The sequence below is a fragment of the Telopea speciosissima genome, chromosome 2 (genome assembly GCF_018873765.1).
Source record: "Telopea speciosissima isolate NSW1024214 ecotype Mountain lineage chromosome 2, Tspe_v1, whole genome shotgun sequence".
Classification (NCBI taxonomy): Eukaryota; Viridiplantae; Streptophyta; class Magnoliopsida; order Proteales; family Proteaceae; genus Telopea; species Telopea speciosissima.
This window is the reverse complement of record NC_057917.1, coordinates 65,509,128-65,644,743: the sequence shown is the minus strand read 5'-3', so window position 1 is coordinate 65,644,743 and position 135,616 is coordinate 65,509,128. Positions and strand designations below refer to the sequence as shown.

Below are 135,616 nucleotides of genomic sequence, written 5' to 3'. Positions count from 1 at the left end.
AGTTGGTCAGATTGGAGGCTGATCTGGATTGGTCGATCCATATTAGATTGCATGGCTAGGGCATATTTTGGCCAATTCTGGCAGACTCCTGACTGATTCCAATCTGGATCCTAATTCCATTCTTTTAAACCCTGGGGGAGAGCAAACAAAATGTATTTATGTGATGATCCCACCAAGTGGCAGCTGAATTGGTAACCTAAAAATGGTTTAAGTGTTCCTTATGCATGGCTGAAGGTACAATAAAATAGGGAACATATTTTACTTCTCTTATGTTATTTTATAGATTTTGAGCATCAAAACCAAATAGATTTCCAGAGGGACCTACTGAACAGAAATCCTATCTATGTACGTTATTTTCTTCTGGTGAAACAAACTCCAACTCCATGATTAGAGGGGGGAGGTAAATGAGAGGAAAACATGGTTTTATAAAACTATAACGATTTAGAGGCTTTTCCCCATATCGCTAACGATTTACTTGATCATTTCCACACTTCAAAGGACTCTTTTGGGAGACTGAGGACTTTGATATGTGAGATGAAGTCAGAGTTAGAGCTCCACCGTTCTTCAACAACAACAACTCCGCCTAATCCCAACTAAATGGGGTCGGCTACATGGATCCTTGCCCTCCAATCAGCTCTATTCGAGGTCATACTTGATACAAGGCCTAAGCTATGCATGTCTTCCTTTCCACTTCTCCTTAGGTCATTTTTTGGTCTGCCCCTGGCTCTGTTAGTTCCTTCAATCTTAATCAAATCAGTCATCTGTACTGGAGCATCCAAAGGCCTCCATTGAACATGGCCATGCCACGTCAAACGACTTTCTCGTAGCTTATCATGTATCAGAGCTATTTCCAAACCAGCTCTAATATGATCATTCCTTATTTTATCCTTTTTAGTTTTTCCACTCATCCAGCTCAACAGCCTCATCGCTGCTACACTGAGCTCCACCGTTCTTCGCTAACTATAAGAACCAGTGAAGAGGGTGGTGATGGTTCTAGTAGCAGGGGAACCACTACTTCTCCCTCCTGAGTAACTTCAATCTTTGTACATCATTTTGTTTCTGTTTCTGGCTTACTGTTTTCCTTGATGTGTCTTTACAAATTCTTACTCTGTGTGCTCGTGAGTTTTGGTGTGTGATTGGTTAGTTTATAATTTCTGTAGTATGTTTGGCTATCTGTGATTTTTCCCATTTGCTTTTGGCTTATTCTCTTGCTATGCCTTACTTGTATATGTTGTCTTAATCAGTACTATGCCTATCCTTAGTTTGAATATTCGTGATCTGAAGTCCCCTTTGGCTAAAAGGGCTCTAAAAAGCTATGTCTTAACCCTTATGCCTGATTTGGTATTCTTATTGGAATCTTGATGCTGAGAAGGCTTCCAAGGTTTCTTGGAAAATTCTGTTTTTATCACAAGTTGGGAGGACAGTTCTGATTAAATCTGTTATCTGCGCTTCACTCTATCCCTATGTATTGTCATGAATTCTTTTTCTTCATAAAATTTGTAACCAATTGGATGTTGTTAGCTCTGCTTTTTGGGTTTAAAAGAAAGTGGAGGAAAGAAAATTTCTGCCTGTTTCATGGGTTTCATTATTGACTCCAAGAAGAATTGGGGGCTTGGGATTCTGTACTCTTAGGCTGTGTTTGGTGGTATGCATTCTTGGAATGCATTTTAGATTGATTTTGCATTCTTGGGTGATAAAAACAGTTATTCTTGGGCACTAAAAACAACTGTTTTTATTGCCCAAGAATGCGAAATCGACTTGGAATGCATTCCAACAATGCATACCAAACACTGCCTCAGTTTATAATTATTCTATATTAATTAAGCAAAGTATGATGTATGTTGCACTCATCTGATCCTTTATGGGTTTGTGTTCTTAAAACTTTGTATTTTAAGGATTGTTCAATTTTAGACCCGACCTGTAAGCCCAAAAATGGATCTTGGATTTGGAGAAGTGTGACTCACATCCTTCCCTTCCTATTCTTAGGAAATTAATATGGAAGGACCCTTGGCTTACTTCTGTGTAGGATCCAGTTTCTGATCTTATAATAAATGGCGATTGGAACTACCCTTTTTTTTTTCTAATGGCTGGATATTGTCCCATGATAGTGTTGTCTCAGAATTGGATCAGTTATATCAGTCGATTTGGATCGGAATCGATCCTAACCAACCAATCCTGATTCGGATTGGAATTGACTGATCAATATCGATTCTAAAATTTTGGGGACTGGATTGCTAAGTTCTCAAATTTGAGGAGCTGATTCTAAGGTTTTTGAGATTGATTGTGATCAATTCTGATCTGAACCAAATCAACCGTCAATTCCAAGTTTTAAATCCTTGTTGAGTGCCCGCAGTAGCTTTTACCATTCCAACACCGGGTGGTAAGTTGGTAATGCTCAGGTGGCAAGGGGCATGCCTCATAAGAGGTCATGAGTTCAACTCCGGCATCCGTTATTATAGAAAAGCGAAAAAGAACGGTAACCGATCTTGCTGCTCCTTTCAGACTCAGAAACATGTGAAGTTACTGTTCTACCCCTGTTAAAATCGAAAATCCCATCCATATTGATGCCTATGTGGATGGTCTCATTGGCCCCGTGCAAGTGCAGGGGCTACACGCCCAGATAGCGATCTCAAGCGAAAAAAAGGGAGCGTGCTCCAGCTCCAGCTACAGCGAATCTTACAATGTCCACACCCGATAGTCTTTGGACATTCGTTGCTGCAAGTCTCCAAAAGATCATACGAGGGCTGGCAGTGGCACAGCTAGGCATTTCCATGGCCTCCACGCTTAGGGCTTCAATTCTTTTGACTGTTATTCTTCTCTTCGTCGTTTCTTCGGCTTTCTATGCTTCTTCTTCCTCACTCAGAGTTGGCGACGGTCGAGAGATTTCAGCGGGTTCGCCTCGGAATCTGCTAGGGCTCAAGAAAAACAACAAGCCGGTGCCCGATTGCGTTCAAAAGTCTACGAAATCTCAATGCTTGCAGAGTTCCAAATGCCGGTGGTGCCAAAGCGATGCTATTGACGACATGTGTTTCACCTCCTCTGAGGCTTGGAGATTACCTCCACAGATCTTCTCCTGTGAGTGAAGTCCAGTTGTCTCTTTCTATACATGTTCCTTTTGTTAGGCCCAACATACAATGGCCCTTGGTTGAGTTTCTGTAACTCTAAGTTGGGTATAGGTGTTCTGTTGTGAATTAATTGAGGGATCTGATCCTTCCTGATCTTGTGTGCTTGAATGCAAACTCAATCCTTTCAGAAAATGGTCCCTTTTGTTTTTTTTTGTCTCTTTGTTCTTTTTGGGGTGGAGGAGAGGGGGTGGGGCGATGCTTTTGAGATCATGTGATGTTGCTTGAAAACAAACGAGATTTAATATTGCTGATTTTGGTGGATATAGTCATCAATTGTGTCTCTTCTTCCTTTTACTTAATTACATTGGCTGTTTTGCTATTCGACAGATTTCCATTCTTTCAACTGTGATTGTATCATGGGGTGATCAATAACTTCTGCTGAGATTGTGTTTATTATGTAGGGGGAAAAAAGAGAGATTTATTACAATCATAAATTACAGTGGCAATGCAGTAGTTCATCTCTCTGAGTTATTATATATTAGTAAAGGGATTGTAACAAGAGATGATGTAGCCATTTGAGAAATTATTAAAGAATAGCAGTTTGGACAACAAAGCTATAGCTCTAAGGTTTTTTTTTTTTTTCCCTGAAATGTTTGATGTCGATTGAGCTTAAGTTTTGGGATTTCTAATCAGTGTGTCTCATGTATTACTCCTGCCCAAATTGTTGCTTTCAAGATCTTCATTCAATCAAATTTACCTAACTGTCTATCCGTATCCAATTTTTCCAGAAAACTCCCCATACCATGACAACTTTAAAAGGCTTTGCTCTAAATACCACCTGCTAATCTGATGCACACAAGCTTCCTCCTTTGTCTAGGCCTGGGACTGGCTGAGCACCTCTAGATTTAGTTAGTATCCTCATTTCCTCTAAATGAGTATAGCATGGCATAGAGAAAATACAGTACTTGCCTTCTATCAACTTCACTTCAGTGGTATCATATCTATCCAATTAAACTTAAGAGATACCAGTTCATTGTGTGTAGCTGTAAGCCAGTAATTATTGTTATGGTCAGTGTTCTCAATGAAGTTTTTCTTCATGAACTCTTTTATGGTGGTTCACTGTTCTTGGCTTCAAGGGTTAAAGAATTTTTTCCAGTAAAAGTTTCTTCAGGTGAATCTTAGTGATCCGATTTCTTGACATCTGATATCACCTAAATGGTTTCTCATGGTTCAGTCTATTATTTGACTCGAACATAACTAGGATGTATTGTATCCCACTTAAAACGCATCATTAAATGTTGAAATCTCTACAAGTTTCATTTAACCTTCACATAAAAGATACAGTACAGAAACCGCTACAGATTATGAGAGTCTCTAATTGGCGTGCATCTGCAGACAATTTCAGAAACTGTGTTGTATTAGGCTGGATTCTTCTGTTTAGGATAGAAGAGATAGAAGTTATCAATTCAGTTGATTGACAAATGGGAAGTTATCTCAAAACTAAGTATATGAAAAACTTAGGAAGTTATGCTGATACATGATTTTGATGTTCGAGCAGCCATTGAAACCATGAGTTTGATGTCTTGTATCATATAGTTTCCTTATTTCTGATTGAAATGGAGCGGTCTACCAATTTAAAGTTTACGCTTTTCAAATAACCCTTTGAACACATTAAAGAGCCTTGTATTGCAAAGCAATTCAATGGATATGCTTCCATAATGACTTGGTACTGTATGCTTGAACCTGGCTAGTCTACTTAAACAGGGGAGGATGGTGGACAGAAGAATAATGGGTGAGATTTTGAAGGATTCCCTTGTGTAATCAAACTTGAATAAAATATGGAATTTTTGTATTGAATTACATGGATATGGGGTTTAGATCAGTAGAGATGGTAACACAAGAAGCTAACAAAACTTGGTATAATTATGTATATTTCATGGGTTACAGAATTCTGGATTGGTGACACGTTAAAGGGTTTTATCTTTACAAAGTGACTTAATATCACCCAGATGATGGATAAAACAGTCAGGAGGATTAGATGCTTTCTGGGTTGCTGTAGTCGGCTTTATCTTGTATTATCCTGATTCCTGACGTGGTTTTGCATATTAAATCCGATAATGTCTGGAAGCTCATTAGATCTGCCACATCGCTTAAATTGGATGATTTTAGTCGTCTGCAGTTCTGCATAGATCTTTATTGGTTTTTGGAGATTTGACTTTGCTGCGGTTAATCCTTGCACTCACCTTGAACTTAAGCGCCCAAGTGCAATATATCTCAAGGCAAAGTGCAGTTTCAGACGACTAAAACCAATGCCTTTTTCCTGCATCTTAATTCTAGTTTTGATATCTGCCCCCCAAAAAATTTTCTAGTCTGAATGGAAAACCAAGGATTTCACAGGATAAATTACAGACATTAGACATGTTTCTGTGATGCAAGTGGTTCACAAAAAATGAGAAGGAACTAAATAAGACACTAATCTCACTGAGATGGATCAGTGGGAATCGTCCCATCTGAGATTATTTTTAAAACCTTGAATAGAAGCCGCTAGGTGAGCCTCAAAGGTCATCAATATCATACCTTTACAATACCCTATTCCGCAAACTCCCTTTTTCCTTGTATTACCAAATCCATTGTGATTGGATGTTCCCATTCCCACGTTATTTGGAAATTACATGCCGTAAGTTGTTCAAATGTATTTGGAAAAGGAACTAAATAAGACACTAATCTCACTGAATCTTCTCATTTATAAGAGCTTGTCCTAGGAAGCGAAACCTGGTTCTTGTACATTGGATATGAACGATGGGAATAAATTTAACAACCGATACGGACCACTAGATGCAATCCAAACAGCATTCCATCTCATAGTATGGCTTTGTATGCCCATATAATTATATGGGCAGGCTGACACAGGTTGCCACCAGGCTTCAAGGATCTTTGGTCTCAGTAAGCAAAAACTCCAAAAACTTGATAGAAACATGCTTAGCTCAAGCATCTAGCATGGGTTTGAGCACCAGATTTGACCTAATCCAACCTCCAAAATCCAAACAAGGATCATAATGGCATTTTCACAGCATGAATTATAAAATCGAAATCTATTATGACGCTTGGTTCAACAGCATCCTCTGACAATCTCTATTGTTCATGCATGTAGATACAAAAATCCAATGAACTTATAACATGAAATAATGATTTCAAATCAAAAATATTTATAGAGCTTGTATCTTAACCCCATTTTATCGTACCACCATTATGCATTAAGAAGACTAAGTTAGCAAAAAAGACCTTTTAGAACATTTCCAACCCTGCCAAGGAAGAACTCAACTTTTAACATGAAATAATGATTTCAAATAAAAAACATTTATAGAGCTTTGTATCTTAACCCCATTTGATCGTGCCACCATTATGCATTAAGAAGACTAAATTAGCAAAAAACACCTTTTAGAACATTTCCAACCCTGCCAAGGAAGAACTTTAACTTTTAACAATGGTGTACCTAGTAGCTCAAGTAGGATTTAACATGTGCATCAACCTGCATTAGTTTGCATGCAAAAGCCTTAAAACAATCATCCACGACATGCTGAACCATGCAACTAGATGAGTGCAACATCAAATCCATCCATGACTATGTACAGGGGAGTAGGGGGAGCAAAACCAAGTCATCCAACTCAATACTCGAGACTAAGAGGTATTGAGACCATATGTAACATCAATTCTCCAGTATCCAAACTTTAGACATTCCATATTCAGAGATTTTCATAACTACATCCAACTGGATGCCAAGAGTACTTGTAAATTTCTGCACTTCTCTTTGAAGTCTTCACCCATACTTCAAACTTGGAAATAACCATGGAACAAAATTCAGAAGCAATCCACAAAACAAATTTTAATTGTCAAGGGTCAGGAACCACTCATTATTCTCTAGTAAGATCAAAATACAGTGCACAATCTAAATCCTTGAATGAGAGGAAGCATACAGTCATAAGGGAATAGACGAACAAAAGAGTCAAATTAATCCCGGTAAAATGCAAGTGCTAGTCTTCTCAAATGTTCTAGTTTGGTTGCAGACAAGACCATAGATGAATATGTAGGCATCTAAGGAAATCTGCCTAGTACCCACATATAGCAAGGGCTCAGGTTTTTACAATACCTGCTCACAGATGTCTGGATTAGTTTCTCTCCAACAAATGGCCAAATGCATAAAAATCACAATGGTTGGCATCCAAATGAATACCAAGTACACAACCTATTTGTCTGAGGCTTTCACCCAATTTATCTAGTCCTCAAAAAAAATTTCCTATCAATTGAACAAAATGACTTGACATAATCAAAAAGCTAGAAACAAAATCAAGCAAACAAATTTACCCATCAACAAAAGTACATTGAAGGAGGTTGACACGAAGGTAGAAACCTAGAACACTCCACTATGTATCAGAAAAAACACATTTAAGCAAACAATTTAGATGAGCCCCAAGTTTACTGGGAGGATGCATACAATCAGAATGGGATAGAAGAACATAAGAGTCGAATTAATCACGCCCAAATGGAAGTACTAATCTTCTCAAATGGTTGCAGACAAGACCACGGATGAATATATGGCATCTATGAAATCTGCCATGTACACAAATTATAGTAAGTGCCCAGGTTTTACAGTACTTGCTCACAAATGCCGCTCGCATAGGTTCACTCTCCAACAAATTTGACTGGAAGCCTAGCCAAATGCTTAAAAACCATTATGGTCTGTTCTGAGGTTATCCCCCAATTTATCTAGTCATTGCATAAAATTTCCTATCAACTTAACAAAATAAGTTGACATGATCAAAAAGGATACGAACAATCAAGCAAACCAATTTACCCAACCATAACTATCACACGAAGGAATAAACATAGAGACTCCACAATGTATCAGAAAAACCACATTTAAGCAAACAATTTAGATGAGCCCCCAGTACATTTGAATTACAATTCATGGACAATATCGTGTACGCAACTATTGGCTACATATCACCATCAACATTGTGTTGCAAGGAATGTTATTCTCCCCAGGGAATACATAAACATGTAAAACCTAAAACAGAGCAACTAGGCAGTTACGTCTAATCTACTCTAAAGTTACAATTCATCGCCAATCGAATTAGTTCATCTGATGCATCATTATGTTCCCCAAAAAATACAAACAATAGCTCGGAAAACCTTAGAAGCACAGATCATTTGAAACACCAGCTAGAACCACTAGGCACCAGGCAAATAAATAATATCGGCAGTACTACAAAGTAGACAGGCATGATAAGGAAACTAAAATTCCATTATGAGAGAATATTCAAATGTTCAATGTGTAACATTTAAGTACCCAAATTCAAACAAGAAGGTAGTTAATAAAACTCTGCGACAAAATTGAAATACTAATCGTTTGTTTAAGTACATTGACCACCTCGAGCTACAGAATTATAAATTCCAGATACTAAAGCAAAAAACTCATCATGGACGGACAGGATTTGGAGCCCCAGGTGCGCGTTGACCCTGACCCTGTCCAGGCTTACCCATATCATCCTGAAAAATAAAATCAAACGAAGCCAACATAAGCATAAACCATAAACATGCATAAAATCATTACTCAAATAACAAAATGTATAAACAAAGCAACAAGATTTAAACACATACCCTGCGTCTGAAACGCTGAGGAGGCTCACGTTTGCGGCGATCGGTGCGGGACCTCACACGAACCACGTGAGAGTGGATAGCACACGAGACACAGTATTGCATCTTAGCGTAGAGCTTCGGAAGCGTGTAGCCTTGTCATAAAAACAGAGAGCATATTAATATTGGCCATAAAGAAAACCCAAACAACAAAACTGGGAAAAAAATCATTCTAAAGACTCTGAACAGATAAATTACCATCGTAAACGCAAGCTTCCTGAACATCACGAACCGCAGCCTGTTCTACGATGTTCCGAACAAGGAATCGTTTGATTGCCTTATCCTATCAGATACGAAAAAACCCAAAAAAAAAAGAAAAAGAAATCAACATAAATTGAATACAAAACTACCAAAGTAATAAGAAAATGGAGGATTCAAGAGAACACCAAAAAAGGACCTTGGGGCAGCATTTGCCGCAGTTGGAACAGCGGATGAAGTTGACATGGCCCCTGCCATGCTTGTTTCGTCCCCCGTTTCTCCTCTTGAACGTCTGTGTTAGGTATTAGTAAGGATTAGAAGGAAAAAAAAAAAAACAATTGAGAATCAGAAAGAGAGAACGAACAAAGGAGGTGATGTGACTTGAAAGGAGGAAGATCGATTCATACCATTGCCTATGTAACTCAGAGAGATCAGAGATCTCCTGCCGGCGCAGAGAACTTGGTAGCGGGAGTTTCTCAGTCTGAGATGGACAGTCGATCGATATGTAATATGTATGAAGAGGTGGTTTTATGACTTAGGGTTTGCTTTTGCGGGTTCTGTGACGCCAATGACGAAGTTACCCTCTAATCCTCTATCTCTATTTTGGGCCTGGGATCGGGGGATCCTCTTGTCCAAGGCCCATGAGAATTTAGGGTTGTAACCTACTTTCAACTTTGGTGGCATAGGAACGAGATCGTCAGCCCAAGCCCAACACAATAAGAGAAATGCCAACCTAAGTTCCCCACCCTCCCCCAGCCTCTGGAAGGATTGTAATTTTTTAGGTAATAGAACGCTACCAGGTCATCTACAAGGCGTGGCGACCATCTAGACACAAAAAATGCCTGAGCGCCTAGAAATTACCACTTTTACATGGGGGTAAGGTGGTAATTTTCAGGTGTTTGGAGCGGTTTTTGTGTCTAGGCATGGTTGCCACGCCGTATGCACACAACTAGGTAACGTTATTTACTGCTTAACCCCAAGTGAAATTAAAAATCCCATTCCAGTAGATTCCCATACGTACACTCTCATTAGCCTCCGCCATGGTGCAGGTGCTCCACAAGCAAACAACGATCTCTTACCCTTTATTTATTTAGGATCTGATTTACCCACACAAATGTGAAGGATAAAATCCTTAATAGGCACTTAAACTTGCCATGTGGGAAGTCAGATGAGACTGATATGTTTTGGACAAGTAAATACCAAAATCCCTTGTTTAGAAGTCCAAAATTCAAACTAATTTAATTTTACCAAGTGAAAAAACAAGGAATTGAAAGATCTAGAACTACTAAGAGGGTGCAGTAGTGCACTAGACAAGAGTGGGAGCTACTTTGATATACATGACATGATATCGCATTAGATGGCAAGGTAAATAATTAAATTTGAAGCTGAAATTTGACATGTGGTCTTTTCATACCATCACCAGCATATACAATGATTGGACTCGCCATATGACTCTTTCACATGGAAAAATTGGATGTATGAATAAAGCAGATTCCATCCTAAATGGTTGGGGCAATTTTGTTCCTTTATTTTTCTATTTTCTTGAGAAAAAAACAAAGAGATAGTTGTAGGGTTCTTGTTGTGCAGCCCCACTTTTGCCATATAGGCTAATCATTTGGTTATAACAAGTTTCTAAATATTTGATGCATTAGATAAATGAGAATATTTGCCGATAGACCACATGTCAAATTTGGCAGACCATTTCAATGATAAGGTCTATGTTGCATGATGCTTTTGTTTCTCTTGTTTTTTCATTAATCTCTATTTTTTTAACAATTCAATTCAACTCAACCTTTTACCAAAAAAAAAAAACTCAACTCAACCCTTATCCCAAGTAAATGGGGTTGGTCACGTATGATCATTTAAATCAATTTTAAATATGTATTCAAACATATAATGTCAAAATTCGACAAGAAGATCATCCAATTATTGAATGATGGATGACACGAGGTCACATATTCACAAACTTTGGAGGCCAATTGACACTGCCACAAGACAGAAAAATGACCAAGAAGAGGGGATCCTTCCCATTGACATGTAGCTGATTCTAAATTGGAGGATAGTGGCATAGCCCAATTGTAAGGTCTTATCTCTTGGGTCCATCTCAGTCTAGCCCAACTCAACTCAACTCAACATACTCGTTCACACACTGATTGGGTCCAAGGAACAAATGGGTTAGCTTGGGTCCATCTCAGTTCAGTCCAGCCCAACTCAACTCAACTCAACACCAGAGAGAGAGAGAGAGCAGTTCATAGGCCTAGAGTTAAAAAGGAATTACAATTCACTCCAACTGTCTCATCTTTCTGCAAATCAATGAATTCTAAACCATTATTTCATCCTTTCAAATGAACGCTATATAATTCATTCAATTTCAACAAGATTGATCTCCAGAAAGCAAAGAATTTTAAAATGAAAGACAATTTTGAGGTAGACTGAACCCCAGTAAGAAAAAAGTTCTAAAGTAACATCAGAGATAGTCTAAGAGTTCTGATTAGCCGTAGCATAAGAGAGATAATTCTTGACGGCATCTCTCATGTCTTCAAAGCAATCAGAGAATTCAAAGAACCTGATCACCCGTTGAAGCTCTTGGTCTTGAAGATCATCGATGAAGGGACGCACAGGGAGTGCGTTCTCAGGTTGGAAAACGTAAGCATTTGGATTATCATCCACGATCACAACCCTACTCAAATCCCTCCCCATCTCCGACAAATCCTTCACAAACTTTCCTTCCATCTCCTTGCAAGAATCCCTGTAGAGTCGATGAGAAATCAAACCCTTGGGGTCAATCTTATCCAGCACCAAGGAGGCGTACTCCTTTATTCCCGCAGTGAACACCACAATCTCGAACTTCTCTCCTATGGCATCCAATAGCTCCTCCACGCCCGGACGCTTCAACACGTAGAAATCTATGAATTCCCCTTCGATCCTCGGCCGAACCACGAAATCGTACCTCTCTGGCGGTGGGTCTGGCTTGGAATGAATCAGAGTCTCATCAAGATCCAGAAAGACAGTCTTTTTCTCGGGACAACTCAAAGGCGGGAGCCCATTACTGTGAAACAGAGATCGGCAGATCTGATTCTTTGCAATCTCTGCTGCTGCTGCTTCTTCTTCGTCTTCGATTTTGCATTTCTTCAAGAGTTGGAACCCTTTCTTTCGGTGAATTGGGGTGCTGATCTTGGCTAATTTGGTGAAGATCTTGACGAGGCGACGTTGACATGAGAAGAAGGATTTGTTGATGGAAGCGACGACAATGGAGGAGGCGTTGGAGAAATTCTTCAGGGGCGACTTCTTTCTGCGGCGATTCCGGCGATCTTTGACGGATTTCGTGGGAGTTTTATTGATGGACTTGGACACCATTGCTTCTTGTTCTTCTACTTCTGCAGCTGCTGTTGTTGTTGGTAGGGGTTTTCTTCCTTCGTACACGAAGAAGATGAAATCCGGAGAGATAGGAAAGAGTGACATGAGGTCGTCTGGTTTTGGTCAGGGGGCAACGGTAGTTGTCTTGTGGGCGTGAGAATGGACGGTGAGGATCGGGAGTGAGTGGAATCTGGACGGTCACTAGTCGTTCGGGAGTTTGAATTTTTGGTTCGGCGCAACGGTCATGAAAATTGTTATTTTGTTAAGTGGGTTTTTCTCCAAATAGGATGGTAATGGTAAGGGCAACGGACCCTTGCCGTTTCTGTCCATTCCAGTTGACGGTAATACTCATTAATCAAGGGCCTGTAGACAGTACCAGTGGACCTCTTGCAATAACCGTTGGATTGAAATATACTTTTTCCTTGAATATCATATGTTAAGACTTAAGACTGGAGCCTTACAAATATAGATCCTTGCTAATAATGGATTAAGAACACTCTTAAGCCACATTACACATTGGTAGATTGACCGATGGATAGATTTTAGATCTTCATAGTCCACTAATCAAATTTGGTGACATCTTGTTCGATTGCAACCTAGTGATTGTGGGTTCAAGTAAGTACGCCCTTTATTGATGATAAGGTGGGTAAGATAATCTCCAAGAAGAAATTTTGCTATAGATTGATGATCAAGTGGGTAATATGTCTACATCAAGAAAATGCTATTTATCGCGATGATGAGAATTTTGGATTTTTATCAAAACTAAAAAAAAAAACTTTAAATTATTATGATTACCAAAAAATTGAAAAAATCATAAATACTCATCCATTAATTAATGCCTTAAAACTCTCACCCTCTCATGTACACGACTTATACGATGGTATATGAAACCTTTTCCCTTATTATTATTATTATTTATTTTCCTTTGATTTTGGGTTCGTAGATTCCTATAAATTGGAGTTGACTTTTTCGGTATATTATTATTATTATTATTCATTTTTTTTTGTTTTTGGGTTCCCGGATTCCTATAAATTGGAGTTGATCTTCTCGGTTTGAGTCTCTCTCTGGGTTTTGTGCTTTATAATTGGTTTGTCTCTGCTGCTACTGATATGGGTGAGATCTCTGAAACTAATTTAAACCTCTCAAAATCCATAGATGAAGAAGGTGGTGAGTTCAACAGAAAGGGATCAGGCTTCTCTATCTCTGTACCTTTCTTGCAGAAGGTAACCTTTTCAACTAGATTTAGCTAGTTTGCCCTTCTTAGGTGATTCATATCACAAGTAGAAGAAGCCTTTTAAGAGTTTAAAAACATTCATTTTAAGTATGAATGTGAGTTTAAAAATCTCAAAATTTTGTTGCTTTCGATTGGAACTACCATTTTTAAGCTGAGAAGTAAGTTTTGAATGTTGGGTTGCAGTTGATAGCAAAGGCATTGGGTACGTATTTCGTGGTATTTGCAGGGTGTGCATCGATAGTGGTGAATGTGATCAAAGAAGGTCAGGTAACTCCGGTTGGGATTTCGCTGGTTTGGGGGACTTGTGATACTGGTGATGGTGTACTCTGTGGGTCACTTCTCTGGGGCACATTTTAATCCTGCTGTCAGTCTTCGCTTCCTGCGGCAGATTTTCATGGAAACAGGTGACTTTAATCAAAACACTCATCATTAATCTTACCTTAATTATGTGCATTGTTTACTCATCATAACTTCCAGTTTGTGATTTGTCTCCCACTCCCCTCTTCTAATTACTGTTTAGTGTCACTCTTTTTCTGTTCACTCATTGAAAGATTAGCTTAATAATTGGTAGTTTCTTCCCCATTAATCATGAATCATGATTTTGGTGTGTTTGTTGGTTTTTTTTTTTTTGGTTTGGGGGGGGGGTGGTTTGGGTTTTGATTTGATATGTATTTCGATCTATTTAGGTTCAAGTTTGAATCGGGTGGCTTACAAGGGCAATTTTGTATTTTTTGAGGTTAGGGTTTTCTTATAAAATGTTATCATCTCTTTGAGAGTAAAAGTAAGAGAGGGTTGTACTTTGCTTAAGAGATTAGTGGATTCGTACTATTGCTAAGCTGGTCTTGTTCATGTGTGTGTATCTTATTCTCTTAACATTTTTCTTCTGTAAATCGCTATTTTAGGTGTTGTTTTCTTAACAAAGCTATGGGTGTTGGGTCAACAAAGGTTTTAAAACCCAAAATCAAATACGATATCGACCTCCATAGATTTTGATTCAAATTGGGATCAGAATAAATTGAAATCGGTCTTTTCCTGATCTTGCTTTCAAGGGTTTTAGTTGACTCTGACCCATTTTTTGAAGTTTTTATTCAAAAGTCTTGTAAATCTAGTTACAAGAGGTAAGTTTTAATGAATTTATGTTATTTTATTGATTAAAAGAAAGAAAAATAAATATTTTAAGTATATGTTTGGCGGGTTCCAAAATGGGTTTCATTTATAATCTTACTGGCAGGTACCGGCCAGCCTATGCGGCTGCACAACTCCTAGGATCAACACTCGCAAGCATAGCCCTTCGATTACTATTTGGTGCGGAGGAGACTCATTTCTTTGGGTCAGCACCAACAGGCTCAGACTTGCAATCATTAGTGTTGGAATTCATCATCTCTTTCTTACCTCATGTTTGTTGTATCCCGTGTTCCAACTGATAACCGAGCGGTCAGTTCTTCTTCTAAATCAGACTTGGACCACAATTATTTCTATATGTTCCGTAAAGTTATTTAAGCTGTGTTTGGTATGCATTCTTAAAATGCATTTTAGGTTGATTTTGTATATTTGGATGATAAAAATAATTGTTTATATCATTTATGAATGCAAAATGGATCTAGAATGCATACCAAATACAGCCGTACATAAACTACTCCAGAAATGTTTATAATAACAAATTAAACATCACGCATGGCCCCCTTAATATATATAGTTTCATAATATTTAAGGGGACTTTCTTGTGATGCAGATTGGAGAGCTAGGTGGTCTAGCAGTTGGGGCTACTATCATTCTAGATGCGATTATTGCTGGGTATTATCCAACTTACCATTTATTTGGTGAATTATAAATTATCTCTCTCACTAAAATCATTCAATCTCCATAGTAAGAAGGTCAAATTATTTCTGGTCAATTCAACCAAATAATTATGCTTAATTTGTCAGCCCAAAAATCTACCCTATGGTTACAATGGATGGGGGTTCAAAATTTTGTGGATTAAAGACTCTTAGGTCTCTGCTCATATGTCAAATTTTAGATCAAATTAACTATACCAAGTGGCAAAATAGAGTTTTGAGAATTCAGTACAATTGGAGATTGCACGGCGTGCTAGTCTTGTAGGCTTGCATGGACATGTATGGGATATACTAATACACAGACGATCGAGTATATATGTTTGAATTTGAGTTTAAAATTTGACTAGTAACCTATCTAGACCATCGTTCGCTTTCTATGCAACGATCGGAATTAATGAGAGAGTAATATATATATATATATATGTGACTTTGATTGTTAACATGTTAATTTCGGGATGATCGATGAAACCCAGCTAGGAGTTTAGGGCCGGCCATTGTTTGGAACCATTACAAGTCAATATGGGTGTACATTGTGGGACCCGTATGTGGGATGATTTGTAGTGCATGGACTTACAATCTTATCAGGTTCACAGACAAGCCCTTGCGTGAGATCACAATGAGTGGATCCTTCTTCAAGAGGAACATGATCTCATTCGTTCCAGAGAAAGATGTAGATGATGAATTCTCCTCTTTCTAGTCATGTAGTTGCTTGCTCTCTATTCAATTCAAATGAAATTAATAAAAAGAGAATTCAAAATTTCTTTTTCCTTCTTAGTGTACTGTAACCAGGAAAAATATATACATAAAAAAATAAAATAAAACAGACTGTGTGCACCATAGCTGTTCTGATTGCTGGAGGTATCGAATTATCTGAATAGCTGTTTTGAAGCTGACAAGAAAGCTGTGTTTGGTATGTATTCTAGGTCGATTTTGTATTCTTGAACAATAAAAACAACTATTTGTATCATCTGAGAATATGAAATCGACCTCGAATGCATTCCAAGAATGCATACCAAACGCAGCCGAAGTCTTAATCTACTATTGTATCAACATCCATTGCCAAATACTCCTAAGGAGGAGCGGTTTTCAGTGGGTTGAGGGCTCTGGGTCTATTCTTCCTTTTTCTTTTTTCTTGGCACCCTTAACACACTACAATAAAGCAAGAGAAGGGGGGTGAGGCACATATAAGGTAGAGGTGAGATTGAATCCCAGGATTCAAATCGACCGATTTGTATGGTATCAGTAGAGACCGATATCATTTCCTAGCCAAACCCATATTGATAGATCGGTACAGATCAAGGTTAAAAATGTAAAAATATTTTTTTTTTTTGAAAAAAACTAGGGTAATCTGTTTGATCCAGACTGATACAGACCGACCCCCTTCAAGTTATAAGCATATTCAAACCAGCCTCAAAAACTTTCTTTTTTCATTTTTGGAGGAAGAAGAGCGGAGAATTGAATTCCATCAACAGCGGTCTAATTGTTAACCAACAAAAAGGGTGTCTAACACCTACCATACCTAGATTTTAATTGAGGAAATAAGATCGTCAAAAAGAGAGAAGGGGGAGGAGGGGGGGAACCTAAATCCAAATGTAGGAAAAGTAGTTACTTCATAGTATGGATCCATTCCCACATGCCCAATATTGTTTTGCCCTCTATTTTAACCGTTGGACGGATAGAGAAGTCAAGATTAGCTACATGTCAAATTTGAGCATAATTCAATCAAATTCCTCTCTCATATATTGAAATGCATGTATATCCATCCATGGCTACAATACTCCGATGCTAATATTGTGCACTCTCCCATAACCTGGACTTAAGAGTCTACTTGTCCACAAAATTTAGGGCCCACCATGGCATTTATGGTATTTTTGACATTTAAGTGGGTGTTATATTTTAAATAATTGATTGACATGTATTCTTTGAAGTCCTTGGAAGAAGCAAGAAGGGGGAGGAGGGTACAGAGATTGAATGGTAAATCAATTGAAATTTCTTTTAGGGAAGATACAAAAAGTATGAAAATGGGCATAGAAAATTGCAGAAATTACTCATGCTGAATGCTCAAAAATGAACCGTGACAGCTATTAAAAAAACACAAATGGACGGTTACATAAACCTATGTCATGTTTATCCGTCCTATGCTTATGTAATCCTGATATTTATGAGATGATGTGCAACAGAACTTAAATTTTGAAACCCATCTACAACCATCCATCCAACGACGGGGAGGACTTGGAAACACATCCCTAGATGTTAGGATGCGTGCATACATCCTTCCAGCTGTTGAAAGAGTGGTTGGAGAGGAGTTGGACGCTCAAGTACTTGGAGAGAAAAAACCCAATTCCGGAGCTATGCAAAGGATGTAGCTCTAAAATAAAACTTGTTCAGCATTCATTTTGTTATCCTCCAACTTGCAAATGCATGTTGTGTCATGTGTATGATAAAAGTCAAAAGACATGGTTCAATACAATTCAGGTTTCTTTTCCCTGTATTCACATGATACAATCATTTGATTTATTAGTTTTCTGTAGCATCCAATAACTTAAAGCTGAGTGGAAACACAAGTTAGAATATCCATAGAGTACAACAGAGTATGTTAGACAAATAGAATACAAAATAAAATTCTTCTCCTACTCATATCATCACCACGTCCCTATGATCTTAGCTGCTTTAAGACTGAGTTCCTCTGTTTTGGCGAAAACTGTTGTTAGCTGTGGAACCATCCCTGGGTTTTGGTCTTGGGATAAGAATAGGTCTACAGCAGACTAGAGCCAACATTAATTCTACCATTAATAAGGACATACTAGTCCAAATAAATATTGTTTTCTTCCAATACCAAATAAACCTTTTAAATAGAGGAAGCTCAGATTCAATCATAAGAGATGCATTATAAATTTCAGGTATACCAGCACCAGGTCTGTATTCTGCTCGTTGTTCAATGACCACCCTCAAACAGGCAGTTGGCTCTTTTTCTTCAGTAAACCCTCTCATTTTCAAGTTGAGAGTTTGGGATTCTGATGAATAGCCAGTAACAAGAGGAGCAGTTCTGAGAAATGTCTCCAGATAGCGGATAGGCTCACTTTTAAAGCGCAACATGCATGGATCCCTCAAACTGGAAACAACTCTACCATTTGCAGATAAGAAATCTACCCTGACCTGTAGGCAAATAAATAATAGATTACATCATAAAAGTTTCTATTACAAGCAGATACAGGAAACAGGGCACTAGTAAAAATAAAAATTCAAGTTTTTTTTTAATGGATTGGGCAATTTTTTTTGGGAAAAAGTTCTCTGTCCGGGAGTGTGGGCTACACCAGCAATCCCATGAGTCTATCTCTCTCCTCCCTATGTGAAAAGACACCTCTGCCTCCTTGTTTTAAGGAGGAGAGAGATAGACACATGGGAGTGCTGGCGTAGGCCATACTCCCATGCAGAAAACTGCTTCCCATTTTTTATATCAACTTTTAAAATTTTTGCTTTTTCCTGGATGAAAGAAATAATTTTAACGCACGAAAATGAACAAAATTTACTGAATAGCTAGTGGGGCCCTTTATGTTGAATGTCTAATGCATCTGTTGTACCTCATGCAGGTGACTTTGTATAAAAACACTGACTTGGAATGATTACACAAATCCTCGCCCCCTCATTACCTCTTAAATAGGCCATTAAAACTGTTAATTTCTATTTTTAACATTATTTTTAAGCCCATGAAAGGGGAGGTTCATAGACTCCACTGCCCTACTTCATAGGGCTCACATTTCCCATAACATGATAATTAAGTATTTGCAATGTCATGCATTTCCCAGAACACAATTGAGCATTTGCAATCTTCCAACCTTATGCAACATCTTATAACAAATTTCCAAGTTTGATGGAAACTTTAAATTAGGGTCTCATGGGTTTTAGACAAAGAATTGGCCATGGACAACTACTTAGATTCCACTTAGACAAGTCTTGGGGATCTACATACCATTCAAATTGTTGACAATTTCTTTGGACAATGAAGAGGAAAATTTTCAGGTTGGATTGCTATTCTGATTTCTGAAAATGGAACAAGATACTGCAGGTAGCTACAGGAAGTTTCTTTTATGTTTTCTTAGAAAATCTCTTTTTCCTACGATGAAAATGATTTCAAAATGCCCTTCTAAAAGAATAATGGCATTCTTCCAGGGTTTTTTGCTTCTTTGAGGAGATGGATCAAGTGTTAGAATCCTAGAACAGTAGATACATGTCATAAGGTTGTAATGTTTTTTCAAAATTATTCCCTAGCACACAGGAAGACAAGTGGTCACGGGTTCGAGTCTGGGAACAGCCTCTCTGCGAAAGCAGGGCTAAGGCTGCATACATTATGACCCTCTCCAGACACCGCAGTGGGGGGAGCCTCGTGCACTGGGTACGCCCCCACAGGTAGACAATTCAAACATTTGTGGACCTTAACTCCAGGTGAGTACTTAAATGGCAGAGAGTGTACAAGAGCAGATCTTTGTCAGTTCTTCCTACTTGAAATGAAGATTGACATAGGACAGCCAAGATTAGGATAAAACTTGAAGAGACAGTACTTGTAATTTACCAAAGAGAGAGTCCAGGAGAAGCCAGAAGAAATCAGCAACCACAAGTTAACGAAGAAAAGCTGTTCTATCCAAATATTAGTGTAACATATTTTCACAGGGTCCTCCCTAACGGATCCTAACTTAGCTTAACAGCATGTTTAGAATCCTCCCAACAGGCAGAATCGCAGGGTGTTAGAAACAACCAGAATAGGAGAAATGAATAACTTCAAATCTAAAACTCAGAACAGTCCCAAATTCTGGTTTAGTTTCCACAAGAGGTGTCATCCCTTAAAAGTTGTTAGTGATGCAACGGTAGGATGATCAGTTATTTGTAAGTGATTCAAATAGAAACTAAAAATTTGGAATTAGTAACTACCATTAACTACCAATCCACAGATCTGATCAACCTAAAATTTGAACGATGGAAGAGTCTGGTCACTAGGTAAGAACCCCAGAATATCTCATAAAATCAAGGGTTAGATGCAGAGTTATAGCCCCTTGAAAGTTGCAGCAAAGGGAGGTCAAAACAGGGGCACAGGGTAGTAATAGCCAACAGTAAACTTCAGATTTGAATAAGAGATGATGTACAGCAGGATATATCTTCAACTAAGCTTCTAACTATGATGGATCAACTGAAACAAATCTCAAACACTTAACTTGATATCACAGGGATTGATTTAGAAGAAGAAGCGGTTAACTTGATATCACAGGGATTGATTTAGAAGAAGCAGCAGTTAACTTGATATCACAGGGATTGATTTAGAAGAAGAAGCGGTTAGGGATAAAGGAATAAGATGTGACTAGAGCTTCCCACTCAAGCCTTGCTAGTCTCACACCAGCCTCGCATAGCTTCTCACTAAGGTTTCTGCATCTCACAGAGATATCTTGCATCCCACAAGGAACAACAAAAGCCATAGGTTGATTGTCAAATTCGATGGCATTGTATGATCCTTCTCTTATTTATTAACTTTGAAATAAAACAGTAGAATAGAACCTTCCTTGTGAGGTGGGGAAGGTTCCTTACAGATTAGAAACTATCTTCTAGAACTTAAAAAATTAGAAACAAGTCATATAATTAGCAACTAACTACTAAGGACAATAAATAGGTGCATAGATCTGTTAGGGTTTATAAATAAAATCTACCCTCATATTCTTTTCCATATTTCTTTCATTTCTTTATTATTCTAAACTTTTGACTTGACCAATATTCAAAACCTATGCTCTGATATATCTCATCCTAGAACTTGATAAACATCCATTACTAACTCCAGCTCAGAGCTATATTCCCTATGTCCATCAACAACCCTACAGTTTCTTCTGCTCAAAACCTATTTCTTTAGTCAGCCTTTAAACTTAATGCATCTATCAAAATCTTGTCTGGAACCCCATTATCCTTCATCAAAGACGTTCTAGATTCTTATTAATATTCTGAAGGTCACCAGAGGAACAATATGGAAGGTACAGTCTATCGAACCAAGTGGTGTCTATCAAGAAAGAAAAGTCACTCCATTGGTGAAATAACAAATTTCAAGGACTGGTCAGATACATGCAATGTGATATGCCTCCTCTTCCTTCTGGCTTCTGTTTCTCAGACAACTTGACATATGCTTCACAGTCTCTTTGGAGATGGAAGGAAACTAGTTACCAACCCTTTTCAGCAGACGCAGAATAGGAACAAGTCTGAGAAACTCATAAATTTTCTTGAGAGAATGAGTGGTGCACATCCATACAAATGCAGCAGCAAACTTATAACAACTATATTATAAAATATGAAGTAACAAAACTCAACTAAGAAGTAGCATAATCAAGTCTTGGAATGAGCTAACGGGTAGATCATTTAATTTGTGGAAAAGTAAGTTAATTAATACTCTTTCTAGAGTCAATGCAAAGAAAGTATATCAATATATGACAGAAAGGGGGGCCAAATATCTTATCTCAGCATAGAGGAGGAAGGAAAAAGAGATACAAGGAATAGCAGAACTGTGCTCAGGTGGTTAAAGAGCATGGTCCAGAAGGGTTAGCCCGTGGTAATGGCTAATACATTGGTTTTTCATAGAAACATAATCATCATTATAATTTTTCAACTTCTTTGTTGTAGCTTACATATGAAGATCCAATTTGATTAAGAGGAATTACAGAACATAATCTATGGAATGAAGAAAGCTACAATTAGATTGAGATTGAGATTGAGATGGAATCTTTTTCCCATCATATTCGGCAACGTTGGATATTCTTCAAGACTGGGAATAACAAATCTTTTGGTTTACAAATAACTGCCTATAAACCTCTTTAAAGGCATAACCTTTATGACTGAGGAAGGCAAAAGGGGATGAGGCCCTCCAAAGGAAGAAATGATGATAGAGAACCAGAACAGAGTACCCCGAAACAGAAAAGAGGAGAAAACACACAAGCAACCACCCTAAGAGAGAAAAAGAGATCAACTGTAAGAATATTCACCCAGTTGGAGTGTAAGTTGCCAATGTAAGCATCTGCAAATTCTGGGAGAACAGAGTTCCAGAACTTTAAGAAGGAGGTGCATCTCATGGCTCCACACCATGATAGCATCGCTTTTTTTTTTTTTGGGGGGGGGGGGAGAAAATGTAAGTAATAGCGAAGCATTCAAATTTATTACATGTCACACACACACACCCAACTAGGACAGGAAATAGACTGTTATAGGCTTATAACCAAGATGGACATGTAGACACCCAAAAAGAACCCTTTTCTTATTACCAAGATTCAATGAGGCCATGGAATGAGCCTCCCGGTTGAACTTAATTGGAACAAACACCTTTAAAACAGTCCAGCTGATGCTGAGAAATGAAGTAGAACCTCGGAATTACTCCAAGGCCATAAGAACCAGGATTGTCAAGAGGATGAGTCTCCATAAGATCCAATCCATTATATAAATCACTGTGTTGAACTATATATGGTGTAATCTGACAATCAATATACATTAATTTTCACTTTAATTAAAGTTGAGCATAAGAATGTGATGGACACAAACCGTGGTCGTTGTCCCGGATGGACAACAGATTAGTGAAGTCTAACATGATAAGATCAAGTGACGTTTCCCAAGAAAACTAACAGGAAGCAAAGTGATAGAAACTCAAATCAAGAAATTACTATCATCAAACAGCAAGCTTTGACAAAATAAATCAAACTGAAGCCAAGGAATGATACAGGGACATACCTGGAAGACCCCAAGTTTCTTATTGTACTCAGATTCGGGCAATGTCAACGAAATGGTGAGCTCTAATTTGTGATTTGGGGGAACAAAACGTGATCCAACATTATTTTTAACTCCATCTTGTCCTTCACAATCTGAACCACACAAGCCACCAGAGCAATGCATGAGAGGAACATACGCAACTGGACTTCTCTTCGTATAATCAAAACTCAGTGTCTCTGTCAACTGAATAGGCTCCTCAACTATATACCGCATCATAAAACCACCCATCACGAATGCCAAAACCAGGAGGCCACATAACATGAAACAGACATAGACCGACCAGAATAATCCGTAACCGAACCTAGCAATCAACGTTCCAATCTTATGTCCCTTCAACCGTTCAAATATATATGGAGAAATACTCTCCCAAAAATTATCCCAAATCCCAAACAACCTCGAGGTCAAATATCTTTTAGCCCGTCTCATAGTTTGAAAGGGGTCGATCACGAACATGAAAGAATGATAGGACAACCAAATAGGGAAAGTAACAAACTTAACCAATATACTGAATTGAAATCCTATTGCCTTAATCACCAATCCCACAAGGAAAATCAGAAAACTGGACGAAGTATCTTCGGGGATTCCCGCATGGGAATCCCCCGTCGCGGAGTCATCAACACGCTCGTTATTTGCAGAAGTGACGATAGAATCCTCGTTATCCTCCTCTTGTACACTATTAATTGGACCCGAGTTTGAACCAAGCCGAGGAAAATCAGAACTTTCACGAACCTTTTCATGATCCTTCACTCTATTCCTTTCCTCCGCAGGAAATAATGACTCAGAAACGTGGGTAACTTCCGAAATCACCGGCGAATCAGAGCTCGCATCCTTGTCATCTTTGCAGGAACTCCCTTGACGACTGAGTCGCAATGAACGTCTACGCCGGAGGCCACTGGGGACAGTAGTTACGTAGGGATGCTTAGCTCTAATTATTTCACTCGATTTATCTTCAACGATCTCGTGCTTGAGTAACTCGGTGGATCCTCCGGATTCGTCCTCGCCATTGCAGTCCAAGAAGGGAGATTCTTCAACGGCGTCGAAGAACTGATCGAAGTTCGGGTCTTCTCCAATATTTGTGTATCCTTCCATACAACACAAATCAGAAGAATGAATCGCTGTAGGGGGTTTAAAGGTTTCTGATTTCTGATAAATTCATTCGAAATGGTCGACAGACACGAGTTAGATAGAGCAAGAGAGAGAGGGGGAGAGAGAATTGGGGGCGGAACTCGGGAGAGGGAACGAATTAATCATTCACAATACATAGGAGAGAGATGATGACGCGTGCAATAGTGCCATTACGATATCGTACACGTGATGGCGCAGATAGGCTACATATAGGGAGGAGTCCAGACTCCACCCTAATCTGGACTGGACCGTCTATTTTTTGGGTAGACCGTCATTCAGAGATGGTCTATCATTCTTTAGAATTTTGATTTTTTTATTTTTTGGTAAATCGAAATTTTATCAATTTATAAGATAAACAGTCGCACAATAGTCTACAAAATGCCACTCAATCAATTGGGTGGCTGAGATTAACCGATTGATGTGTCAAGTACTGAGACCGACCGATGAAGTTGCAATATGGGCATTGGTTCTAATGAGAATCTTCCTAGCCGCATGGATGGGTAAGCGTGTTAAGGGTACACACTTGAAAAATCAAAAAAAGATTTATTAATTTCTTTTCTTCTGTGAGGAAACATAACATTAACAAAGCTTCCACTCTACCACATTCATATTTAAAGGATCTGTACGAGTACGAGTACGAGAGTACAAGAAGTTTTACCAAAAAAAAATAAAATGGAAGTAGTCAAAGGTGTCACACTCGTTAATAACAAAGCCTGCCGAACCAAGGTATCATTTACCGAGTTTATAGTTGGAGCAGCTTCTAGGCTTCTGGAGTATGGAGAAAGATATTGAGTATCACGAACTGGGAGCATGTTCATGGTCTGAGGAATTAGTGGAAAGTCTGGAGATTGATATCGAGTCCTGGTCAATCGCTCATTGGAGAGGAGTCGGATTCTCGATGAATTACTACGGACAAAGATAAAAATATAAAAAATTTTATTTAGTAATCTTATTCGAATTTGACCAACCCCAATCAGTATTAGATTGATATCGGCCGAGATTGATGCCCATATCGATTACTAAAACCATGACTGAGAGGACATCATTTGGGCGTGAGAGTTCTGAGATGTGAGTGAGGTTACCGGTTCCCTGCAATCGGATTCCACAATCAGGATCCAACGGTAAAATGAGGGCAATCCTTAATTCCAATACATGGGATCCAGATATTGTATAACCGTATATCCTTCCCATTAAAAAAGAAACCGTATATCCTTAACAATCCATCATGTGATCATCCGAAGTTTCAAACCATTTGATCTATCGGGGGCCCACCGTCCACATAAGATATCATTCCGCACACATGGCGAAGCCGGTTGCTAATACGTAAGATACACTGACACATGACAGAATAATGATCCCATTTGTTTCCTTTTTTTTTTTTTTTTTGATGAAATAAAAACTATATTAAAAAGAAAGTTAGATAGTTTCAGGTGGTGGACAAGGAGCAGTTATCTCCTTCTCTGGTAAGTAGTGAAACGAAATGTTCATAAAGTTGTGTGAGACTTTAGCTATTTGCAAAAATAGGAGTAGGGAAAGCCAGGGGATGTTGGTAGCATCCGGATAGTTCAGCCATGAAAATAATTCTTTATCTTGCAACTAGACATGATGAAGGGCAATTCCCTCCTGTCGAGATTTCTTCCAGCCCTGTAGTAACCCATAAAGAGCTGCAGTAACTGAGTCCTGTACATTGATACAACCTGCATCTGTAGCAAAACTATTGTCATCTATCAAAAGGTCAAATGTCCACTTGACTAAATTAAGTTCGGGTTCATAGACGCTTGCGACCATTAAACCAGTCATGACGGTTATAGTGTTAGTAGGATACCATAAAGTCATTGGATGAGAAAAACTAGAAGAGAAAACATTTGTTTCCTTTTTGCCAAACAGTTGCAAGTATAGATGATATTGAAATATCATATAATTGGGCACAAAAAAGTTATATAATAATTAAGGCCAAATGTTCTCTGTGCTAGGGGCACAGGTTGCACCCAGATACATGGGGTGGGGGAAATGACCACCCTGCCCCCTGAATGGCAGACCCATGTGTCTGGGGCCTGGGCGCAGGCTGCGCTGCGGCACAAAGAACATCAGCCCAATAATTAAATAAATGAGAGAGGGTTCTCTGCTCTAAAAGTGTGGGCCTTGTGCTTGAGCAAGTGCAGGGCCAATCACAATGGATCCGGCTCCTCTTCAGCGCACTTGTGTGCCGGATGGTGTCCAGCGCACATCATGTGGCTGGGGAGCTCCGATCCACACCGCCGCATACATCCCAGTGCAGTGGCGTATGGATCGAGGCCTCCCCAACCGGACAATGTGCATTGGACATCGTCCCGCGCGGGAGAGGAGCTCAATCCAATGACAACACATGTGGGAGTATCAACACGGCAAGATTTTTGCATTTATAAGAGGTGGGGCTGTCATTTCGCCTCTCTTTGTGGATTCTACATTAAAGTATTTGACTATGGATGTTTAGGAAGACTTCACAAACTTTGCACCTTCGTCCTGCAATTCCGCCCCCACCCTTGCTGCAGATCCCACCTGGGAATTTCATTCACTGACTTCACAAACATCATTTCATCTTCAAATTTCTTATACAACTTAGGTATGTTGTTGGAGATAGTAGCATAAAAAATTAAAAATGTTGAGATAGAGATACTTATGAACAGGACGACGTCGAACCTTACTCCCATGGTGTGAAAGAAAATCTTCTGTAAAGGGGAGAGACTGGGTTTAGGAATGTGTTGTGTCAAGAATTGGGGGGAACGTGCCATTCCTGCCAAGTACAAAACAACAATAGAGGACCGGGCTGAGCCGGTTTAGTCGCTCCGATGTTTAAGTTAGAACTCTCTAGCAACAGATAATAGTAATTGAAATCAGATGATCATAGAAGCAGGTTAGCCAGTTATTTATAGGTGATTAAGAGAGTCCAAAACGTGACTTAACAGGAAAGGGAAGCTCCCCGACTTGAGTTTAGGTGGTTAGAAGCCTTTTTAGGGCTAGGGATAAGCTCTCCAACCCATCACGCCACATTAATGCGCTAATTTAGAGCCATTAGGGCCATTCTACGTTATTTTCAGAGCGTGATTCCACCGCCTTATCCAAATTTGGCGTCGGAGCATGGTCAGCCCCCTACCAGGATCGGATCGCTATCTACTCTAAGTCGGTTCTTTCTTGCCTCGTCCTCAATGGGATGACTTGATCGCGGGCACGAACCGTCCTCGCCCACATGGGGCTACACATGTCAGAACCCTATTGGGTGCCGATTTTATGATGTATCAGAACGTATACACCATATTGGAGAGATTACTCCTTGTAGATCATCAAAGATGACAGATTGATATATGCAATTTGCCGGAGAAGAAAGATGAGGTTGGGACTTGGGACGATGGAAGGTTGAGGAAATGGGTTTGGGTTTTGTAATGTAAGGCTTAAAGAGTTAAAAGATAAAACAAAACTAATGAAAGTAATATGGCCATTTATGAATAGTTTGCTTTAACTAACGGTGTCAACTAAACGGACTGGGGTTATTTGTAAACCCCATCATAGTCCAGGGGAGGTACATGAATTGTTCAAACAACGGGGGTTGCTTGTAATTGTACCAAACTACAAGGAGACACATGTATATTGCTCCAAACAAAAAAGTCACTGAACTAGCTTGCTTTCTGAGGGATTGCCTCGGTTCGCTTCATCGCTGTGAATAGACGTAGAAGAATCAGTCCATGGCCCAACTGTTGATTGGCTACTTTGCACATGACTCTCTTGAGGATAAAGGTCCCTCTCTTGAGAAGTGCTTGAAAAGGGTGTTTGGTTTTCCTTTGAAAGCTTTTCAAAGGCCTTAAACCTCAAATCCTCATTAGTGTTGCTGCGCTTTACAATAGGTGCTTTAACTGCAATTTTGCCTTCAAGCATGCTCACCACTGCAGACATAGCGGGCCGGAGAGGAGGAGATGGGTTGGTGCATAACAGAGCTAGATTCAACATCCTCAAAGCCTCTTCTGTGGAGTAGTTTGACCCAAGGATTGGATCAACAAGTTCTAGGAGATTTCCCTGCTCTTGTAGTACGTAAGCCTGTGTCCCAAAGGGGGAGAGGAAGAAAAAAAAATTTTTAAATAAGGTAAATGATTTTTTTAATCTATTTTTGGTAGAAAAGATGATGAGCAAGAGATCGTGGCTTGGTCGTGTAGCTCCTGCACCGATGTGGGGACCAATGAGAGTGCGCAAGGGCATGATGGGTTTTTCTGATTTCAGGGGGATGAGTGTTAATTTCACACACTCCTGTATCTGGACGCAAGAACTACGCGACCAAGCAGCGTTCTGTTTCCCATAAAAAACAAATGAACTTTTTCTCAGGTTACCCAATCAAGAAGGTAAATAAATTCCTCTCTTGGCCTATAATTTGTATTGCTCGTCCCACTGACAATCTCTAGCGCAACAACCCCAAAGCTGTAAACATCTGCTTTGTCGGTCAAGTAACCCCTCATTGCATATTCAGGGGCCATATATCCTCTACAAAATTAAAATGTCATGGTAAATAATATATTTAGTATCATAGCACAAGTTATATGATTGGCTACAACGCTAGAAATTATGTCACTGCAACATTAGCAAATCAAACCGTCAATATGGAAAATGAAAACATGAAGAAGTTGCTAGTTACATTTGATCAATGAATTCTACGACTCAGATTAGATGTGAAATGAAGTAAAATCATGTAAAAACTAAAAGAAAAAGATAAATGGGAATTTTTGTAATCATTTTCAAGAGCGATTGTGTAACTAACTAAAAAATATACCAAAATATGGTGCCTTAAAATTTTCTTCACTTTCCAACCAAAATATCAATAAAAATGTTTTCTACTCTCACCTTGTTTAAGTTGTGGGCACTACATGTTTTGATATTACTTTGTGTTAACTCTTCTTTCAACCAAACACCCCAATTGAAAGTTTCTTATATAATTTCTTTTCATTTCATTTTACTTTACAACTAAAAATTATATTTTCACATCACTTGACTTCTAACCAAAAAGGGGCTAAATGAATACTGAATTGTTTAGAATCTAAAACCAAACAGCCTACCATAAGCAAAATTCATGGTAAATGTGTTATCATATTTATCATCCAATGATCAGGTTGCACATTTGTTCATAGTTCACAGTCAAATGAGAAACAGATTGAAATTATACATTAAATGTGTAAAATGAAAATTTGAAGGCATGGCCTGTCTTCGAATGATATGAAAATAAATACATCTAGTAGATAAATCTTTTGGATTTTCTCTTTATCATGTCATAATCACCAAGTCTAAGAATTTTTGTTATTGTATGTGTATTTGACATCATTTCTATATTCGACTGCATTTAGTAGGTGTATTTAAGTCAGATTTACTTCGGTCTTGTAAATCACTATTTCTTGCATAGTTCGAGATTGTTTCTTTATTTTTTTTCATGAAATAGGACTATTTTAGACACTAGGTTTTTGTGTTTATTTAAATTTTAAAAAAGATTTTTATTCTAATTTTGAGCTACATCAAACTAAGTTCTGCAGTTTTTAGAAATTTGTTGCATTTGTTTTACCTTTTTGTGTAGGTTAGTTCATAGGGTCATTTGACCATTTTTTTTTTAATCTGAATTTTGAAAATCATTTTTTTTCCTATTAGTTTTCATCAGAATTATGTTAGTTTGAGTTTGTTTCATATTTAAACTTTTTTTTTCTCGCATTTTTCATGTATTTTTGCTTGTTTTAGTAATTTTGCAGATTCAATGACAATCTTGTAACATGTGGTAGATTCTCCTTTTTTATTAGTAAGATTTTTGGTAACTTGTACTATACTTTCTAACATTCCTATTTGTAGCACACATGTTTAAGGTGAGTTTTCTTTTATTTCCTCATTTAATTGATTCTAGCTATTTTAGGTAAATTTAGATTTGCGCTAAATTAGGAATGATTAGATTTTCAACTTGTTTCCTTTTTTATTGCTTTCATTGATAATGTGTGCTACATTTAAAAATGTTTATTATCTTATAAAAATGCCAAGAAGACACCTGGTCTATCTAACCAGGTGGACCGGGTGCCTAACCCCTTCTCTGGTTCGTAAGTTGACCTGACCTTAATTTTTTGGTCGGACCGGTTAAATATAGGAACAAGCTTAAAAAAATTGAATGCGGGTCCCAGACATTTTTGTGGGAAATAAAGAAATCCCTCACATGCATAGTTGTCAAGGTGACTAGGCAATCCAAGGCGTTGGAGGGGGCGCTTAGGCGTGCAGTATATAAACTATATGTAACATAGCAATGATAATTTTATATAATTATTTTTATATGCAACATAGAAACCATATCAATGCAATATGATATAACTATGCTAGTAATGAGCTAATATGAGAAAATAAACAAAATATAGGACAAAATATAAACATATTAAGTGAAAAACAAAGCAATAAACATAATCAATGTAAACTCATGAAGTGTCAACAAGGCATGCTGTTGCCTTGGACCCAAGATAGAGCCTGAACGCATAGGCGGTTCTTAGGCTATGACTTGACAACTGTACTCACAAGTAGAAAATAAAAGAGAAGTGAGAAAGAGAGAAATCACTCACATAGTTCCAGCTATTCGGGTGCTGATATGGGTGTTCTCCTCTTCATCAAGTTTAGCCAAACCAAAGTCTGAAATCTTAGCATTAAGATCCTTATCAAGCAGCACATTAGTTGCCTTTATGTCTCTATGGACAATTTTCAGCCTTGATTCTTCATGAAGATAAGCTAAACCTTGTGCTATACCCAAGCAGATCTTATGCCTTGATCGCCAGTTTAAGTTCATTCTTTGATCTTCATGACCTAAATGTGTATCACAACTTATCATTGTTCGGCCAGAAATTGTTGTGTAAACCAATTATAAACAGTGTCAGTGAATATCATTCACTTGTTATCAAAGAGTAAAACATCATACAAAATATGGAAGTATAGGATTTACCAAATAGTGCACGGGCTAGGCTATTATTTTCCATGTACTCATAAATCAATAATAGCTGGTTTCCTTCAATACAACATCCATAAAGCTTCACGAGATTTGGGTGTTGTAAAGCAGAGATCATGCCTATTTCATTTACAAATTCACGGTTCCCTTGCTTGGACTTGGAGGAGAGCTGCTTGACAGCAATAACCTTACCATCTGATAGTGTACCCTAAGATAACACAAGCAAAATTTGAATCACTATTTTACTGAAAAATAACAATATGAAACTTGAGACAAAAATGCTTTACATTTTCTCTCTATACCCCTCCCTTAAAATTTACCTCCCCCCCCCCCCCCCCTAAAAAAAAAAAAAAAAAACACTTTTATTTTACATTTTACCTTTCCCTCTTTCCTACAGAAGACTGAAGGAAATTGACAACATCAAAGTTTTGCAGCACAACGTGCTACCAGATCAATTTAAAGGCTCAACCACAAAATAAGATACAAATACAGATTGATGGTGATTAATGAGAAGGATGAGAGGAAGATATGAATCCAGACTTACCTTATAAACAGGCCCAAACCCGCCTTCACCAATCTTATTTGCAGAATCGAAATTCCCAGTTGCAGCTTTAATCTGTCTCAAACTGAAGTGACCTGTTTGTAGCTCTAGGGCTTTGTCATCGAGATCCTTCCCTCCAAAGCAACCTTTCACCCAAAGGATTACTAAAATTATTGCTACGAGAACACATGAAGCAGCAACGATACCAACAATAACTCCAACTGATAGTCCGGTGTTCGTGTCAAAATCTGCACAATCAAGCAAGTTACAGATAATGATGAGGAGTGAGAAGAATGGGGAAAAGGAAAATTGGGCTGATAACTTACTTGGTGTCACTGAAATAGCCGATATTAGTGGTCCATATACTCCTCTACTGGGAATTGCAGCAGTCCCTTTTCCTGACCAGTAGAGGTGGATCTCCAAAGTACTTCCATTGACAGTAACATTGTTAAATTCCTTAGTGATGTTCTTACCAACCCCTTTAGCTTCCTCAGCAATATTAAAATCCTTCAAACATATTACTCCCTACAAGAAACCAAAACAATGTCGAGAAAATTGTGTCAAGCAAAAAATGATCATCAATGTTCTTCAGAAAGTAGATGGAAAATTAACTAGAAGGTACATTGAAGAAATACATGAAAAGAAAAAGAAAAAGAAATGGAACCAGAGGCTAGTTTCCTATAGGAAATTAATTGGAAACAATAAAGTAATACTCACTTGTATTGATACATCAAATATGCGCCTACCAAGGCTGCTGAATGTCTGGTCTTCCGTAAATGTTATTTCAGCAAAGTGGAGCCGCACTGTATAACTACCGCTTCGTAAGCAAAGGCCATAATATCTTAGTGAGATAGGAGCAATGCGAGCTGTCATATATATGGATGGGTCAGTCATCTTCAACACTGATGAGTTTGTGGTCAAGTACTGAGAAATATTTCTATTCAAATAGAATCCTGTAGTGCTAGAAGCCCATCTGTCAGTAGGATAGAAGTATGATGCACCCTCCACCCTAGGTACTGAATCATCTGCATATTCCTCCCCATCAAAATTCATCAATGGGCCTCCGCAATTGATAAACAATGAATGGTCTGCATGTGTAATTGGAATCAAAGGAATGTATTCATATATGATCAGTTTCTGATGGCCACTCAAAAAATCCTTAATAAAGGTACTAATGTTTTGTTATCTCAAAGGTGAGGAGATTCTACAATTACATTTAGGTTTCCCAGAGCAAGGGAGATCCTTTTTCAAGCACCAAGCGACTCTGCAAAAAGTTTCCGCAGATGAATTCATTTTCTTCATATGTTTCATTAATCGAGAAAAATAAACATTCCATGAAACAACAAACTTACGAGTTATCTTCTGAAGATGAATAACTGGCAATTGTTTTCCTGTTAAGAAATGAGCAAACAAAATTTTATAAGGAAATAAGAAAACCAACTACGATTTAAATCCAAAAGACATAATGCAGGGAACTGAGTATACACGGTAGTTTGTTGCGCACAGCTGGGTTGTGAGGCGTATCCAGTAAAATTGTTGTAGGATAAATCACTGTAAGACAAAGCAGTATCATGTCATGGTACTGTGTTTCTTGATGAAAAAGATAATAAGCCAAGAGACATAAAGTGGTTGCCATAATGTCTCAAGTGTGAAATTCATCGCAAAGGTAAGTCACATGTAAGTTAAAAGATCCTATGAACCATGATTCAAAGCTTTTGATGAGCAGAAATACTCACATTTTTATTTTATCTTTCGTAAATAACCAACCTGGTACTTCTCCAGTCAGCAAATTGTTGGTGAGAAACCTATGCCCATAAACAATATAATGCCTACCATTAGAATGAAGAAATTTATCATTGATATATTAAGAGGAATCATTAATAGGAAAAGTTGAATTAGATGGCCCTGTCCTGTGCAACAGAGACCTATGACTATGCCAGTGAGAAAGTGCAATAAAGTGCTAATCATATGTAACTACAAATACTGGGATAAAATTTCATTAATTGATTTTATCAATGAACAACTAGTAATAACATGTAAATAAAATAAAATAATGACATTTAAAAGGAAAATAAAGATATTAAACTTATTTTACATACAAGAATTGCAGATTCGCTGAACTCTCAAAATCTGGAATTTGACCAGTCAACCTGTTGAAGCTCAGGTCTCTACAAAGGGGAAAAAGAAAAAAAAAATCCCATTAGAACATACCTAGAAAAGATTGTCTTCATAGTATAATTTAATGATGGGCTTGTGATACATTCTTATCAATGTAGGGTTAACTTTAGCAATTTAAGGCCATGAAGACATTCACTCAATATATCTATGGAGATTCTAGATTTGAAAATAATCAATGGAACTACTGCTAGTAGTCAAACTGCCTTTGTTACTAAATCTGCAGCTAATGGAACCCTATAATCATTGGATTTATCAAGCATTAGTTTAGTGTCAAATCCTTGAAGTAAATCCACCTTATGTTTTGACAATCACGAGATCAAGTTTGTCAACTACATGACGATATATAGGAAACACAAAGTAAATCAACCAAATAAGAAATAAATATCTGCCTTCAGAATATGCATCTAGCCAAACAGTAACCTCTTTAATGAACAATATCTAGCCAAACAGCTACCTCTTTAATGAACAATATCTAGCCAAACAGCTACCTCTTTAATGAATAATCTATGCTTGTCATATATTAGTAAACGATAAGATATAATTCAGATTAACCTGAAGTCTGATGGGCCAATAACAGAAGAATAAAGTAATGGATTAGATGAGCTTGATAAGAGGATAATTTAAAGTATTGTTGGAATTTTAAATGTTTCTAAAATAATGTTTCAAAATATTGGTTTTATTTTGTAAAAAATTTTGTTAGAGGGTTCTGTCTTTTCCTAATAGGCACCTAAGTGACCAATAGGTGTGACTATTGGAAAGCATGTTTGAATGGTCAACAAACATGTCTTGTGGAAAAAACATAGTGTTTGGACATGTCTTTTGGAGACACCTCTTGGTGGCATCTCTTTCTCTTGGCTTTCTCTCTTCATTGTTTATGTTCAATTGAGCACAAACCTTGGTGTCCTTGGGTGGCCTAGTGAGTTAGTGCATCACTACTAGATAGCTTCACATTTTGGGGTTGTTTTATCTTGGGGGTTGATAGGCAAGTAAACCCATTTACACCAATAGGAGGCCTCTACAACCTTAAGGAGAGAATTTGGCACGACTCAACCCATATCAGTGTTGCAGAATCCGAATCAAATTGCAGTGTTGTAGAATCTGAATCAAGTGAAGTTAGTACACTCTCCTTCAATTGGTGGACGTTGCTACATAAGAGTCAAGTCTTATATTCTTTTTGTGTTACATATTACTACAATTCTTAAGGTTGTAGATTTGCTTGAGTTTTTGCAATTCTGATTACCATTATGAAAACTCGTTAAAAGTAAATTAGCAAAAGAAAAAAAATTGCTTTTCTCTTGTCGATCTTGAAACATGTATATATATATACACAGAGAGAGAGAGAGAGACACACACACACATACAACAGTAAGGTTGCTCCATTGCGACCTGGCGGTCGCGGGGTCGAGTCAGGAAACAGCTCGTCAAACCGGGGGTAAGGCTGCGTACATTGTGACCCTCCCCAGACCCGGCAGTGGCGGGAGCCTTGTGCACTAGGTATTCCCTTTTTTATATGTACACACATGTGTTGATGTTGAATAGAAGAAAAAGAGAGGTAAGCACAGTGTGCATATATGAATTGTTAATTGTGGAGGGAGAAGGGAGCATAGTTTGAATTGTTAATTGTGGAATGATGATGTCTGCAAGCTGGTTGTTGTGTCCTCCCATGGCAAGCCAAACAATTGAAGAGAACTCAGCCACTTCAGTAACTATGATTCTATGAAACATTGAAACCTGTCATGAAGAGATGCATCTCTTTGGCTGATTGGTTTTTTCAAGAAATGACATTAATGTATTGTCTAAAAAAGGATTGAAAAGACAATGTTGTGTTGTCTAAAGAAACAGTGTGACATTGTCTACAGAAATGGTCTGATTTATCCTACTTTTGAGTCATTTTTATAGTCTGTCCCATCTATTTGGATAACTGGTGAATGTATATTTTAGTCAAATGTTTAACTTTGAACTGATGTGTTTCTCTCGATGTGTTCTCTAAGAGATCCGTAATCACCTAATGGTCAAGGAGAGGACAGGTGGTGAGAAGAGGTTCTTTCCCTAGTACCTGTTGAGCCCCTCACACCTATTGAGAATTGGATTTCTTGGATATAGGTATAGTTTCTTCTCGAAAAAGTTTCACCATAGAGAAAGCAAGGAGAACGGTTGAGGCTCGCTCCTAAGTGTTCCCTTTCGTGAACCTTGTGAGGTTTCATTTTCATCATAGTGGATTGTTCTATAAACTCTTAAACATGTCATAACCATTTTAACTGTTGGCAGTTTGTTAGCCTGTGTAAACCAGTGTGGGGTCTGAACTGGTATAATAAGTCAGTTAATATTATATTGTTTTTGCCTAAGCCTTCATCCTTGGGACCGACCATGTAGTTGTTTACATGCATGTACAAGGAATATTAGAATTCCATATTTAGACTCACTTGGGATTGTTTGGTTTAGTAACCCGGTTATAACTGAGACTAGACTGGACTTGATAGCAATTGAGTCATGTCATGTTGTAATAACTTTTTCTTGATAGTTTGTCCTAGTGGGTCCATATGGCCAAAGTTTCCCAACCAGCCCAACGATGGGATAAGTGTAATATTTTAATTTTTGGGACTAATGGACAATGTAAGCCCGTTTACTAGATTAGTGTGCATATCTGAAATGGGCTTTATTGCTAAGTTGAGAATTGGATCATTTAAATCATTATGTTACCTTATATTCATTGATGGTATATCCAGTATATTTATTGATACATAAAGCCGAGTGACCGAATTGGTTGGCCTAGCCAGTTGTCTATTATAGACAAGTGGCATTGTATAATGCATATTGTTTGGATACATAGTCCATCAGTATTTGTGCATGTAATTATGTACATATGAAATTTAGAACGGAAGTGTGGGAATTACAATTTTTTCCACAAAGGGCATATTCATATTGCATTCACAGTTGGAATTTAGGAGAATGAAAGGAAGCAAGGAAGAAGGAAGAAGGAAGAAAAAGAGAGAAGAAGACAAGGAAAAAGAGAGAAAGATGATTCGGTAGAACATATGGGAGAGTATTCTCATCTCTCCCCTATATTGATTCACTTAACTTAGAAAGAAAAAGTACATCCTTACCCCTCTTTCTAATATAAGATAGCCAAGGAAGGTAAAAACACATCACATCAAATTACAATATAATGGGCATGTGCCTAAAGTATCCTTATTAACTCTAACACTCCCCCTCAAGCTGGAGAATAAATGACATACATTCCCTGCTTGTATAGAAGGGTATTGAACTGATGAGGAATAAGGCCTTTGGTGAAGATGTCTGCTAATTGATCACCAGTTCTTACGAAATGAGTGCATATGTGGCCAGAGTGACGGAGTCAATCTTCTCTTTGATGAAATGCCTGTCCACCTCATATACTTTATCCTATCATGTTGCAAAGGGTTGTGGCCTATATTTATAGCAGCCTTGTTATTACAATAAAGTCTGATAGGTGCCTCAACATCAAACCCAAATTTTGAACCAGCCTCTCAACCATAGGAGTTCACAAACTCCATGAGCCATAACCCTAAACTCTGCCTCTGCATTAGATCTAGTAGATCTAGCCACCACAGGTTGTTTTTTGCTCCTCCATGTAACCAAGTTACCACCCACAAATGTACAATTGCCTGATGTAGATCGTCTAACTGAAACTGAATCAGCCCAATTAGCATCAGTGCAGCCCTCTATCCTTTAATGGTTATGCCTGGCATACAATAATCCTTTCCCTGGGGTGGACTTCAAGTACTTGAGGATGCGGTATAAAACATCCAAGTGCCCACTCTTGGGAGCATGCATAGATTGGCTCACCACCCCAACTACATAGGTGATGTCTAAGCGAGTCAAAGAAAGATAGATCAGCTTCCCCATTAATCTTTGGTATTTCCCTGCATCAATAAGGGGTGAGCCATAGTCTTCTCCAAGCTTGTGATTTCGTTCAATAGGAGAGTTTGCTGGTTTACAACCCATTCCTATCTCTTTCAGCAAGTCCAACAAACTTTCTCTAGCAGATGTTTATCCCCTTGTTAGATTGACACTTCAATTCCCAAAAAATATTTCAAAGGTCCAAGGTCTTTAATCTCAAACTGTTGGGCCAAGTAGGATTTTAGTCTCATTATCTCAACCCTATCATTCCCAGTCAACACAATGTCATCTACAAAGCTAATAAGGGCTGTAATAATGTCATTACCTCGCCAGTTAAATAAAGTGTGGTCAACTTGGCTCTGAGAATACCCATTCTTCAAAATGGCCTCTCTAAACCTTTCAAACCAAGCCTTAGGAGACTGTTTGAGACCATAGAGTGCCTTTTTGAGAAGAAACACTTTCATTCAACTGAAGGAAACTTGAAGCCAGGGGGAGTTTACACGTATACTTCCTCTTCTAAGTCACCCTGGAGAAAAGCATTCTTCACATCCAACTAATACAATGGCCAATCCTTATTAGCCACCAAAGATAAGAGAACTCTTATCGAGTTGTGTTTAGCCACAGGAGCAAAGGTTTCCTGGAAGTCAATGTCATACACCTGACTATACCCTTTGGCCACCAACCCGGCCTTATATTTCTCAACAACACCATTTGATCTGTACTTGATTGTATAGACCCATCTGCATCCAACTGGAACTCTCCCCCTAGGAAGATCAGCCAGTTTCCAAGTACAGTTCTTCTCAAGTGCCATCATTTCCTCAGACATTGCTTGCTTCCACTTTGGGTCAGACGTGGCCTTAGTGACATTTTTGGGAATGGAAATGGAGGAGAGGGCAACAGAGAAGGCAATACCTGTAGGAGAGATAGCATCGTACGAAACAATCTGGGCTATAGGATTAGTGTAAGCTCTCTTTCCCTTTCGAATAATAATGGGGAGATCTAAGTCAGAAGGAAGGGAAGGAATGTTACCTTACTAAGGAGGGTAGATCTCAGGATGTGGATCTGAAGGGGACTCTTGGCAGGTCTCATAGTTGTTAAGGCGACAAGGCGACCCAAGGCGGTGGAGGGGTACCTAAGCGCTTAGGCAACAAGGTGCCTACCTAGGCGTTGCCTAATGACCAAGGCACCCAAGTGTTATCTTTTATTTCCTCTCTTTTCTAACATTATTTAGTATGCTACAATATATACCTTAATATTATCATAAATCAACACTAAGCCACATTAAGTCATAAAAAATCAACATTAAGCCACATCAGGTCAACAAAAATCAACATAAAGTCACATTAAGTCATCAAAAATCAATATTAAGCCACATCAAGTCATAAAAAATCAACATAGAACTAAAAGACGCTGAATTGAAGAACAAGCTACTAGAAGTTTGAAACAATCAATACATACATTTGGTTTATATTGTTCTTGGAATTGGTTTGTCCTAGTATACCTAGTCTTACATTTGGTTTATACTATTTTTAGAAAATATAATCTTCTCTATAAGTAATTAAACTGCTCTCGATATAGAGAAATGTTCTTGTTCTCTAAGAAGTTTGACTGGTCATTGTTTGTGTGTGGACCTTTTCCCTACTTATTTACAGTGTTTTATGCTTCAAAATTGTATTTTGCATATATCCTAAGCATTTCCATACATATCTAGCGTATCTTGCGTCTCTTTGATACGATATGATACGTCTCTTAAAATCACCCTTCCGATACGATACCCGATACCGATACTTTAAACCTTGATGGACATACATTTTTTGAAGAAATTTTTTTAAGATAAGTTGAATAAAAACAACCACATGAAGTACAACAACAACAACAAACTCAGCCTTATCGCAATTGAATGGGGTCGGCTACATGGATCCTTTCAAACCAGAGTTGTTAAAAAAAAAAAAAAAAAAAAAAAAAAAAAAAAAAGAAGCAAAATGAGAAAAGAAAGGAAAAGAAAGAGGAAAGAGGAAAGAGGAACAACCCAAGAAGTCAGGAAAATCTTAGCTAGATCAGGTCGGCAACATGGATCCTTGCCCTCCAGTAGGCTCTATCCGAGGTCATACTTGTTACAAGACCCAGACTACTCATGTAATTCCTCACAACCTCTCCTATGGTCATTTTAGGCCTGCCCCTAGCTCTTCTAACTCCTTCAATTGGGATTAGATCACTCCTCCGTACTGAGGCATCCTCAGGCTGCCGTTGAACATGGCCATACCACCTCAAACGACATTCTCGAAGGTTGTCATTGATCGGGGCAACTCCCAAATCAGCTCTTATACGATCATTCCTTTATCCTTCCTACTTTTTCCGCACATCCATCTTAACATCCTCATCTCTTCTACACATAGCTTCTCTATATGACACTTTTTAACTGCCCAACACTCCGCCCCATATACCATAGCCGGTCGAACAACAGTCCTATAGAACTTTCCTTGAAGCTTTAAAGGAATACGTCGGTCACATAGTACTCTGATCGCGCTTCTCCACTTCATCCATCCCACTTTAATTCTCTGTGAAACATCATCATCTATGTCACCTTCCTTGTTTATGATTAACCCCAGATATCTAAAATAATCACTTTGCAGTATCTCTCTCTCCTCAATTTTCATTATTTCATTTTCCATCGTAGTGTGACTAAAGTAAAACCTCATATACTCCGTCTTTGATCTACTAATCTTGAAGCCTCTTGTTTTCAGGGTTGATCTCCACAACTCTAACTTAGCATTTATCCCTGCTTTTGTCTCATCCACCAAAATGATATCATCTGCAAAGAGCATACATCACAGGACCTCGTCTTGGATGCTCTTGGTTAATTCATCCATGATAAGTGCTAACAGATAAGGGCTTAGGGCTGATCCCTGATGTAATCCAATCGTAATTGGGAATTCTTTGTCTGGCCTCCGACAGATTTCACACTAGTCACCATGCCCTCATACATATCTTTAATAACATCTATATAATTACAAGACACCCCTCTCTTCACAAGGACATGTTGGATTAAGTCTCTAGGGACTCTGTCATAGGCTTTTTCCAGGTCAATAAAGACCAAATGGAGATCCTTCTTGCTAGCTCTACATCTTTCCATGAGCCTCCTCAATAGGTAAATAGCTTCTGTCGTGGATCTTCTTGGCATAAAACCAAATTGGTTCTTCCAGATATGAGTCTCTCTTCTCATACGGGCTTCAATAACCTTCTCCCATAGTTTCATAGTATGACTCATAGCTTCAATAACCACATGAAGGATAACCTTAATAAAAGTAGGGCTGAAAGTGTATGATGAGATTTGATGAAAGGGAGATACCTCAAAGTGATATTTTTAGATACCTAGATTCAATCATAAATAAAGGAGGAGAAATAAAGGATGATGTTGCATAATAAATTAAAGCAGGGTGGATGAAGTGAAGGGGCACCTGCTGGAATGTTGTCTGAACAATACATTCCACTAAAACTCAATGGAAATTTTTAGAGGACAACTATAAGACTGGCAATAGTGTGTGGAGATAAATATTGGCAGTGAAGAAACAAGATATAAATAAATTAGTGTCGCTGAGATGAGGATGTTGAGATTGATGAGTGGCAAAACTAGGAAAAATAAAATAAAGAATCAATACATTAGAGGTAATTTAGGAGTACCTTTGGTACACGATAAGTTGGAAAAAAAAGTCATTTGAGGTGTCATGCAACGAAGCCTTTGAATGCACCCTTATGGAGGAGTCATATGATTCAGATTGGAGGAGTTAAAATAGCAACACTTAGGACTAAAGACTTAGGGAGAGAAGCTGAGAAAAGACATGCATGGATTAGGGATGACAAGAAGTATGGCTTTAAATAGAGTTGAATGGAAATACGACCCATGTAACTAAGCCATGTAGTTGGGATAAGGCTTAGTTAAGCGGAGTTGTGTTGAGTTGTGGATGAGTCACTTAAGGTTATTTCAGGTTTCTGCTGAACCGTCAATATTTCTTAGAATGATGGAAGAGTCTGACCAAAAGCCATTTCAACTGTTTCTAAACGGGGTCATTCATAAATTTATTTCCTCTTCTGAAACTTAACAGTATGCTGTCCTTATGCAACTGGGTACCGTAACTATGTCAAATCAATAATCGCTTATTTCTCCGTGAACAAAAGGAGGTCATATCGTTCCTATTTATTCTTCACGTTTCTCAAATTAAAATCAGGGTAGAGCGGTAGAGCTAGACTTGAGAGTAATCCATGGCATGAGTTCCCAAGGTCACTGACCATCACCTTTGATCATCATAGTACATTGTTTATTCCATCAATTTGGGATGAGAATACGAAACAGAATTGAAAACCCAAATACTGATTTCTGATGGATTATTTTTTTTTAGCAAAATCCATCCAGAAAATAAAATAAGGTTAGTTCAAAGGGAAGAAAATTCCATCTAATGAAACTCACAGAGTTTTTAATTTTGGCATCAATTTTCCAATGTATTCTGGGATTGGACCCGTAACAGAACAATTTCTCAGTACCCTACACCACCAAAGAAAGCAAAGTCCTCATGAGCAGACTGAACCATATCCATCTTTCAACTCACAATAAATTCCTTCAACTGAAAGGGGAAAACTCACAATTCATTTATATTTGTCAGATTCCGCAAGTCAGGGAAAGGAAAACTCATATTTGACCCATCAAGGTCAGATACCCTCCTGAAATTCAAAATACAGTAAAACAAATTTCAGTCGACCCTTCAATATTCTACTTCAGTTCATAATCACAATAAAAGCCAATGGATTAAATATAACATTTTTAGAAGTTCTAGAAGGTGCACTCACAGTGCATTTAGGTTTTGCAAGAGTGAGATATTAGGAGGAACAGGGCCCTCCAAGGACGTGCCCTGCATATCACTGCAATAGAAAGTTTGAAAAAAAAAAAAAAAACCCATATAAGATGTCTTAGATAATAGAAAAAAAATCTTCATCATATTTCTCTAAATTTATTCAATGAAGAAATGGAAGAAAGGTTACTAAAAATCTGGTACGCACAGTCTAGTAAGTCTAGTCCAGTTTCCAATGAAATAAGGGATCTTCCCAGAGATGCCATTCCCATCTATCATACTGCAAATAGCAAGCCAGTTCAGGCATTCATTGTTTCAAAAAGTTATATCAGTCCAAACAACTACCTCCAACTTACAATATTTCCAAGCTAGTAAGGTTGCCATATGTTTCTGGTATAATTCCTGTGAAGTTGTTTGCAGAAACAATGCTGCAAGAGTAAGAAAGCTATATACAATGAGTTCTATTGAAATCGTAATAGCAGTAAAATTAATTAGACATTGAATGTCATTGATGATAATGATGGTACAACAACAAAAAGAATTACATAGCTATTATTTCTTCTATACCATTAACAATCTGCAATCAAATTACTAGACTGATAAGATTAATGATACTTGAGCTATGAGATTGTATAGTCATATTCCTACCAAGCAATGAAGATGGAGATTTCTTAGCTCACTCTAGCCCCCCCCCCCCTGCTTTCTCTCTCACCTATCTCCCTAATTTAATTAAAAAACTCTTCCTCATTTATCCTCAGAAAATAATAAGAAGAAAAGAATAACAAAATAAGTTATTAGCACTGTTTCTTGTAGCTAGCAGATATGCGCTTGGAGTAAAACCTACACATGAAAATTATATGTGCCCACGCACATGGTTTAAATTATCGTACCATCGTATCATATTGTATTGGCCGATATGTATCGGTATCGCAGGGTATTGATACGACATAGTGAGATACGTATCTTTCTTTTTTTTTTTTAAATATCATGTATCGATAAGTATCATAGTGTATAGGTCGATACTGTGCGATGCAATACGATACAATACTACTGATACATAGTGTATCTGCCGATACTGCCCAATACGTATCGTATCTTTAAGGTACCGATGCAATAAAAAAAAAAACAGGTACTGATGCAATACCTAAAAAAAAACTGGTATTAGTACATGTAAGAAACATCATTCTTTATACATAATCAATTGAATGCACTTGCCTCATCGCACTTCGTTCTCCTTTTTATACATAATGTATATAACATATTATTTGTGCCTTATGCTTCAAACTTTATTTTGTATATATCCTAAGCATTTGCATACATTTCTTAACGATACGAAACGTCTCTTAAAAGTTAAAACCCTTCCAATACGAAACCCAATACCGATACTTTAAACCTTGGCTTGTATACATGTCTTGGCAAAAAGAAGGCATTATTAACCGTACAAATAGAAAACTTGATGCAACTTTGAGCATCTCTGATTTTACCTGTGTCATCATTTTTTTTAAGAGATGATTATTTATATTGACAGCCACCCTTAGTTCACCAAATACAACTAAATTGTGTGCCTAGTCTCTGCAGATTACTATGGTCTGCTGTTGATTCTTTCTGATAACAAAGACTCTATGCAAACTATTCTGACTAGCAACAGATTCTCTCATATGGCTTCGTATTTTAACGACATTGTTTTGCTTCCAATAGGACAAACTTCTCATCACATGGCTGTTGCTCTACAGACCCCAGAGGTGGGGGTAGGTAAGATGAACCCTAGGTTCAGGCTAAACACCCCTCAAACAGGATCCCAAGCAAACCTAAATAAAAAAGTTAAAAAAAAAGAAGAAGCAATCAACCTTCTTAGATGAAGGTCAAACTTTGACAGTCAATCACAAATAAATAGTAGAGATGTCCTTCAGAAGATTTGCAATGATTGAACGGTCAGATTAAAAGTAATTGAAGATTTAATCAAATTTGAAATTAGGGAGATTTCAAATTAAACAAGATCAGAAAATCAGATCAGCTTATTAAGCTGGTTGAGTGGTCCTTTATAGGGGTATAACAGTTGCTGAAAAATTCAGCTAGATCCAATGGTCAGATCTGCTGATGTGGACAACTTCTAGTGACACTAGGAAAGGCCAAATTCAGTCAAACTAGGAATCAGATAAATGATCAGATCACAAATTTATGAAACTCAACAAAAACTTGATCTATGATAATGATTTTAGTTGAAACAGATCCTTAAACATCAGAGATTAAATAGTCTTCAAAGCAACAAGAACCAAATCCCACTTGGAGTAGGAGTGCAGTATCCACACGGCAGATTCAGAACTTGACAACAGATTAATGTGGAGAATACTGATCATATAAGATTGTTGAACTTGGAACTTGAATCAGACCTGTAGCAAACCCTGATTCTAGCAGTCCTAGTGAGAGTAGGAAAGCCTCTATCGCGGGAACCGGACTTGAAATCAATTGCAGGAAATAGAAGAACAAAAAACTGAATTGACAACCTTCAAGAGAAGATCAAGAGAATAGAAAACAGTAACCTTAATTACAGTAAAAACAGAGTAGTAGATTAATTGCAGTAAAAACAGAGTATAAGAAAAAGAGAAGAAGATAATAATGGCTTCCCACCAACTGAATCAGAATCCCACTGTCCAAGGCCTCTCACCAACAGGATCAGAATCTCACTGTCCAAGGCTTCTCACCATGACTGAATCATACAACACTCATGAAGAAAACTTCAACTTTTATTCATCATAAATTGTCTCTGAGCCAATGGCTCTTACAAGCTTATATAGAAAAGCTAAAACATAATCCTAATTTGACTATGAAATCAAATCCTAGTCTAACTATGAATTCAAATCCTATTGCTAATTAGAAAACATAGTTGAAATAGGAAACATAATCCTTAAAGGGAAACACCTAAACAACTTAATTAAATAAAAGGTTAGCTAACTAACTAAATAACTAATGAGGTAAATCCCACACTCCTACCTTCTACCCATAGTTTAGGCCCATTAAAGTGGTCCATTACAATGAAAACACAAGGGACCAAAGGCCCAACAAATACATAACCCAACTCAAAGCTTATTTCCAATAAAATAAGCCCTTTAGGTGACCTACATGCATCACCCAATCAACAGTTCAATCTTTTATACAGTAGATCCTCACCCTTCTGATGTTTGTTTTTAAGAAAGTTAAATCATTACTAGTGGACTTTGTGAAACCTCAAATGGGGCCAGGGGTTACTGTCTCAATGTAGGCTCTGAAATCAAAGCATATCCTAACCCATAGATGGGTGCATTAGTTTTCATTCTTTCTTCTTCTTCTTTTTTTAAGTTTTACTCTGTTACATCGTAACCTATTGTGAAGCAAGCTCAGTAATGTGGGATATTGAGAAGATATGTACAAATGTTCTTATCCTTATGGGTCACATAGTATGAGGGGGACAGGAGAAAAAACAAGAATCAATTGTAGTTCCTCTACCACATGCAATTTCTCAACTTATGGAACCCATATCCAGAGAGGGCAGACCTCAGTGCAACAAAAAAGATTGCTCCATTGTGACCTATTGGTCGCTGGTTCGAGCCGGGAAACAGCCTCTACGCGAAACGGGGTAAGACTTCATACATTATGACCTTCCCCAGACCCTGTAGAGGCGGGAGCCTCGTGCACTGGATATGCCCTCTTTATCCAGAGAATTGTGATAGCTTTTCTTTTCCTTATCTGATTCTAGACTATCAATATTCCTTGACTTGACCTACCCCTTTTGTAGGTACAACTACTTGCAATCTTTTCCAATGCAGTACCCTTACCTAATCTCAATTTGTGCATGTTCTTTGGTCAAATATCAACTTTGGGCAAATTGGTTTCAAAGACAACGACTTGAATCCATCTACTAGATACTATCAGAATAAAATGGGTTCCTTGAACAGAAACTATTTGCGACCAACACTCAAATTTCTTCAGTTAACTAAATAGATTTTGAGGCTATGTAATTGTGATCAGTATGTTAAAGAATGTTCAAAATATTCACCTAAACTATAAGTAAGAACGGAAACAATGGAATGACAAGAGAAGAGAAAGCTCACAATCTCTTCAACCGTGACAAATTACCAAGCTCTGGAGGAAGGTTTCCTTCAAGTTGGTTATCTTCCAAGACCCTGGAAATGACAATTTGAATGAGAAAATCGGTTTATGCGCCATTTCACTGTCCTAACCTACCAAGAAGCTTAGGCTATCGATACTCACAGCTGCTCCAGCGTAGCGATGTTACCAATCTCCTTAGGAATTGATCCGCTAATGCGGTTTCCCAAAAGAGAGCTGCAATGCACCACAGTTTCGGTTAGGTTAGATTTCCTAATTAAACCGTTCTGTGAAGAACTGAAACCAATCAAACTTCAGACTTAAATACCACAAATGCAAGAGATGAGTAGAAGAGATAGAAGAATGAGTAACTCACATGATGACGAGAGGGATCCGAGCCCAACGAGAAGGAAGTGATCCATTCAGATAGTTTCGGGTTAGGTCTCTGTTCACAAAAACATTATTCTGTCTCAGTTAAAATGCCGGTTGGAAGAAAAATTGGCGCCAAACTCCCCTCCTCGTCTCGGTCGACACCGATCCGGATCGACTCTGTTTTCATCAAAAAATTTGTTTTTCCATTTTTACCCGTCCCTACCCGATCCAACACCGATACCTCAAGGCTTAAACCATGCTCTCTAAGTCTCCACACTTGTTTTTTTTTTTTTGGGTAATTTATAGATATCACCCTGAGATTTGACGAAAGTATGATTTTACCCTTCAATTTTGAAAAATTCTACACACCCTCTTGAGGTTTACAAACTTTAACAAATACATCCATTCCGTCAATCCATGACTAATCGTGTTAAACTTTAAAGGTAAAGTGATAAAAATACCCTTTAAAAAAAAAAAAAACCAAAAACCCTGCAACTCATTTACCCCAAATCGTTTAAGGTTTGAAAAAGAGGGAAGATGAGTTGCTGTTGGAATAAGTGAGCAGGTCATGAGTGCAAAGAGACTTCTCTGACCAAAGAAAGAACTGGAGGGTTGTGCCCTTGACAATTGGGTTTCAAAGCCCTTTCAACCATTTAAGGTTTGAAATTAGGGAAATCCCAATTCGTCCCCTTTGCGCACCTGCAACCATGGAAGCTTAAACCCAGCTTCAACTCCATCATCAAATTCAAACCATCACCACGTGCACTCGCCGTCTCAATCTCCCTCGCATTACTAAACCTTCACTGTTTTCCTCTCCAACTCGGTCTTGCTCTTTCCAAAATCGAATTAAGTTAACAGGTTTGTCAGCGAGATTGAGATTACCTGAATCTGTCTCCGGTGGCATCATCCAAGCGAGCAATAGAATCAGGATTGCTAAAAGAAGAAGGAACTGAAGAAGTAGTAGAGGAAGATAGGGAGATGAAAGCAGAGGAATTGATGGAGCTGGGATTTGATGATGAGGAAGGGAGAGACGAAAAGCTGTGCGGGGAGAAGAAGGGAATAACTACTGAAAGAAACATCAACACAGGTCTATGCTTTCTGGAAAGGGAGCATATTTTCCTCTTAGCCGGTGCCCTCTACAATTAAGAGAAATGAAATTCATTCTTGTGAGATGATTCATAATTAGGAATAAAATGGGAAAGAGGAGGAAGGTAAAGTGGTGAAGGCAAAAAGAAAGGTGAGAGAGAACGGGTGGGATTAATAAATTCATGAGTCTCAATCTTCCATTCTTCATGAATGAGATGTTACAAATACTCTCCTCCATCGAACTCCACTGTATCTGAAGAAGCGACAATAGTAATGTTAGAGTTGCAGCAAACTCTGTTCACGGACTGAGAGGAACCTCTGCTTCAGCTTTCAATCAATTCGTACAAGAGTTTGATGAACTACATTGACAGATCTAGCAATCTGGTTGAAGCGTATTGTTCCTTCTTCTCTGAATTTTTTTTTTTAAACTATTGATAATCTGTTTTGGTCAGTAACTGTAACCCTCAGAAACTGAGTCGAAAATCCTTTGAATCTGATCCTCTGAGTTTGAATTTTGGTGGGCTGTTCTTACCTTGGAACTGATTTTAACTAACCCGGTTTGGGTTCCAATCGATCTCTTTACTGTGAGATCAAGCACAAAGTTTGGATCTGATATGTATTCTACAGCCATATCTGAGTTGCAAGGTTTTTCCTTTGGTCTTCGACCGCTATTTGGAGTGATGCTTAGTTAGAATCAGCAAGTCCTTCAGTTGTTGGTCTCCTTGAAAATTTCAGGTCAATGAGAGGCCCTACTAGTGGAGCTAAGGTCATTATTCTTCCCTGGCGTTCCCTACTAGGATACCTGCAACTCATCTTCCCCAAACGATTTGGGGATGATGAGTTGCAGATTTTTTTTTTTTTTTTTTTTTTTTTTTGAAGGGGTATTTTTATCTCTTTATCCTTGATTTTAACATGGTTAGTCATGAATTGATGAAATAGGTGTATTTATTAAAATCATACTTTCATCAAACCTTAGGGGTGATATGTGTAAATTACCTTCTTTTTTTTTTTTTTGGGAAGTATCCGGCACAGTCTCTCTATCTCTCACGTGAAATGACACTGTTATCCTTTTATTATAAAACCACTTTACCACACAAGTTGGGTGAACGTATGATGACAGGTTCCAACCATGTGGATGTCATCTGAATGGCTGGAATCCATTCACGTGAACGTACTAGAATGAGAACCCGCCTCAGTAGCATAGGCCCTAGGTTTCCTCATAGAATATTTTCTATTTATCTTTTTCTCTTTTTTTTTTTAAGAATTATATTATAATACAAAAAACCATGTGAAGAGCCGTGTGGTACACCTCTTGCAGAATCTCTTCGCTAAACTTCATATGGATTGTTCAGCCTTCCATTATACTTTTCCCCTTAGTATTTTAAGTCGACTATTCTTTTTAATAAGTTATATTTTTTTATTGGGAAAATTTTACGGACACCCCTAAAAGTATTCAATATCTTAAAAATTTATCATATTTGGTCAAAATATCACAGACACCCCAAACGTTAAGCACAGTTAGTACTTAAAGGTGAAATTCTCATTTTACCCCTTACTCATTTAAATAAAAGGACAAAACTATCATTTCCTCTTAGTAAATTTGAAGTTTCTTCGTCTTCTTTAACCACAAATTAGTCTCAATCAACTACCAGTCAGTCATCAATGGCGGCAGGCGGCAGGCGGCAGCCGCGAAGGAAGATCCATTCGATTTCTTCTCCCGGTGGACTGTTCATGTTGGCGTGTAATAAGGAAAGTTCATCTTTTACCGCCACCTATCCTAACCTTACCCAGTCGGCCAGAGATTCGTTCTGAAACTCCGATGTCTAATTGGGTCATCGGCTTCGTCGCTTCTCGATGTTCATCAGAAATCACCTCTTGGGTTAAGCTTGAATTCGATGTTCATCTCCATTGTCGAGATCGATCTCTGCAGTAGTACTGCAACTCAGTCCTGTCGCCGAAGAAGGAGAGACAATACCTTTCCATTCTCTGCTAAATATTCTCTTCAACGATTGAATTCGGCCTCCCGGGGACTTCAATGGCGATTTCAATCCCTGAACACCCGGCGAGCCCAAGCACAGCTGCTCCTCCTCTAAGCTTCTCAAAGTATCGTTCCATTGTACGTGGAACCTCAATCGAAATAGTCACCACCTCCGATATCTTCTCCCGTGTCCCCAAAGACGAAGAAGCTGCCGAAGAAGAAGGTGAAGAGGAGGAAGAGGACGAAGGCGAGGAGCAACCAGTTTCGAATTCGTCGTGGCCACAAGATGGGCAGAGACCAGAACTCGGCCCTGGTTCCGGCTCTGCCACCGTAACAGCAACTTCAACCGGAGTTCCATTGAGGTTCGCCGGAGGAATCTCCGAAGTAACGAGAGTTCTACAGAGTGGACAGGTAGAGTGAGAGTGGAACCACATGTCGATACAGTCTATGTGGAAGCTGTGATTGCATTTAGGAAGGAGACGACCTTTCTCGTCATCTTCAAATTCAGATAAACACACGGCGCATTCTAGCACTTCACCACCGTGAGTGGCGGAGGAATAGACAAAAGTGGGAAGAGATTTAAGGACGGATTCATCGGGGCCGCGGGAGGCGACAAAGACACTGTTGGCAGGGTCGATGGAGAAGACGATGCGGGTACGGCGGACTAGACGAAGACGGCTCCGTCGTGTGTGGTGGCGCCTACTGGACCGGAGGAGGAATCAACGAGCGTAGATGTGGAGACAGACGATCAGGATTACGACGGTGAATAGTATAATTATTGCGCTCAACATTATCTTTCTGCTCAGGGCGTAGCTGCTGCTCTGCGTGTAGGCGTAGCCTCGTGGGTCACCGCCGCTACCGTTCTCCTTTCCAGGTTCTATTTCTTCTTGTAAAAACCTCATTCTCGGAGCACAGACGGAGAGAGATTGTTTCAGTTTATAAGACAAACGCTGGCAACACTTCTTCTGCTTCCGCAGTTGTTCTTGCTAGATTCCATTCTCTCTCTCTCTCTCTCTCTCTCTAGGTCCTTCTTTCCATCTTAGGTTTTGGAGTAATTGGACGAGTGGATCGATTCCCTTTATATATGGGTGATTGCGAAAACAATCGCTCTCTCTCTCTGGTCCATCTTTTCATCATAAGGTTTTGGACAATTCCAGGTTGAAAGGGTTCTACTTTTTGTATTACCTGAAAGTGAATGATAAATTGGAAGATTCCGAAAGCAGAAGGGGAGCAAGAGAAGGAGGGGTGGCGGCGGCGGAAGAAACAGCACCAGGGGAGCAAGAGGAGGGCTGGAGTTGGTGGCAGGGGTGGTCGTCGTGGTGGTGAAGAAGGCGAAGGAGGGGAGAAAAAAAAGAATAAAACAGGGTATTATAGGGATTCACAGTGGTAAGGGTAATTTTGCCATTTAAAAAGAGTTAACAGACACTTAACCGCAGAGACTAACGGGGTGGACTAAATTGATACAAATTCATAAAATTAGGGGGTGTCTGTGACATTTTGATCAAATATGGTAAGTTTCTGAGATATTGAATACTTTTAGGAGATGTCCGTGAAATTTTCCCTTTTTTATTTTGTCATTTGGTTTACTCTATTTGGTCTATGCAAGGCATTGAATCTTAGCATCACACTTTTTTTTAAATTTTTATGCAACTATACACTTCATTTTACCATATCGTGTGAAAGAGGGATTAAAATCATCAGCAATTCCTTCATCTTGTAGTGCCTAGCTTGCAGTTCGGGCCTGAGAGCTCGACATGTACGTGGAAGATGCTTCATTCAATGGTGCGAGCTTGATTGATCTATTTTTTTTTTTCATCTCGAGCTCAGCACCATTGGATGTCACATCTTCCATGTGTTGAGCTCTCAAATCCGAACTACAAGGCACCACAAGATTAAGGCACTACAAATGATTTTTTTTTTCATGAAAAAGTGACGTGTCCATTCCAAGTATCGGATATCTAGGATAAATTTTAGAAATTGTATGTGCAAGTGATCATGCACCCCCTCATAGCCCCATGCACACTGCAAAGCCTAGAAATGTGAATGGGCAACCTCGTGTCTATTTGTGTTAAAATATTCTGTTAGGGGCTTGAAGTAAAACTTATTTTTAAAAACTAGTTGTTAAGGAGAGAGTGTCTAAGTACCTATAAGTCTTTACATCGAACTATTTACATATGATATCCAATGTGGGTATTATTTCGGTCTTCGATGTGGAACTTCAATAAATTTGAGTCTCATTTGAACTGTCACATGATAGATCTAGGTGATTGTGCAAGACTCTTTGTTTTGCACAACCATGTGAGAAAAAACCTAAGAAATTTTGTTTTATTGTTCGTCTCCATTTATTAGCCATGTTTTCTAATTCAATAAAGAGAGTATGCACATAAATTCACTCCAAACCACCCAAGTCCACATATTACCTAACATTGTCTAATCAATTGGTTGTACAACTCATCAAAATTGGTTAAACTGGTCGAGCACTTGGAATTTGGATCACCACATCCCATGGACGGTGTGAGATGAATTGAGATGGTTATCTATAAGGGAAGGGATTTGGACTCGAGCACTTGCAGTTTAGTAAATGTACTCTACGAAGACATGTGGGATTTACAAGTGCAAAAATAAAAAACAAAGAATTCAAGTTGAGTAGAAAAGAGGAGGACTTACATTTCTTGCAGATAGGGAAGATCAACAAATTCTTCAGGTAAAACTCCAGTGAGGTTCAACGCCTTTAGCTGACTGAAATTCAAAGAAATCAAAGAATGAAAAAGAAGGTGAAGAAGTAAGGAAATTAAACACAAAACTAAAAACAGATAACTGCAACGGTTGGAAGTTGGAAGCATTACATATTTGTGATATGGCAAACAGTGTTGGAGCAGTTACAAGTGATGTTGCTCAAGCCGCCATAGTCAAGGGTCACGTTTAAACCTACACCGCCACTGCAGGAACTTGAACTCACGTTCCAATAATTATTCTTCAATTTCGTCGCTATGTTTCTCAGCGCTTGTACTGTTAATAATTAATTACCATCATGAGAAAAAAAAATTTATTAGTTAACTACTTGACATGAATAGATCCTATGTAAACATTAACAGTCAAGAAATACCTTTTGAGAATCCAACCTGTTTTTTTTGTTTTTTTTGGGTGATAAAGAAAATTTATTAACGCTAGAACAAAGTTCTAGAAAAATCGACATACAAGGCAAGATGAATAAAGGGGGACGGGAATGAAGCCAAACAAGATCAGTCTGAACAGAAGCACCAACAATCGCCAATCTATCTGCCACAGAATTAGCTTCTCTAAGAGTGTGAATGAAGAAAACATTTTGGAAAGCCTGAGACAGTATCCAACCTAAAAGTCTAAAACCTTAAGACACATCTTCCAAAGTTTCAGATAACTGATATTGGACTATACCTCTATAACTCCTAACGTCGCAACACTCTCTCTCACATGTAGCTTCGACATATATTTGAATATACATTTTAAGGAGAACATGTGAGAGAGTATGTTGTATTGTACATTTGTACCCTTTGTATCACATGTAGAACCTTGTCTATGTAGGTTTTCACGTGCTGAGGGTGTTAATATATATTCTTCTGTCTTTATTGAAAGTTCGAGTTTTTGAGATAAGCGGTTGTAACAGTAACATCCATCTATTCACAATAGAAAATTTAGAAACTTAAAATTTGCAGCGGAAAAAAGGTGATGTTTTTCTATATAATTAACAATGAGATTTATATTAATGAAAGAAAATTAGGGTAAAAAAAAAAGGTCTTGAACAAAGAATATATTCTCATCATATGATCCATGATCAATTATATATATATATAACCACCTACTAGCATGACGTCTGAGACTGAGATGCGGAGTTTAATTAATAAGAAAGGTAGGTGTTTTCTTTTTTGGTAAAGCGAAAGGTAGGTGTTTAAGGCAAACATGAGTACCTAAGAGTGTAAGACTAATATTTTTTTAGGGAGACAGTTCTCTGTCCATCCGGGAGTGTGGCCTATGCCAACACTCCCATGAGTCTCTCTCTCTCCTTTTTATTTGAAAAGACACCTCTACCCCCTTGTTTTAAGGAGGAGAGAGATAGACACATGGGAGTGCTGGTGTAGGCCACAATCCCGGACAGAAAACTACTTTCCATTTTTTTATTACAACTTGCGATTTTATACATAGGATTCTTTTTCTAAGCCTAGGATTGGCCTTTGACTTTATAACACCAAAAAATATTTGTTTATATCAAAAGTTAGTGATTGGTTTCCATCACCATCAAGTTTGAAGTCCCTTTTCTTTTCATAAATACCCCTCCTCACCTTCGTAAATGGTAATAATGGGACAAATGGTTGCCTCACACACGTACATGCGGAGGAACTGAACCATGGGCCTTGCTGGAATTGATTGAATGAAGCTTGAAATCCAACAAACCGGTTAGAAAACGATTCGGTGTCAGGCATAATAATTGATGCTAGCAGTTGACCGATTGAAGTTTGTTTATAGTTTGATTAATCCAATTATGGATTAACAACCAACCAATACAAATGGCAAAAGTTTTCATGCACGGCCGTGTATGTACACGACCTGTATTAAATGGAGTCAGATTGGCATAAATGCCAATTTGAAATGTCATAAAAACTCTTAGACTCCTATTTGATGGACTTGATGGAAGAATCTCACGTGCATGAATACCTTCCCTATAACAAATATAAAACAATGCCCAAACTTAGTCTATGAGGCCCGTTTGGATGCTAAGAAAAGAAAAAAAAAGAAATGAAATTATAGACTCCTTCCATGTACGGACAAGACATGGAGAGGATGAGAAAGAAGAACAGATTCAAACTGAAGATTAATCAAAAACTGATAACAGCAAACATTAAGGATTTAAATGAATACTGATTGGGTATTCATGCAAGAAATTTTACGCGAGAATTGAGAAAAAAAAGACATGATTCAATGAATCTTCTTCAGAAAGATAACTGGAAAATCAATCGAAACTCTTAAATAGAAAACAAAAAAACAAAAAACAAAAAAAAAAAAAAAAAATAAAAAACAGTTTTTCTAAAAGAAAGCAATTCTCATTAGAAAACATTTCAATGGGATCTGGGAAAGAATGGTTTTAAGTACTGAGTTATTGCAGATACGCACCTTCTTCATCTGGTAAGGGTTGAGCTTCAGATATTAACAGAGCGAAGCAATTCAAGAAAAGAATAACGATGAGAAGAACCCATGAAACCTTGTTTGAGATTGCAAGAAGAACTGCAGGTCCCATCGCCGTTAACTACTTCTTCACTAAAAATCTCTCACAGTGGCAAAAACAAATTAACTAAAAACGCGAGATTTGAGAATCTTATTCAGAGGTAGGAGCTCGAGCCAAAGCTCAGGAACAGTGGAACAGAAAATGGAAAAAACAAAGAAATGACTCGGTGGCCAAAACAAGTAAATAATCTATCTGGGTTTGCTCTTTATTTCTTCTATTATATATATTCTTCGTTCTTATAGATAGAGATAAAAGAGAAATAAGGGTTTGTCATCCATCTAAAATAGTTGTCAGCTTTGAACAGAAAGTTGTGGAATAAAAAGTCCAACACAACTCCAAAATAAATACGATTCAGCTTCAACTTTAATAAAGGGTTTCTCATTTTTGTAAGTATTTATATCTTTTATGATTTTTGACTCGCGAATGACAAAAGTTTAAATTATATATGTGGCTTAAATTGACCCACATGCCCTTATCGTGCATGAGTTTGGAAAAATAATCAAGTCCGTATATACCGACAATTATGAAATCTATCATAGTTTTTTTTTTTTTGTTTTTTTTGTTTTTTTTGTTTTCAATCAATTTCAACTATTTCTGATATTTTTGAAATGACAACAAAGATTTGAGCCGTCCATTTTTATGGTTTTTTCTATCTAAAACAGTTGTACAACGTAAAGTTGAGAGAGGGTACGGTAATATTTATATACATGGAATGCATGTCAATATATACAAGAAAGTATTTGATTAAATCAGATCTGAAATATGACACGTAGCTAATCTTGATCGTATCTTCTTTATCCAATGGTCGGAATAGACACAACATTTGCCCACAGGGCATAATATGCACCTCATAAAATTTGGGGAAAACTTTTGACAATAACATTTTTTTGTATAAAAAAGATGGGAGAGGGTTCTCTGAGCAAGCAATAATCGAGAAAATGCATCAATGAGGTGTGGCAAAATCGTATCGTACATTGGAGGACAACGAGGTCATATTATGTGAAGAAGCGAGAAACAATACGGATGTGCTAACGTAACCTACCTCAAACTCTTAGAATCTTTTTCGTAAAAATGATATATTATATGGGAAAAAGAAGGCTAACAGGCTTTGTGGCGCCTGCGCCCGAACATAGAAAGGGTGAAATGACCTTTTCACCCCCCGTGAAATGAAAAATGTCACTCCTGTTGGATGCCTTCGAGTGCACACTCTCATTGCCCTCCCGCCTAGTGCAAGGGCTACGTAGCTTGGCAACGATCCCCCTCCATGACTCATATTATATTTAGGAAGCAGTAAGTTCTCTGTGGGGGGAGTGTACGCCCTGTGCCAAAACACCGGCAACGAAAATCACCACCTTACCCCCCATAAAAGACGGTAATGACCGTCCTATTGATGCCACCCCATGCAGAGACCATGCTCCCGCATAAAGAAGCTATACCCTTATATTTAACCCCTAAATCCCTTAATCCTTCTAAAACATACCCCTCTTGGGTCCCCTTCTAAGTCTTACCAACTAGTGGCAAGTGGCAAGGGTACCATCATCTGTGTAACTTCAATGTCTCCCAATCAGGCGATCAAGTTCATCTACCATCAGTTTCTTTGAAAAGCCGACATGGGAGGACAATAATAGCTTGTAAACTTAGAATCAAAGCCATTGCTTTGTATTCAATCTCGGTATTTTTTTATTTTTTTATTTTTTTTTGGAGGTCTAGGAGATAAGGTTAAGGCCATAGAAAAGAACATGATATAGAATGTCCTATAGATTTCTCCATCGTAGTTATTACCAGTCCAATCGGCATCACTAAAGAACCTGAACCATCGATTGGTATTTTGTTGGATCAGACATCGGTGCACCCCTTACAATGGACGGTTTTGTAATTGTAGCAATAGACCAGACACGTAGTGGTACATTAGTAAACCTTCTTCATGATCAAATCTTATGGACAGCTTCGTTTAAAGCCAAAATTTTTTCATCCATGAAACTCTGTGAAGACTAGTTGTTAAAAAAAGATTAAAAAAAAAAACATCAAAACAAACGTGTTAAAAAGTTGAAAGTTAAGATAACCCCATTGATTTGCAAATAATTGAGTCGTTTATTCTAAACATAAATTACTCAAAAAATAAATAAATAAATAAAGGTAGGGCTTGGCTTATAGAGTTTTAATTGTCGCTGTCGTTGATGAACTAATCTCATCTGCCAACTTTTAAGTGAGAATGAAGTTCCATAGAAATATCTTTGATTGTTTCGTTCACATTGTTTGATTCTTTATAGAAATAAGAGTTTGATCACTGGTTCAGAACTTGCGACAGTCATTGCACAAGTTCGGTTATGGTCAGAACAAAATGTGTTGTAAATTAATAATAATTGCCTAGTTCAGTTGGTGAGTTTTACCTTCATGTTCACCAAAAGGTCTCGAATTGAAATCTCCGGTAGGTACCTTATCCTCCCCAGGTTGCTCTCTTTTATAAAAAAATATGGGAGAAAGTTTTCTGTTCAGGAATGTAGTTTATGCCAGCACTCTCATGAGTCTATCTTTTTTTTTTTTATTTGAAAAAACACATTTATCTCCTTATTTTAAGAAAATAAAAGATACAAACATGAAAATGCTGACATAGGCCACACTTTCGGACAGAAAACCGCTTTCCAAGAAATATATATATAAACTCAAAATCCCTAAAAAAGTGTCGGAAATTTTGTTTCCAGCCGTTCGATTTCGAAGGACGAATGATCATACTGAGACAGTCAATGGATGGCCATGCACAATAATCCATAATTGTTTGCTTTCATTTAGTTGTTTTGAATATTAATAGAAATCAATTATTGATGAGTCTACCGTCCACGTTTGATGGCTGGAGAGTAGAAACAAGTGGACCCCACTGGCAGCCTTTTTAATGAGTTAGGTTTGTGGGCCTTTAATTTGAAGGGGTTTTTTTTTCTTTTCTTGATGAGAGATAACTTTGAAGGTTTGAAACCTTTAATGGGCGTGGGTCATTGATCTTTGAATTTAAGGACCCTTTTTGTCGAATTATGTACAGTTCAAAACAGCCTATGATATGATAACATCTGTCAAATGGCATATTGGATAGCTGTCTAGCTGAAATATAAACAGGTTGCCAAAGTCATTTTGTTTCAGTCAAAAATCGAAACCCAGTTTTCAAAATTTTTTTTTTTTTTTTGGGGTGAGAAACCCAGTTTTCAATTGACTAGAAGTTCTGTAAAATTTTATGATAAAAAAGAAAGGATCGAGTTTCCTTTCAACCACAGTAAATAGGTATTCAATTTTTATTCATGAAACAGGTTCAAATGCCCGCAAGGGGTATTAGAGGGTATTTTAAAAAAGATACTAAAACCTAGGAGGGGTTTAGCAACCCAAGGATGGTGGGTTTTCATTCCTCGAGTGATTTTGGGAAACTTAATCCAAAAAAATATATATAATTAAAGGGTTTTCTTCTCTATCACTGTGCCTAGTCAAGTGTAAAGCTTCACTATATAATTAAAGGGTTTTCTTCCCTAGGATTTTCCGTTTTTCCATGGGGTTGTGATAATCATTTTGTGCGTCCCTATGTTTGGGCACAAGGGCAGCGCACCACATGTGCCCAGGTAGCATTCTTTCTCCCATATAATAAATAATAAATATATATAAAATTATAAACTAGTGAAAAAATCAAAAAATACAATAAAAATAAGAAAAAACCCAAAGAATATAGAAAAGAAAAAGAAAAAAAAAACATCATGAATTTGTTGTTCTTCATTGAAAAAGTTTGGTAGAAATTTCTTGAAACTTATGTTGTATATGTTCTGAACTTATTGTTCATATAAAATTTCTATTTATAAGTGAATAGTGGTTCATCAATCAGAAAATAGAAATAGAATGCTCTCCCTCATTCACACCCCGCAAAAAGAGGTGGAGGTTCATTTGAGGACCAATGTGATTGATTAAATAAACATTTATTCTTCTTGTAGTATAGGTTCCACACAGATCCATTTTGTACACCATTTTTTTTGGTAGATAACAGGGTTATTCATTCACGCATGCCCAACGCAAACAGAAAAACAGGATACATAAAAAGATACTGAAAAAAGATAGGTAGCATGACCAACAGAAGGTTTAGGCATACAGAACCCAGACCGATGAAGCGGAAAGCGACCCGGTCTCGCATGCCATAGACTGAGTCATCCGGAGAAGGGGATGGGTGAAAGCCATTGCCCCAGAAAAAGTGTTGTCGACACAGCAACTGATAAGCGCATGCACTTTCGTGCCAATAGTAACGACCCCATAAGTGCCGAAAAGATCTACACCATCATGCCCATGCGAGCCGTCGCGTTACCACGCCGAGAGGAGCTTTGGTGAACGATGACAGGGCCACAAGATCTGAACAACGACAGGGGTAACGGAGTCTGCCATTTCCATGGCGACACCAACGCCAGAACCGACGTAACCTACAAAACAGGAAAAGGAAACAGAAAAAAACAAAAGGGGAGAGGGGGAGAGGACATGGGCTGGGAAAAGGGGAGGAGAAGGGGAGGGAAGGAAGGTAGAAGGCATAGTGACTTATGGTTTTGATTTTCTCTCAACGAACTACTGAACAAGAGAATTCAATGGTTTTTACCATTTTACTTAATTCAAGTAGAACAATTTAATGAGATTTTAAAAATGAACAATTTTGTTTGTGAATGAGGTGAAAGACCAAGTCTCATTTGACTTTGGACGAATTGTGACTAGGTTTTCTAAAAATTTGACAGGCTGATACAGTGGGAGCCGCACATTGGATAATTGTACATCCTTATCATCCATCAGAGATTAGGACCACAACATCATGTGATCATCCGAAGCTTCAAACCATTTGATCTATAAGGGACCCACATAAGATCACTCTGCACACATAACCAAGCCGGTTGCTAATACGTAAGGTAAGATTGACTGAGACACGACAGAATAAAGATCCCATTCGTTCTCTTTTTGATCAAACAGCTGCAAGTTTAAGTGTTTAAAACTAGGGTAAATTATACATTACGCCTTGGTTTCCAAACAAAACTCAAGTTACCCCCTGATTTTTTAAAATATTCAAATCACCTCCTTATTAGACCCCCAATACGACAAATTAGTCTTTACTGTTAGTTTTATGCTGTTAAGTGATGATGTCAGCCAGTTAAATAAATTTAATCCCTAAATTACCCTTAACATCCAAACATAGATTTTGAAGGGTAATGTTATAAATTTAATTCTAATGTTTTAATACAAGGGTAAAATAATCCTTTCACATCAAAAACTAATAGTAGACTAACACAGTTATTATAACGAGAGATAGATGAGTATTTTCAAAAAACCAAGGGGTGATTTGAGTTTTGTTTGAAAACTAACGAATGACGTGTAATTTACCCTTAAAACTATTACATGGATGGAAAAGAACCTTGAAAAAGGTGGAGATGAACCAGTTTCTCTCCATATATGATAAAGATTAAATCTCTTCATCCATCCCATCTGACCTTCTAATTGGGAAGTTGAAAAATATTTCGGATCATGAACCATAAGGGTGAGAGTTTTAATTACACAAGATTGTTTATAAATTGCTTGAGCCTCACATACACAGCCCTCTCCAATCCCGCCCCTAACAAATAAGTCAATCGAGATCAGAGAGAAGCTTGCTTGTTGCGGAAATGCTTTGGGTCTCTTCTTTGTTTTGGGGATAAAGGTCCGAGTCAATAGAGATAGAAGAATCAATCCTTAGCCCATACGTTGATCGGCCACTTTGCACAAGACTTTCTTGAGAAGTGGTTGAATAAAGCGTTTGGTTTTCCAATGAAAACCTTTCTAAGGCCTTAAACCTCAAATCCTCGGTCGTGGAGCTACGCTTCACAAGAGGAGCTTTAACCGCAATTTTGCCTTCTAGCATGCTCACTGCTTCAGACATAATGGGCCTGAGAGAAGGGGAAGGGTTGGCGCATAAGAGAGCTAAATTCAACATCCTCAATGCTTCTTCTTTGGAGTAGTTTGAACCGAGAATTGGATCAACAAGTTCTAGCAGATTTCCCTGCTCCTGTAGAACATAAGCCTGTGTCCCAATTTGGGGGGAGGGAAAGAGAGAAAACAGTTAAAAAGGGTCAATTTTTTTTTTTTGTTGGGTGGCAGAAAAGATGAACATCCTTCTTATATGTGAAAATTTGAAAACTAGCACTCAGGTTACCCAATCAAGAAGGTATATAAAATCCTCTTTTGGCCTATAATTTGTATTGCTCATCCCACTGGCAATCTCTAGCGCAACTACTCCAAAGCTGTAAACATCTGCTTTGTCTGTCAAGTAACCCCTCATTGCATATTCAGGGGCCATATATCCTCTACAAAATTAAAATCTCATGATTATAACATATTCAGTATCATCATAGCATAAGTTAGATTAATGGTAAAACTTGAACAAGTTTCTTTACATTTGATCGATGAATTCTACGCCTCATTTGGTTAGGTGAAATGAAGTAAAGTTAGAGGTAGAACTAGAACAAAATGGAAACAGAATTTTTTGCAATCATTATCAAGAGCAATTGTGTAACTAACTAAAAAAATATACCAAAATATGGTGACTAAATTTTTCCTCGTTTTAAAATGTTTTCTCCTCTCACCTTCTTTATGTTGTGAGAACCACATGTTTTGATATTAATTTGGGTTTTAACTCTTCTTTCAACCAAACACCCCAATTGAGAGTCAACTCTTTTGAGTCCATAGGAAGTGTAGGTTTGGATGCTTCTCGACACATCTATTCAGCTCTTTTAAAAAAGCCTCATGGATGTGCGGAAGGCGGGCATTGTCATATTCCACAAAGAGAAAGGAGGCAGACTTGTAAGAAGGCCGACCATGTAAGGGGAGTGAACCGAAAAGCTCAGCTTTGCAGAGTGGACTAGACTGCATTGGCAAAGCCAACCTCTTCCTCCGAACATCAAGGGCCCAATGGTTCAGGGACCAATGCACATGACCGGAATCTTCAGGTTGGGGTTTGCCACCGTCATTGAACTGATATTATGGCAAGGAAGACCACGGTTACCATAGGATCAGGTCCTGGTTATTTGATATATTTGTAAAGCAGGTTGCACATCTCTCAGTTGGAGGCTAAAAGTTTCTTGTATAATTTCTTTTCATTTCATTTTACCATACAACTAAAATTTTATTTTAACTTCACTTGATTTCTAACCAAACAGGGGCTAAATGGCTACTGATTTGTTTTAGAATTTCAAACCAAGCACCCTACCATAAGCAATATTCATGGTAAATGTGTTATCATATTTATCAATCCAATCATCAGGTTGCACATTTGTTCATAGTCCACAGTCAAATAGGCAACATATTAAAATTAAACATTAAATGAGTAAAATGAAAATTTGGAGGAGGCATGGCCTGTGTCAGAATGATGTGCCATGAAAATATATAAATCTAAAAGATAAATCTTCTAAATGTAAACTTAAAAAACTCAGACCAAGAGCATGAAGTATAAATAATTCAGAGAACATGCAGAGTTAGAGAAAATAGATGTTCCATAAACTTCTTGTCAGTTTCAAAGTTTGGCAAAAGAACATATTTCATGAATAGATGCTTGTATTTCACAAACCACCATCCAAACACCTGATTTAGACATATCAAAAAGAGAAAAATATCATGAACAGATTCGGCGATGACCACTTCCCTCCCCCACCCTCTCCTTTTGAGAGAATAGAAAGGAGTATACCTTTTGTGTGGACACCCATTTTGTCACCCTGGGGATGATGACAATGATGATGAACTGTGCCTTAGGACAAGAAGTAGGTTCTGTTTGTGGCTTTAGAGACCTGTCCTATCCTTAAACTAATTATTTGAATTATCTTGAAACGTCCAAGAAAAATGACCTGGAGAAATTAGCAAAATTCCCCTGGTAGGGTTGACTAACGACCTTGAAATTAGTCAGGTGAGGTTCATTATTAAAAACCAAGTATTTGAAAATAGCGAAAATATTTTATCGGCCCATTATTTTCTTGAAGATCCCATCCTTGTCCCATGAGACACACTTTCGAGCGCATTTTCCAAATTATTTTTTACCAAACCGTGATGAATTTCCACACAACTAGAAAGTACTCGGAATAAGCTTTCAAACGACACCTAAATCGCAGAATTTGGATTTATGGATCAGAGGATATGATCTTGCAAAGATTTCAAGAAATTTTGAAGTAAATTAATTAGAAAAAACTTCCAGTAAGATCAGATCGGAATGGGTAATTAGGACCAACCCAGCTAGAAAAATCAAGAAAAACCTACCCAAGGCATGCGTAGGTGATTGCATGCAGAAGGATGGCAGGTACGGCGTGTAAGCCTCACCATGTGGCTCCTTCTTGGGTGCACCATGTGCCGCCTGGGATTTTCCACGTATGGTAAATGTGGGAAATTCCAGTTTGGTAAGTGATTCAGCACTCTTGGATTCAAAACACGATAAAAACCTAAATATGCAACGGTTTGCGATATCCCGATGGCTCCTTGGCCCATTTGAAGGCAAGATTGGTCGCCAAGGGTTATACCCAGGTCTATCGGGTTGATTATTTTGATACCTTTTGCCTGGTTGCCAAGCTTGCATCTATTCGTCTCTTGATCTCTCTTGCAGCTTCTCATCATTGGCCTCTTTTTCAGTTGGATGTGAAGAATGCGTTTCTTCATGGTGATCTCCATGAGGAGGTTTATATGGAGCAACCTCCTGGGTTTGTTGCTCAGGGGAAGTCTGGTCTGGTTTGCAAACTTAGGAAGTCGTTGTATGGTTTGAAGCAATCTCTTAGAGCCTGGTTTGGGAGATTTTCTGATGTGGCTTTGGAGTTTGGGCTGACTCGGTGTGGTAGTGATCATTCAGTGTTCTGCCGGCATAGCAAGGCTGGCAGATGTTTTTGGTGGTATATGTAGATGATGATATTGAAGGTATTAAGCAACTGAAAGTACATATACAGCATATATTTCAAACCAAGGATCTTGGCAAGTTGAAATATTTCCTTGGGGTCGAGGTTGCTCAGTCTAGCAAAGGTATTTCTCTCTCCCAGAGAAAGTATGTCCTTGACTTGCTTGCAGAAACAGGTATGCTTGGGTCTAAACCTTTGGATACTCCAATGGATCCAAATTTGAAGTTGACAGGTGATAGTGGTGATGTTCTTGATGACCCGGAAAAATATCGAAGACTTGTTGGTAAATTGAATTATCTCACTGTGACTCGACCGGACATTGCCTTTCTAGTCAGTGTAGTGAGTCAGTTTGTGTCCTCTCCAAGGACGTTATATTGGGATGTAGTGATTTGGATCTTGAGGTACCTCAAGAAGGCTCCAAGTCGTGGTCTACTCTACACTGATCATGGTCATGGACGGATTGAGGGGCTTTGTGATGCTGATTGGGTAGGTTCTCCTGTGGATAGGAGGTCTACTACTGGGTGTTGTGTCTTTGTGGGAGGAAACTTGGTGTCCTGGAAGAGCAAGAAACAGCCAGTAGTAGCCAGATCTAGTGCAGAGTCAGAATATCAGGCTATGGCCCAGATTACTTGTGAGTTGATGTGGATGAATCAATTATTGGCTGAGTTGAAGTTTGAAGACAAGTCGCCTATACAGTTGTGGTGTGACAATCAAGCTGCTATCCACATTGCTTCCAACCCTGTGTTCCATGAAAGGACAAAACACATAGAGGTTGACTGTCACTTTGTTCGAGAAAAGTTATACGAAGGTCTTATTGCTCCACAACATGTTCGTACAGGGGAGCAACTTGCTGATGTTTTCACTAAGTCTTTGGGGAGTTTGAGAATTGATTATATTTGTAACAAACTGGGCATGATTAACATCTATGCTCCAGCTTGAGGGGGAGTATTAGAATATGAGAATGTGCATCTCGGTATTAGCGCCTGACGCTAATACCGAGACTAAGGGTATTTTGGGGCTTTTGGTCTCTTCTGTATTTTGGCCCTATTCTATTTATAATAATGAAGAGGGGAGAATAATCGTATTGATTGTTCTCCCCAAAAGGATTGCAGTCTATCATCTTCCTCTTCTTCTTCCTCCTCCTTTCTCTTTTCTTCTACTAATCTGCTATTGTTCACACTTGTAATATGTGGTAGATACTCCTTTCGTGTTAGTAAGATTTTTAGTATCTTGTATTATATTTTCTAACTTTCCTTTTGCAACGCACATGGTTAAGGTGAGTTTTCTTTTATTTCCTCATTTAATTGATTCAAGATATTTGAGGTAGGCTTAGATTTGTGCTAAATGAGGAATGATTAGATTTCAACTTGTTTCCATTTTTATTGCTTCCTTTGATAAGTTGTACTATATTTTAAAATGTTTATTATCTAATAAAAATGCCAAGCAATTAGGAGACTAATTTAAGGGGGTGCCTAACCCCTTCCCTGGTCTGCAATGTGACCCGAACTTAATCTCTTGGTCAGACCAGTTCAATTCAGGAACAAAGTTAAAAAAAGAATTGAATGTGGGTCCCAGATATTTTAGTGGAAAAAAAAACAAGAAATCACTCACATGTAGAAAAGCAAAAAGTGAGAGAAAGAAACCACTCACATAGTTCCAGCTATTCGGGTGCTGATATGGGTGTTCTCCTCTTCATCAAGTTTAGCCAAACCAAAGTCCGAAATCTTAGCATTAAGATCCTTGTCAAGTAGCACATTAGTTGCTTTTATGTCTCTATGGACAATTTTCAGTCTTGATTCTTCGTGAAGATAAGCTAAACCTTGTGCTATCCCCAAGCAAATATTATGCCTTGTTGGCCAGTTTAAGTTCATCCTTTGATCTTCACGACCTAAATGTGTACCACAACATATTATTCGGTCATAAATTGTTGTGTAAACCAATTATAAACAGTGGCCACAAATATCATGCACTTTTGTCAAATAGTAAAGATCCTACAACATATGGAAGTTTAGGATTTACCAAATAGTGCACGAGCTAGGCTATTATTTTCCATATATTCATAAATCAATAATAGCTGGTTTCCTTCAATACAACATCCATAAAGCTTTACGAGATTTGGGTGTTGTAAAGCAGAGATCATGCCTATTTCATTTAAAAATTCACGGTTCCCTTGCTTGGACTTGGAGGACAGCTGCTTGACAGCAACAACCTTACCATCTGATAGTGTACCCTAACATAACATAAGTAAAATTTGAATCAATATTTCACGGAAACACAACAATATGAAACTTGAGACAAAAATGCTTTACATTTTCTTTTCTATACCCCTCCCTTATAATTTACCTCCCCAACCCCCCACCCTTGCCAACACTTTTCTTTTATGTTTTACCTTTCACCTTTTCCTATCGAAGGCTGAAGCAAATTGAAAAGATCAAAGTTTTGCAGCACACAGAGCTACCAAATCAAGTTAAAGGCTCAACCCACAAAATAAGATACAGATTGATGTGATAAATGAGAAGGATGAGAGGAAGCTATGAATCCAGACTTACCTTATAAACAGGTCCAAACCCACCTTCGCCTATCTTATTTGCAGCATCGAAATTCCCAGTTGCAGCTTTAATCTGTCTCAAACTGAAGTGACCTGTTTGTAGCTCTAGGGCTAAGTTCAGCGAAATTAGTAATAGTCCTTCACAGATGAAACTATAATGATAAGCAATCCAGTCAATGATATGTGTCATGTGGCACATAAAACATTAGTACTACTTTTTGTAAATACTAAGCATATATGTAGGTGCGAATCTGTTATACTAAGATATGGTATGTGTGTGATGCAAGGAAACAATGATTAAACAGTAAAGGAGAGGGGAGGATAAGTTCAAGAGCCTATTGATGTACACTAATGCAGAATCAACCTCGAACCAGGGAAGAACCAGTGAGCGATCAACTGCTACAGGATCAAGGAAATAGGAAAAATAGAATTAAATAACAGAACTTTTTTTCTCGTTTTCTTTTACATATGAAAGAAGAAAATAAAGGGATATGATAGATGGTTGAATCTCACACTCAACCTAGGCCTCTCACCTCACACTGCCTCTCACATCTGCATGGTTAACAATCAGTCTTTTCTTCATCTCATCACTATTTTTCTGAAACCCTCTTTCCCTCTTCTTATAATATGTAAGAGAACAAAGAAATAATTTGGAATACGACTCTCAAACCATGGAGCTCTGATACCAAGTTAGAATTTAGGAGATGAAAGGAAGCAAATAAGAAGAAGATGAAGACAAGGAAAAAGAGAGAGAATTCGGTAGAACTTGTGGCAGAGTATTCTCATCTCTCCCCTATATTGATTCACTTAACTTAGAAAGGAAAATTAAATCCTTACTCCCCATGCTAATATAAGATAGCCAAGGGAGGTAAAAGGTAAAAACGCATTACATCAAATAACAATATAATGGGCATGTGCCTAAAGTACCCTTATTAACTCTAACAGGTGCTTACACTAGTCACCACAACATCATACATATCTTTAATTATGTCCACATATTTACTTGAAACATTTCTCCTCCATAGCACATGCCAGATTAAATCTCTAGGAATTCAGTCATAAGCTTTCTCTAGGTCAATAAAGACCATATGGAGATCCTCCCTGCCAACATCTAACATATTAATTTTTCTAAGCCTAATAATTACCAGGATTTCTATTTTAAATGGTTTTTCATATGAACTAGCATGCAACAAATTCTAGGACAATGCATTGTGCTACAAACACAAGTTTTTGTTCCATTTGTCTCACCTTTGTTATCGAGATCCTTCTCTACCAAGCAACCTTTCACCCAAAGGATTACTAAAATTAATGCTACGAGAACGCATGAAGCAGCAATGATACCAACAATAACTCCAACAGATAGTCCAGTGTTTGTGTCAAAATCTGCACAATTAAGCAAGTTACAGTATAATAATGAGGAATGAGAAGAATGGGAAAAAGGAAAAGTGGGCAAAAAACTTACTTGGCGTCACTGAAATAGCCGATATTAGGGGTCCATATACTCCTCTACTGGGAATTCCAGCAGTCCCTTTTCCTGACCAGTAGAGGTGGATCTCCAAAGTACTTCCATTGACAATAACATTGTTAAATTCCTTAATGATGCTCTTACCAACCCCTTTAGCTTCCTCTGCGATATTAAAATCCTTCAAAAGTATTTCTCCCTGCAAGAAACCAAAACAATGTCAAGAAAAATGATCATCAATGTTCTTCCGAAAGTAGATGGAAAATTAACTAGAAGACAAATTCAAAAAATACATAAAAAGAAATGGAACCAGAGGCTAGTTTCCTTGAAGGAAATTAATTGGGAGCAATTAAGTACTATGATTAAAAGAATACCGATGATAACAATCTGTCAGTCACTCACTTGGATTAATACATCAAATATGCGCCCACCAAGGCTGCTGTATGTCTGGTCTTCTGTAAACATTATTTCAGCAAAGTGGAGCCGCACTGTATAACTACCACTTCGTAAGCAGAGGCCATAATATCTTAGTGAGACAGGAGCAATGCGAGCTGTCATATACATGGATGGATCAGTCATCTTCAACACTGATGTGTTTGTGGTCGAGTACTGAGGATTGTTTCTATCCAAAAAGGTTCCTGTAGTGCTAGAAGCCCATCTGTCAGTAGGATAGAAGTATGATGCACCCTCCACCTTAGGTTGTGAATCATCTGCATACTCTTCCCCATTAAAATCAATCAACGGGCCTCCGCAATTGATAAACAATGAATGGTCTGCATGTGTAATTGGAATCAAGGGAATGAATTCATATATGATCAGTTCCTGATGGCCACTTATAAATCCTTAATAAAGGCTCTAATGTTTTGTTATCTCAAAAGATGTGGAGATTTTACAATTACATTTAGGTTTCCCAGAGCAAGGGAGGTCCTTCTTCAAGCACCAAGCGACTCTGCAAAAAGTTCCGCAGATGTGTTCATTTTCTTCATATGATTTATTAATCGAGAAAAATAAACATTCCATGAAACAACAAACTTACGAGTTATCTTCTGAAGATGAATAACTGGCAATTGTGTTCCTGTTAAGAAATGAGCAAACAAATTTTCATAAAGGAAAAAAGAAAACCATCTGAATATTTAAATCCAAAAGAGATAGTACAGGGAACTGAATATACACAGTATTTTGTTGTGCACAGCTGGGTTGTGAGGCGTATCCAGTAAAATTGTTGTAGGATAAATCACTGCAAGACAAAGCAGTATCTTATGATGGTACCGTATTTTTTGATAAAAAGATAATAAGCCAAGAGTCATGGTCACCATAAATGTCTCCAGTGTGAAATTCATAGCAAAGAAGTCACATATAGGTGAAACGATCCTATGAACCATGACTCTGCTTTTGATGGGTAGAAATACTCACATTCTTATTTTGTCTTTTGTAAATAACCAATCTGGTACTTCTCCAGTCACCAAATTGTTAGTGAGAAACCTATGCCCATAAACAATATAATGCCTACCGTGAGATTGAAGAAGTTTATCATTGACATATTAAAAGGAATAATTGATAAGAAAAGGTGAATTAGATGGCCCTGTCCTGTGCAACAGAGACCTATGACAATGCCAGTGAGAAAGTGCAATAAAGTGCAAATCATAGGCTGTGTACATTATGATCCTCCCAGACCTGCAGTGGCGGGAGCCTCGTGCACTGGGAATACCCTTTTTTTATAGGTAACCACAAATAATGGAATAAAGATTCTTTGATTGATTTTTATCAATGAACAACAGTAATCACATGTGAATAAAATAAAATAATGACATTTATAAGGAAAATAAAGATATTTAAATGTTTTTACATACAAGTATTGCAGATTCGCTGAACTCTGAAAATCTGGGATTTGACCATTCAGCCTGTTGAAGCTCAGGTCTCTACAAAGGGGGGAAAAAAATAAAATCCCATCAGAATATAACTAGGACAACAAGGTTGCCATCATTATTGAGTGATTTGGTAGCTACTTCTAAAGATCCTATATTCCTATGTGCCACTACTATGACAACAAGGCTGCCATCAGTATTGCTCATAATCTAGTCCAGCATGACAGGACCAAACACATTGAAATCGACAGATACTTCATCAAAGAGAAGCTTAAGCAACGGATTATCTATATACCTTTTGTTAGTCCTGTTAATCAGCTTGCTGACGTTTTTACAAAAGGTTTGAACTTTGAATTGTAAGGTGTTTCATCCACTGGTCTCCAAGTTGGGCATGTATGATATATTTGCACCAACTTGAGGGGGAGTGTTGAGAACCGTGGGATTAGAACATTAGCACTATACATTAGGTTTTATTAGGGTTACTTTATTTTTTCCTTTTTACCCCTTTAGGGTTGTAACTACATTATAAATAAAGTGGACCTCTATTATTAATGACAACTCATATCATTCCTCAATCTCTGATTCTGAACTTCAAGGGTTGCTAAAGTAAAGAAAAAATACCAAGAGGTTTATGAATTATAGTTAAGGGATAAACTTGGAAGCAACTAAAAATAAGGCTAATAGAGGATAAGTAAGGTGGGGAGGGGCAATTTTGGAAACTAAGAAAGAAGGAATTAAAAAAAAAAATAAAACAGGGCATAAAGACAACAACGAATTGAGGTTGTCTTCAACCTCTCGACACCAACCAAGGCAGAGAACCCAATTGGTTTTAGGACTTCGAACATCCTCATACGATGGGGGTTCAACCTGAAATTTCAGGTACTATATTGCAATATCAATGCATATTGAATCCAGCAAGAAGAGATTCTAGAAACTAGCAAGCAATCGAATGGTAGTTCTGAAATCAGGGACTGGCGGTAACTCAAGCACATTTCAGGGTGTGATTCTGATGATAGGAGAAGCTAATGGGGGCAGGAACCAGGAGTTTGAGTTGCCCTAGGGAGGTGATCTGTTTCATGAAGTACCAGGTCGAACTGATTGGCATAAGAGAACTCCAATGAACTCAAATCAGTTTCAGAAGTACCACCTGAGACCAGAAAATTCCCCAAAATAGGACTGCCGCAAGTGATAGTATATTTGCAAATCAGGACATCGCAAGGGGCAATATGACAGCCAAAACTGGGGTGCCATATGGTGTTGATCTTTCAACAATCCAACGAGAAAACCTAATACACAGAGAATATATATCATCAGCAGAAAATTCCATTTGCAGAGAGGAGATAACATCATGATTAAATCCTTGTTTTCATATTGATACAATGGCTGCTGACCACCATGAAAACCCTAAAAGAGACTGTCAAACACGGGAAAGAAGAAACAATTTCAACCCACTGATCGAACCCACCCTGATGCCATTGAACAAATTCAAGAACCTGTAAACCATTCTGCAATAGAATGAAGAAGAAGGAGAATCCTAGAACCATGATAGGATTCCGAATTAAACCTATCATGGCCTAGGTCCACCACTTATACTGTTATTATTAAGAGTCCTACTATTGTTAAAATTACAATCAAATACAATAACCAAGACTTCAAGACTTAACTAATAACAATGACTAACTTAGACTATAATTCAACTTTGACTTCTCCCACTCTCGACTTAACATTAACTCTCCCCCTCATGGTACAATATTCAACACTACCTTGGTTGACCTAGAACTCTTCAAGTACTCCTCAAGGAAAGAAGGAGCTGAGCTTTTAAAAACAGCAAAAAGATTAGACAAGTCCAAGTCTACTGAAACTTTAAAATACTCAATCATGCATGAGTTGCTAGACATATTGAGGATCCAGACCCTTCATGTATGTTTTTTTTCTGATGATATAGTTTTACTGGAAGAAACAAAAGCAGAGATGAAGGCAAAGTTAAATTTATGGCCACACATTTTTTTTAAATAAAAATTTTAAAGATAAGATGAATAAAACAACCACATGAAGTAGGACTGAAAGTGGGTGAAGAGAATTGAAGAAAGGGAGATAACTCAAAGTGATAATTTTAGAAACATAGGTTCAATCATTAATAAAGAAGGAAAAATAAAGGATGATGTTGCATAATTAGAGCAGGGTGGATGAAGTGAAGGGGTACTTCTAGAATGTTGTTTGATCAATGCATTCCACTAAAACTCAATGGAAATTTTTATAGGGCAACTTTAAGACCAGCAACGGTATGTTGAGATAAAAATTGGCAGTACAGCAACAAGATATAAATAAAATTAGTGTAGCTGGGATGAAGATGGTGAGATGGATGAGTGGTAAAAGTAGGAAAAATAAAATAAAGAATATATACGTTAGAGGTAATTTAGGAGTACCTTTGACCCATGATAAGTTGGAAAAAAGTCGTTTGAGGTGGCATGCAATGAAGCCCTTTGAATTCACCCTTATGAAGGAGCCATATGATTCAGGTTGGAGGAGTTAAAAGAGCAACAGGTAAGACTAAAGACTTCGCTAGAGAGGCTGAGAAAAGACATCCATGGATTAGGGTTGAGAACAAGTATGGCTTTCAATATAGTTGAATGGAGAAATAGGACCCGTGTAACTAAGCCATGTAGTGTAGTTGGGATAAGGCTTAGTTAAGTGGAATTGAGTTGAGTTGCGGATGAGTCACTTTAGGTTTCTTCAGGTTCTGCTGAACCGCCAATATTTCTTATGTTGGAAGGGTATAATCAGAAGCCATTTCAACTGTTTCTAAACAAGGTCATTCATAAATATATTTACTCTTTTGAAACTTGAAGTATGTTGTCCTTATGCGGTACCGTACCTATGTCAAATCAATAATTGCTTATTTCTCCGTTGAACAAAAGAAGGCCATCTGATTCCTATTTATTCTTCACGTTTCTCAAATTAAAACCAGGGTAGAGTGGTAGAACTAGACTTAAAAGTAATCCATGGCATGACTTCTGATTGTCAGTGACCATCACCTTTGATCATCATAGTACATTGTTTATTCCATCAATTTGGGAAGAGAATGTGAAATAGAATTGAAAAGCCCAAATACTGATTTCTGATGGATTATTTTTTAGCAAAATCCATCCAGAAAAATATAAAAATTAGCTTAGTTCAAAGGGGGGAAATTCCATCTAATGAAACTCACAGAGTTTTTAAAGCTGGCATCTGTTTTCCAATGTATTCTGGGATTGGACCCATAAGAGAACAATTTCTCAGTACCCTACACCACCAAAGAAAGCCAAGTCCTCATGAGCAGCAGAACCATAGACAAACTGGCATGCTAATGTCATGTTGTGAAGTACATCCATCTTTCAACTCACAATAAATTCCTTCAACTGAAAGGGAAAAACTCACAATTCATAGATATTTGTCAGATTCCGCAAGTCAGGGAAAGGAAAACTCATATTTGACCCATCAAGGTCAGATACCCTCCTGAAATTCAAAATGCACTAAAAAAATTCTCAGTCGATCCCTCAATATTCTACTTCAGTTCATAACCACAATAAAGGCCAATGGATTAAATATAACATTTTTAGAAGTTCTAGAAGGTGCACTCACAGTGCAGTTAGGTTTTTCAAGAGGGAGATATGAAAAGGAACAGGGCCCTCCAAGGACGTGCCCTGCATATCACTGCAATAGACAAGTTGTAAAAAACCCATATAAGATATCCTTAGAAAATAGCAAAAACCATCATCATATTTGTCTAAATTTATCCAATGCAGAAAATTGTAGAAAGGTTGCTAAAAATCTGGTACGCACAGTCTAGAAAGTTTAGTCCAGTTCCCAATGAAATAAGGGATTTTCCCAGAGATGCCAGTCCCATCTATCATACTGCAAATAGCAAGCCAGTTCAGGCATTCATTATTTCAAAAATTAAAAAACTGTCCAAACAAGTACCTCCCAACTTACAATACTTCCAAGCTAGTAAGGTTGCCATATGTTTCCGGTATAATTCCTGTGAAATTGTTCGCAGAAACAATGCTGCAAGAGTAAGAAAGCTATATACAATGAGTTCATTTGAAATGGTAATAATAGAAAAAATAATTAGATATTGAATGTTGATGATGACAATGATGGTACAACAACAAAAATAATTACATAACAGTTGAGAAGAATAGATTGGCTTGTCAGAATGATAGAGGCCTTTATTTATTTATAGAACGAATGATGAAAACAAATAAGGTATGCTACCTAAGGCTGAATCACAGTCCTTATTTAGTCATACAGATACAACGAACCAAGACAGTGTCTAGTCAATGCTTATCCTTAACACTCCCCCTCAAGTTGGTGCAGATATATCCATCATGCCCAACTTATTAACAACAGGATGGATTGACTTAGAAGTCAACCCTTTAGTCTATACATCAGCTAACTGATTCTCTGAAGTGACAAATGGGATGCAAATTGAGCCTTGTTCAAGTTTCTCCTTGATGAAGTGTATGTCAATCTCAATATGTTTGGTCCTGTCATGTTGGACTGGATTATAGGCTATACTGATAGCTGCCTTATTGTCACAGTAGAGCCTCATAGGTTCTTCAGAATTCAGATGTTACCCCCAAATCTTCAAGAAGAATCTTAAACCAGATAGGCTCACACTGCTTTTGTACTAGATCTGGATGCCAGTGACTGCTTTTTGTTGCATCAAGTAACCAGATTTTCCCCAAGGAATGTACAATATCCCGAGGTAGAGCGTCGATCATCAATGGAGCTGGCCCAGTCTCCATCGGTAAAGCATTCCAACTTCATGTGGCTATTGTTGGAGATAAAATACCCTTTCCTGGTGCTGATTTCAAGTACCTCAGTATTTGGTATACAGACTCAAGGTAATTAGTCAAGGGATCATGCAAGAAGTGGCTCACAACACCAACTGCACAAGCAATATCTAGTTGGATATGAGAGAGGTATATCAATCTGCCTACAAGTCGCTGATATCAGTCCATATCTACTGGTTCACCTCCATTGCAACTGAGTTGATGATTAACTTCAATGGGCGAGTCCGCAAGTTTACAGCTAAGCATCCCTATCTCACTTAAAAGATCTAGGACATACTTTCATTGGGAAATGAAGACACCCCTATTTGAACGAGCTACTTCAATCCCTAGAAAATATCTGAGTGGTCCTAAATCCTTGGTCTCAAACTCTGTAGATAACTGTGATTTTAGCAAGGAGATTTCTGCATCTTCACTCCCTGTTATCACAATATCATCTACATAGACAATAAAGGTTGTAACCTTCCCATCCTTGTGTTTGACAAATAATACATGATCAGCATGGCTCTGTTTATACCCAAATTGTTGCATAGCCTTCTGGAACCTCCCAAACCAAGCCCGAGGTGATTGCTTGAAGCCATAGAGGGACTTTCATAATCTACACACCTTGCCAGCTGTAGATGATGATTCAAATCCTGGGGGGATATTTATGTATACTTCTTCGAGATACCCATTAAGAAAAGCATTCTTTACATCAAGTTGTTGGAGATTTTATCCAAGGATGCAACACAGGATAGCAATGCCCGAATAGAGTTCATTTTTGCAACAGAGGCAAAAGTGTCCTGATAGCCAATCCCATAGGTCTGGGTGAAGCCCTTGGTAACCAATCTTGCCTTGTATTGCTCAATTGTTCCATCTGCCTTCTGCTTTATAGTGAACACCCATTTATAGCCTACTGACCTCTTTCCTTTAGGACGAGGGACAAACTCCCATGTTTGATTTTTCTTCAAGGCCTACATTTCTTTTACCATGGCATCTTCCTACTTAGGATATGTGACAACTTCTTTCCAACCCTAAGGAATAGATACAGAGGACAAAGAGGAAACAAAGTCACGATAAGAAGGAGACAACAATTCATAAGAGACAGAATTAGAGATAGGCACATAGGGTGTTGGGTACATTTTCTAACTCCCTTCCTAATAGCAATAGGAACATCATCAGTAGGAGTATCATTACCTGATGTCTGAGATGAAGGGGTTGAATCCGGGAGCATAGGTGGACATGGTGGATCTAAGATGGATACCTTTTCCTTTCGCTTGGAGTAACTGAGTGGATCCCCTTTTCCAATGACATGATCAGTGTCTATCTTCTCCCCTTGAAGTCGAACAGTATCAATAACCAAAGGAGAAGGAAGCTCTTCCTCAACACTTTCCCCTATAAAGAAGACTAGTAGGAGGACTCATTTTCATAAAACGTAACATCCATTGTAACCAGTAAACAACGGGAAAGGGGATGATAACAGTTGTACCCTTTTTGAGAAGCAGAGTACCCAAGGAAAATACAACAGAGCGCCCGCAGATCCAATTTGGATCGAGAAGGAGAGGAATTGTGAGCAAAGCAGACACAACCAAATACCCTTGCAGGAAGATGAGAAGCAAGAGAAGGATCCAAAAGGAGACTAACAAGTGTTTTGAAGTCTAGGACACTAGAAGGGAGCCGGTTTATATGGAAGACAATAGCAAGGACCACATCACCCCAAAAGAATTTTGGAACATGAGTGGTAAACATTAAGGAACAAGTGACTTCAAGGAGATGGTGATTCTTCCTTTTTGGTACACCATTTTGTTCCGAGGTACGAACACAAAAGGTTTGGGATAAAATACCATGTTCAACAAGGTACCGAAGGAATGAACCATCTATATATTTTGTTCCATTATCGTTCTACAAAATTTTAACCTAGGTATGGCAATGGGTCTTGATCATATTACTATATCTCGCGATATATCGATATCTCGGGCCTACCGAGATATCCGAAATATCCGAGATATCATGAATATGCCCGAAATATTGCATTTTTCAGCAATATTTCGGGGTCCATCTCGGGGTATTTGGCCATATCTAGGCCTGAAACTTCATGGACTGACCTTATTTAAGCTTAATAAACACATTTAAACCATAAAATTGTAAAAATGTGAATTCAAATTGGTGTTTTGGGCTTGCACCCTTGATTGACATACGTCGCCGACCTAATGTATAAATAGTTAAATACACATAGATTAATGAAATCACAACTTAAGTTACAAATTACAAGTGCTAAACTGCTAATAGTAGTTCTTTGTGCCTCCCTGGATCGATTCCACTCATGCCTCGCCGAGTCGACGTCCATTGCTCTCGTTTGAAGGACATATGTGGACCACGGTATAGAATCGGAGAAGAAACGAGTGTAGTCATCCACAAGTGTCACGTAAATGGAATCATCAACATATCGTAGGTAACCTATCCTAGGATATAAACTAGGGTTACCAATCGATCCACCTCTGAAGAAGATGATCCATCGTGATATGATGTTGGCGCCGCAAGCAAGAGCGATGGCATCGGTCGCATGTATGGTCGGTGAGGTTGGTAGCTAGGTCCGCTAGGGTATGCAAAGATGTTATCTACAAAAGATGATCCAAGATGTCCCTCGGGACTAGGGTCGTAGTCATAGTCCCCTACCCCACTAAACGCCCATATGATGATGATCCATATCCATATCCACCGTAAGGTTGTGATGCACCATAATCCGATGCCAATGGAGTGCGTATGTAAGGCCAAAAGATGGGGCACGCCAATGTCCAGGGGTCCTCCCTCCCTATCACCCATACTCAAACCACCAACAGAGCTAGATAGGTTATCAATGTCCATGTGATCGAGTTGCAATCGTGTTTGTCGACCCTCACGCTTCTGCCAGTATGTATGTAGGGGCCTCTCGAGGGGCGGGGGTGCGGGGCACGTGCTCCGTGGTCCGTATCTCAGTGGTGGCACGATCAAACGTGTCTCTCCAGCGAATCGGAGTGGCTCTACAGTGCCGTATCCTGGGCCTCCGACCTACCACATAACGCTCTCACATGCCGTCATATTCTTCACCAAAGATCACCACCACCAACATCACCACCACCAAGATTACCACCACCAAAGATCACCATCACCACCACCAAGATCACCATCATCACCATCATCATCATTTGAGGACTTAGACCAATCTTCATCATTAGCAACATCCACCAGCTGGTCGGGAATGGTATGGTGAGGCTTCCTCGCATGTATTCGACCCTGCGCCGCCCATATACTCGTCCACATCAACACCAATCTCGGCTTATCACGGGGTCGGGCCTACCTCCCTCCTCATCCAACACCGGCTCACCTCTATCCTCACCCAATCCACAATAGGGTCCTCATCGTCCGAGTCAACTTGAAAGATGTCGGCTAGATCAATGGTGCCCTCTGTCCCTCTGTCCCATGCGTATGTGTTGCGGCTTTCAGCCTCAAGTTGTAGCACATACACCATGTCGATAAACGTTGAGACCCCAATTGCGCCTCTTGAGTGGATGAGTGCGAAAGGTACTCAGCCCTCTCACAACGGATGCGAGAACATGTTTGGGCGAGGACTTTAATTGCTATTCTTCTTAAGTTTTCACCGATTCCCCATACAACACCCACCATTCATTGCATTACAAGTTTACAACAAAAAGACATGTGTCAAATGTTGTTTCAACTTTCAACTTTCAAATTTCAATACATATGTAATTTAAAACTTAAAAGAATTACCAAGATCACCACGTGCTCGCCTCAGATCGCAGCCTCGGTTCCAAAACTTCCCATGCATCCCTAAATACCTTGATCTACACCCTGTGGGAAAATTAGTAAGTACTTCTTCACTACTTATTTGAAAGCATCAATAAGTTGAGTTTCCAAATGAACTCACTTCATTGTTGCAAATTGCTGTAGTGCACCATCCGGCTCCAACTTCTTCACTACTTGTTTCACAAGATCAATAAGTTGAGTTTCCAACCCAAGCCTATTGTTATATTGATACTTAGGGTTCAAGTAGTATCTTTGAAATATGACATATAGAATAGAGGTATTGTCAAATGCATAGGTAATTAGTAAATAATAATACTATGAATTAGTAAACATAAAACAAATTTACTCACCAAATTTTATGCATGGATGCATAAGTTGATTCTCCCAAGAAGTATTTATGATATCTAAGAAGTGTTTGCTATCTGAGGAGCCACACTATAGCACTATCTTTCATCAAGTCTATTGCGGATATAGGACTGGCATGGTTGGGCCTTTCGGAGCGGAGTCGGCGAACATGTAGAACTTTAACTACGGCTCTAAAACTTTCACCACTTTGCTTAGTTTGGTCCGAAGTCCTCGGATGACATCGTTGTTTGTGCTTCCCTCCCATTTGCGATCTTGGAACCCTTCCATTCAAACCATTCCTCGAAGCAAAACATGCTTCTCACCGGCCTTCTTTGTCTCAATGCTTTTGAGAGCAATGTAGTTGGGCAAATCTTGTGATGCCAGGCCTAACCAAGTCACCCCCACATTTTTCCCCTCATAGATTGAGTGCATAGGAGTGGTTGTATACAAAGTTGGTGACTTGTCTTGCACTTTCAACCACAGTCTTCACCAACTTTAACTTTCTCATATCTTTTAGCATTAAGTCAATGCAATAGGCTGCACAAGGAGTCCAAGAGCCGGTACTTACTATTGTTCATCATCTTCTCACCGCCGGCTTGAAGTTACTTCCATCGTCGCTACAATCTGGACAACATTCTCAATACCCACATCTTTTTCCACTACTTCCTTTAACAATCAGAAATATATTTTGCATCCTTTATCTCTTTGGATGCATCCACAGATTTGAGGAACACCGTCCTCCCATCACAATAAACCATGAAATTGATGATGGACTTTCAGTAGGGCCCAGTCCATCCATCTCCATTATAGTCACCCCATATGTCTCCCACATATTCCTCATCTCACTAATGTACTCATCAATCTCACTATTTTGTTGAGGTAGATAAACATTCATTACCTCATATGCGGTGGGGCCCTTAAATCCTGGGCGGCCTCTGCAATGGTATCTATCGTGGTATCATAATGGGGGCCTTGTGCGGTGTTCTTGGGATGGTATGGTATAGCATCCACTTAGCTATTGATTCTTTAACCAATCCCTTCATCCCCTTCCATGCTCCTTTGATTACGGGTTTTGCTTCCTTTCTTTTTATACAATTTAGGATCGGATGTTGATGGTGGTGCTGATCTTGGTAGAGGTGTTGGGGTTGCCCTCACACTTTGTGATCTTTTAAAAGGATTCAAAGTTCTAGGACCTCCAGACGCCGGCTCCTCCACTACCCCTACTCTTTGTCTCGATCATCTTGAAAACTTCCTCTACTCCTTGAAACAGTCCGCCTAAAATCCCTAGCCTCCTCGCTTGTTTGTATGTCATCGCATCTGCAATGTCATCATCATCATCGGAGGAGTCATCATCATCATCATCATCATTGTATCGTCTTCCTCCTCCCATCGAACTCCTCCCGTATCCTCAAGTTGTTCTCTTATCCTTTGCTTGTCGCCTTCCTCTTCTTTCTTCCCCTCAAACTATCACCAATCTCCTGGCTACTTCGGTAGGGACCATATGACAACCTACAACATCTTTAGATCCTATCAGATGTTGTTTAAGTCTCCTGGACCCACCTCCCATAAATTGCATGTGACAATAGTTACATATAGATTTTCTCTTATCCCCATCAATGGAGTACCATGTAACCACGCAATGTCACCCTTATGCTTGGTGGCTGGTTTCTCTTGTTCCCTTTGTTCTCTTTGTTCCCTCCGCCCCCTTTGTTGACTACTTTCCCCCCTTTGCTTGCCCTTCGCACGTTGTCTATCACGATCCGCCATAATGATACTTGTTTTCGCAATGTAAGTAACACAAATAATTAAAAAACTTAATGTAGATGCACTTCAATTGACACTTTTAGATTACTAATACACTTGTATAGTTATTTAATATTTCCCCTAACCCTTATATTTTTCACATAATTAAAACCAATTTTTATATATAATGTTAATATAAGTATTGACCTAACACAACAAAACCAAAAATTAGTAAACATAATATACATGTAATGCCTCTCAAAACATATAGAAATAACTTTCATATTTTTCATTATTTTTAAACTTAAAACTCATATTTTTCCTTATTTATTTCTGTTTTTTTAATTTTTATATATTTTTCTTAATTTTCAAAATTAAAAGAATTATTTAAGAGCAGAAAAATAAATCCGACATGTTGAAGCCGTAGATCGGCCATTAATGTCTAACATATATTTAATTCATTACCATCTAAGTCATATTACCCATAATTATTTCCTATTTTAGTTGTAGGAAAATGAATTTTTAAAACCAGAAAAAAAAAAAAAAATACATATGGGAAAAAATTTCGACACCGTGAGGTCAGTAGATCGGCCTCCGGTGTCTAACATATATTAATATCATCAACATCCAACAACATTTGTACAAAGTTTTTTAAAAAAATAGTTTTAGAGAAATATAATTTACCTTAAATAATGAAAATAGGCTTGGATGATGAGCTTAGATGACCCTCCGACGTCTTCCCGCGACAAGGCGCTTCAACAATGCTTGGATGAGGCTTGGAAGGGAGGAAGAAAAGCAAAAAATGAGGAAGAAGAGAGAAAATTTGATTTTCGGCGGCTCTCGGTCGAAATATCGACCAAGAGCTGCGAAATATGGAATTATAAGGCCCTTAGTGTGACACTATTTATCACTTTTACAATATCTCGCGATATATCGTGATATCTCGCGATATATCGTGATATCTCGCGATATATCGTGATATCTCGCGATATATCGTGAGATCCACGATATATCGTCGATATATCACGATATATCGACGAGATATTGTATTTTTATGTTTCGGAAGTGTTTCGTATCTCGGACATGTCGAGATTCACGAAATATGGCGATATATCGCCGATATTTCGCGAGATTTTATACCATGGTCTTGATCATATTATGAAAAGACCAAACATGAAAATGCCTCGGAATTGGACCGGAGAAGATAAACCCAAGTCAAAGGAGTACAATTATAATTAAATGTAATAAACCATCTAACCTACCCCTAGCAACAGTCTTAGACGGTCCCATAAATTTGAATGAATAATAGAGAAAGGAATGACACTTTAAATATCACTAGGAAAATAAGAAGACTGAGTGTACTTAGTGAGTTCACAGATATTGCAAGTAAACTGGCCATTAATACAATTCTTTACCAAGGGCGGAAATAAATGACTTAAAACACGAAAAGAAGGATGACCGAGTCAACAATGCCATTGATGTAACTGAGTAAGAGCGTTGTCTGCGCAGAGAGTGTGAGCTGAAACAAGAGAAGCGATGCACTGATATCAGGGTCTAGGTAATACAGCCCATCATGTACCCTGCCATATCTAGTCATTGCTTACGTCACTAAATCCTGAAAAACGCAATGAGTAGAATAAAAGTGAACAGAACAGTAAAGATCAATAGTGAGATGATAAATGAAAAGCAAATTGGCACAATGGTTAGGGACATGGAGAACAGAAGGTAAAGAGATGGTAGGGGAGCACAAAATGGAATCTTTACTAGAGATAGCAGACGAAGGCCCATCGGCAACTTGGACCTTGTCCTTACCTGAACAAGGGAGATAGTTACGAAACATATTAGAGGATCTGGTCATATGATCAAAGGCCCCTGATTCAAGGAGCCATGATGAACTGAAAGGGGAAGAAACATGAAAGATACATGATTGAGCGATATGAGAAGTAGGTAGAAGAAGCCATGGTGGGAGACACAGTACCAAACTGTGTCATCATACACTAGAGAGCCATCATCTGTTCTGAAGAAAAAGGAGAGACTATAGTAGATAAAGAACCATCACTAGTCCCAAGCATATGAGCCTAAGGGCAAGAGGAAGAGCCATGTAATCACACTTAACCAGCTCTTTGGCAGAAGCAACCGGTTTCGTAGCACTAAGATCCACCTGAGGAGTAGTAACCATGGCTGATTGAGAAGGTACAAGAGTGGGCAACATAACAGAGTGATGACATTCCTTATGTTGAACCAAATTGCAAGCCTTAAGCAAAATAGGGAATTTATCACGACCAAGAACTTGAACATGGATTTGGTCATATTCCGGGTTTAGTCCCGTAAGAAATTCATATACTCTTTCCATCTCACTCTCCTTCTGAAATGTACTAGCATCAGTAGTACAGACCATGGAAACAAGATGATAGAAGTCCAAGTGTTGCCACAGTGTGTTAAAGGTAGAGTAGTAAGCAGGAAGGGATAATTCCTTTTAAGTAGTCTCACGAACTGGCCTTTGCAGTTCATATATCTGTGCATATGTCTATTTGACCGCATCCATAATTCTTTGGCAGAATTGAACAGGACAAAGCTTGGGCTAATAGTGGGTTCCATGGAGTTCAACAGAAGTGACATGATGAGGGTATCATTAGCCAACCAATTGTTAACCACCATAGGGTCAATGAGTTTGGGGTGTCACCATTCAAGTACCCCAAAAAATTATTACCTCGAATGATAAGAAGTTACGCTCGGGACCAAGTGAGATAATTGGTCCAATTCAAAGTAGTAGGTCCTACATGAAGTGTAGGGTTATGGCCTTGGGTTTCAAGACGACCCACCACACCACCCTCAACTCCCCCCCGGTAGAGGTAGCACTACTCTCCACCATGTATAAAGAGGTAAAGATAATCCCAAAAATAATAAAGCGGGGCTGAGCCTGAGATAGAGATCACTCACTAGAGAAGATGCATAGGCCGAAGGCAGTAGCTAATAAGTGAAAAACCAGTAGTGAAATAGGCAGCCAAGGCAGAGGACCTATAATGGCCTGGCGGTGGTTGTCGGTGGCAAGAGAGCCTACACAAGAAGATGGAGGGCCTCGGTGAGTCTTGGCAGCTAGTGAAAGAAGGGAAAAAGCCCTAGTAGTGATCAATGAGGGCCTGGTGGCCGGCGGAATGTCATTAGGGCGTGAAGCCATAGCATGGTTAGTGAGTCAACAGGTAAGTTAAGGCGGCACGTCTCAAGTGGCCATGCTCAGCCTTGGAAGGCTGAAGCCTCTACTGAGTAGGGCTGACTTCTTTGTGTAGTATGAAAAAAACTTTGAAAAAATACCCAAAGTATTGAGTTCTGATATCAAGTTGACAAGAATAGATTGGCTTGTCAAAATGACAGAGGCTTTATTTATTTATAGAGGGAAAGATTGATACAAATAAGGTATGCTAGATAAGGCTGAGTTACTGATGCAAATAAGTCACTTAGAGAGCTTATTTTAGTGGAAATAAGCCTTGGGATGGGTTATGTATGTATTGGACCTTTGATTCCATGTGTTTTCTTTGTAATTGGCCAATTTAATGAACCTAAAATATGGGTACAAAGTAGGAAAACGGGATTTATTTCATTGGTTTAGTTAGAGTCCTACTTTGATTATGTTTTCTTTATTATTTCACTTTCCTAGTCAATTTAAGATACCTTATTAGTTACGGATTGGGTTAGGCCTTTCCTTTTTAGTGTCTAAGTCTATTTTTAAGTCTTCTATATAAGTTTGTAAGGGAGGCCAGCATTGGACACGAATTTGAATGAATAGAAAAGTTGCTTATGCAATGTTGAAATCTTGAGATAGGATAGGTGAGAGGCCTAGGATGAGATGCCCATTCCATTCCCTCATCCCTTTCCATCGGTTCTTGATTTCAAACCCTAGTTCAGTCAAATCGAGTTCAAGAGTGCTACAAGCTACTAGGATTTCTTTCAACGGACTGTCACATCGATTTCTTGAAGATTATCACATCAAGATCATTGCTGCTTCAACAGGTTATAAATTTGTGGGTTTTTATTTGTTACTTCAACCAAGGAAATTGTTCCCTCATTTGAGTTCCCATTGTTCTCTTGGTTCCCTCATATGATTTCTTGTTTATTGAAGGGTTTTCTATTTGATCGTGCCTGGGATTAAATCTATTCTGGTTCTAGTCTTACATTGGTTACAGTCCTTATCTAGTCATACAAATACAATGAACCTAGACAGTGTCTAGTCAATGCTTATCCTTAAGAGTAACCATTATTTCTTCTATACCATTAAAAAGTGCAATCAAATTACTAGACTGATAAGATTAATGATACTTAGGCTATGAGATTTCAGTCATATTCCTACCAAGCAGCGAAAATGGAGATTTCTTAGCTCACTCTAGCCCCCACCTCTTCTCTCTCAAGTCTCACCTATCCCCCTAATGTAGTTGAAAATCTCTTCCTCACTTATTCTCAGAAAATAGTTACAAGAAAAGAATAACAAAATAAGTTACTAGCACTGTTTCCTGTAGTACATCAAAAATTACACGTGCCCACGCAAACAAGTTGAGGATGAATTAGTGGAACCACGAGAAGGTAATGTATATAAGAGCTGAAGACAAAAAAAATAAAATGAATAATTCAGTAAAACAAAGGCAAAACCCTCTCTCTACAGCTAAATTCCTCTCCAAAATCTCTGTTTCTATGATCCTCTATCTAAACATAAAATAGACCAACAAAATACTTACAGTTGATTCATGCTTGCAACAAACACTTGAAATATCACTTCATACTACAATTGGCATGAGCAGAGGGGTTACCGATGAAGTTTTGCTGTCATGAGATCTATCTTAATTTGGTTATGGTGGATAAGAGGAACAAATTTACTAAGTCATTTTACTGAAAACCGACACTATCTATTCTGTGAAATAATCGTATACCTTGGTGAGTTTTCCATCACCTGATTAAATTCCTAGTTTGGATCGAGCACTATGATTACCTCAGAAAATATGAACCCAAAGTAACCTTTTACAAAGTAAGCTTGTATGCATGTCTTGGCAAAAAGAAGGCATTATTATGATCACCAATTCCATCACTCTGTTACATCCAAGTCGTAACCATGGAAAGAAAACTCGGTCGAAACCTGTCGAAACCACTGAGATATCTCGGTTTCACAGGTTTCCGAGACAAGATGGAGGAGTATTTTAAAAACTACATGATTTCGACTCGGTATTGACAGTTTCGACCATGTTTCAGTCGAAACATGGTTGAACCACCTTGAACCAGGCCTATATAATACCTCATCACGACCGAGAAAGGCATATCTCAACTTGGTTTCGACAGAAACCCCTCCAACCAAGGTTTCCCCATGAATGGGAAAAAGTACCAAGTTTCGACCTGGTTTCGGTTGGTTTCAACCAAATCTCAGTTTCAGCCAGGTCGAAACCCAAGTTCTTGATCCTTGGTCGTAACCTATTGTGAAGCAAGCTCAGTAATGTGGGATATTCAGAAGATATGTACAAATGTTTTTATTCTTATGGGTCATAGTATTAGGGCGATGAGAGAAAAAACAAGAATCAATTTTAGTTCCTCTACCACATGCAGTTCCTCAAATTATGGAACCCATATCCAGAGAATTGCGATAGCTTTTCTTTTTCCTCATCAGATTCTAGACTATCAATATTCCTGGACTTGACCTACCCCTTCTGTAGATACAAATAATTGCAATCTTTGCCAATGCAGTATCCTTACCAAATCTCAATATGTACCATGTTCTTTAGTCAAATATCAGCTTTGGGCAAGTAGGTTTCAAAGACTAAGACATGAATCCATCTACTAGATACTATAAGAATAAAATGGATTCCTATAACAGAAACTATTTGCCACCGAAACACAAATTTTTCTTCAGTTGACTAAATAGAGGCTCTGTAATTGTGATCAGTATGCTCAGAGAGATGTGCGAAATATTCACCTAAACCATAAGTATTAAAGGAAACAATGGAATAATAAGAGAAGAGAGCTTACAATCTCCTCAACCGTGATAAATTACCAAGCTCTGGAGGAAGGGTTCCTTCAAGTTGGTTATCTTCCAAGACCCTGGAAATGACAATTTGAATGAGAAAATCGGCTTAGGCGTCATTTCACTGTCCTAACCTACCAAGAAGCTTAGTTCATCGATACTCACAGCTCCTCCAGCGTAGCGATGCCCCCAATCTCCTTAGGAATTGATCCATAGATGCGGTTTCCCAAAAGAGAGCTGCAACGCACAACAGTTTCGGTTAGGTTAGATTACCTGATTAAATGGTTCTTGGAAGAACTGAAACCAGGCAACTTAAGAGTTAGAAACTACAAATGCAGGAGAGCAGTAGAAGAGGAGGAAAAATAAGTAACTCACATGATGACGAGAGGAATCCGAGCCCAACGAGTAGGAATTGATCCATTCAGATAGTTTAGGGCTAGGTCTCTGTTCACAAAAACATTACTTTGTCTCAGTTAAAACGACGGTTGGAAAAAAATGGCGCCAAAGCCCCTCACCACTTCTAGGTTTCAATTTATTCTTTTGGGTGGGGGGAGAGGGATAGGTACACGTGTCCAGTAAACTGAGAGACAGCACTAATGGGGGAGTAGAATGAGGTATCATAGAGGAGGGCAGGGTCATTTGAAAGGAGGAAGTGAGAGATAGACATAGTGGACGCTTGCTTACAATACATTGACAGTATGTGAACAAGTGATGTGTTCTTTCGCCAACTGTCATATACTTAGGGTATGGTTTAAATTGGCTGCACATGTCAAAGAAAACATATGTGCATGGGATCGAGTCCTGATTAGTACTAGAACCATTCTAATACGCCTATGGCACACAGATGGAATCCAAGAAAGTAAGTGGATTCCATAAAGGCATAGGAGAATCTGATCCAGCCTCCATGTGATCATGCACTCCCTCAGAGCTCCATGGGAGCTTTTGGTATTCTTAGATCTTTTAGTGGTTTGGTTTGTCACATAGCAACTTGAATTGCTCAAAACCTAGAAATGTGAATAGGGAACATCGAGAACTGGTTGTCATAAAGATTTGAGCCTCATTCAAGAATTTTTATCCTCTCAAGTGTGGAAAAGTGCATCCGACGGTGGCCAAGAACATGTTCTTAGATTTTTATCATCTCAAGTGTAGTGACCACCATTGGATGCATTTTAAATGTGTATTAACATGAAAATCCTTCATTCAAGCTTACCATGTATAGTCACTTGGTAGTAGATCTAGGTGACTGTGTAAGGTTCTTTGTTTTGCAAAATCATGCAAGAAGAACCTTCAAAAATTGATTACTGGCCTTTATTTATCATCCATGTTAATTTTTTACTTCAATAAAGAGTATACACATACATACATTCCGAAGCCACTCCGGGGTGGTGAATCTAGTAAAGATCATGGATATCACACCGATATTGGATGAGTGTCACAAGTATAAGTAATAAAGGACGCTCAGATATCCATCTCATTGGACGAAATTCATCCAAAAAATGAGTTTTCTTTTTTGAAAAGTGTTTTAAAGTAGTTAAAGATTATCACCTCCAGTTCCCCAGTGTGTGCAATAAGGGGGGTGGATCCCACCCGGACACAAAGGTAAGGTGGTCATTATGCCCCCTCCCCCCTTATTAGAGGCACTGGGGGAATTGGGCAGCTAGGCAGGGAATTGGAGGGGACAAAGATCCGTAATTTTGAACCAGAAGGTATTACTTATTTGGGGAAAAGAACGCTACCTAATCACGTGCCTAGACATAGAGCCATGCAAAATGACCATCGCACCCCATGAAAATTTACGGAATTATTTTCCTCCCCTCCTTTTTATGTGGAAACAATCGGAGAATTGAATTCAAAGTTTAAGGCCCACTAAGGACACTTGAGTAGGGAAGAGGAGGACTTACATTTCTTGCAAATAGGGAAGATCAGCGAATTCTTCAGGTAAAACTCCGGTGAGATTCAACCCCCTTAGCTGACTGAAATTCAAAGAATGAAAAAGAAGGTGAAGATCGAAGGAAGGAAATTAAACACAAACCAAAAAACAGATCACAGCAACAGTTGGAAGTTGGAAGCATTACATATTTGTGATATGGCAAAGAGTGTTGTTGCAGTTACAAGTGACGTTGCTCTTGCTCCAGTAGTCAGGGCTATTAATGGTCACGTTTAAACCTCCACCCCCACTGCAGGAACTTGAACTCACGTTCCAATACCTATTCTTCATTTTCGTCGCTATGCTTCTCAGTGCTTGTACTGTTAATGGTCACGTTTAAATTTCAAGAGAGAAATTTCAATTTTCACTGAGAAATTAAGAGTGTTTCAGTGAGTTATTAAAAGTACGCACCTTCTTCATCTGGTAAGATTTGGGCTTCCGATATTAACAATGCGAAACAATTCAACAAAAGAACAACGATGAGAAGAACCCCAGAAACCTTGTTTGAGATTGCAAGAACTGCTGGTTCCATCGCAATAAAACCTCCTCAACTGCTTGTTTACTCAGGCCAAATCACGTCTTTGAATCATGTACTCCAATGGAATGTAACACACATCGTCTGGAGTCTAAACCAAAATAACCAATTAAGCCACTCTACCACTCAGCAAGAAAACCAAAACTCTTAAAAGTGTAGTAGTCGTATGGTCTCCCTGCAGTAGCTTGATACTTGACCCGTTGATCAAGATGTGTGCGGCACAGCTCAGCTCAGTGCTTGGATGTCCCTTAGCAGCACCTGGCGCACGTCAAGGAGACGATCCTGATCGTAAGAAAAAGAGAGAGAGAGTGACTGTGTGTCCTAGGGAAGGTCGACGGTCTATGGCTACCGACAACATTTTTTTTTTTGATAAGACAGACTGACGAACAATGAATGAGGTAATTAATGCAGGAAAAGGTCTTGCTAGCTATAATGTCAGTTAGTAAATTCATCAAATACATCATAAACAAATGAAAAACGCGGGATTTGAAACTTAAAAGGTGGAAACTCGATCCCAAGCTTTGAAATTTATATTTTTATATGAAAGAAGTGGAAATATATTACAAAAGAGTAAATAGAAAGTCTAGTAGAACCTAAGGAAGACTGACCCTAACCCTAAAGTCTTACTAATTTAGCATTCAAAGCAAGAGTTTGAACAAAAAGATGTAAAACCCCGACCTGATCCCTCGGCATGTTCCATATAATGGATTTTAAATATTTCAAAACAAATGTAGGGCTGTGATTTGTATATATTCTTGGAATGCATTATAGAATGATTTTACATTCTCAAACAATAAAAGTAACTATTTAGCATTTGAGAATGCGAAATCAACCTAGAATATGTTCCAAGGATGCATAACAAACACAGTAGTAATCTCTAACAAAATATGAAGATAAATAGCGGTATGGCATTTGGTGCCATCCACATGAGTTAAAACCGTCATCACCTCGCTCGAATTAGTCATGATCTCAAGATTTTGAATCATCAACGTCATTCCTCCATGAAGTCCTTGGAGCAATCCGCTTACTAATGCCTCTTGCCTCTCTACATCAACAAAGTTGATACCCACAAAACAACATCATCTCAGCCTTTTCTCAACTAAATGGGGTTGAATACATGGATCATTTCCCTCTAATCAACTCTATTCGAGGTCATACTTGATGCAAAGCTTAAGCTATGCAAGTCTTTCCTCACCACCTTTCCTAAGGTCATTTTACTTCTATCCTAGGCTCTTTTAGTTCCTTTAATTTAAATCAAATCATTCCTCCGTATTGGAGCATCCAAATGTCTCTATTGAATTGGATCATGCCACATCAAACGACTTTCTCGTAGCTTGTTATGTATCAGAGCTACTTCTAGATCAGCTCTAATATGATCATTCATAGTTTTACCACTCATCCATCTCAACATCCTCATATCCGCTACACTAAGCCCAACATTCCACATCATACATCATAGCCGATCTTATGATTGTCTTATAAAATTTTCCTTTAAATTTAAAAAAAATACTTCAATCATACAACAAAGAGAAAATGACATTTCTTGACCCTAAAATACAGGGTATTATTATCATTTTTCAACCCAATTGTTGAGAAGTAGATTTAAAACTTTTTTTTTTTTTTTTTTTTTTTTTTTTAAAAAAATAGGTTTTTTTTTTTTTTTTTTTTTTTTTTTTTTTTTTTTTTTTTTTTTTTTTTTTACTTTTTTTTATCACACCACACCATTGGTGTTCAACGCAACCACAAATTGAAAGAAGCAAGTTCTTGTGTTTTTCAGCGGGTAAGGCAAGATTGATTTAAAAAAAATTCAAAACAAACGTATTAAAAAGTTGAAATTAAGTTAAGAATCCCATCGTTTTTCGAATAATTGAGGAGGAGCAATGAATTAAAAATCAGATCAGATTGACTGAGCCGGTTTGATTGAAAATTAGCCGATTTCGTCATTCTCAATTTTAGTTGATCTAGATGGAACTGATACTAATTGAATCGATAGTCCCTACTATTTACTAGCCGATTCTAGGGTTTCTCGACTGATTTCAACTAAACCCGATCTGGGTTGGATCAGAGTCGATCAAAACAGATCTAAATCCCAATTCCAAGTTTTCAAACCCTGAGGTAGAGCTGTCATGCATGGTAATTCGATCTACTCACAAAATTAAAGAGAGAGCTTGGTTGGTAGAGTTGTAGTTGTCGCCGTCACTGATGAGTTGATTTCATTTGAATGAGAACTAATGCAAGAGCACAACAGGGATGGCATTTTTGTTTTTCATGGGGCGACAACATCATCATTTTTTTATTTTAGGTAAAAACAACATCGTCATTTCAACGGGCCAGTTTTGGGGGTATGAGTCAGTGAGTCACATTCTTGGCCAAGTGTGTCAACTCATACCGCATAGTGTATAGTAACACCGAAATCGTATCGGTTATATTGCGAATAAATTCGATAGGAGATATTTGTACTGAGTTGGTATCAATATGGATAAAACAGTAAAAATGAATCATACTATACCGAATCATACCAAATACCTGTACCAAATAGATAAGATTCAATATCGAAATGAAATACCTATATTGATCGATATTTGGTACAGTATCGGTATGAGGTAAATGTAGAGGGTACTGTATCAAATACCGGATACCGTACCAATTGACACCTTTACTCGAATTATAAATATCAAATACCAATACCAGTTAGCGTTTTTTCTCCCTAAATGTAATTATAGCAATATAGCCTTTTGAGATGGTAAACAACGAATTTTTATCGTCTCACATGCACGATCCACAAATGCACGTCCAGTGCTCCCCTAAAATGTCGATATGTCGCAAAGGAAGATCCAACAGTAGATTTTGAAATCCAAATTTCAACCCCAAAAGCCCTTACCCGATCTCCACTTTCTTCTCTCACGCTAGCAAACCTTACCAAGCCTATCCTCTCTCATTCATCTCTCTCTTGTTGTTGCTGCCGCAGACGGTAGTGCCAAGTGCATTTTAGGGGTGCACTAGACGAGCACTTGTGGATTGTACACTTGAGATGATAAAAATTCAGAAAAAAAACTGCCTTTAAAAGGCTGTTCCTTTAATGAGGTTAATAATAAATATTTTTAGTTTGGTAAATTACCTTATTACTTAAATGTTTCTTTTAAGCGATGGTACAAATTACCTGGTTACTTAAATGTTTCTTTTATTATCTTCTCATGTCCATGCCCGGTACAATTCCCTAGTGCCTCTAATGAGAGGCGGTGGACCCCATTCGAGCAGGGGATAAGATGGTCATTTCCACTCCTTATGAGAGGAATCGTACGAATTGTACTAGACAGGGAACCTGAGAGGATAAAGATCCACAAATTACCGATGCTAAAGGGTACATGCATGGGCGACAAAGAAAAACCATTGCGTCACATGTAGTGGCGGGTTTCTAATGGTTAAAAAATGGGATAAAGAACGCCACCCTTGCCAGACGCAAGGGTGTGCATAATGACTGTCGTACCTCCTGGAAAGATGAAAAAGATCAGAGGTGTGGGGGTGTGTGCTGCATGATCGGGTGGCATTCTCTTTCCCTAAAAACACCACTGGAAAAGGCTTTATAAGCAGCTTTTGAAGTTTTATGGTTGTAAAACCATCGCTAAAGCCATGCAGCAAATTTCAACTATCAGATAGATAAAAAATATGTACCAGTAACCTTATCAAGCCAAGAAGCTTGACATCCAAACCCTCATAAGAAATGTATAATAAATACCTTTAAATTTGGGGATGATATTGTATGAGGGTAGTATAAATGAGAGGGGGCCGCACATATTAAAAATCATATAACTTAAGCGAGGACCCGTATCCTCTCCAACGCGTCAGTCCCTCCAGGTCGCATCCAACTGCTAGAAGCACCCAGGCCGCACCTCGAGTGCCTACAGCTGTCGGATGTGCACCGGAAGGGCAGGCGCATTGGACAGGATCTCTTTCCGGCTGCCCACACCTCTTTTTTGGGGTGTGGGAGAGGACCCTTCAAGAGTTAATATAAAGGTCAGGGCGGTAGAACTGAATAAGCTCACATTGGTTTGGGTTAGGGAAATCCTAGGCCTAGCCTTAAATTTTTGATTAGTTCAATTTGAGTATAGGTCCATGGGCCTATGGTATAAGGCCCAGGCCCATCAATATGTTAAAATATATCATCTTTTCAATATTTTGGTCGGGTTAGGCTGATCAGGTTGAGAATTGCCGTACCACTTGTTAGCTTCAGCCTTTATTTGGCTGGACTGGTTTTGAGCTGATTTTCCCTTTTACCATATTAGGGAGTATCATGGGACCATGATTTAGGAATCGCAATTGGATCAGTCAAATCTATCGATTCGTATCGGTATCGATAGAGACCAATACGAATCTTGGCTGATTTAATACCCATCCATTGTACAGACCAAGGGTAAAAAAGTAATTGAAAATCAATTTATATTAAAAATTAGTGGTAAAATTATTCGTTCCAAACCAATACAGGCCAATCCAGATTGATATCAGAATGATACATAACCAATACTGATTCGTAATTAAAACCTTGCATTAGACGTTCAACTTGACTCCAAAAGGTAATGCATAGGGATCCAACTCCTCTCTTGTGAGCCCAGAGCCCAGTGCCCAGTGACGTATCCAACAGTTGGGCTACTAGGTGGGAGGTAAAATATACATCAGGCCCCACGCAGACTCACATCCCCACATGTGCAACATCCCAGCCGTTGGATGCTCATTGAGCACTCCGTGCTAATCAAGCTGGAAAAGTCGTGGTTACTAGTAATTGCTTTTTTTGACTGATCCCGAAGAAAGACTAGTATGGGAACGGAATATGCGTCGCAACTTCGTTCTTTGTCATTTAAAATTTAGAAATCAATGGATGTGGAGAAATAGTTGGTGATGGAATAGAAACCAAGATTTTATTTTGATAGAAGGAATTGAAGCAAGATGGTTCTCTACACATATGGAAGGCATCAAGGATGATAATATGCAATTCTATCTAAAGATCATCAATTGGTACATCATCAACACACATGCATGGCCAAATATTCCAAAGTAGTTTTTGCTTCAAATTCAAATTGCAAAGCTTGATTGCGGTTGAGTGTACATGGACCCTGCAGTTCTTTTTTATGAAAAGAAAATTAAATTAAAACAAGAAGAAAATATCTACATCGTTTCCATGGTATACAAAATTTTGCTTTTCTTGTAAGGTATACTGGACCACCCTTGGGGCCGCGGTACATCTATTTCTACACAACAATGGGGAAAAAAGTGAGTCTAGCATTGTGAAAAAAGTGAATCTACCTGTGATGCTTTGTGGTGGTACGTCTATTTCCACACAATAATGGGGAAAAAAGTGAGTCTACCTTTGACGCTTTCTTTTGCGTGTACCATGCTCTCTGAATAAAACTCTATTACATCGATCCATGCATGAATATTCCAATATGAGATGTTTTCTTTGTTTTATTTAACCTATCATTCCAAACAAAGTTGACAATGAGACAAATAATCATATTTCAGAAAACAAATGGACAAAATATAGGATAAGACTGGAAATGCATAGGGATTCGGCTCCTCTCCCATGAGCCCAGTGCCCAGAGAGTGCCCAATGAGGAATCCAACGGTTGAACTATTAGGCGCGCATCAAAATATACATTAGGCCCATGCAGACACACATCTCCACACGTACAACATCTCAGCCATTGGATGCCTCACTGAGCACCTCGTGCTAATCAAGCTGGAAAAGTCGTTATTTTTTTTGGGTTTTTTTGGAAAAAAATACTTTATTATTTGAAAAACTCGTGATTACTAGCAATTGCTTTCTTTGTCAAGGTAGTTTGTCATTATATATTGGCAAATGAGGAGTACCTAGTGACTTTTGACTTGTCCCGAAGAAAAACTAGTATGGGAATGGAACATGCGTCCCAACTTCGTTCTTTGTCATTTAGACTTTAGAAATCAATGGATGTGGAGACAGAGTTGGTGATGGAATACAAAACAAGATTATATTTTGGTAGAAGGAATATTTTTTTTGGGCAGAATGGTAGAAGGAATTGAAGCATGATGGTTCTCTACACATATGGGGAGCATCAAGGATGATAATATGTAATTCTATCTAAAGATCATCAATTAGTACATCATCAACACACATGCATTGCCAAATATTCCAGAGTAGTTTTGCTTCAAATTCAAATTGCAAAACTTGATTGGTTGATTGTACATGGACCCTACGATAAAAAAAATTAAATTAAAACAAAAAAAAATATATCTACATTGTTTCCATGGTAGACAAAATTTTGCCTTTCCTGTAAGGTACACTGGACCACCCTTGTGGCCGCGATACGTCTATTTGCACACAGCAACGTGGAAAAAAGTGAGTCTAACTTTGACACTTTCTTTTGCGTGTACCATGCTCTCTGAATAAAACTCTATTACATCGATCCAATCATAAATATTCCAATATGATGTTTTCTTTGTTTTATTTAACCTATCATTCTAAACAAAGTTGACAATGAGACAAATAATCATATTTCAGAAAACAAATGGACAAAATATAGGATAAGACCGAAAATGCATAGGGATTCGGCTCCTCTCCCATGAGCCCAGTGCCCAGAGAGTGCCCAATGAGTATCCAACGGTTGAACTATTAGGCGCGTGTCAAAATATACATTAGGCCCATACAGACACACATCTCCACACGTACAACATCTCAGCCATTGGATGCCTCACTGAGCACCTCGTGCTAATCAAACTGGAAAAATCGTTATTTTTTTTGGGTTTTTTGGGAAAAAATACTTTATTATTTGAAAAAATCGTGATTACTAGCAATTGCTTTCTTTGTCAAGGTAGTCTATCATTATATATTGGTAAAATGAGGAGTACCTAGTGACTTTTGACTTGTTCCGAAGAAAGACTAGTATGGGAATGGAACATACATCCCAACTTCGTTCTTTGTCGTTTAGACTTTAGAAATCAATGGATGTGGAGAAAGAGTTGGTGATGGAATACAAAACAAGATTATATTTTGGTAGAAGGAATATATTTTTTGGACAGAATGGTAGAAGGAATTGAGGCATGATGGTTCTCTACACATATGGGGAGCATCAAGGATGATAATATGTAATTCTATCTAAAGATCATCAATTAGTACATCATCAACACACATGCATTGCCAAATATTCCAGAGTAGTTTTGCTTCAAATTCAAATTGCAAAACTTGATTGGTTGATTGTACATGGACCCTACAATAAAAAAAATTAAATTAAAACAAAAAAATATATATCTACATTGTTTTCATGGTAGACAAAATTTTGCCTTTCCTGTAAGGTACATTGGACCACCCTTGTGGCCGCGATACGTCTATTTGCACACAACAACGTGGAAAAAAGTGAGTATAGCTTTGACAGTTTCTTTTGCGTGTACCATGCTCTCTGAATAAAACTCTATTACATCGATCCAATCATAAATATTCCAATATGATGTTTTCTTTGTTTTATTTAACCTATCATTCTAAACAAAGTTGACAATGAGACAAATAATCATATTTCAGAAAACAAATAGACAAAATATAGGATAAGACCGGTACATTGCCCCCATACCACAACCCGTTGTGTGTGTGTGTGTCTCTCTCTACCTCTTTGAAATGACCAGTGACCCCTCTTCTCTCCAGTAGTCCTATATGATGCTTGTCCCCACCCCTATTGGTGTTGTCCATTAATTCATTCTTGTAGTGGGAGTTTTGTGAGATTTCAAAAGAGTCCCTACATGCAATATTGGAAGACAACGAAGAAAAGTACTAAAATACTTTAGGGCATCAAGGATCACATATTGACATGTCCACGTATTGATGATGGTTTGAAGTTGACTGGTTATTCACACTGAGACTACTCTACTCTGGATTTGGAGAAACTAAAAGATCCACTTTGTAATACATATTTTATGCTTGTGGAAGAAGTAGTATCTTGACAAAAAAAATGTAAATCAGCCAAAGACTGCATTTTTTACTATAGAAGCGAACGTAGTGACATATTATGAGGCAGTCTTTTACGCGTCGTGGTTGAAGTATTTTGTCACGAATCTTCGAGTTATTCCGTTTACAGAGATACCAATATGGATCTTCTGTGATAATACCGCGATAATAAGATTCACTAACAACACATGCTTTGTGAGTTGCTACAACATATAGAGATTAAATAATTTATTATAAAAGAAGATGTTCGGGATCATCGTATGACAATAGAACACATTGGTATTGAGGAATGATAGTTGTCTCTTTCACTTCTTTCACTAAAGGGCTTCCACCTTATATATTTGTAGGACATGTGGGTCGGATGGGCTCTGTAAATCATTATGTATTTGGTGTTTTATCAAGAATATTGCAATATTAATAAGTTTTTTTATTATGAAACTTAGGTTTCTATCATTTATTATGTTTGTCCTTTACCCAAAAAAAAAAAAAATTTATTATGTTTGTCTACAGTAAGATTTGATATGACAAAAGCTCATAAATGACAAAAGGCATTAAGATTTTCCCAAAAAAAAAAAATCATTGTAATAAATAGAAGAAATGTCCAACATATTGGAGTGTAAAAGAAAATTGAAGCGTAAAATATGGTCATACATCAAACACATCTCAAATTTCACTTGACATGTAGCATTGTGGGCGAAGTGGGATAATGTTAGCTGATGTGGCCCAATTGACATATTAGCATAAGAGTGTCTGTAACATGGGAGCTTAATACAAGAGTAGCTTTGAAAACAACTAAGGAAGCTCTATACATGGTAACCCATATGATTGAGATAAGCATTTCAATTTGATAAAATGATATTTCCATTAATCCAATGGTCAGCCTACAAAATCACCAATCAACATAATTGAGAAGTGAAGAGAAATTAGATGAAAACATTTTCGATAAGGAAAAAAACAATGGACACACCAATAGTATGACCGTAAATATTTATTCTTTGGCAAAAGTTTTTCTAGATCGGTAAATCTAAAAAGTTGTCTTAGATTGACACAAAATTTTGCTATCTAGAAGGTTGATGTGGAAATCTAAATCGTACTAATGTCTAGGAAAATGACCTAGATTGGTAACATGTTGAATTTCAGATATAGATTCAATCATATGCTTTTCTATGAATTGACATATTTTCTTGTATTTTTAATCATCTATTTCCTTTTTTTTTTTTTTTTTTTTTTTTTAAATCTTTATTTTTCTATTTGACCAACTCCATTTTAACGAAAACTTGATATGTGAGCCTGGTCAAACCTTGGGTCTACCTATCTACAAAATTTCAAGCTTTATCAAAAATGCAACTTCAAGCTTTATCAAATGTGGTAGATATTGATGCTAGATTAGAGAAACTATCCACTTGCCATTTTAATTCAGACCCCATTCAGATATACGATAAAATTATGTGATGTGTCCCTTGTCAATTTGCAGTTGTGGCAAATTTTCCTCTCTAAACTCTAAAGTTGAAAATTTTCAGCAAAAACACATTTCGCATGGTATTTCTTTGAAGTACTTCCACAATAGTATCGTAGTGATTAGAGGAATTAACAAGAGACAGTTATTATGATTAAATCCTTTTCAATTCCCTATAGGTGCAGTGTGGTACAATTCGGGGCTTAGAACTGGACACCTAGCAGACATGAAAACCAATGATCTGAGTTTGATTGACCCATTTTTTTTTTCTTCTCGAACCTGACACCATCGGATGTTGTGCTTACCAAATATTGAACTCTGTCTCAAACTATACCTTTAGGAAATTGGAGAGGATTTAAATCCAGTGGGCCTCTGTCTGTTAGTTAATTCTATAATCTACAACTTAGAGAGTTAAACTTAAAGGACTTGAGTGCACAAAGCGTAATACAAAACAGCATTTTAAAATGGGCTAATATTTGGGGGCTATGACAAAACCAAACCGGAGACCATCCCAAGTTAAGTCAGCTTGATGCCATCTTGGGCTGGTCCATTGACAGCTCCAACTAATCCATTATCACCTTTGACCAATCGACCTTGGATGACCAACACTAATCTTATCTTATATGAAGTACTAGCACTACGAACCCTCGTCGAAGCTTACGAACGATCACAATCGATTAGCCCTAAAGAAGACTATTCCACGATTTCAATTAGGTCATCATGGGCTGGTCCATTGCCAGTTCCGATGGAAAAGCTAACTTGAAAAAACTAATCCATATAAGCATCTTTGACCGACCCTGGAAGATCAAGACTCCTATTATCATTATGGGTCCGTGTTCTCTATGGGAGAACGTGTCCTCAGCATGTGTGTAGGACCAATGAGAATGCACACGTTGATGTCATGAGGTGAGATTTCAACTTTTTCTAAGGTTTGAGGTGATCATTTTACTCTCTGTCTAGACGTAGACTTCAACAGTACACTTCACACCCCACCCCCACAAAGAACTTTCTTTCTATCATTATTTATTTATTGAAGAAATTTTCCTCCACCACATTGTGAAGGATCACCATCTCTATCAATGACCATAAAAATCTACTCGTATTTATGAACATGCTTTCTACTGTGCACGGTGGCCTATATGCACCAAACGAAGGTCTCCTCAGTCCATTGACCTTATTTATTATCCATACCTGCGATGAAAGTTACAAACCGTCATGAACACTTAGATGGGGATTTAAAAAAGAAGTGGAGCAGAATGTTTTTCCATTATGGAAGAATGAAAACCCATGCCATCTCATACTCATTATTACTACCCTATTAGTTGAAAGTGGAAAATATCTTTACCCTCCTAATGACCTCCGTCTCACCCATTAATGCCTACGGTAAAAGAATGCTGTGGGTGAAGGGAAACCATCCCTTAGAAACTTACCTTTTGACTGTGTTTGGTGGGATAGAAATGAATAAACAAGAATCTAGAAAAAAAAATAAAATTTTATTGACACATGGTTGTCAAAAGAATTTAAAAAGGAAAGAGGGCATCTCATTGGAAAATTATTTGTTGCAATTCTCTGTTCTGTCCATTGCCCCAAGTCCCTCTAATAGAGGAGGACCCCACTCAGTGTGTTCGAGCATAGCAGGGGGGGGGTAGGATGATCATTTTTGTCGCCCTATGAGAGGAATTGCAAGAAATGGATGGACAAGAAATTGTAGGGAATGATAAAGATCCCATCCTCATTTGATAGTAGAGTTGCGTGTGCACCAAGACACATTGAGAGAGGAAATGTTCGTCCTGCCCCTATAAATGCAAAAAATCTACCTCTCCCCTGCGCCAGCAAAGGGGCCACGCTACCATTCTAGGCAGAGAAATCTCTCTCCTTTCCTATTTCTCTTGATAAATGCATATAAATGTCTTCGGACAAAAGAAAAGAAAAGAAAAATAACTCAAATTGATCAGATCGAACTTATTACTTCACTTGGTTCACTAGCTAGTTTATCTGTCTCTCGGACATGGCCGGGATCGGTAGCTTAGTGGGGCGGAGATCAGACTCCATCTTAGTAGTACTAGTAATTATAATCTCTCTTCTCTTCTCTCTACTAGTGCTCGGAGAATGCCAAGGTGACGACGACCACCACCACTGCCCAATAGACAAGTGTAGCCGCCATGGCCCTGAGATCCGATTTCCGTTTAGCCTTGAGCGAAAGCAGCAACCCAAGCAATGTGGTAGCTATGACCCTGGCTTCGAATTGTCCTGCAGCGAGGATGGCCACACTATCCTACACCTTCTTCCAACGACATCAACATCAACATCATCATCATCATCATCATCATCTTCAGGACATATCTTCATAAAATCCATCTCTTACCTTTCTCAGACGCTAAGTATCTTTAACTCCAACAATTGTTTTCCAGCCCTCCTCTTTGATCTCAACTTCTCAATGCCTCCTCATTCTAGTTCAGTCGACGAATCTATCTATGGTCGTTGTTACTTGAAAAATCATGCAAGACCTTTCCAATATGCTACTGCATATGATTACGGCCCTGGTATCACATTCTTTGATTGTTCATCAAAAGATGATGCAAAAGGAGGCCTCTTTCAAGTCCCCATCCCTTGCATGAGCAACTCCAGCAACCCCGAGCATTACTATTTGCTAGTCAATGAAACTAGTAGGAAATTACGATGTTATAACAAACCACGCCATGGAAAAGGTACCTTTTAAATTAATAGAGTTACATAGTCTCTTTCTCAGAATTTCAGCCCCATTCAATTCAACTAGCTGCTGCTATGTATGTGATATGTTTGCCACCTATGGATTCCATTTTAGTGAAAATACCATTCAGCAAAACCATTTCATAATTTTAATTACATAATTAATTTAAGGTTAATAATACTTTGAATCTTAAAAGCATGGTAAATTTGTAAGATCTCTAAATGGTTTGTGCTCCCTGGATCAGAAACAATACATAGAGGGTTCATATCTGAACAATTTCATGAAGAAAAATCAGATTGAGTATATGACTTGTAATTTCCAATTATAGTGGAGTACAGATTAGCATTAATTGGTGCTAAATTCTTGCATTTATTCCATGCAGGTGCGCTGTTAATCAAGTATATAATTACAGGTAATTTATACTTTCTCATTGATCAATGTGTTTGCATACATGTCAACTTTATAGAGTTAAGTTACGATTTGTATCTTATTAGTGATTTTTTTTTTTGAATGCAAATGTAGGTGTGGGCATCCTTTTTTCTTCTTCTAGTACTAATAAGCATCAGCATTAAGGTTTATTGGTCCAGAGAATTGGACAGAAAGAAGGAAATGGAGAATCAACTTAAGGTGGAAAAGTTCTTGCTAGACTACAACTCTCTGATGCCAACAAGATACTCTTATTCAGATGTCAAAAGAATGACCCAACAATTTAAAACCAAGTTGGGTGAAGGAGGTTATGGTAGTGTATTCAGAGGCAGCCTCCCTAATGGGACTCTTGTTGCTGTAAAGGTTCTTAAATCTTTTGGAGGTGATGATGGGGTTGAGATTATTAATGAAGTCTGTACCATTGGTCGAATTCACCACGTCAATGTGGTTCGCCTTTTGGGTTTTTGCTCAGAAGGGTTCAAGCGAGCTCTACTCTATGAATTCATGCCAAATGAGTCACTAGAGAAGTTCATTTTCTCTAAAGATTCTAATAATCCTGCATTATTAGGTTGGTTGAAGCTTCAAGATATTGCAATTGGGATAGCTAGAGGAATTGAATATCTTCATCAAGGATGTGAACAACGTATCCTTCATTTCGATATCAAACCTCATAATATTTTGCTCGACGACAATTTCAACCCCAAGATATCCGATTTTGGGTTAGCAAAGTTATGTATGAAGGGGCAAAGCATTGTTTCTATGACAGCAACTAGAGGGACAATGGGTTACATAGCACCTGAAGTATTCTCTAGGAACTTTGGGAATGTTTCTTACAAATCTGATGTCTATAGTTTTGGAATGTTGTTGCTAGAAATGGTGGGTGGAAGGAAGAACATCGATGCCACTGTGGAGAACTCGAGTCAAGTGTACTTCCCAGAATGGATTTATAATCGTCTAGAAACAGGGGAAGATTTGGGAGTTGAGATGGCTGTGGAAGGAGATCCCAAGATTGCCAAGAAACTAACAATAGCGGCGATATGGTGCATACAATGGTACCCAGTAGATCGTCCGACTATGAAAACTGTTCTTCAAATGTTAGAAGGAAATATGGAAAGCTTAACAATGCCACCAAACCCATTTAATTCAACATCAACATCAGCACCAAATGTTACCACATGCTGTCTTGAGAAGAAATATGATACAAAGCTGACAGTTATATCTGAGGAAGAGTGAAATGTCTCTGCAACCGAACTTTGATGCTGAATTAATGTATTCATGAAATATTTGACTAGGCTAGCTAGCTAGCTAGCTAGCTAATGGTTTTGTAAATCTGGCAAATTAAGCAAATATTGGATGAGACTCTTCTGTATTATTAACATTTGAAGGGAGGGCAACATTAGTATTAGCAATAGTGAATGTCAAAGCAAGTTTTATTTTGGTGAAACACCGAAAAGTTAATCTGGTAAAGTGTTTAACTAAGAAAAATTAGAGGACTTATCTATTCTAGTCCTAATATGTTACTATTAAATTACATCAATAAATAAATCAGAATATTGAGAGAACATACTTAAATGAAATAGAAAATTGTTTTACAGTACTAGAAGAACTTTCCAACTATCTAAACCCGTAACAGAAATTATGTCAGAAATACTGCGGGCTGAGCCGTGTTACTTGGTACCGTCTTTAAGACTGTAGTCATCTCCTATGGTCCAACCGGGAGTATTGTAAATCGCCCTCCAATGGGTTGATTCATTTCACTTAAATGAAATATCTTTTTTTCAGCTACGGATATAATTATACAGTCGCGAATAATATTTTTCAGTGATAGATATATTTAATTGTATACCATTATGGAAATGAATATTATTTTCAGATATGGACATAATTTTACAATCGCGAATAATATTTTTTCAGTGACAGATATATTTAATTGTACCATCGTAGATAAAAATAGGGCAAAAGATCTCTACTTGGTCGCAAGGTCTCTACACAAGCGTTTGAGCCAATGGGTGAGCAGGCTTGGGTATCTACCCCAAGGGCAGTCGGACAGAGACGTCATCTCACAGTGCCTTGTGAGAGGGTGTAGGAAGTACCAAGAAGTAGAGATCTTTTTCCCATAAGGATACTAGGCAACGGTTGTAAGTTGTACATTACCATCACCATATATAATTAAAGACGATGGAAAGTATGTTACCATCATCTTAAATAGTTGTTATTGTAGTGGTGACTTTTGCTGGTGAATACAACACTAAGGTACCGTTTGACAACGTTATTTTTCTGTTGTTTCTGTGCTATTAATGTTTTTAGCACACAATTAGCACAGAAAACACGTTTGAGAATCTGTTTTGTTTCATTTGTTTTTTATAACAAAAATAGAAATGTATAACAATTTATGAATTTAAAAACGTTTTTGTCATAACAACAATTTGGTGGATCAATCTTCCAATATGATGATTTGTCTTTTCTAATTTAACAACCTTTGGAGTTATTGGGAATTGTTCCAGGCCCTTCTCAATAATGGCAGCAGCACACAAATCACAATCATAAGTGGCAGCAGGGGTGTGGCTCGATTGAGAGAGAAAGATAACCAAGAAAGAAGAAGATAGAAGATAAGAGGAGAGGGATAACAACTTCGGCTCTATCAGCCAAGCCTCTCAGAAGTATCTGTATCAGTTCGTTTGAATCGGGCGATCCGTACCTATTTTGCACTTTGCCGATCCCGTATTGGTGACACCGTAAGGGCAAGGGGGTAAATTGGTTAAAAAAATCTATTTTTAAAGGAAAATCAAGGGCAAATTTGTCCGATACGGCCAATCCTTGTCGATATCGATCTGGTACCGTATCGGTTTTCAAATTGACCAATACCATGCACTAAAACATGTGTATGATGCCAATCTCCCTCCTCCATTGGTGTGGCACGCTGGTGGTGTGTTTATCGGTCTCCCATATAAATATGGACAAAGTTTTCCTCCACCTATAAAGGACGGTTCACCCACCATCCTAAGCCTCACAAACCCGAATAGGGTTTTAGTATCCTAGGATCTCAATCACCATCCCATTCAATGTGGGTGGAGAGAAACTCGGACGACGTACCAGTTACCAAAAAATAAAAAAGATGGACGTACCAAGTGGAAAGGCTTTCCAATGTGGGCAGTGCAAGATATTATTGCAGTGGACATTATTCCTGCCCTTCCCTTTCCAAGACAATGAAATTTTGGCTAATTTCTGCCTTTCATCACAGTTTTAGAGGAGATGAATCGACTTGACTTGAAGGTCATGGAAAGACTTTTCAACTTCTTTGTCTTATTGGATGTGGAGGAAGAGGTCCTAATAAAAAGACGCCAAAGAACGTTCTTCAGATCGTTACCAAACGCACTCTAAGAGTGTTCAACACGGCATCAAGACTAACATGCTTCCATCTAATGATCTTTAAATCAGTACATGGAACACACATTACCAAATAATGCAACTGCTTCGCCCTCAACTCCAGAGAATGGATTGTGCACAACTGAGTTTTGTCACGAGTCATACATGGTGGCTAGTCATTAAAATGGGTTGATAATTCTTCCCTTACGATCTGATCCTTTGTCTTTATTAATCTAACCCTCCATTCAACAAAACTGGCCATGTGTCAAATTATAAGCTTTAAGAACCCACTAGGAAAAAGAATATCTTGATATAGTTGAAAATAAATAAACAACAAAAAAAGAACGCTACCTCGTCGTGTGGGGCTCTCCTCTGAAATAAAAAATCGCAACTATGTTGATGTTTTTGTGTGTGCTCTCATTAGCCTTTGCATTGGTACAAGTGCTACATGACCAAACAATGATCTCCTCATTAATAAACAAGACAAATGGTTTACTTCAACTCTAAAATCTTACATTTGGGCAATCCTGACCATGCCATAGTTATCCAAATGGTCAAGGTGTCACATGAAAACCCTTCCATGTGGCACAATTATGTGGGCCACATAGGAAGACCTTCCAATGTGTGGGCCGTGCAAAGAATTTATTGAATTAGAGATCACTATTTTCCCTTTAACTCTTAAAAAAACGAAATCCCATAAAAAAGGAAAATTACCTGATTAGCCACTATTAGGTTTGTGTTTACAAAACTACCCAAAATAGTGGTTGCACCCTCACTAAAGACCTTTTTTGACAGTTTTACCCCCACCTAGCCCCTTCTCCAATCTTTTCTGACTAGACCACCTGCTCTGAATCACCTTCTTCCTGCCACCCCTGCTCCCACCATGCCCATGCATCCACACGCCCCCACCTGTCCCTACCTCCCTCCTTCCTACTACCCAACCCATCCCTACCCCGGCCCTGCTCCAACCCAACCCACCCCTCATCTTCTTTTGCAAACCCGCCCACCCCTTGGCTCTCTTTCTCTCCTTATTTGGCTATACATGTGCTGCCACATTGAAGTGCTATAAGACAACAAATAATTGCAGAGATGGAAAACAAAAACACCCATTGTTTGTGCAAGTTTAACTAAGATTTTCCTGGAATTAGTGCAAAAAACAAACTAAAAGAAGAAGCTCAAAAGTTTGTGTTTGTCGTGTAGAAGCTCACATAGCTCAATTGAATATTAGTTGCAAGAAACACATTTGGAGGTTGAAGACATCTGATGGAGAAAAATAACCATCAAATCTCAGAGATTGATGCCTTGACTTGACAATAGTCCCAGTTTTTTCGACTTCTCATGTTTTTTTATCTTTAGATTACAAAACCAGAAACTGTTCTGATCTTTCGGTTTAACTGCCGATGGATTTATTCGATGTGGGCAACATCAGAGCAGAGAAAGCGAACGCAATGCCGAGGTACCGTCGTCTTTGAAAGATAGAGAATCTCCAGCCAGTATTTCTGAGAGCTATGTGAGGTTCTGGTCAGCTCTCCTTCGTCTTCCTAGTAAGGCCCACAACACCGTCCCTGAGGTAAGAGTCGCCAAGAGGAGTAAATTCCTCTCCGATCACCATGTCCCTCTGCTGTAACCTCTCCCACCCCGTTCTTCCTCACGCCCCACCCCTGCAATCCTCCCGCCCATTCCCTACAATCCTTCCGCTCCACCCCCTGCAATCCCTCTCACCCCGTATACCCAACACCTCTGCAACCTCACTATGCCCAGCCCCACCTTCCCCTATCCCTGCAATCCTTCCGCTCCACCCCCTCCAATCCCTCTCGCCCCGGATACCCAACACCTCTACAACCTCACTACGCCCAGCCCCACCTTCCCCTATTCCTGCAGGGGTGCTGGAGGGTTTGTCGATGGAGGAACAATACACTGTAGAGGTTCCTGTGGGGGTTTAGGTCGGTGGTGGGCGGAAGATATGATGTAGGATGGTGGGGCAAGAGGATTACAATGGACATGCCGGTGAAACAGGGTTGGGTTGGAACAGGTTTTTTAAAATCCTAACCCAACTCTGAGTCCTCTTAGTTCAACCCAAGCCCAACCCTGTCGGGCTCAACCCAGCCCAGCCCGGCCATGATTGGCCTTGATTGACCCTTACTCTCGCTAGGGCTTGGCTGGCCTTGATTGGCCCGGCCCTGATTGACCCTTACTCTCGCTAGGGTTTGATTGTTCAATAGATAATTAGCCTTTTTTTGGTAGACCAACAGATATTAAATACAAAATAAAAATTACAAAATGTAATCAATAAATTGTAAAACATAACCTAACACAAGACCGGGTCAGGCTGGGCTTAGCTCGAGGCCTCAACCCTGGCCCAGCCCAACCCTGAGCCTGAAAATTTCAACCTTAACCCGTCCTTAGGGTTGAAAAATCCAGCCAAGCCCTCTTCGGGCTCAGGGTGGGATCAGGCCGATAGGGGGCCAAACTTACACCCCTAGGACAAGGTGATCGAGAAGGCGAGGTTGAGGGGTAAAACGGTCAAAAAACATGCATGATTGAGGGTGTAACACTGTTTTGGTTAAGTTTATAAACTCAAACAGTAAATAGATAGTTTTATCAACACAAACACATCATCAGTGGCGAGGGATGAAATTTTGGCTTATTTTCACCCTTTCACCGCAGTTTGAGAGAGGGATAAATCATAAATCGACTTGACTCAAACCACGGCCAAGAAGGCAAATGTTTTCAAGCGGAAAAGCACCAGAAGAAGTTTGGTTACATCCAGCTCAACCAATGATGGTTTGATGGATGGAAGGACTGGCTGGGTTTCAAAAATTGTCGAACCTCTAAGATTAATTGATTCTTTCTTATGAGTTAACCATCCATCTTCTAAACTCATAAGAGATTCAATTCCAACTTCCCTTCCAGAATCTCCCGATGAGATTAATAGGTGGAAAGGAATTCGGTTTCATATATAACCTGGTAGTGACCATGATGATGATGATGGTTCTTGTTCTTGCTTCTTCCAGAGTGGTTGCGGTCGTTGATGAGGGACCAAAATGTTCTTCATACTGTGGAGATATCCACAACATCTCCTACCCTTTTCGATTAAAAGGCGATCCCAGTAATTGCGGTGATTCTTTCTATGAACTCACTTGCGAGAACAATCAAACAATCTTGCTGATTAACTCCCAGAAATATGTCGTCAAGCACATCTATTACGAAGCTTTGCAAATTCGAGTCGTCCATTCTGCTATAGAGAAGGACAACTACTGCCCCTCTCCACCGACTGTCCTGAAGCCAAGTGAACTCTTGCTTGCTAATCCAATCGTCTGGGATACGCCTTTGTTGTCGTATGGCAATATTGTTTTCGTGAATTGTTCAGCTCCGGTGGAAGACAATTTCTACTACATACCCTCTGCTACGCCTTGCCCTTTCAACAACAACAGAAGCAATAGTTCCTCTTCTTCTTGGCATATTTACTCTGTTTTTACGAACTGGTCTGAGTACTACCCATCAGCAGCAACGACTGCTTGGAATCTCCAAAAGAACTGCAACGTCATTGCTGCTTTTTCAGTTGCTGATCCAATGATTTGTAGAGAAAATTTCAGTCGTCATGCCCTGAATCATTCCTACATTCGATCTATTCTACAGACGGGCTTTGATCTATCATGGGATGATCCCTTACATTTATGCAGAGACTGCTGGGTTCATGGGGTCGACTGTTTTGATACCTCCAATCAGGATTATTCATATGACGGTTTGGAACACAACTCGGATTGTCTTACTTACTGCTACAAGAAGAGATTTTCATCTCTTCGCTGTAAGTCTTCTTCCTTCGCACATCTAATTTAGCCACATGTCCAGGTGGACGGATTTTGGAATTTTATTTTTTTCCTGGCGAAATCTTATCTCCATCCTTTTCGGTTGTTCTATTCTGCGATAAGTCTGGTGACGGTGCTATGGGTTTTTAGTTTTTACCAGGGTTTTAGAACACGGAATCGGCTGGAATTGATCCCAGGAATCCTTGTATCGGTCCATGGATTTGAATACTCAATGATTCTGATCATGTTTCTTGACATGAATCGGTCATATCGGATAGGCTAGATTTGGGATCGATCATGCCCGAGGCTGATTTCGATCAGAATCAAACGTACAATTCATCAATCCGCCCATTCATTATTGGGAACTCATCAAAGATTTTTAGCTGTATTGCTAGATGAGTAAAAACTAAAGAACGAATGGGGGAAGAAATGTCAGACTTTTTCCAGGCTAACTCGAACCTTAGTTTCGAGGCCTTGAAGTTGTGTTTGTTTTTCCCTAATTCTTGTTGTGCTACCTATTTTTGACATTTTAAGCTCAATCCATGCATTAATTTCGCATAAAGAATACTAAAAATATTACTTGTGGTTTTGATCTAAGTTTGATATTGTATATTGTTCTTGGACATGGTATCGAATAAGGTTTGACCAGAATATAACTCCTTCAATATAAATGAGATTTAAACAATCCTGGACTTGTTGGAAAGCTATCAAACTAGTCAAACTTAACTTGGTGTGTGCGAATGCTGTCAAAATCGCTCTGAATGAAAGTATTTGTTTGGACATCAAAACAAATGAAAATTTTACCGCACTTTTGGTTTTTAGCAATGTTTTATCATATTAAGATTCATTGAATTTTTAGATTTAAGAAAAACCTCAGCATTAGAAAATTGAAAGTTGCACCCACCGTCGAAAATTCAGGTTTTTGTTCTTGAACTAGGGGGTTGATTTTTTTTTTTCCTTTTGGAATTTGAATTTTTAACTATTTTTATTGGATTCAAATAAAGGGTATTTGCTTATTTATGAATAATATCTTAAGTAAATAAAATATAAATACAAAAACATTTACTTAAGTAAATGAAATACAAACACAAAAACATTTACTTAAATGATATTAAACATAACTAAGTGTCTGTGTCCTGGTTTCTGGAATAAATACATGGCTGTCCTTTCTTATGTTTACCATGTTTCTATTACAACTTTCGTCAAGTAACGCAGAACTTCGTCGGGATTTATATTCCTTGTTCATCGGTAATGTTTTTTTATTATTCTTTTGCTAAAATAATTTCCTTGAATGGTCATTTTCCTCTACTATAGAAAGAAATTTCCCTGGCACATTTTCTGATTCTTTTCTCTTTGGATTTTAATTGTTTGACAGAAACTCATCAAGGCAGGAACTTTGGTAAGATTATCCAAAAATATTGCCTACCATAATTAAGAATCATTCTTTAAAGGGTGACGAAGTACTCATATTAATTAATGTATCTGTTTCTCCACCTGCAGCATGTTACATTTTAGGAGGAAGGGAGCTCATTGGCATTTTATGTATTTCTGCATTTTTGTTCCGTAAATTTAGAAGAAGGCATTTATGGATGGATACTACAGTTGAAGAGTTCTTAAGTAGTTACAAGAATCAAACCCCAACAAGGTACTCTTATGTCCATATCAAGAAGATGGCTAACAATTTTAAAGAAAAATTAGGCGAAGGAGGCTTTGGCTCAGTGTTCAAAGGAAAGCTCACAAGTGGAAGTCTAGTTGCAATAAAGATGCTTGGAAAATCCAAAGCAAATGGGCAAGACTTCATGAATGAAGTTGCTACTATTGGAAGAATTCATCATGTCAATATTGTCAGACTAATTGGGTTTTGCTCTGAGGGATTAAAAAGAGCTCTTATCTATGAATTCATGCCTAATGGGTCTTTGGATAAGTATATATATTCCCAAGAAGGCGACATCAACGATATATTAAGTTGGGAAAGGACATATGAGATTGCGTTAGGGATAGCTCGCGGGATCGAATATTTGCATCGAGGTTGTGACATGCAGATTCTTCACTTTGACATTAAGCCTCATAACATTCTTCTTGATGAGAATTTTCAACCTAAAATTGCAGATTTTGGACTTGCAAAATTGTACCCAACAAATGACAACACAGTGTCAGTCACTGCTGTTAGAGGAACCATAGGGTACATGGCCCCAGAACTAATTTACCCTAACATTGGAGGCGTATCATACAAATCTGATGTTTATAGTTTTGGAATGATGTTGATGGAAATGGCAGGGAGAAGGAAAAATTTGAATGCATTTGTGGAGAAGACAAGCCAGATTTACTTCCCATCATGGGTTTACAACAGGCTTGAACAAGGGGAAGACATGGAATTGAGATATAACACAGAGGATGAGAAGGAAATCGCGAAGAAGTTGATCATTGTGGCATTATGGTGCACTCAGCTAAAGCCTGTGGATCGTCCTTCTATGACCAAAGTTATGGAGATGCTAGAAGGGAGTCAGGAACTTTTAGAAATGCCACCAAAGCCTTTCTTAGCTACTGATGAACAATCATCAGTACCTAGCGAAGCTGCAGGTCCAACAATCCTAAGCATGAATACAATGGAGTTCTCAATCACTGCCAGATCATGATCAGTCTTGTCTTCTCTGCAAATTGGGTACTGCTTCCTTATTTAGTTTATGTTGTATTTGGTATTTTAAAATCATCCTTTATGTGTGTTAAGAGATATGTAACACGATAGGGGGAGTCCCCCTATCGTGGTTTCCTTTATTAGTTTATGTCTTAATTGTTAGTTTCCTAGTCTAAGTAAATTTTTTGTTTTAGACTTTAGGTTTAATTAGGTAAGAGTGATATTCCTTTTGTAATTCTGTTTTGGTTTAATACAAATATATATTGGCTAGTACGGTAGAATACATATTCTATCGCACAACCCTTTTCTCCCATTGTTCTCTCTTCTTCTCCATCTCGTTCTCTCTTCTCTCTTCTCTCTTCTCTCTTCTCTTTGCCAGGCGCTGGTTACAGGTTCTGGGATTCTTTAACCAGTTGTCGGTTTGAGAGTCGTTTTTAAATTCGTTTGGTTTCAATGAAGATTCTTGTATGATGAAGCATGTGCCTATCGATTTGCTGCTGCTACTGCTATTGAGAGTGATCAAGTATTTCTACTGTTCCTGAACAAGGGTTTCGTATATTGAGACGATTGAAAATATACTGCTATCGTTTGTAGACTGGAGGTTGTTCTGCTGCTAGGTTTTGCTAAGTGTTTCTTCGATCTGATTCGATAGCAACACCACTAATCTTGTTGCTAAGTGTTTCAATATGTGCTATGGTTGAATTGATTTGCTGATCTTGAATCGATTTTGCTGCCATACTTTTGCTACTTCGTGCTTGGATGGAGAATTTGTGGGTTACCGTCTAGGGGTTTTTGGAATCAAGCTTGCATCTGGAAAGGTATTGGTTCTCGATAGCGGGGCTGTCGGTTGTCGTTGAAGATAGTTATTTCCCTGCTTGCGTCTCTTGAAGGATAAAGATGTGGTTGCTTCTAAATCCCATTTTGATTTGCTTCTGGTCTTGCTGGAATTGCGATTGAGATTGGTTGTTGTGTGCTTCGATTGGTTGTTGTTTGCTTGGATTCTTGGTTCGATTTGACCTACCAGAGCCTTCTGAAGTGATATTGGTACGAGCAATTCCCAAGTTCCGCCTCTGGTTCAAGCTGAAGATGGGAGACCACTGCTATTCTTCGATTTTCAGGTTTTCTATTACGAATGGGTTTCTTTCTTTGAGTTTGTTTTCTTGCCATTTGTTTGCTTTGGTGGTTGCGTGACTGTCGAGGAGAAGAAGACAGTCACGTTACCTTCTTGTCTCCTGTCCATATCTTTTTTTTTTTAAGTTAGTTTTCCTCTTTTGCCTCTCACTTCTTTACCTATCTCCTTATGTCCATATTTTACCATGCCTTCCAAGTATGTCCCCCATCTATAAATACTAATTCCTTCATTTGACGCTCCACTATTTGGTTAATTACAGCTATGCGATTCCATTTTTTTTTCAACTTTGAGTTATTTACCATTCTGCCATTCCCTTATTTATCTACCCAAGAGCCACTTGAAAATTCTGATTAATTACCAGATTGCCACTACTTCCTTGTATTTGTGTTTTACCTATCTTGGGTGGATCAATAGTTGGATTTTAAGATTGGGATTATATTGGGATTGATAGATTAATTACAAATTTGCCATTATCTTGCTTGGGTGGACCCCAGATCGCATTGGTTTGAGATTTTAGTTATTATCGTGAGGGGTGTTTCTTTTATTGGTGATTATATGTAGCTGCTCTTGATTGAAGATTAATTTATTGGGATCTTATTTGCTGGTGGTCTTGCTTATAAGATTTGTTGAGATGTTATTGGTTGTTCTCTGTTCACGTGTAATGCTACACGTAAGGGGGAGATTGAAGATGTCTACTGTCTGTGAAGGTGTCTACTGCAAGCAATTTTATCTGAGACTTTTTTTTTTAAGTTCGGGACTCAAGAGTGAGTCTGATTGTTGTTGGAGTGCCTTCCTCGGGATGGACTTTTGTGTAGCCATTGGAGCTGCACTTTTACAGGTTTTTGTGTAGTCATCAGAGCTGCACTTTTGTTTGTCTTTGTTGGAGCAGGTCAGTACTTGCATTTTATTGCCTTCATTGGGAAGGACGTTTGGTGTAGCTATTGAGTGCTGCATTTTGTTGACTTCCTTGGGAAGAGCTTTTGGTGTTGGCGTGTTGCTGTTGTTGATTGGATTTGTTTGGATTGCTATTGTTGATGGATTTATTGATTAGAGTGTTGCTTTGAGCTCGATGGCATCTATGGCTACATGTGTTCAAGCCTGGTGCTGCCTTTCATTTTTTATCTTGTTGGTCCAAGCTGGAGCTTTCTTCTGATATGTGTATACTCCAGCTTGAGGGGGAGAATTAAGAGATATGTAACACGATTGGGGGAGTCCCCCTATCATGGTTTCCTTTATTAGTTTATGTCTTATTTGTTAGTTTTCTAGTCTAAGTAAGTTCTTGTTTTAGGCTTTAGGCTTAATTAGGTAAGAGTTATATTCCTTTTGTAATTCTGTTTTGGTTTAATATAAATATATGTTGACTAGTACGGTAGAATACATGTTCTATCGCACAACCCTTTTCTCCCATTGTTCTCTCTTCTTCTTCTCTCTTCTCTCTTCTCTCTTCTCTTTGCCAGGCACTAGTTATAGGTTCTAGGATTCTTTACAATGTGATATGGTGTATGCTGTTTAATTTTGGTTCTCGTTAGTTCTTGAATTTTTCATATATTGTTGGAATTCTTGAAGCACTTCTTTGTTTGGACTAATAAAAGAACAAATGTTCCGGTGACTAAAGCCCAAAGATCAACAGTGGTTAACTAATGAAATTGATGAGCCCCTTGCATCCCTAGCAAGGCCTCTATGAAATAGTTCCATCCACACCCATTAAAATCTCATGTGATACATTGTTACTCACTGACAATTTCCATCCCCAAAGGAAAAAAAGAAGAATGACAATTCTTAACCCTAAAATACAGGGTTTTATTGTCATTTTTCAACCCAATTGTTGAGAAGTAGATTTAAAATTGAGTACTTGACTCATACCATTGGTGTTCAACCCAACCACAAATTGAAAGAAGCAAGTTCTTGTGTTTTCAGTGGTTTTTTGAGGTTTTGGCAGGTTTTATAGAGATTCTGATGTAAGATTTAATCAAGCAATGAACAAGACAAATCATTGAACATGAAATAACAAACTAGAGATTCAAGAAGAAACTCGAACCTGGATCCATATCGTTTGATGAAGATGATTCTCATTTTGATCTTCTCTATCGATCTTTTCCGCTCTCTTTTCTATTAAAAAACTAGGGTTAGCAATTAATGGGTATTACTACCAATTTATAGATTGAGAATAGGGACCAATCCTGTAATTAAAAACAATTAATGCTCTCCCATAATAAGGCATAATTGCAATTAGACCCATAATATTACTTTACGCTTTAAGGTGCTTAACTGGAAAACCCATTACCCATTAAGGAGATCACTTCCTTTATTAGGCTTCATCCAACCAAGCATATCATTCAACACCCTTCCACTAATGCAAGCTATTACAATGATTTTGCTAAGCCCATTACATGTGAAAACGTTACATTCTGTAACCCTTTTGACTGGATTGGAAAAGAGGGCAGTTTCAGTTTTCCAGCAATTCAGTCCGAATATTTAAACCTATCCAAACTGCGGGAAGCCAAAAGTTTATGAAAGAAACTTCCGACACACTCTCAACCTATCTCTCTGGTCTAAGATTAGAGTTTTCAAGCTAATCAGTATACAGATTGGCAATCCTAAAGCCAAACCAACCCAACCCAAACCCGACCCAGAGCTGCCCTAAAGTGATGCAGTAGCTCTTGCATAATAAAAAAATGAATTATGCAAACCGCCAAGCTTTTCCTAGCATAAGACTGACCTATTTCCCAATCATTCTGAAATAAGACATAATTCTGATGAATAAGACTTCCATAGTCCATCACATGTCTGAACAATGAGACCTTATTTTAAACAATTTGGTAGAGTAAAAAAGGGCATATCCAGTGAATGAGGCTCCCGTTACTGCAGGGTCTGGGGAGGGTCATAATATACGCAGCTTTACCCCTGCTTTTGCAGAGAGGCTGTTTCCAAACTTGAACCTGTGATCCCTTGGTCACAATGGAATAACTTAAATTTAAAAGCATAGGTTACAAAATACAAAATAAGCTTACTACATTAAAGATCATATTGGTGATTTTTTTATAATAAATGCAAGGGAATGAGACCTATATAGCTCAAATGCTCGAAATTCTGCACCACCTCAACCAAGTGATTGCATGTTCAAGACATCACCCACCTAGATTCATATCATAATTAATAAATTATTCTAGATTTTTAGAGAAGGGGAAAGTGCGAAATACCAATTCTAAAAGTTGGTTAACACTCGGATTGTCAAGCTGACAGAGAGTGATGTTTTGTGACACGATTGACTTGCACTTTCTTCTAAAAAAGCTTCTTCATTTTCTGGAGGGATGATCTGAAAGTAATCACTGGATTTGTTAGCACTGATTCTTTCATTAAATGACTATTGTAGCATAGAGCAAAGGCACTTAGATCTAAAGATGCTTACCGGGTTAAAAGCATGAAACTCCATTTATGCAAGAGGAGAACATGGGCATGGTGTCTCCATGAATAGTGGTGCTCCCAATGGATAAGCATCATCAAGTGGAAATCACTCAATTTGCTGTTTCCTCATGCTTGACAACTTGTTTCCTCCATCCAAATGAAGCCTTTAATGGTGTAACAAGATTCATATGCCTCAACAACCGAAACAACAGAATAGGGTTTAACTGGGTTGAATACCCATCAAAAGGGAGTGGCTTTTTTGATGGTTTGAATTTAATCATCCAACATCTCTTGGAACGATAATATAAATAGAGGAGTGAGACCTATACAAGACTAGCGCTCAAAACAACCCCAAACGACACATCTTTTGAAAAATAATTTGAATTCTAAAAATATTCTTCTCCATAGGAAACAATGCCAATCATTTTGTACTTCTGTTTTGATCGTTGAATAATGTTAAAACCACACAATATCTTTCCATCTTATCGTTGGATTGGAATCAAATTTTGGGTATTGAAGACCCTAGGGAGACCTAGGGTGATCAGACTTGTCGTGTGGGAGATATCATAAGTATAATTTGCTGATTGTGTCCAATATATGGATTCCATTTTGAGTATCACAATTCACAACACATAAATAAGCAAAATGGTTAAGGCTACTATGCATGAAAGCGTGCGAAAAATCTGCACATGAGAACGGTTAAAGATCATATAATAATGTACAAATGTGTACGTGTATCATAGTACATAAAACAAAATATTGGAATTATATAAAACCACCCTGGAAAAAATAGTCTTAATTACACAAAAAAAAATCAAGGGAAAAAGAACTCTGTTCGGGAGTGTGGCGTAGGAGTCTATCTTTCTCTCTTTCCCATACTTCTACCCCCTTGTTTTGAGGAGGAGAGAGATAAACATATGGGAGTAGTGACGTAGGCCACACTCCAGGACAGAAAACTACTTCCCAAAATTTAAATATCTTCCACCCCCTCCAGCCCTCTAAAACAAACAAAACAAAAACGAAGAAGAAAAATGTCACATAAGATCAGGGAGAAGCTTGTTTGTTGAGGAAGAGCCCTGGGTCTCTTTGCTATGAATAGACATGGAAGAATCAATCCATGGCCCATTCGTCGATACACTATTTCGCATTCTACTCTCTTGAGAACTGCTTGAATAGAGTGTTTGACTGTCCAGTGAAAACCTTTCTAAGGCCTTAAATCTCATATCCTCAGTACCGGAGCTGCGCTTTACGAGAGGTGCTTTAACTGCAATTTTGCCTTCAAGCATACTCACCGCTGCAGACATAGTGGGCCTGAGAGAAGGGGATGGATTGGTGCATAGGAGAGCTAAATCCAACATCCTCAACGCCTCTTCTTTGGGGTAGTTTGACCCAAGGATTGGATCGACAAGTTCTAGGAGATTTCCCTGCTCTTGTAGGACATAAGCCTGTGACCCAATTGGAGAGAGGACAAAAAAAAAAAAGGAAACAGTTCAAAAGGGTCAATGATATTTTTTTCACAGAAAAGATAATCATCCTTCCATATATTAAAAAAAAAAAGAACTTGTGCTCAGGTTACCCAATCAAGAAGGTAAACAAAATCCTCTTTTGGCCTATAATTTGTATTGCTCATCCCACTGACAATCTCTAATGCAACAACTCCGAAGCTGTAAACGTCTGCTTTGTCTGTCAGGTAACCCCTCATTGCATATTCAGGGGCCATATATCCTCTACAAAATTAAAAGTTCAGGGTAATATATTTAGTATCATAATATGAACTAAATTAATGGCCAGACCAACACTACAAATTATGTCACTGCAACTTGCAAATCAAACTATCAATATGGAAAATGAGAACTTGAACAAGTTTCTGGTTACAGTTGAAAGATGTATTTCACAAAATCAACAATATCTGATCAATGAATTCCAAGGTCTCATTCAGTTGGATGCGAAATGAAGTAAAGTGAAGTAAACTAAAACAAAATGAGAACGAAAATTTTTGTAACCATTACCAAGGGAAATTGTGTTAACATAAAACTATGCTAATTAATTTTATTTTCCTTTTCTTTTCAGACAAAATATCAATAAAAAAAGTTTCTACTCTCATCTTCTTTAAGTTGTGGGCACCACCTATATTGATATTACTTTGTCTCAACACTACTTTCAAACCAAACACCCCAATAGAAAGTCTCTTACATAATTTCTTTTAAGGGAGAGGGGCTCCTACAACAATGTGCAGTTTCATGCCTTGGAGGAGGGGTATTATGGGAAAACACTAAAAATAAGGGGGTATATGAGACAAAAAAACAGGGAGTGGTACTACAGTAATCCGGATCAGACGATTTTGGCCGATCGGATCGGTATCGGCTGAGATCGATCCTGATACTGATTCGATCCACCTGTACGGACAAGGGTAAAAAGGTTTTTTTTTTAAAAAAAAGATTTTTTACAAAAAAAAAACAGGGGCAAAAGTGTCATATTTGCCTGAGTTTGGGCGATCCCGATCCGATCCGATCCAGTCGATACCGAGATTATGAACCTTGCTTATGAGGGATGCCCGCATGCAATTTTGAAATTAAGCTGGTGTTGTGCAAATCTTTTACCCTTCTTTTAATTTCATTTTACAACTGAAACTTTTATTTTTTTTCACTGCTAACCAAACAGGGCCTAAATGAATATTGAATTGTTGTAGAAACTTAAATCAAACATCCTACCATAAGCAATATTCATGGTATATGTACTATCATCCAATCATGAGGTTGCATATTTGCACACACACTCAAATAGTAAACACATAAAAAATAAAAAATTCGAAAGAGATATATGTACAATGTCTTAATGACGTACACTGAAAATAACTACATATAATACATAAATCTTCTAAATAAATACTAAGTAAACTCAGAAACTCAGACCAAGTCCACTCAGCATAAATAAAGAACAAGAAACATAAAAAGATCAAGATTAATAATAGTTCCATAAACTAGCGGCTTAACTTCAAACTTGGGCAGAAGAACCTATTTCATGAAGAAATGTTTTTATTTCACAAACAACATCCAAACACCTGATTAGATATATCAGAAAGAGAAAAATAAATAACTCTCAAAGCATGAACAGATTCAGAGATGACCACTGCCCTCCTCCTCCCACCTTTTTAGGAGAACACAAAGGAGTATACCTTTCTTTTTTGGGAGAATTAAAGCATAAACATGAACAGATTCAAATATATCACAGAGAGAAAAAAAAACCCTTCCTGCTTGCCACCCAGATTTGCAATCACATTGTGGAATAAATGTGGATAACAGGACTATGGTAAAAAGACTTTTGGCACAAAGAATGAGGTTATCAATCATATCTCACAGTTGAGCTTCATCATTTTCACATATAACAGAGAATGTTTCTAATATGTTTAATTTCAAAACCTGATTCAAATTTCTTCCTTTTCAACATTAATGGGTAAGAATAAAAAACATCAAGCGTTTAGTGAAAAAAGTCATCTAACTGAGCTAGGATTCTAACCCAGAGATCCTTCAATACAGATTCAACTTTTAAGTTTTAACCCTATATTTTTTTCAAGAAATAAATTTTGGAGGATAAGAAGCAAATGGGAAAAAAACCCATCATACAACTAGCAAAACCTGTGAGAAGGATCAACCCAAATCAGGGAGTACAATTATTCACCAAAAAATTTAGCCAAAATGTTCTGGAACTCAAAATTCATTGTCCCAATAGGCTATGGACTCCAGATGTTCATTAGAATGTTAGCCTGGTCTCAACACAGACTATCAAAAACTCTGCTATTTCTTCAAGCCACAAGTTCCAAGAGATAGCATGAGGGATGATGCTGGGAAAAAAAAACCTTTTATTTGATTTTTAACCTTGCCAATATCAAGCTTTAACCCAGAATTCCTGGTCGAAAGCTTGGTAAAACATACATCCCTACATACAGTTGAACAAGATTTAGATGATGTTCAATTTGCTTATTTTTAATATTCAATTGCTTCTCATATTAGGATTCTTTTCCCCTAATCTTCTTCTTTGAATGCTAATTCAAGAAAATTTCAATAAATCACATGTAGAGAAGCAAAGAGAAGTGGGAAAGAAAGAAATCACTCACATAGTTCCAGCAATTCGGGTGCTGATATGGGTGTTCTCCTCTTCATCAAGTTTAGCCAAACCAAAGTCCGAAATCTTAGCATTAAGATCCTTATCAAGCAGCACATTAGTTGCCTTTATGTCTCTATGGACAATTTTCAGCCTTGATTCTTCATGAAGATAAGCTAAACCTTGTGCTATTCCCAAGCAAATCTTATGCCTTGTTGGCCAGTCTAAGTTCATTCTTTGATCTTCACGACCTAAATGTGTACCACAACTTATCATAATCCAGCCATAAATTGTTGTGTAACTAGAAACAGTGTTAATTAATACCATTCACTTAATCACAAAGAGTAATCATCATATAGAATAGCGGAGTATTGAATTTACCAAATAGTGCACGTGCTAGGCTATTATTTTCCATATATTCATAAACCAATAATAGCTGGTTTCCTTCAATACAACATCCATAAAGCTTCACGAGGTTTGGGTGTTGTAAAGCAGAGATCATGCCTATCTCATTTAGAAATTCACGGTTCCCTTGCTTGGACTTAGAGGAGAGCTGCTTGACAGCAATTACTGTACCATCTGATAGTGTACCCTAAGATAAAACAAGTAAAAATTAAATCACTACTTCCCAGAAACATAAAATATGAAACCTGAGACAGAAAGGTAGTTCATTTTCCTTTTCTTTCCTCCTTCCCTTAAAACTTGCCTCCCCCACCCCCACACTCTTCTTTTACATTTTACCTTTCCCCTTTTATTATGGAAGACTGAAGCAAAATGAACAAAAAAAAAAAAAAACCAATCTAAAGGCTCAACCCACAAAATAATACACAGATTGATGGTGATAAATGAGAAGGATGAGAGGAAGATATGAATCCAGACTTACCTTATAAACAGGCCCAAACCCACCTTCTCCTATCTTATTTGCAGCATCGAAATTCCCAGTTGCAGCTTTAATCTGTCTCAAACTGAAGTGACCTGTTTGTAGCTCTAGGCCTGTAATTTCTGCAAAATTAGTGATAGTCCTTCCACATACACAATCCAGTCAATGACATGTGTCACATGGCACATATCAACATTATGCATAGATACTGTTTTTTGTAAATACTAAGCATGTATGTTGGTGAGAATCTGTTATACGAAGATACAGTATGTGGGTGATGCATGGAAACAACAATTGAAACAAAATGTAAACGGTATACATGTAAACTAAAGGAGAGGAGAGGATAAATTCAAAAGCCCATTGAAACACACTCAAAATTCTAACACTTCAATTTGGCCTAATTTTTCTATGTCACGTGTCCAACACCTTGATTTATGTTCCATCATTGGGAGAATGTCTCCTCAATGGCCTCAAGATAACTTGTCCACACTGTTTTTGAGCCGCATGGGAGCACTGAGCCCTTTAAACCAACTTTTGAATAGGTAGTACTCCCCATAGATTAGCCATATGTCAAATTTGGGGTCCAATTTCAACCATATGATCCACCATTTTTTAGATTTGAACCTTTTTATTCAAGGTTTAAAACTCTCTTAGCATGGTTGAGTCTTCAACCATTTCTCCAAGCTTTAAATCTCCAACGGGAAAATAGGTTGGTTCTGAAACTTAACAGACTGCCAAAAAAGATAGATAGATGGAGATATTAGGGCTATTTAGAGAATCTTCTTTTAACTGGACTGAGTAAATGACAATTTCAGTTATTTGAAGGTTTAGTTTGTTATGTGTACAAAAAATTCAAGACAGTGGAATGTGGACAAGATTGACAAAGTTATAGGCAATTTCAGTACTGATTCAGTTCTATAGAGGAGATTTCTATTTGGAATTTTTACACCTTTATATCGAAGTCTTATTAGAATTAGGATATGCTTTCCATATCTACAATTAAAAGTAATTTAATTATTATTGAAAAGTTTTACTACAGATAAGCAGGTGTGTAACCTTTATTTGCACAAAATTATGATTATGTATTTGCTACCTAGTCTTTATTGTAGAACCAAGCGCTTGCCAATCCCCCAAAAGACGCCATGTGAGGGAATGTGCAACTTTAATTCCTTATTGCACACCAGCCAAAGCGCATCGCTCACCGCGCCCGGCCGGGATCTAGGCAGGGCATTTTGGGTCACTCCCAACAATCCCCCCCCCCAAATGCATGCCCAATAACAGAGCACCCATGGCACCGGGGAGACTCAAACTCGCAATCACCTGCTCTGATACCAATTGTAGAACCAAGCGCTTGCCAATCCCCCAAAAGACGCCTTGTGAGGGAAAGTGCAACTTTAATTCCTTATTGCACACCAGCCAGCGCGCATCGCTCGCCGCGCTCGAGCCGGGATCTGAGCAGGGCATTTTGGGTCACTCCCAACATTTATATATGAATCCAAGCCTTCAACTTAAGTAAAAATATTAAAGAAATCTCAACATGGGATTTCTTGTGGTACAACCCTGCAATCCGTGATTCAAGGAGAGTGCAACTCCAAACATGACAAAGACCAGAGATGTAAGGCCTCTGACCTTTCCCCTTGAATCATTTCTGTTATGTCTTTCATTTGGTTACCTCATACCTGTTTAGATCCATTACATGAATCACACTCCTTAAAAACCTCTTTACTTTGTTCTCAAACGCCTTAATTGATTATCCTTTTCTGTTTTCAACCTAAAACTACTCCAAAATGAATTACTTTTGTTTCCTTAGTTGACTAAAACTGAAAACCCTACATTTTCTTATTTTGTTTCTTTTTTGTTAGTCACACAACCTCCTCCCCACTCAACATCTAACATCTTAATTTATCTAACCTTAATTAATCACCAGGATTTCTATTTAAAATGGCTTATTCATATGAACTAGCACACAACAAATTCTAGGAAAGCTGTGACAATGCATCGTGCTACAAACACAAATTTTAGTTCCATTCGCCTCACCTTTGTCATCGAGATCCTTCCCTCTCAGGCAACCTTTCACCCAAAGGATTACTAAAACTAATGCTACGAAAATGCATGAAGCAGCAATGATACCAACAATAACTCCAACAGATAGTCCAGTGTTCGGGTCAAAGTCTGCACAATCAAGCAAGTTACAGTATCATGATGAGGAGTAAGAAGAGGGAAAAGGAAAAGTGGGCAGATAACCTACTTGGTGTCACTGAAATAGCTGATATAAGGGGTCCATATACTCCTCTATCGGGAATTGCAGTAGTTCCTTTTCCTGACCAGTAGAGGTGGATCTCCAAAGTACTTCCATTGACAATAACATCATTAAATTTCTTAATGATGCTCTTACCGACCCCTTTAGCTTCCTCCGCAATATTAAAATCCTTCAAACGGACTTCTCCCTGCAAGAAACCGAAACAATGTTAAGAAAGTTGTGTCAATCAAAAAAGTATCATCAATGTTCTTCAGAAAGTAAATGGAAAATTAGTTTGAACTACAAGATAATTTTAAAATACCACAAAAAAAAATAAAGGAACCAGATCTAGTTTCCTGAGGGAAATTAATTGGGGAAAATGAAGTGGTATGATAAATGGAGTATCAGTGATAACAATCTATTCGCCACTCACTTGGATTGATACATCAAATATGCGCCTACCAAGGCTGCTGTATGTCTGATCTTCTGTAAACATTATTTCAGCAAAGTGGAGCTGCACTGTATAATTACCACTTCGTAAGCAGAGGCCATAATATCTTAGTGAGATAGGAGCAACACGGGCTGTCATATATATGGATGGATCAGTTATGTTCAGCACTGATATGTTTGTGGTCAAGTACTGAGGATTTGTTCTACTCAAGAAGACTCCTGTAGTGCTAGAAGCCCATCTGTCAGTAGGATAGAAGTATGATGCACCCTCCACCCTAGGTACTGAATCATCTTCATATTCCTCCCCATCAAAATTCATCAACGGGCCTCCGCAATTGATAAACAATGAATGGTCTGCATGTGTGATTGGAATCAAGGGAATGTATTCATATATGATCAGTTCCTGATGGCCACTCGTAAATCCTTAATAAAGGTTCTAATGTTTTGTTATCTCAAAGGTGAGGAGATTCTACAATTACATTTAGGTTTCCCAGAGCAAGGGAGGTCCTTTTTCAAGCACCAAGCGACTCTGCAAAAAGTTTCCGCAGATGAATTCATATTCTTCATATGTTTCATTAATCGAGAAAAATAAACATTCCATGAAACAACAAACTTACGAGTTATCTTCTGAAGATGAATAACTGGCAATTGTGTTCCTGTTAAGAAATGAGCAAACAAAATTTCATAAGGAAATAAGAAAACCAACTACGGTTTAAATCCAAAAGAGATAATGCAGGGAACTGAGTATACACGGTAGTTTGTTGCGCACAGCTGGGTTGTGAGGCGTATCCAGTAAAATTGTTGTAGGATAAATTACTGTAAGACAAAGCAGTATCATGTCATGGTACTGTATTTCTTGATGAAAAAGATAATAAGCCAAGAGACATAAAGTGGTTGCCATAATGTCTCAAGTGTGAAATTCATCGCAAAGGTAAGTCACATGTAGGTTAAAAGATCCTATGAACCACGACTCAAAGCTTTTGATGAGCAGAAATACTCACATTTTTATTTTCTCTTTTGTAAATAACCAACCTGGTACTTCTCCAGTCAGCAAATTGTTAGTGAGAAACCTATGCCCATAAACAATATAATGCCTACCGTTAGAATGAAGAAATTTATCATTGATATATTAAGAGGAATCATTGATAGGAAAAGTTGAATTAGATGGTCCTGTCCTGTGCAACAGAGACCTATGACTATGCCAGTGACAAAGTGCAATAAAGTGCTAATCATAGGTAACCACAAATAATGGGATAAGCTTTTGAATTGATTATACAAATGAACAACTAGTGCAATAAAGTGTGAAACATAAGTAACCACAAATAATGGGAAAAAGCTTCTTTAATTGATTATACAAATGAAAAACTAGTAGTCACATATGAATAATATAAAATAATGACAGTTAAGAGGAAAATAAAGAAATTTACATACAAAAATTGCAGATTCCCTGAACTCTGAAAATCTGGAATTTGACCAGTCAACCTGTTGAAGCTCAGGTCTCTACAAAGGGAAAAAGAAAAAAAAAATCCCATCAGAACATAACTAGGAAAGATTGTCTCCATAGTATAATTTAGTGGTGGGATTGTGATACGTTCTAACCAATGTTGGGTCAACTTTAGCAATTTAAGTTCATGAAGATGTTCACTTAATATCTCTCCAGAGATTTATGATTCATATAATTAATCAATGAAATTACTGTTAGTAGTGAAACTGCCTTTAATTACCAACTCTGCAGCTAATGTAACCCTATAATCATCAGATTTATCAAGCACTAGTGTAGTGTCAAGTAACCTTATGTTTTGACAATCGCGAGATCAAGTTTATTAACCACATGATAATATAAAGGAAAGGAAAACTAAATCAATCAAATAGGAAATAAAGAAGCCAGCAGTGAGTTAGATGAGCTTGTAGAAGGATAATTTGAAGTATATACCAGGCTCTAATCTTGGCTGGGGAATTAGCACCACAAAGATAGAATGAACTATGTTAAAAGCTACCATGGTTGACCAAGAACTCTTCAAGTACTCCTCTAAGAAATGAAGGAGTCGACCTTTTCACTGCTAAAAGATTAGACAAGTCCAAGTTGACTGAACTTTAAAATACTCATTACTTTAGTGCACCAATCATGCGTGTGTTGACTAGACATATTAAGGATTAGCACACTCTGTGTATGCTTTTCTCTGATGGAATATTTTTTATGGAAGAAAAAAAAGCAGGGATGAATGCAAAGTTAGAATTATGGACATACACTTTTGAATGAAAAAGTTTTTGGACAAGCTGAATATAAACAACTTCTAATAAAAGTAGAACTGAAAGTGGGGTGGTGAGAATTGATGATAGGGAGATACCTCAAAGTGATATTTTTAGATACCTAGGTTTAATCATAAATAAAGATGGAGAAATATAGGCTGATGTTGCATAGTGAATTAGAGTAGGGTGGCTGAAGGGAAGGGGCACTTCTGGAATGTTGTCTGATCAACACATTCCACTAAAACTTAAAAGGAAATTTTTATTGGGTAGCTATAAGAACAGCAATGAGTATGGAGCTAAATGTTGGGCACTGAAGAAACAAAATATAAATAAAATTAGTGTCGCTGAGATGAGGATGTTGAACCGGATAAGTGGAAAAACTAGGAAAAATAAAATAAGGAATAAATACATAAGAGGTAATTTAGGAGTACCTTTGACACATGATACTTGAAAAAAAAAAAGTTGTTTGATGTAGCATGCAGCGAAGACCTTTGAATGCATCCCTAAGGAGTCATATAATTCAGATGGGAAGAGTTAAAAGAGCATGAGTTACGCATAAAACGATTTTAGGAGAAAAGGTGACAAAAGACATGCATGGATTTGGTTTACAACAGGTATGGCTTTGAATAGAGTTGAAAGGAGAAACAGGACCCATGTAGCAGAGCCATATGGTTGGGATAAGGCTTAGTTGTGTTGAGTTGTAGATGAGTCACTTCAGTTTTTGGGATTGTGGTGAACCTCAGTATTTCTTAGAAAGTTGGAAGAGTCTGATCAAAATCCATTTCGACTGTTTCTAAATTGAGTCATTCATAAACTTATTTCCTCTTCTGAAACTTCAAGTATGCTGTAAATATGTCAAATCAATAAATGCTTATTTTCCCCTGAACAAAAGAAGGTCATCTTGCTCCTATTTATCCTTTAAGTTACTCAACTTAAAATCAGGGTAGAGTGGTAGAATTAGACATAAAAGTAATCCATGGCATGAGTTCTGATAGTCACAGACCATAACCATAAATCACCATAGTAGATTGTTTATTCCATCAATTTGGGATGAGAATATGAAACAGAATTGAAAAAAGCCAAATACTGATTTCTGATGGCTTATTTTTTAGCAAATTCCAACCAGCAATTTATAAAAGAAGCTTATGAAGCCAAGCATCAAGGGGAGAAATTCCATCTAATGAAACTCACAGAGTTTTTAAATTTGGCATCAGTTTTCCAATGTATTCTGGGATTGCACCCGTAAGGGAGCAATTTCTCAGTACCCTACAACACCAAAGAAAACCAAGTCCTCATGAGCAGACATAACCACTGACAAAATGACTTATGCTAATGCTATGCCATAAAGTGCATCCATCTTTCAGGTCACAATAAATTCCTTCAACTGAAAGGGGGAACTCACAATTCATTTATAGATGTCAGATCCTGCAAATCGGGGAAAATAAAACTCATATTTATTCCATCAAGGTCAGATACCCTCCTGAAACCCAAAATACATTAAATCACACCTCAGTCAATCCTTCAATATTCTACCTCAGTTCATAACCACAATAAAGGTCTTACAACATTTTTAGAAGTTTTCGAAGGTGCACTCACAGTTGAGTTAGGTTTTTCAAGAGGGAGATATTAGAAGGAACAGGGCCCTCCAAGGACGTGCCCTGCATATCACTGCAATAGACAGTTTGAAGAAGCGCATAAAATATATCTCCAGATAATAGCAAAAAACTTCATATATTTGTCTAAATTTATCAAATGAAAAAAATAGAAGATAGGTTGGTAAAAATATGGTACACACAGTCTATCAAGTTCCGTCCAGTTCCCAATGAAATAAGGGATCTTCCCAGAGATGCCAGTCCCATCTATCCTACTGCAAATAACAAGACAGTTCAGGCATTCATTATATCAAAAGTTTAATCTATCTAAACAACTACCTCCAACTTACAAATCATTCAAGCTAGTAAGTTTGACATATGTTTCTGGTATAGTTCCGTTGAAATTGTTCGCAGAAGCAAGGCTGCAAGAGTAAGAAAGCAATATATGATGAGTTCATTTAAATAGTAATAGTAAAAATAATAAGATATTGAATGATGATGGTACAACAATAATAATAATTACATAACCACTATTTCTTTTATAGAATTAACAATCTGCAATCAAATTACTACACTGATAAGCTTAATGATACTTAGGCCACAAGATTTTAGTCATATTCCTACCAAGCAATGAAGATGGAGATTTCTTAGCTCACTCTAGCCACCATCCCTTCTCTCTCACCCATTCCCCTAATGAAATTGAAAATCTCTTATTTATCCACAGAAAATAGTTACAAGAAAAGAGTAACAAAATAAGTCATTAGCACTGTTGCTTGCAGTTCCTTGTGTTTCAGTAAGTATTCATGAAATTCTACCCATAAAAAAAGAAGTGTTCATGAAAATGAAAAAAAAGGAAGTATAAATAAACGGTGATAATAGTGTCCCACTTAGTAAATTGGAAAATTTGATGCCTTAATATCTTGCTAGCAGATATGTGCCTGGAGTAAAACCAACACACGGAGATTAATAACATTTGCGCCACGTAAACAAGTTGGGGACGAATTAGCATAACCACAAGAAGGTAATAATAGATAAGAGCTGAAGACAAAAAATAAAATAAACAATTTCAGTAAATAAAGGCAAAACCCTCTCTCAAGATCTCCTTTTTTATGATCCTCTGTCTGCACATAAAATCCACAAACAAAAGACTTACAGTTGGTTCATGATTGCAACAAACACTTGAAATATCACTTCATACTACAATTGGGATGAGCAGAGGTTACCAATGAAGTTTTGCTGTCATGAGATGTAAATTAATTTGGCTATGGTGGATAAGAGGAACAAATTTCCTAAGTTATTTTACCGAAAAATCTACACTATCTGTGTTGTGAAATAATCTTATACCTTTGTGAATTTGCCATCACCTGACTAAATTCCTAGTTTGTCTTTAGCATTTAGATCTCCTCACGTCATATGAACCCATATTAACCCTTTAACAAGTAAGGTTGTATACATGCCTTGAGAAAACAAGAAGGTATCATGAACCTTATGAAGAGAAAACTTGAAGCAAATTTGAGCATCTCGTGAATTCACCTGTGTCAACATTTACAATAACAGACACCCTTAGATCATCAAATCATAGTTGTCAAGGCATCGCCTAGGCGTCCAAACGCCTTGGTCGACTTGGGCGCCTTGGACACCTTGGTCGGGTAGTTGGTGACGCCTTGATTTTGGCCCCTCTCCAACTCCTTGGGTCGCCTAGACACCATGACAACTATGCATCAAATACAGCTACCTATTGTGCCTATTCTCTGCAGATTATTGTGGACTGCTGTTGATTCTTTATGGTAACAAATTAGACTGTACGCAAACTATTCTGACCAGCATTGGATTCTCTCATACCGCTGTCTTGTATCTTATTGAATTTCTTAACCACATTGTTTTGCTGCCAATAGTGAAACTTCACCTCATCACATAGCAGTTTATCTACATTCCTCAATGACTCAATCAACAGTTCAATTTTTGATACAGTAGGTCTTAACCCTCTGGATGTTTGTTTAACTTTAGAAAGTTTAACAAATGGACTTTTCAAAACCTCAATGAGACCAAAGGTTACTGTTTCAATGTAGTCTTTGAAATCAAAGCAGATCCTGACCATTAGATAGATGGGTTTTCCCCCCTTTTTTCTAACCACCAAACATGAATTCTCTGTTTTAAGGCTCCATTCACTTACTACCTATTTAAAAATGAAGCAGAAAGGGGAGGGGGGGGGGAGTTTTACCCTGCCTTAAAAAGTCATCATGATTCTGCTCTAGCATCTAAGGACTCTTTCCACCCTGGGGGTCTTTTTTCTGTCAATGCTCAAGGGACTCAAGGATCTTTTGTCCCTAGCAACTGCTATGATCACCAACTTCATCACTCTGTTACATCCATGTCGGACCCATTGTTAAACAAGCTCAGTAATGTGGGATATTCAGAAGATATGTACAAATTTTCTTATTCTTTTAGGCCATAGTATGAGTGGAAAGGGGGGAAAACAACAAGAATCAATTGTGATAGCTTTTCTTTTCCTTGGCTGATTCCAGATTATCAATGTTCCTAGACATGATCTACCCCTTCTGTTTCCTATTTTCGTTTTAAACTAAAAGAGTTACGGCTACTTGCAAAATATTTGCCAATGCAATACCCTTACCTAATCTCAAGTTGTACCATGCTCTTTGGTCAAATATCAACTTTGGGCAAATTGGTTTCAAAGGCTACAACTTGAATCCATCTACTAGATACTATTTGAATAAAATTGGTTACTTGAACAGAACTATTTGCAAAATCCATCTACTAGATCCTATCAGAATAAAATGGGTTCCTTGAACAGAAACTATTTGCGAAATCCATCTACTAGATACTATAAGAATAAAATGGGTTCCTTGAACAGAAACTATTTGTCAAACACAAATTTCTTCAGAGGAATGTGCAAAATATTCACCTAAACTATACGAATGAACGGAAGCAATGGAATAAGAAGAGAAGAGAAAGCTTACAATCTCTTCAATCGTGATAAATTACCAAGCTCCGGAGGAAGGGCTCCTTCGAGTTCGTTATCTTCCAAGACCCTGTAAATGACAATTTGAATAAGAAAATCGGTTTATGCATCATTTCACTGTCATCACTTTCCAAGAAGCTTAGGTTATCGATACTCACAGCTGCTCCAGCGTAGCGATGTCACCAATCTCCTTAGGAATTGACCCACTGATGCGGTTTCCCAAAAGAGAGCTGCAATGCACCACAGTTTCTGTTAGGTTGGATATCCTAAATAAAAGGTTCTGTGAAAAATTGAAACCAAGCAACTTAAGAGCTAAAAACTAAAAATGCAAGAGAGGAGTAGAAGAGGTGGAAAAATAAGTAACTCACATGATGACGAGAGGGATCTGAGCCCAACGAGTAGGAATTGATCCATTCAGATAGTTTCGGCTGAGGTCTCTGTTCACAAAAACATGCTTCACTCTCAGTTCATATGCCGGTTGGAAGAAACCAAAAAAAAAAAAAAATGGCGCCAAACCCTCTCCCCTTCTCCGGGCAGAAGAATTTTTCTGCTGCCCGTAATCGCAGATGTCGAAATGGAATCCACTCCGATTAGAAACGGTATTTTAAAAATGGGTGAGTGAACGTTGCCTGGGCCTCTAGAGCCTGCACGTGCACGCTGGCCAATGGGAGTGTACAAGTAAGCATCGATCCGGGCGAAACTTTGCCTTTTAATGGGGGCAAGGCGGTCTGTGACTAGACGCAAGAGCCACGCTGGCCACATGACCAAGTTCGAAGCACACGATTATTGACAAGTTTGCGGGAAAATTTTTTCTGGGTGAATGTCGTATAACTTATGACCACTTTCTTAAGTTATAAAGTGTGGAACTGTTTGACCACTGTCATTCTAAGGTTTCATGAAGCTTGTAAGTCAAAATTTACGTGTATTTATTCGTTCTTATCAATAAAGCGTTGTTTATCCAAAAAAACAAGTGCTCCTAAAGCTATAAAAGACAATGAAAATACGCGTGGGGCTCCTTTGTAGCGCGACACAGCGTGTAGCGCACCATCTGATGGTCTGTAGCGCACGGGCACGTAGCCCAACAACCCACCTATGTGTTGGGCTGCGTGCGCACGGAGACCATTAGATAGTGCGCTACACGTTGTGTCGCGCTACAAAGGACCCACACAAGCCTCAACCAAAAGGCTTGAGGCCCAGTACTCTAGGTCATATCAAACTGTCAAAACTAGTTCACTAGGGAAGAGGATGACTTACATTTCTTGCAAATAGGAAAGATTAGCAAATTCTTCAGGTAAAACTCCAGTGAGGTTTAACGCCTTTAGCTGACTGAAATTCAAAGGAATCAAGGAATGAAAAAGAAGGTGAAGAGAGGAAATTAAACATCTTATTAATACTTATAACACCAAACATAAGCTAAAAAAACGTTGGAAGAAGTTGGAAGCATTACATGTTTGTGATATGGCAAACAGTAGTGGAGCAGTTACAATTAACATTGCTGAAGCTTTCAGAGTCAATTGTCACGTTTAACCCTGCACCTCCACTGCAGGAATTTGAACTCACATTCCAATAGTTATTGTTCAATTTCGTCGCTATGCTCTTCAGTGCTTGTACTGTCAATTAATTACCATGATAAACTTGTTGGTTAGTTACTATATCATAAGTATTAACCTCTACTTAACTCACTTTCCAAAATTTTTTTTTTTTTTTTTTAAGATGAGATTCACATTAATGAGAGAAAATTGGAATGTAAAGAATATTTATCATTTACTACATGAATAACTTAAAATAAAAAAAAACAAGAAGAAGAAGAAGACTATGGATACCAATTTGATAAGATCGACCTCTGATTTTCTATTATGAGGTTATATATACATGGTTTTTTTTTCTCTAAGCCTGTGATTGGCCCTTGGCTTCAGGAAAAAAATTTGTTGCTACCAAGGTTGTAGGAATGTTCCCGCTGCCTGGGCTTGCAACCAAAGAAATGGAATAATTTACTTCCCCTTAGGGTTCACAAATACTCTCATAGGTTATATTATTTTCCAAAATATAATTTTTTATTCCTTTTCTTTGGCTGTGAATTGAGTAGTAGGAACATCTCTGCAACTTGGATAGCAGTAAAATTTTGTCCTTGACTTCATGCTGCAAAAAACAAAGGTTTTTTTTATTATTTTTTTTTAAAAAGAACTCTGTCCGGGAGTGTGGCTTATGCTAGCACTCCCATGAGTCTATCTCTTTCCTTCTCACGTGAAAAGACACATCTGCCCTCTTATTTTGAAGAGGAAATAGATAGAGAGTGCTGTCGTAGGCCATACTCTCGGACAAAGAACTTTCTCTTTTTTTTTCATATTGATAAACACACAAAGACACCAGTACCCAAAAGTTTAACCACGTTTACCCCAAGGATCAACTCGATTGGCAAAGACCAATTCCTCAAATAAAAGATCATTGAATTCAAACCACTGGAGCCTATCCCATCCCTATCCCTATTAAACCTCTCCAATTCCCAAAAATAAAAAGTTAACCAAAGAATTGTTGATATCAAATTGGAGAACTCATGTTCATCTAGAAGTTTTTGGACATATTCAAAAGGTAGATTTGTTCAACCCTGGCACATGAAGGTCCTTGCTCAAAACTTGTGTGAGATAAGGACTCTTATGTCAACAAATAACAAATAAGATAAGTGTTGGTAAAGACCGTACGTATATGTGGACTGACTCAACTTTGGACTTTGGAGAGAGGGAATAAATAAAGAAAAGAAATTACATCACGAGTACATGTAGGGTAGTATTAATATAAGATGTATCTGTGGAAACATCCTGTTTATTTGACGGTGTAGTGAGTTGGGGAACAGGGTTGGGAGTTTTACTTTTCCCATGAAAAATCAAAATCTTTTGTTTTTTGTGAGACTTTGTTTAGTATCAAGGTGGGAATTTCAAGTGCCTCCTCAACGATACTTGGATATAAAAATGAGAATTTCAAATGACACATCAATCAACAAAGCAAAACGTTGTTCCCTAAACTTTTGTAAGTTCACCATCCTAAGTTAAACAAACAAAATTGAGGTAGGATTTTGAGGTGCCACATCAATAATTTTCCACCCCAATTCTCCTACCCCACCTAAGTCTCGATCAAACAAATGGGTCCATGATGAATTAATGTAAGGGAAAAAGATCTCTGTCCTACGCCAGCACTCCCATGAGTCTATCTCTCTCCTTCCCATGTGGAAAGACACCTCTACCACCTTGTTTTAAGGAGGAGAGAGATAAACACATGGGAGTGCTGGCGTAGACCACACTCCTGTATAGAAAACTGCTTCCCTGTATGTAATTATTGAAACAGGGTATGAATGGGGGTGAAGAAAAAAGTGTTGACTCCTTCCAAGTAGGGCCGAAACAATGGAGAAGATGAAGGAAGAACATATTCAAATGAAAGATTGATTAAAAAATGTGCAGGAAATGTTAGAAGGCTGAGTGTACGTGAACAACTCACAGCGTTGATGGAATCTATTTTGTGAGAATGTGATAGAAAGTGTTGACTCTTCCAGTACAGACGAAACAATGGAGAAGATGAAGGAAGAACATTTTGATCAATGCAAACATCAACAATTTAATTATGCAGGCCATCATTGTTGTGTGTGTTTGATCTTTGTAGTAGAGGGATTTGGAATGTAAAAACATTATCGATAACATGCATGGATTTCTACTGGAGAATTCGACTCAAACCAGATTTTACACATACCAAAAAAATAAAAACTGATCAATGCAAACATCAAGAATTTAATTATGCAGGCCATCCGTTATGTGTGTGTGTTTATGTGTGTTTGATACTGTGGTATAGAGGGATTTGGAATGTAAAAACATTATCGATAACATGCATGGAACGTGAGAATTCGATCAAACCGTTTGTTACAAAAAAAAAACAATGCAGAGAAGGTGGCGGACTTCAACTCTAAGAAGTAATATTGTTAAGAGTTTATAGATAATTAATAAAACGAAAAGAAATTCAACATAGATCTTCTACGGCGCTGCTGTTGTGTCCTGCCTGTGATGTGCAGACACAGGGCCGCACGCATGACGCCCTATCTCCGTTCGGGCAAGGCACTCGAGGCAGGGGTAAGGCAGTCGGTCGCGCGCCCTTGTGTCTACGTAGGACAGGGCAGCCCACGCCGTAGAAGATCTGGATCCAAAGAAATTAGTTCAAATTGAAATAGTGAAGGAAGAAGAGTGACTCTTCCGAAAGATAAATGGAAAGAAACGATGTTTAATCAACCCAAACTCTTAAACAGAATCGAATGAAATTTCAAGAGAGAATTTAATTTTTTGCTGGAAAAGAGTGATATGATTGAGTTATTAATGTAAGTGCGCACCTTCATCATCTGGTAAGGTTTGAGCTTCTGATCTTAATAGCGCGAAGCAATTCAACAAAAGAACAAAGATGAGAGGAACCCATGAGACCTTGTTTGAGATTGAAAGAACTACTGTTGGTTCCATCGCATTTAGCTACTCCTCGATCAACTGCTTGTTTTTTGTTTCTTCTATTCTAGTTCAATTCCGTGGAGATTGAGATAAATCATCTAAAAGTAGATAAAGATCTATTTTGAAAAGAAGTTTGGCAGTGTAAAGTTCAACATCACCCATTCAGAAGTGAAACACAAATTTAATACGATTCATCATAATAAATAAGGATAAACTAATCATACAATGGACTTGGTCCGCCGCCGTAGGATTCAGCGCCTTCAAACTTTAATAAAGGAAGGGGAAAAGGATTGCTGAAATTAATTCTGTTTCTGTTTATCAATTGACTGAC

General features: G+C 38.1%; 8 protein-coding genes and 1 pseudogene across 10 annotated transcripts; 3 read left to right on the top strand and 6 right to left on the bottom strand.

Annotated features, from left to right (window-relative positions):
• Positions 1-8,349: 8,349 nt before the first annotated feature.
• LOC122649729 (40S ribosomal protein S26-2-like) lies at positions 8,350-9,432 on the bottom strand. The gene is made up of 5 exons (XM_043842973.1): positions 9,365-9,432; positions 9,157-9,249; positions 8,958-9,042; positions 8,724-8,854; positions 8,350-8,612 (listed from the first exon to the last, which is right to left on the bottom strand). Exons 1-5 carry the CDS (start codon positions 9,365-9,367, stop codon positions 8,541-8,543), a joined length of 384 nt encoding a protein of 127 aa, XP_043698908.1. The 5' UTR covers positions 9,368-9,432; the 3' UTR covers positions 8,350-8,540.
• A 1,900-nt stretch (positions 9,433-11,332) lies between these two features.
• LOC122649990 (carboxy-terminal domain RNA polymerase II polypeptide A small phosphatase 2-like) lies at positions 11,333-12,460 on the bottom strand. The gene has a single exon (XM_043843270.1). It carries the CDS (start codon positions 12,417-12,419, stop codon positions 11,436-11,438), a length of 984 nt encoding a protein of 327 aa, XP_043699205.1. The 5' UTR covers positions 12,420-12,460; the 3' UTR covers positions 11,333-11,435.
• Positions 12,461-13,423: 963 nt separating this feature from the next.
• LOC122651007 lies at positions 13,424-16,080 on the top strand (annotated as a pseudogene).
• A 1,794-nt stretch (positions 16,081-17,874) lies between these two features.
• Positions 17,875-24,334, bottom strand: LOC122652969 (seipin-2). The gene is made up of 2 exons (XM_043846857.1): positions 23,127-24,334; positions 17,875-18,539 (listed from the first exon to the last, which is right to left on the bottom strand). The coding sequence occupies exons 1-2, from the start codon at positions 24,252-24,254 to the stop codon at positions 18,054-18,056; spliced, it is 1,614 nt and encodes a 537-aa protein (XP_043702792.1). The 5' UTR covers positions 24,255-24,334; the 3' UTR covers positions 17,875-18,053.
• A 3,598-nt stretch (positions 24,335-27,932) lies between these two features.
• LOC122651006 (probable LRR receptor-like serine/threonine-protein kinase At1g53440) lies at positions 27,933-55,504 on the bottom strand. The gene is made up of 23 exons (XM_043844352.1): positions 55,370-55,504; positions 53,071-53,233; positions 52,892-52,963; positions 47,165-47,233; positions 46,954-47,025; positions 46,794-46,865; positions 43,062-43,133; positions 42,914-42,985; positions 42,704-42,775; positions 42,500-42,577; positions 42,327-42,401; positions 33,904-33,972; positions 33,541-33,609; positions 33,290-33,355; positions 33,157-33,195; positions 33,019-33,068; positions 32,522-32,892; positions 32,131-32,329; positions 31,808-32,052; positions 31,261-31,471; positions 30,887-31,124; positions 28,646-28,796; positions 27,933-28,358 (listed from the first exon to the last, which is right to left on the bottom strand). Exons 1-23 carry the CDS (start codon positions 55,491-55,493, stop codon positions 27,933-27,935), a joined length of 3,075 nt encoding a protein of 1,024 aa, XP_043700287.1. The 5' UTR covers positions 55,494-55,504.
• A 5,597-nt stretch (positions 55,505-61,101) lies between these two features.
• On the bottom strand, positions 61,102-89,439 carry LOC122651005 (probable LRR receptor-like serine/threonine-protein kinase At1g53440). The gene is made up of 24 exons (XM_043844351.1): positions 89,293-89,439; positions 89,030-89,201; positions 88,856-88,927; positions 87,330-87,398; positions 87,120-87,191; positions 86,960-87,031; positions 74,226-74,297; positions 74,076-74,147; positions 73,875-73,946; positions 73,671-73,748; positions 73,462-73,536; positions 70,239-70,307; positions 69,802-69,870; positions 69,560-69,625; positions 69,425-69,463; positions 69,288-69,337; positions 68,791-69,161; positions 68,389-68,587; positions 68,175-68,309; positions 66,928-67,037; positions 66,398-66,608; positions 66,029-66,266; positions 61,666-61,816; positions 61,102-61,533 (listed from the first exon to the last, which is right to left on the bottom strand). The coding sequence occupies exons 1-24, from the start codon at positions 89,411-89,413 to the stop codon at positions 61,102-61,104; spliced, it is 3,087 nt and encodes a 1,028-aa protein (XP_043700286.1). The 5' UTR covers positions 89,414-89,439.
• Positions 89,440-102,004: 12,565 nt separating this feature from the next.
• On the top strand, positions 102,005-104,168 carry LOC122652982 (rust resistance kinase Lr10-like). The gene is made up of 2 exons (XM_043846885.1): positions 102,005-103,207; positions 104,158-104,168. Exon 1 carries the CDS (start codon positions 102,155-102,157, stop codon positions 103,202-103,204), a length of 1,050 nt encoding a protein of 349 aa, XP_043702820.1. The 5' UTR covers positions 102,005-102,154; the 3' UTR covers positions 103,205-103,207; positions 104,158-104,168.
• A 4,155-nt stretch (positions 104,169-108,323) lies between these two features.
• On the top strand, positions 108,324-111,861 carry LOC122651004 (LEAF RUST 10 DISEASE-RESISTANCE LOCUS RECEPTOR-LIKE PROTEIN KINASE-like 2.4). Its single transcript, XM_043844350.1, has 2 exons — positions 108,324-109,145; positions 110,551-111,861. Exons 1-2 carry the CDS (start codon positions 108,326-108,328, stop codon positions 111,780-111,782), a joined length of 2,052 nt encoding a protein of 683 aa, XP_043700285.1. The 5' UTR covers positions 108,324-108,325; the 3' UTR covers positions 111,783-111,861.
• A 5,463-nt stretch (positions 111,862-117,324) lies between these two features.
• Positions 117,325-135,306, bottom strand: LOC122652981 (probable LRR receptor-like serine/threonine-protein kinase At1g53440). Of its 3 annotated transcripts, none has more exons than XM_043846882.1 (24): positions 135,177-135,306; positions 132,258-132,420; positions 132,065-132,136; positions 131,179-131,247; positions 130,969-131,040; positions 130,809-130,880; positions 128,181-128,252; positions 128,034-128,105; positions 127,835-127,906; positions 127,641-127,718; positions 127,430-127,504; positions 125,420-125,488; positions 124,990-125,058; positions 124,739-124,804; positions 124,606-124,644; positions 124,468-124,517; positions 123,972-124,342; positions 123,548-123,746; positions 123,337-123,471; positions 121,303-121,421; positions 120,801-121,011; positions 120,433-120,670; positions 117,895-118,045; positions 117,325-117,763 (listed from the first exon to the last, which is right to left on the bottom strand). In XM_043846882.1, exons 1-24 carry the CDS (start codon positions 135,298-135,300, stop codon positions 117,353-117,355), a joined length of 3,069 nt encoding a protein of 1,022 aa, XP_043702817.1. In that variant the 5' UTR covers positions 135,301-135,306; the 3' UTR covers positions 117,325-117,352. The 3 variants fall into 3 exon arrangements, with proteins under 3 accessions (XP_043702817.1, XP_043702818.1, XP_043702819.1); XM_043846883.1 differs by having other exon boundaries at positions 121,303-121,412; XM_043846884.1 differs by having other exon boundaries at positions 121,303-121,406.
• Between the last annotated feature and the right edge of the window lie 310 nt (positions 135,307-135,616).

Coding starts and splice junctions, on each gene's coding strand:
- LOC122652981 (XM_043846882.1), bottom strand. CDS start 135,300: ATGGAACCAACAGTAGTTCTTTCAATCTCAAACAAGGTCTCATGGGTT. Junction 124,518..124,605: donor TCATCTTCAGAAGATAACTC/GTAAGTTTGTTG, acceptor AACTTTTTGCAG/AGTCGCTTGGTGCTTGAAAA. Junction 123,747..123,971: donor TATTTGATGTATCAATCCAA/GTGAGTGGCGAA, acceptor GGTTTCTTGCAG/GGAGAAGTCCGTTTGAAGGA.
- LOC122651005 (XM_043844351.1), bottom strand. CDS start 89,413: ATGGAACCAGCAGTTCTTGCAATCTCAAACAAGGTTTCTGGGGTTCTT. Junction 88,928..89,029: donor CTTTGCCATATCACAAATAT/GTAATGCTTCCA, acceptor TTTGAATTTCAG/TCAGCTAAGGGGGTTGAATC. Junction 87,399..88,855: donor CTTCCCTATTTGCAAGAAAT/GTAAGTCCTCCT, acceptor TTTTGTGAACAG/AGACCTAGCCCTAAACTATC.
- LOC122651004 (XM_043844350.1), top strand. CDS start 108,326: ATGGTTCTTGTTCTTGCTTCTTCCAGAGTGGTTGCGGTCGTTGATGAG. Junction 109,146..110,550: donor GAGATTTTCATCTCTTCGCT/GTAAGTCTTCTT, acceptor AACTTTGGTAAG/ATTATCCAAAAATATTGCCT.
- LOC122651006 (XM_043844352.1), bottom strand. CDS start 55,493: ATGGGACCTGCAGTTCTTCTTGCAATCTCAAACAAGGTTTCATGGGTT. Junction 43,134..46,793: donor TTGTCACGGTTGAAGAGATT/GTGAGCTTTCTC, acceptor TTACTCTTGCAG/CATTGTTTCTGCAAACAACT. Junction 28,359..28,645: donor TTATTTACCTTCTTGATTGG/GTAACCTGAGAA, acceptor TTTGGGACACAG/GCTTACGTACTACAAGAGCA.
- LOC122649990 (XM_043843270.1), bottom strand. CDS start 12,419: ATGTCACTCTTTCCTATCTCTCCGGATTTCATCTTCTTCGTGTACGAA.
- LOC122652982 (XM_043846885.1), top strand. CDS start 102,155: ATGGAGAATCAACTTAAGGTGGAAAAGTTCTTGCTAGACTACAACTCT.
- LOC122649729 (XM_043842973.1), bottom strand. Junction 9,043..9,156: donor GCGGCAAATGCTGCCCCAAG/GTCCTTTTTTGG, acceptor CGTATCTGATAG/GATAAGGCAATCAAACGATT. Junction 8,855..8,957: donor GGAAGCTTGCGTTTACGATG/GTAATTTATCTG, acceptor TTTTATGACAAG/GCTACACGCTTCCGAAGCTC.
- LOC122652969 (XM_043846857.1), bottom strand. CDS start 24,254: ATGGAAGGATACACAAATATTGGAGAAGACCCGAACTTCGATCAGTTC. Junction 18,540..23,126: donor AGAAACTTGGGGTCTTCCAG/GTATGTCCCTGT, acceptor ATTTGCCTACAG/GTCAGGGTAGATTTCTTATC.